This window comes from Coturnix japonica, chromosome Z, assembly GCF_001577835.2.
Source record: "Coturnix japonica isolate 7356 chromosome Z, Coturnix japonica 2.1, whole genome shotgun sequence".
Taxonomy (NCBI): Eukaryota; Metazoa; Chordata; class Aves; order Galliformes; family Phasianidae; genus Coturnix; species Coturnix japonica.
Window position 1 is genome coordinate 40,898,021 of NC_029547.1, and position 144,179 is coordinate 41,042,199.

General features: G+C 38.1%; 3 protein-coding genes and 1 long non-coding RNA gene across 12 annotated transcripts in view; 2 read left to right on the forward strand and 2 right to left on the reverse strand.

The window, feature by feature from the left end:
* The window catches only part of REEP5 (receptor accessory protein 5), a 17,372-nt gene extending 13,241 nt beyond the window's left edge, over nucleotides 1-4,131 (forward strand). Inside the window, exon 5 of one of the 2 annotated variants that reach the window (XM_015849425.2) lies at nucleotides 3,466-4,131. In XM_015849425.2, the coding sequence (XP_015704911.1) occupies nucleotides 3,466-3,485 (20 nt within the window). In that variant the 3' untranslated portion in view covers nucleotides 3,486-4,131. Of the gene's footprint in view, nucleotides 1,068-3,465 lie in introns of those variants that run through there. The other variant, XM_015849424.2, reaches the window with a different exon arrangement.
* Nucleotides 4,132-5,590: 1,459 nt separating this feature from the next.
* Nucleotides 5,591-9,962, reverse strand: SRP19 (signal recognition particle 19). The gene is made up of 5 exons (XM_015849426.2): nucleotides 9,803-9,962; nucleotides 8,690-8,765; nucleotides 8,111-8,182; nucleotides 7,236-7,347; nucleotides 5,591-6,245 (listed from the first exon to the last, which is right to left on the reverse strand). The coding sequence occupies exons 1-5, from the start codon at nucleotides 9,841-9,843 to the stop codon at nucleotides 6,112-6,114; spliced, it is 435 nt and encodes a 144-aa protein (XP_015704912.1). The 5' UTR covers nucleotides 9,844-9,962; the 3' UTR covers nucleotides 5,591-6,111.
* Nucleotides 9,963-10,033: 71 nt separating this feature from the next.
* On the forward strand, nucleotides 10,034-34,862 carry LOC116652500. The gene is made up of 2 exons (XR_004305590.1): nucleotides 10,034-10,111; nucleotides 34,585-34,862. It is a non-coding gene; the product is annotated as an uncharacterized LOC116652500 (long non-coding RNA).
* On the reverse strand, nucleotides 12,359-103,680 carry APC (APC regulator of WNT signaling pathway). Of its 8 annotated transcripts, XM_015849418.1 has the most exons (17): nucleotides 82,543-82,598; nucleotides 73,173-73,325; nucleotides 55,775-55,859; nucleotides 54,748-54,949; nucleotides 49,251-49,359; nucleotides 46,341-46,454; nucleotides 41,184-41,267; nucleotides 36,219-36,323; nucleotides 32,560-32,682; nucleotides 29,647-30,025; nucleotides 28,591-28,686; nucleotides 27,664-27,803; nucleotides 26,791-26,868; nucleotides 25,992-26,108; nucleotides 24,793-25,007; nucleotides 23,977-24,407; nucleotides 12,359-23,871 (listed from the first exon to the last, which is right to left on the reverse strand). In XM_015849418.1, the coding sequence occupies exons 2-17, from the start codon at nucleotides 73,305-73,307 to the stop codon at nucleotides 17,846-17,848; spliced, it is 8,439 nt and encodes a 2,812-aa protein (XP_015704904.1). In that variant the 5' UTR covers nucleotides 73,308-73,325; nucleotides 82,543-82,598; the 3' UTR covers nucleotides 12,359-17,845. The 8 variants fall into 8 exon arrangements, with proteins under 8 accessions (XP_015704904.1, XP_015704902.1, XP_015704903.1 ...); XM_015849416.2 differs by lacking the exon at nucleotides 82,543-82,598 and adding an exon at nucleotides 103,307-103,680 and having other exon boundaries at nucleotides 12,359-24,407; XM_015849417.1 differs by having other exon boundaries at nucleotides 12,359-24,407; nucleotides 32,584-32,682.
* Nucleotides 103,681-144,179: the final 40,499 nt, after the last annotated feature.

Sequence of the window (144,179 nt, forward strand, 5' to 3'; positions counted from 1 at the left end):
AAAACTTTAAACTGGATAAAGCTTCCCAGCCACCTCTATTATGAAGCTTGATGTTATGGGGATCTGTGGTATAACTTTAAAACTGTTGCCTTGAAAATGTTTTGATATTTTAAGGGATTGTGCTATGAGTTTGCTTACTAGTTTGCTGTTGTCTGCATGGAATTCATGCATTTTTATTTAAAAGCAAAGCAGTCGGCAGCATCTGAAACAATGAAAATATTAATCTTCATGAAAAAGTCTTACAATAAAAAGTGTATATCTCAGAGGCTCTGCACTTCAGCTGTCTTTGTGCATGTAATTACTTTCAACACTTGTTGTAGAACGGCGGGAGAAAAACAAACGACCACACCTGTCATTGACATATGATCAGCTAATCTCGTTTATTCCTTGGCTGCATGTACATTTATAATACGGATAATTAGCTCATACATATTGCAAAAGCGGAGCTCATCATTGGTTCCCGATTACATACCATCCCCAAGTATCTTTGCAACTTGTTATCATCCTGAAAGTTACCCCCTTGCTGAGTTCACAAAACCATGGCTAGTTTCTCACTGTCACAGGGCATCCTGTTCTTCTTGCTGTCCTTGCAGGTGGTACGGCTGCTTGTCTAGCTGCACTGTGTTTACGACCCTTCTCAGCTAACCAGCTGTAAAAAACACTCTCTACAAACACTGACTGTATTGCATCTAGTAACATGACGTTATTCTACAAGGAAAATATTAATCTGAACGGATTTTCTGGAATATAGAGAGAGAATTACTGAGAGAGCTGGCATAGCTAATTTATTCCTCGCTAGTGAAGTTTTGAGTGATGATAGGCATCTCGTGATAGACACTATTTACTGTTGCATGTTTCACCATAACATAATATTTAGTGCAGTGTGCATTTTCTTGAATGGATAGATAGGAAATGTAGGAAGAGTAGCTTTATTCCAGCGATGAAGCTCATATTAGCATGGGGCTATTTGCCAGACATGGATGCGTTAAATGAGCACGAGATGACTAAAGGTGGCATGTACTTGCTATCTATCCCTTTCTGAATAAAGCTGTCGTGTAAAATTCTAAGTGGAGTGCCTCGTAATGTCACACTCAAAACCACAAGCCACCTTTCATAAGGAGTGCCATTACCAACACTTGGATATACAGTTCTCTTGAAGTTTTTACTGTTTTAGGTGTTGGTCCCCAGAACTGTGTTGTTAATGGATAAGACTGCAACCTCCCCAGGCTTTCTGTGCACATTAACATCTGCAGCCTGTTCTGACTGTCCAAGAAAACTTTGTATGAGCAGAGAAAATTCCTGAGTACAGATTTTTTTATGCATTCATGGCCAATTGCTAAGAATGAAGCTAAAATAAAGAGAATAAATACTTTTTTCACAGTTGATGGCCATTTTTTTTTTCCCCTGGCAAATCTGAAGCTGTACTTAATATTTCACAATATTTCACATTATTTTCAAGAAATTCAGCATGAATTACTGACGCCTTAGTTCTCATATCCACGCCAGGATGTCTTCAGAGCACGCAGTAGTGCTATGACAGTTCTTGACACCCAGAGCACAGAGAAGACAGACAGAAGGTAAAGTTGATCTTCTGATGTGATAAGAAGTGGTGATCTCTGGTCCTCAATCTTTACATTAAATAGTAAATCTTAAAGTGGACTCTTGCAGACCTTGGGATTTTCTCTAAGTTAGTACAGAATCATTCAGTAATTTTTTAGACACAAGAACCATAAAGGAATGAAGCATACAGTTTGTCAGCAGATTTAACTTTAAATTTGAGAAATGCATATTACAAAACATCAAGCTGTAAAACGGCTGTCAAAGAGCAAGGTGATGATTAGAGGCACAGTGGATCTCATACTTCGCATTTTCTGTAGGACAGCATACAGTTTTTCATTCATTAGGAAAACAAAGTATCACAGCTAATGACTTGCTGACAACTTTTTGTTACTGTGAGTGGATGTTCCATAGTGAACAAACAGTAAACAAAACTTGTTGCTGTGAGCTACAAAGCTTGAAGTAACCTTACAAATTCGGTGGTTTAATTTCTTGTCCTGTTTTTTGGTCTTTAACCTGCTTAACTTTCCTGTAAGCCGTATCAAATTCTAATGCCGTGTTTCAAACACTGTTACAGAATCACAAAATGGTTGAGGTTGGAAGGAACTACTTGGGATCATCTAGTCCAACCTCTCTGCTTCAAGCAGGGTCACCTAGAGCACACTGCCCAGGATCACATCCAGCTGAGTTTTGGTTTCTCCACTGATGGGTACTCCTCAATCTCTCTGGGTAGCTTTTCCCTCTTGTGCAGTTGGAACTTTTCACATTCCAGTTTGTGCACATGGCCTCTTGCCTGGCACCACAGAAAACAGTCTGATCCCATCCTGGTGATTACTTTCCCTTAATATATTTGTATACATTAATAAGGTCTCCTCTCAGTTTTCCCCATCTGAGCAGCCCCAGGTCTCAGCCTTTCCACATCAGGGAGATGCTCCAGGCTTCCAGTCATCGCCAAGTCATCCACTTGACTTTCTCCACAAGTTCCCTGTGTGTTGAACTGGACACAGCATTGCAGATGTGGCCTCACCAGGGCAGAGTAGAGGGGGAGGATTACTTCCCTCGACTTGATGGCCACGCTCTCTTTAATGCAACCTAGGATACCATTGGCCTTCTTAGCCACAAGGGCATCCTGCTTAGGTGCATAGCCAACCTGTTGTCTACCAGGAAACCCAGAGAGCTCTCCACAGAGCTCCTTTCCACCAGGTCAGCCTCTGTTGTTACAGGTGATTCTTTCTCCTGCAGGACTCTACACTTATTCTTGCTGAACCCCATTAGGTTTCTCTCTACCCAACTCTTCAGTCTGTTTGGGTCTCACTGAATGTCAGCATAGTCCTCTGCTGTGTCAGCCACTCCCCTCACTTTGTGTTATCAGCAAACTTGCTGAGGGCGGACTCTGATCCCTTCATCCAGCTTACTGATGACTGAGACCAGAACCAGTACTGACCCCTGGGGAACCATACTATTTACAGGCCTCTAACTAGACCGCACATTGATTACAACACTGTAAGCCCTGCTATTCAGCCAGTTTTTAGTTCACCTGGATGTCCACCCATCTAACCTACACCTTCTCATCTTATCTGTGAGAACGTCATGGGAGACAGCATTGAAAGTCAAGGTAGAGAACATCCACTGCCTTTCCCCATCTAAGCAGCCACTCATTCTGTCACAGAAGGCCAGGAGGTTGGTTAAGCTTGATTTCCCCTTGATGAATCCATGCTGACTGTCCCAGTCACCTTGTCCTCTATATGCTTAGAGACAGCCTTCAAGATAAGCTGTTCCATTATCTTTCCTGAGATTGAAGTGAGTCTTCCAGCCCAGTCAACTGCATGTACAGGATTTGTGCCCAGAGTAATTTACTTTCCCTTCTTGCAATAATTCTAAATAAAGGTACTTAAAATTTTGATTTAGGTTACAAACTGCTTGTCTGAGACCACCAAGGAACGTGCCCTGTGCTGACTTCAACAACTGAAGCAGAAAACATTGCAAGAAGGGGAGCTAGGAGAAGGATGGACTAAGCTTTGCAGAGGCAGAATGATGACCTGCTTTTCTCTACTTCCTCTTATGGACAGCATGTTTCCTCCCATGCCTGAAAAACAGCAGCTTGAGTAACTTTACATGCTGAAAAACATTGGTTTGAGCAAGTCACTGCAGAGAGTGCATAACCACCAGACACCCTGCTGAAGGCTCCGGAATCTTCTAGAACATCGAACTGCACAGGCATGAGAGCTGACATCCCAGGGGGAGTCTTGGACCAACTGTACTATATAAAAGTGGGCACACACATTTATCTTTGTTGAGTCACCACCCACAGATCAAAACAACACCAGATCTAAGGAATGGTGAAATTCTTTCTTTCTTTTCTTCTCTTTCCTCTTGATCTTCTACTCATTTTTCTTTAGCAGCCATTGCCTAAACTTGTCTTAGAATAGATGTTAAAGAAAAAAACACTCAGACCAAGTACTCTATCCATAATGCCTACCAATTGCTGTTAGAATATAACTTAGCTTTGCCTCAAGGTAGTAGAATAGTTCTTAGAAAGCTCAATAAACTGTATTGTGTTCTTCCTCTGAGTCACTGCTGACTGTTGCAGGGAGTGCCCTATTCAGAGGATTCCAAAGACTGACCTTCCTTACAAGTTACTGAGTAAGATGAGGCAGAACTACATAAATAATTTCTCTAAAAGCTCTTAAATCTGAGACTCTCCAACACTAAACTAAAGCAGATTCAAGACTTCCTTCTCAATTCCTCAAACTAGTCAACAGGTCTTCCTTCCACTGTCACTTTTACTGTCACCTTGTATGCTTGTCTTGCTCTTCTCTCTCCACAGATCAGCAGTAACTAATAACCTCTGACCACTTCGTTGTTTCCTGTAACAAAACCTCCAGCTGCTTCCAGCAGTGCCCACGCTGTTATTTCTGCCACATGGCATTCCATCAAGTCAGAGAGCAACTCCCTCAACAGAATGGCTTAGGTTGGAAGGGACTTTAAAGATCATTCATTCCCAGCCCTCTGTACTGGGCAGGGTTGCTGTATCTGCGTGTGTTATCAAAGAGAGATAATCCAAAGGTCATTTGTTTCAGAAGTCATATCAGCAGGAAACAATTGAAGATGTTTGTACACAGCCATGCCCAATTACAACCTCAGAGCATATGATTTCCACTCCGAAGTCATTCTGCTACAGATGGTCTGTACACTGACAATCTGATCATCAAGGGAGTGACATGTGGAAGTCCATCAGGGCAGCTACTAGATTCAATACAACTGCAGTAAGAAAGCACCCTCCTCCATTCAGTGCTGCAATAGAACGACATCTAAAATGTCCTACTTTGAGCAAACTTGAGCAAACATATCAAAAGTAAGAACTTAACCAAGCTTCATTACTTTATACTAGCCACACATCCAGATGAATTCTGAATGCTGCTTATCTGTAAAATATGGGGGGAAAAAAAGTGATGCCATAAAGCAGCTTACCTGGCAGACAGATGAAAACATTATATTGCAACATGAAAGTTTTATCAGAATATTCTGATAATTGTTACTGGTACTCACCTATGAAGTAGTGAAATAGCTGTTGGCAAATACTAAGAATTAGAAAAGCTCTTGGGGATTTTATTTTTTATTTTCTTAACTTGAAACAGGTAGCACTGTGTCTTTTTTTGTCCCTTATGCTAAACCATCCCTCATTTAACTTGTTCAGTAATTTCTTCGGTTACTTCTAATGACAACTGCTCTGATAATTAATCTCCAAATAGCTTCCTATCCCTGCCCATGGTCTACTTAAATATTTTAAGTTACCAGACATTGAAAGGCTTACACATCTGAAATAAAGCTAGGAAGTTCATTTCATAAACGCTCAAACAACAAACAAATAGGATAATAAGTATTCAAAGAAAAAAAGAAAGAGGAAAACAAGCTAAATTGTTTGGTTACCTCAAACAGTTAAAATACTAACATGACGGTACGTCTCTGACTTCTTGAAATAAGCTGCAGAGGAAAAGTCAACACTTCTGACAAAAGCATTTGAGACAGTATCTTAAAATTATTGTGCCGCCTTTATTAGTATACTGGCAATCATGGAAGATGATTAGGAAAGGAAGTTTACAAAGTCCTAATATCACCGATTTACATTTTTTGTTGGTGATACGGACACTCCAGAGTCAAGACAGTCAGTCAGCCAGCATAGATAAATGATCAACCAACCTGAAAACTTTTCCCATCTAGTCTGCATAAGATTCTTCTCTTTTTTAAAAAGCTGCATATTAATTCTGGAAAAAATGATTCTCCCACCCACCCCATTTGCTTATGATGTTGTTCCACTTTCGAAACTGGATGTTGCTTCAGACCTGCAGGGTGTGTGTGAAGACAGACGTATTGTTACACAGATACAAAGCAGTTACATGCATTCCAGCTCCAGAATAAGCAGGCAGTTCTATCTGTCTTGACCAGTTTATTTTGTTCCTGTAACTTTTACCTCAAAGTTGCGTTAAGCAATGTGTCCATCCATATCTGCTGTAAGTACATCTGTTCGATATTACACTTATTTCAGATGTGGAGTCATTTCTTTTTCTTCCCTTTACCTTTCTTGCCTCCCTCTCCTTGCTGAAGACTTTGATCACTACCTCCCATCTTCTGAGTTCTCGTTTTCAGTTTGGGGATGGTTTCTGCAGCATACAGCATCACCGATTTACCTAAAAATACAGGGAGGGATCATTGCTGCTGTGTTAAGAACATCCACACCGTGTTCAAAGTTAACAACCTCAGCCCACTTTCAGCTCTCTGTTACAATGGACAAAAAGCCACGGAGTTCTCTTTCACGTGCTGCATTGCTCCAAGCTGGTAAAGAACTTCCACCAGCTTTTTTTTTTTAATTATTTAAGCACAGGAATGGTATCATGGCAGACCAGAACAGACATATTATCCCTGACAACATTCAGTTACCCTCTTTCCTCAGGTCTTAATGGCCTAAAATACTTGTGACAGAATGACTATGCAAAAAGCTACAAGCACTGTTTACAAAGACACCACCATCTTCCTACAGGAACATGGTTTTAACTTGTCTCATGCGTTCTTCATCTACTCTCATCTTTGTATTCTTCTTGCTCTTTCTTTTAGATGTATCCCTCTTCAGATACTTATTTGCTTCCCTATTAGACATTGATTCTTTGAAAAGAAAAAAGGAAAAGATGAACAGTTCATTGTGAACGATGAGTAATTTTTACAGGGAGCTGCTCCTTTATAACAATAAATACAACCTTCATAACAGTAAATATGCGTGCAAATATAAAAATGCCAACATGAAACTGAACTGCAAACTCAGTGTTTATCTATTTGGTGCCTGTAGTAGTGCCTAACTGATGCATATAGCCTACAAGTGGAATTCATCCTTTTTAAGATCAAGTATTCCATTGTGTCTGTACGCCAAAAATGTGTATTGAATAAATCAGATATTGCCATTACACAACACTCTCCTAACTTCTTCTCAAATCAAGTACTGAGGAGAGAGCAGCATTTTTACAAACCCTACTCACTGCTCATATAGACTTGATGTAGCTCACAGAGATAAAAGGATTTAATGAATATTCTAAAGTTTCTGTAGTAAAATGAATTAATAAAGCTGATAAAATGAAGTATTTCTGTCTTAGTAACAGGTAAAGGGTTAACTGAGATATTCTACTCACGTGTTGGAAACTGAGGTAAACAGGGATTGCCATCATCTTGTTTGAGCTGAATCCGTACTCTGCCCCTGTACTGCACATCTCGATTCCACTCTCTAGGATACATCTTATTTTTCTGTCATACAAAAAACAAACAAACCAAAAAAACACAAACAAACACCTTCATTTATGTATTAAATACTGGAACAATTTCCTGCAAAAATTGTCAGGCATTTCATCCAAGTCACAGCGTCATGGAATTCTCAACAGGTCCAAACAACTGTGGCTCTCTATCAGTCTCATCTGCCAAATGCTTTGCCACTGTAGTAGAACCCACAGCTACATAGTGCAACATTTTCAGAAGCGTTGCTGTAACTTACTGTTCATTGCTGGTATGTAACAATTCAGTGAGTAACCAACTATAGGGACTGCTCTACATCCCCACCAGACAGCACTAAGTTTCTGTCTCACATCCATGGCCACAAGATGGTTCCAAAAAAATAATACCTTTGAATACAAATGTGCTTTTTAAAACTTAATTTGCAGTTGCACCCTGCAAGATTTGCTTTTATTCTGACTCTATTAAGAACTCTGGGAAACTAGGACAGCCTTTTAAGAACAGTTCACAGAGCAATCTTTTTATAAGCGTAAAAAGTGACATTAACTGAGAGATCCAAGTACTGCTTGCCCTGCATGCCGTTTTCAAACACCTCCTTCATCATTACACTCACTTGCACTCAAAGTAAGAAAATATCTTGTCTGTTAACAAAAACTGTATCGCAATTTATTCTGTCTGTAAGAAAAAATAAACCTATAAAAGACGAGACAGGTGTCTGTTATGTGTGATTGTGGTTTGACTGTCTGTCGGGGGGTTAGGGGAGTTGCCTGGGTTTTGTTACCTCTAACAGCACATTGAATCCAACTGCTGCACACACATCTTGGATTTCGGTAGACGTGGGATTTTCAACAGCCTGTTGAAGCAACACGTTAAATGTTAGTTACATGTTTTCCAGTGGTGAGATCCCTATACAGAGGCAGTGGCTTCTCTACACTGTAGAACTAGAAAAAGTGTGTGGGAAAGGGATAGTACTTGAAATAGTGACAAACCGACTGCAAAAGTCATTTGGGAGCCCTTCTGCAGTTTAGAAAATAAAAATAAAGATATAGAGAAACCAGTAAAACAGAAAGTAGATGAGAGAATTATTTAGGTCAGAGGAACAAAGCACGTAACAGGATTGCCTAAGAAAAAATAAGTAAAATGGCATTAATTATATTTACACAGAGCCAAAAAAGACTGACCCCATAAAGGACTAAAGGGACATCTACAGCAACAAGTGCAGAAAACAGTTAGTTTTATCAAACTAACTTGCCATGGGAGAATTAGGAAGATTTGAAGCTCAGTTTTATTTTCCAGCTCTCTAAAGAACCACTACAGAGCAAAACAAAATATTCTTTTTCCCTGCCACCCACAAACTTACTTTGTCTATAGGTATCCTTCTTCCTTCCGCTATTGTCTTCTTGTTATTTAAGTACGCTGGATAAATGCAGATAAATCTAAAAAAAAAGAGAAAACAACCAGTTTAATCAATATAAACTCCTAAAATTGTTTACATGTTTTTCTAGTTTAAATGAATTAATAAATAAATAAAAAGTGTCACTGCCAAAGCACAGAAGCTTCCACAGCAGTTCAGAACAACCACTTGTTTTCCCTGTTTGGTAAGATGTTACATAGTTCCACTCTCTGTTACTCAATACGCTGCCTGACCACTAGGCAGAAACCCCATGTGCATCACTGCACTGGAGAGCACAGAGGGCAGAGACAGCAGGAGGTGAAAACACTGCTTTGAACCATCTTTGTTTAAACCCAGAAAATGAAGAGAAGAAAACATGCTTCTTTGATTCGATTTCACTGAAATAAACATATTCTTTTCAGTGAAAAGAATGAATAAAAGTTTCCCTAAAATGAGGTAGCACCTCTATTAGTGATTAGATTTCAAAGCAAGAAGTGCCTTTTTCCTGTGTATTTGGTGCCTTTTTCTTGTGTATTTGAATTTTTTTCTATCCACATACAAGAACTGGCTGGATTTGCTAAGTTACAAAGCCTCCGAAAAAGAAATATTCTTAAAGACTTGCTTAAGTTAAATTATGAGTTCTCAAGACTTTTAATCCTGCCAAGCAGATGCAGGCACACAGAACCTCGATTACGCTTCCCCTTGGAAACAGAAGAAAAGGAAAGAAAAAGGCTGAGGCCTAACAAGGAGGACTGCAATCACATGAGGAGTTATGACAGCGTAAGAAGGCAGGGAAGAAGAGGTAAGCAACTTCTCAGCTACACGGGACAGCCCTGCACAGGAACACATCAGCCTTGTCACTGGCGTTCTGAAGCATCAACATACTACACTGCTCACCCACCTCACCTCATCTGCAAGCTTTAAAAATGACACATTGGTTTACAAGAGATAGCACAGTGCAGCACCAAGCACTACAAAAACCAAAAAAATGACACGTTTTAACACCAACAAATGCATTATAACAACCTCTCCGCACACCCCAGGCACAAAACAAGCCCACAGGCCGACCCCCCTCCTCACCTCTCCTTGTCGGCCGGCGAAGCGGCAACAGCGGCGGCCATCGCAACAACCGGCACCGCGCTGCTGACCGACGGGCCTACACCTTCCCTCGACACAGAAATCCCGCCTCCCCTTCCAATTCCGGGATCCGATTAGGCAACGCTGCCGTCTGTAAAGCGCAGCGAGCTATCAGAAACCGAGACGTCTCCTTTAGCGCCGGAAGCTTGAAGAAGAGCCGGGCTGTGCGTGGCAGCGGCGTCGCCTGAAGGGGCGCGGGGCGGGGCCTGGGCCTCCATCATTTCCATCCCAAAGTGTTACAGAGATAAGCAGGTAACAGTGTTTTTAACCCTTACATGCAAATCCCAGGCTTCCATTACTGTATGCACCATGTGAAGTGTGGTCAGACAAGGTTTCATTATGTTCTGTCTCCATGCAGAGATGCATTAGTTACTGCCTTTGTAGTGGGCTGCAGCGAATACAAAACAAAAAGGGGATTCAGAGTGAAATCTCGGTTGGTTCAGTTGACATTGAAAGGGAGGAGCCGAGCTACAATGATTTTATCTGCAATCCATATAAGCAGAGATTTAAAACTATACATAATAAATGGAGACATGCTTCACAAAACATCACTCTAAAATACTGCATACAGCATTTACTTGAAATCCAGGGGCTGCTCTAAGTTCCTTCTACGTTAGCAAGCCAAATCCTTGCCCTCTGTGTTAGCATTTTTATATGTGCTACCCTATGGCTAGCCTAGAGCAGCAACAGCTACACAACTGTATTTAATTAACCAGCAGAAACACCAGTTTTAACCATCTCAGCGGTAGAAGCACACGGACAGTCAATATCCTGTATATCTTTAAAAAGACACAGCTATCCTCAAGATTTCCAAATCCACATTAGACTTATCTGTTGCAATGTGGTTGCCAAGAGCAGCTGACATGGCATCAGATAGTTGCCTGGAGACAGCTCTGCTCAGCTGTACTCTGTTGAGAGCTCCAAGTCACCTTGATTTACATGGAGTAAATAAGTAAACACAGCAGACACTGTACACAGTATTTCACTGAGGCATGTAGGCGACTTTCAGGCACCATATTGCCAATGGACACTATCTAAATCCCTACTTAGCTGGGAACAGTAGAACCAATAAAATACCAATAGAAAAACAGTGATTTCTATGCATCTCTAATTCCCCAGTAACTGCTGTCCTCAGTTTTACATCCTCTCACTCAGTGGCCTTCTGTTCTCACCTTGTAGAACACCTGACGGCTACATAAAGTCAGTTTGTAGGATAGAGAAACCTTCAATCATCCACATCTGTATGACGCAGTAATACAGTATTTGCACTGAGCCCATAGATTTCACTTAAGCCTGGGGGATTTCTGTTAGTATTACTTCAAAATAGAATTAAACACTTGAGTGTCAGATAATCACAGAAATGTAGGGACTGGAAGTGACCTCTGGAGAACACCTTGTCCAACTCTGAATCTGATATGACTGCTTAAATGCACAACTATAGAAGGAAGAGAAAGATACTGACCCTCTTTCATCATGGAATGGTACAAAAATGCCCCCACCCCCCACGCCCCCATCCCCTCTCCTTCCCAGGGGCATGTGTCTAGACATTAATATTAGGGCTTAATCTTTGTGTCTACCTTCCTGCCCTTCCATACATCTGCCACCACAGACCTTAGTAATGACGTATGACCTAGCTAAGATTCACAAGCAAACCCAAGCTCTGTGTATTGCATATCGAAACTCCTTTTTCCTTTTTTTTCCCCTCACCCCAAGCAATGTTACTTTGTACAGAATTGTTATTAAATGTAAACACTCAAAACCCTGTCGTTTTCAAAATCCCTACTGACATTAAGCTGCCTTTTCTACATTCTGACCATAAACTTTTCCTTCTGAACATCAATTAATACGTGTATTTTTCTCTGGCACACTTCAGAAATAGGGTGCCAACTAATCAGCCCAGAAATAAGATCTCACCTTCTGAACTATACAAGTTTTAGAAATAAAAAAAACAACACCCAACAGTGTAACTGGGCAACAGAGGTCTTTTTATGCTTAAATGCTTCTAGTTGTATGTCAGTCCTAGAGCGAATAGAAGAGCACAGAATAAGTATATTGTAAGTTCATGTGTGTATGTGTGTGTTGGGAATCAGCAAATCTAGGTCCCCTCAGGGTCTAGATGCAGTAAGGAAGGGAGGACTGGAATTAACTAAGCCCACCATGCTAAAAGTCATAATGAAATACACTTTCTTGTGAACTTCTGGTCAATAAGATGTTATGGAATTACACTGTGTCAGAACTAGATTGTGTGTAGTATGTTTTAACATGAAATATGGATGAGAACAGAGAAGTCTGCTGGTGAGACGTGCATCTCCCTAAACCCACTTTATCTAAAATGTGACTACTACCAAAATAAAACTGCTTGGATTCTTAGACCATTAGTACTGATACGCTTTGTCATCATCTTAACAGCAGCTTTCTTTTTAAATGAAAACATATTTCTAGTACAGCAGACACCTAAGATTTAGTTACAGCCAAGAAAAGAATTCCACTCTGACAAGGTGCAATCAGGAGGAAATTTTATATAACACCACCAGTAATAAGTTATGCATCGCAAGACTAATTTCAGAATTAGGATACTGTGAAGCAAAATACATCAGAATAATTGAAGAAATAATTAGTTACAGAGATAAGAACAGTAATGCATCTCAGGCAGAAGCAAACAACAAAACTGAAGGAAAGATAATTGTGGGCTGAGTTCATCAAAGAGAAACAACATTCATAGGTGGGAAAAATGTATTTGATCTCAGAGGACAACAACTTATTTCCTTGCAGAGAGCCAGCTCGAGCTTTACACATCTGAATTCCCACCAAGCAGCAGGGCCCAGGAGATGCTCAGTTTGTATGTATGTCTTGAGCTAATAACTTTGGATGGAAGTGCATTTCACTGAGTGAACAAGCTCCCCCTACACCTTCTTATCTTAACTGCAGTTCCATGGCCACTCAAGAAGAAGAATGCTTTCACCACCAACAAAATTAGAGTAATTTCCTTGGCTCTCGGAAGTGGCAGAAATCTGTAAACACAAGAACATCCAACTATGTGGAAATTTCCTAGGGAGCAGATAACTTGCAAAATAAGGCCGGAGAGGCATTACCCAGTCTTAGAATGGACAAACTGCACATCCGGTCATCTGAAAGTTGACGGCAGAAAATGTAGATATTAAACACATACTTGGTATTGATCCGGGCATCACACATTTACTAACACCTACATGACTGTTGTGAACTCTTAAGCTCTTCAGCACCACACCAAATCCCCTTGCACTTCCAATATGTAGCGAAATACAACACACAACCAACTTACATTCAGACTAAAAACTCAACCTTATCTACATTAACATTCTCTAAAACATGTTTTACAGATAAAATCTGTTACTCTGCATATAGTAAACTATAAAGCAAGAATGACATTTCTATATGTGATTAAAAATGGAAAAAGTGGGGACATCTCTTTTGGTGATACTTAAAAGTGCAAAGGAGGTGGCTGTGGTAGCAGCGAGTGAACACATTTGCGTGATGATGTTAAGAAAATCCTCAAAGATCTAAGCATGGGAAGGAAGTCGTGCTTCATATGAATGGACACCTCACTTTCGATTCATCCAAGTCACACATCTCATCCAGAACAAAGCTGTCAGATAGGCAGATTGTGCTTTGCGTGGTGTTATGGTAAGTAGATGAAAGTCTACACGGGAATGTTAGCAACACTTACGGTTCTTTGTACTATTTATTGGGAAGTGTGAAGACATCTGGGAGGCAGCTAGCAACAAAAGACGACTAAGCATTCTTCTACATCATCTCTATGAGTAGTACTGTCTTCATTACGGACAAGATCTCTACCCTTTTCAAGCCTCCTCTAGAACACAGCTAATTATAGTAAATCATTCTGCTGGAAGGATTTAATATTGCATTTAACATTGCACATTTAAAAATTATATAGTTTCACATATGGTAGAAAAAATAATTTGGTAGTCTGTGAAGAACAGATTATTTTCTACAAACATCATACTTCCCGTGTTAACTGTCAGAATTTCCAGGGTGAGGGGCTCCCCTGGAACACAATATATTTAAAGGTAAAGCGCTGTAAGGACACTCGCCAGGAATTGAAAATGAACAAGCTAAGAGCAAAAAACTTTGGTTTGTTTTTGACTTTTTGCCATCTCAAAAAGGGTTAACAGCTGTTCTGGGACTTGGTGTACTGGTTTACATTTGCAATTGCTTACAATTGCAAGTAATGGTTTAATCCAATCTCCTTCCAACAGCTCTAGCTGTTTTCTTCTTTTCTGCTTCTTTAGGCAGCTTGTCTGATCTTGCACTGAGCAAATTCAGCATACTTAAGCAGGTTCAACCCAACCCCTCCCAACCAGTTCTGCCAGTTAAGAGCTGGTCTGGACCACTGAAGGGTGAGATGAGTGCCGTTGCTTACATTAATTGTTTATTGAAAAGCAGCACAATTGATTACTTGTATTCTGAAGCCAACTCCTGCTTAAACAATATTCCAGTACTATCAGGAAAGCATGGCAAGGCCATTGGCTTTCAATTTTCAAGCTAGCAAATCTGACTGTTTTAAGAATTATCTATAAAGTTTCAAAGGAAAATATTCTGACAGAGGACTGTACATGAAAAATAGAAATAGGCGAGTTCCCTTTTGCAGTTTGCAATATTTAGTCAGAAAAGCTCTCATAAAAATTTAGCAATAACATCACCTGTGGCATACAGCAAGGAACTAGAATGAATGCACATGGTAAAAAGTAAACATTTGCAGAAAAGACATGTTCCCACTTTTCACATAAAGAACACAAAGCTTTATTAAACTAAATAACGGACAACTGCAGGTCTGCATTCCGATCACTAGAGTTCTATCAAAATGTATATCCCCAAATAACAGTAACATTGAGTCTTGGTTTCCTTAGCTCCTTCTTTTCCTCTGTTTTGCCTCAACACTGATGATGTCCTGGTTCATGCTGTGCCAACCTCATTGAAGTAAAACCCAGGAGCAAGAGAAAACTTTAGCAGCATAAACCAAATCTGGCAACCATTAATCCAGACACTGTTAATAAAATACAAGACTAGATATACTTAATACAGCCATTTTCCTTTTTTTTTTTTTTTTTTCCTGATTTTATACTTCCAGGATTCATTTTTATAGTTAAGCATAAAATCTAACTTTGTATCCTAATCACTAATATGAATCAAACATCATGTATGTCCTTAAATATTCTAAAAGTCTCTTAATGGATACGAAGCTTTTTAGATAAAGAATCAGAGAAATGCTTTGGGAAGGAATTTCAGAAGGTCACGTAAGCATCTCTCTACACAAAGGCAATGTGAAATACACTGAAGTCCATCCCCTTATGTTTCCTAACTTTCTTCTTACAACTTCTGTAATGGAAATGTAACAACTCCCATGGGAAGCATATTTTTAGTGTTTCACTACCCTTACACTTGGAAAGTTTATCTCGTCTGTCTTTGCTACAAAGGTAGGTTAGTTATGAGGATATTAAGAGAAACTTCCCAATTAAAAAGAAGTACCTCCTAGATTACCTAAAGAAGTCACTACAGATTTCAAATACATTCTGGTGTTTGATATGCATACAATTATTTATTGTTTTGCCTCATGTTCTCTAGTTTACCTCAGTTACAACCAAAATTTACTTATAGGGATTAGGTTTACCTTTAAATTCTTAGACAAAGGAGATGCAGGCTGGTATTAATTGACTATCCCAGGTAAAATGGTGTACCTCCAGAATATTCTATTCTACATTATCTGTTAGAAAACATCACAAAAATGTATCACCTCATTTGTGAGAAAGACAGTCTTCTATTTTAAACACAAGGATGGGGTTCTGTATTATACTCCAGCAGAAAGTCCTGAGTCCAAAACAAATTGAGGTCTATTTCACCTTGAAAAGAACAGCAATGTTCATATTAAAAGTTTTCTGAAGATTTTTGTTAAGAGCTACACCAACCAGGTGGCGTAGAAATGTCTTGAAAAATTTGACAAGAGGCAAAGAGTGAAAGAGAAAATTAGATACCACTTGTTCAAAAAATTTGGATTTTTGGCATTGGCTTTTAACTTACTGCTGACAGTATCTCAATTCTGATCAAAACCACTACAAGTCTTATGAGGAATTCAAGATAAAACTGACTAATGTTAATAGCAGTTGAAGCACAAAAGCTACAGATGGGATACACTGTAACAGTGTTAAGCCTATCATCACCTTAAATTACTCAATTTTAATGCTACTTAAATTTGGGGCATCTTGAATCCTGAATGCCAACTATTTAGAATGCTAACTTAAGAACAGCCTAGCTGACACAGAACTAAACGGATGCAATTTTGTGGTTTGTTCAATCATGCACAGAATGGTTAATGTTCTATTATCTCATGTTTCTACTTTAAATGAAATCTTATTTAAGTTCTACCTACGTATATATTTAAAGCACTAATCTGTCTTTTCAGCATTGTTCTAACACAAACCATATTTGCATCAAAAAGGCTTGAGGCAGCAAAGGTCCCGGTTTGCATACAAAATCATTTTTTTCCACTACGACAAACTTTTTTTGTGATGAAATCCTTGTGGTATTTTTCCCTTTATAATTTTTTAAAAAAATAAAATTGCATGACCATTTCAAATAGAATTAAAATTTCATCTCACAGTAGTCACTATTTCACATTCTACATTATATCCCCAATTAAAAAAAAAAAGTTTCAATTTATAAATACCATTTTTATACATGTAATATTGTTTCAGTTTGCAGTGATGAAAGCAATTATCCTGCTTGACTTCTTGAAATACCCTGCCTTTAGCCTTGTTATGCACCTGAGATGGGTGAAACTGTCTCAATTACAATTATATTACAGAAGACCTGAGGCCTGATCCTGCAGCTGTTACAAGCATCCTACAACAGCCATTTTCAGTCACTAAGAATGAATATAGAGGGTGCAAGATTCTCCTGCATCAGGCCGTAAGTGTAAGTGCATTATAAATATTAAGAGGTGACATCTCAAAATTAAAATACTGTATTTTTATGTAATGCAAAAGTAACACACACGATTTACATATAGTAATAATTTATTCTGAAATGTTCATTTTAGTCTCTGTTGAGACATCACCCATGTCTCATTAATAAAGAGCAGCCATCTCACCTCAAATACCAGAATATACAACAAGTTACAGCATAGCAAAAAAAGAAAAAAAAACCCAAAACCTACCTACTTGAAGATGAAATCTAGTTCAGGTGAAATAATTTCGCTCAAGGTTTTACAGTTACACAGTTTTCTTTTTTTCTATTTTTTTTTCGTTTTTTTTTTTTTCCCCCCCCCTTTTCCCCAGGGCATAAAGAAAGTGTAAATCGTTACACCATACCTATCTATGCACATTATGTGACCACAAATGTTATCATTACTTCAGAAAATAACCATCAGTTCCATTCATGCAGAAAAGCAGGCTGGGAATGCTTGTTCAGCAGAAACCATATTACTGTGAATTTCACAGCCACATGATTAATTATTGGGTTAGATGGACTCACAAATGCTAAAACTGAGTATATTTTTTTGCATAAATAATACCAGTTCTTCCCTGATGTAGTTTAGTCAGTCTGTAGTCTAGAAATGATTGATAAAGCAGTATGACTCCATCTTCTCTATATGCAATGTTCAATGATTTCAAGACAAGCAATATTTAAAGGGTTATGGGATGGGATGCTAATTAAATACATGTTAAACATACTGTACAAATATACTTGCATTAGCAATTTTATTTCAAACTGTCGATCACATTTTTCCTCCAAAATATTACCAGTGAAGACAAAGTATACTATCAAATATGGCTTCCAGAACAAGGACTCTCTAACAAGAATCAAACCTATTTACAAAAACAAACAAACAAACAAACAAAAAAATCAATCCCCATCATTTGAAGTTTCATTTGAAACAAAACTTCTAAGTAGCTGCTGCATTTAATACATCAGTTTTAGTTTTTGATGTATTTAAACAGAAGTCACCAGGTAAGAGCCAGAATGACGTTTGGGACTCTGAGTTCCACTGGAGTCTGTATTTTCAGACTTTGAGTCACGTTTCTTTGTGCTGTTATTTACTGGTGTGGGTATCTGCGATGGCCGAGCAGAACTATTGTCCACACTACTCTTCCTACGGCTTGGATTGTAATTGAAAGGAGTTACTCTCGCTGCAACAGCACCAATCGGAGAGCTATGTTTGCTTGAACTACTGGAACTGAATGGTGTACGCTCACTCACAGTACTTTCGTTACTTTCAGGTGCAGGAACAGGATTGGTCTGCAGAGGTTTTGTTTCACTGCCTTTCTTGTCTGGACTGTCCATCTGAAAGAAAGAGTTCAGACGATTTTCTAAACCAATGGTACGAACAGGAACACTTCCATTCCCTGGAATTTGTTTTTCTTGAATCTCTTTAGAATCTTTGCCATTCACAACCCCCTTCTCTGAAACACTGTCAATAACAGGAGGAGTATTTCCAGTTGGGGACCTTCCAGATCGAGGATTGTTAATTGGGCAGTCCTCAATCCTCACCCAAACATCCTCAGTCTTAGAGACAGCTGGTGCCATCTGATAGATTAGTGTTTTGGAATCAGAGCTACTTGTGGCACTCGAGGAAGGATGTTGAGGATCATTCATTATTTGGGGGATTTCATTTTCTTTTATTTTTCTCCAAGTACCTTTTGCTGGTGCTTGGTTTTCTTTACTTTGCTTCTGTCCAGAGAGAGAACTTCCATGTTGCTTTTCATCTTCACTTTTTGCCTTTTCACTGGATTCTGAAGAAGCTGACAGAATTGAGGAAGAACTTCCAGTTCTTCTCCAAGTGCTTACACGAGGAAGTGATGAGGAATGCTTACTATGTTCACGTTTCCATGTTCCTGACCTGTTGATTGGCAATCTAGATGGACTCTCAGAATGAGAACGTGCTATATCATGACGTTTTGCAGGTCTCCCATCATATTCTACAGAAGGGCTCAGATTAGGGGGTAGTTTTCTCCAGCCACTAGTTTGGGCAGTTGAGTGAGTGGATAAAGACATATCAGGAAGTGAGGGACTTAAAACTGGAGTCTGTAGCTGGGACCTTGTGGGAGAATCTGGTCTGGAAGGAGAAAGAGATTCAAATGAAGCAGACTCTTCCAATTTACGTCTTAGAGTCGGACTTGGAGCTTCTTTAATAAAAGTTGACTGGCGAACAAGAACAGGCCTCTCAGATCTGTCAGATTCACTTCCGCTAGATTTTGCTGATGACATTCTGGATAAGTCAGTCTTTTTGTTTGATGCACCACTACTGAGAATTTGGTTCAGTCCTTTGGAAGCAGACTCACTTCTTGGAATGCTACTGCTATTCTTAGTTAAGGCAGTTTGCTTCGTAAGGTTTTGCTGGCTCATCTGCCTGCCTGGTGATGTATATGACATCCTACCTGAACTTGAAGATTTAGTTGAAGCTGTGCTAGGAGATGATGTTCTTGGCAACTGAGACAGTTTGTTGGGAGGACTTATACCATTTCTTCCTGGAGAGATTGAGTTTCGGCCTGGAGATTGCAGAGGCCTGCTCAATGGCTGCTGTTGAGGTCTAGAAGGAGTGGAGTCTCTAGATCCTGATCTAGAAGGTCCTTTACTTGATCCAGCCTGGTTCAACCCTGACAGCTGCCTAGTTACAGGAGCTGGTTCAGGTTTTACTGATGACTTGACTCCTCTTGGGGAGCTAGCTGAACTTTGGCCTTCACTGGGACTCTTGGAATTTGTGTTTTTGAATGGGGGGCCTTTTTTGGAAACAGGACTGGTGCTTGAAGAACTATTTCGAACTCCTGGAATATGAATCATTGTCCTGCCACGTGAAATTGAAGGCACACTTGTTTGCTGTGGTTGCTTTAACTGGCTTGAAACTTCTGAATTGGAGCGAGCTTTTCCTGTAATTATACTTTTATATACTCTTTTCCCTCCTTTGATTCCCTTACTTTCGGATTCTACTTTTTTAGATTCCAGTGTACTTTTCTCTCCTGGCTTAAGAATTCGTGGCCCTTTATTACTAGTAAAAGGTTTCTCTTCTTGGTCTGGGGTAAGATGGAATGGTGATCCCAGAGAAATACCAGATTTTAATGAAAGGATAGAATCAGAGTCTGATGAAGCTTGTCTGGATAGTGATGCAGCAGCTGCAGCTTGATGCAGGCTACTAACAATAGAATTTGCACCTTCCTGTATAGCTTTCCAATCAAAGTTCTCTGAATCAGGTGAGAAACCATGTTCTGAATCTGGCCTCTGTATCTCTCTTAAATCCAGTGTTAAATCTTCTGCCAACATACCACCTATGTTTCTGGAATTACTTTTCTCACTTTCACTCTTCATTCTTGATGGCTTTTTCTTTTTAGGCATGGCAGAACTAATGCATTCCTGCAAAAGATCATCTTCCGAGTCAATACTTAGAGAACTCAGAGAGCTATTTCTAGAGAAACATACTGGTGTATCTTCAACATGAAATGATTTAGGAGCATAACCAGAAGTCTGTGGTCTGTTTGACTCTATCTGCGAATCAGGAGCCTCAGTTCGCTTTACTGGTTCTCCTTCTTTGTTGTTATTGTTTTCTTGATCAATATCACTAAGGGAACTAAGAGATGAATTGCGAGAAAAACAAACAGGTGTGTTTTCAATAGCAAAGTTCTGCATCTTCTCATCTGTAGCTGCCCCTCTGTCTGGAATATCTTTATTTGGCTGACAGAAAGTTTTAGATTGGCTTCTGCTTGCTGGGTGTTTTTGGCAAACTTGTGTCCTATTACTTGGTTGCTGACTTGAAGGCTGTTCTGCGTTAGGGCAGTCCTTAGTTTCTATTTCCTTTGCTTCTTTTCTTAATTCTGCCTTTTCCCTTGAAAGGTCAACATCATCATCATCAAAATCCAAAGAACTTAAGGAATCATTGCGTGAAAAACAATACGGAGTTCCCTCAATAGGTGTGTAATGATGAGGGGAATCAAATGTAAAGCTTCCTCTTACACGCTCTTCATTATTTGGAAGTTTGTCATTAAAATCTCTAGAATTATTTTTAAGATTCTGTTTCTTTGCATCTCTGTTCTCTGGATAGCTTCTTTCATTATTAATTTGGCTTTTAGACTCTGTGTTTTTCCTTACACGTGCTCTATATTCACTGTTTTGGGGAACAGGCTTTACTGGTGATGTTGGCTTCTTTTTCTCACCTTCTGATTGATTTTTATTATTTAGAGATGTAGATGCTTGTTGTATTTGATCCATTATTTTCTTCACTCTAAAAGGTTTGTGACTTTTCCCTTTTGGCATAGCTGAGTTAATGCACTCAGCCAGAATATCACCCTCTTCTGTTTTGTCATCATCCAGTCCTGGGCCAGTCACAGTTATGCTTTTTGCTCTCTGAGAGTCATCTGTACTTCTACCTTCTGTAGGAATAGTGTCCCTCTTTTCAAATTCCCCTGACTCTGCCCCTGTACCCACGCTGTCTACATTGGCCAACTCATTTGGTGGTGATTCTATTGTAAGATCGCTCAGAGATGTAGCTGTTGAAAAATTTATTGGTGTACCCTCAACACAATATACTCGTGGCATATCATCTCCTGGTGTAAAACTCACATGCTTTTGGGATTGCAATCGGCTTTGGGAAGGCATAAGTTTGTAAACTGGCAGCTGGCTTGGCTTTCTGGCTACAGGAGGAGGTATTTTTGGAGCAGATGCTTGAGAAGGCTTTTTGGCTTTACGTGAAGACTTTGTAGGCATTGCAGAAATAATACATTCTTCCAGTATTTCGATATCATCATCATCAGAATCATCCAGAATGTCTTTTTCTGCTTCAGAAGGCTTCTCTGCTTTATTCTCTTGATTATCCTTTGTATCATCTGACTGTTCAGGTTCTGCTTCATTTCCATGTTCATTTTCATGTACAGGAGGCATTATTCTTAACTCTACATCTTTCTGTATAAATGGCTCATCAAGACTCAGAGCACTCAGGCTAGAAGAGCAAGAAAACCCATCTGGTGTACTTTCTGTGGCAAAATGCAGTAGTGTATCAGCATCTGGCAGTACTTGAACTCTCTGAACAGCTGCATTTACTGCTGCTTGCCTAGGACCAGGCTCTCTCTTTTCTGTACTAGGTACTTTACCTTTAGCTACATCTCTTTTCACTTGAACTCCTTGAGCAGGGGGTGGTGTTTTACTTCTGCTTGGAGGCATTGTTTGTCCTGGGCTGTCTGGAAGATCACTTGGACTTATAATACCACTCACCATTCCACTGCAAGGCTCACTTTGAACTGAACTAGCAATTGAACGGCTTTCAAAACTATCCAGGGAACTTACAGAGGTACATCTGCTGAACATGAGAGGAGTTTCCTGTACATAATGTTCTGGTGGGCTTTTAGGAGTCTGTGCACCACTCTTTGAGGGAGATTTGGCACCTGAAGAAAATTCAACAGCTTTATGTCTGGAGGAATCAGAAGGCGATAAACTGGAAGTTGGAAGTCTACTGGACTTTGTTCTGATATGTTGTGATGTTGATGTGATTTCACTCACTGCAGCTTCTGCAGATAGAGCCCCACTGTTTTCTTTCAGTTCTGCTATCTGTAGTGTATTAGTAGTATCAGTCACTCGCGTGGATTGATCACGTCCTATTTCATCTTCAGCTGACGACAAAGACGACAAAGAGCTACACCTTGAAAAACATATTGGTGTATCTTCCACACAGTAAGTCTGTATAGTTTCCTGGTTAATAGAAGGAGTCTTACAGGAAGCAGTCTTTTGAGCATGACCACCTCTGCTCTGTGCAGAACTTGGGTGAAGCTGATTCTGCCTCTTTGAACCTGCTGAAGGGGCTGATGTGTTCCCACTGCTTGAGGAAATATGGTCAGTTTTAGTGCTCTGCACTGAAGAAGTCTTTGAAAAAGCAAAAGATGGCTTCTGAGAAGAGGAAGGAACTTCTGTTGAATACTTGAGACTGTAGTCAATGGGCTGATCAACATGATGTTCCTCTTCATTGTACTTTATGCTGTAATTGGTTGGTCTGTCTTCCTCCTCATGCTGTTCCTCCTCAGAATAGCGTTCACTGTAGTTGGTTGGCTTATCATCATCATAATCATCTACCTGGCACAAAGACTGATTTACTTTCTGATTGATTCCAAGTGCTGACCCTACTCTATTCTGATCTGAACCATTGGATCCTCTTGATCTAAATGAAGGAACACAATCTTGCTGTCCAAAAGGTGACTGATATTTCATGTGTTGATCATCCCCACTTTCAGTGTACACAGGGTAGGTTGAACTTTGGCTCCTTGACTGCCTTTGGTCATTTTGTTTCAATTCATCATCTATTATATGCTTAGGCCTTGCCCATCTTTCATTCTGAGAAGGACTCTGCCTTCCAGAATTTAGCTGTTCATCTGAATATTTAAGACTATAGTTAATAGGAGTGTCTAGTTCTCCATCGTTGTCATCCATGTGATTTGCACTATGTATCTTATGTGCCAAGTCAGCTGGATACTGCCCATAACTACAAAATTTACTTTCATCGTCCTCAGAGTAAGATTCAATTGAAGGTTTCATTTGGCCTCTTTTACCATAGCCATCACTGCTGCTGACGCTATTTAAGCTGTCATTTGATGCTCTCTTGTATTCCATTTTTGTGTAAGGCACAGGACACGGCCTGCTTGAGTTCTCAGATTTTGCAAAGTATGTATTTGAGTGAGTATGGGCAGTGGCTGCTCTCCTTGTGGCATTTCTGTCTTCTGTCAAACAGTGCATTTCAGAAGCAGAACTGGAACTTCTGTCTTCCTGTGGAATATGCATGCTTGTCACTTCTTCCATAACCTTGGCAATTTGAGCTGCAGCTGTAGAAATCTGCATTCCTATTCTCTTAGAGGAGCTTCCACTGTTCTCTGTAGCTGGGTGGTAGGCATTTAAACCTACTCCTCGATCTCTATCAAGACTTCTGTCTTTCTCAGATAGACAATTTTCTATGTTTCCTCTACTAGAAGACGAGGAGCCAGGCAATACTGTAGAATTTAAATATGGAGAAAGTACAGTCATGTTACCAGTATTAAAACTCTCTGTTCTGCATACCCCATCATCATGACGACTAGAGTCCAAAACATACTCACTGTATATATTCTGCTTATGTCTCTGCTTATTACGATGAGATGCTTTTGGGCTTAAATTATCAATATTGTCAAAAGTCTCTGATAAATGTTGCGCATCTAATTCTGCTTCCAGTGCCTTTTGTTTTCTAACATGAAGAGATGGCAAGCTTGATCCTGGAGACATAATGTTAGCATCCTTATACTTTGCTGGCCTGTTTGCCATGAGGTTTCTTAGAGCTGCAGCACTGCCCATTGCTATCATTTTGTGTTTCGAGTGAATGAGATTTTTGAGCATGCTGACTGCTCCCATGTCCCACAGTGCCTCCTGATCCTTTGCATTTCGTGCAGAAAGATTCCACAGGGTTCCACATGCGTTACTGACTATTGTCAAGCTGTGTGACTTCAAGTGTTGTAACAACGTTTGTAAGCAACTGTTCTCTCGCAAGATTTGCCTGGTATTGAATAATTGAAAACAAAAATCATTAAGTGACATTTCCAACAGATCGGAGACAAACAAAATAAAAACTTACTACACTACAAACAAGTTAATTCTTTTAAAGGATAGTTACAGTTATCCAGTGAAAATTTATCTTATTTTTCCTCTATTCCTATGGAATCTATCTAAATGCTAATCAAATGCTACTACAAACACAAATTGTTGCTCCCACCCTATGCTGTTTGTATATCTCTGTTATCTGAGTCGAATACCTGCTGATTCGCTACAAGTTACTGTATTTTATATTATTCTACACACATTCACATTTAGACTCAGCATACAAACTACCTTGTAAACATGCTCTTAGTACCACTACAGTCTTTCAGAAGTTGTATACCCACCTGTGGTCCTCATTAGTAGCAATTAAGCTAGAAACATTTCTTAATATTCCTCCTCCACTTTCAATGATGGCAAGAGTATTTGTTTGGCTCCGGTATGTCAGTGTACCAACTAGAAATGCAAGAGCACCATCAACGGCACATATATCAGCTTTGTTCTCAGTACAATGTGCCGACAGATTCCATAAGGCACTCAAGACACTTTTTAGGGTTGACTCCTAGGAAAATAAAAAGGTGACAGGATTAGATAAGTTTTTCAATTTCTGATCAAAAGCCCTCAGAAATATTGAAGTCAGTTACAAGGAGTTTGTCACAGATCTCTTTCTAATTCCCACTGATCCAAAGATGGACCACGAATAAACTGAAGTAGTAATTCCCACTGAACCTGCAGGAATATAGCCCACAGATTAAAAAAAAAAAAAAAAAAAAGCCTCGTTAATTCTAACATACATTTGCAATGGAATGAAATTCACTGACCATGGAATTTGTTTTAGAATTTGTTTTTCCAGTTACCAGCATAATTTGATTTTTGTTTGGATGAAATCTCACTTGTATGCTAATGCCTGATATTTTCTTCTATTTTCCTATATTTGCCTCTTATTTCTCTGTTTCTTTCTCACAAATGTAAGCTAGTTATGTTCCGATTTCTGTTTTCTGGGCTGATTAGCTTATCAACCAAGGCATACAGCAGTGCAGGCAAACTTCTGCTGGCTTCCCTCTTTCCCTCAGCAATGGATTTATTGCTCGCCAGAAATTTTTTGAAGTATCTGGTTTGAAGATTAGCTAGCAGAGGACTCTGGGATAGAATATAACCTTGTCTGGATACTAAGAATACATCTAGAAAATGACAGAAGTGGAAGTTATCTGTTCCCTAAGATCAGAAGGGGTTTTATTAAATTCTAAATTCTAAGAAACAATGAAATAGAAGAGCAAAAACTGTCAACCATCAAAAAATGAAATTACAGAAATACTATTAGTTTTGAGGCAATGGCATTATTTTGTGATCTGATGCTCCATTAACTCAAAGCAATTCTATTTACCAATTCTAACAGAACTTTAGGTAACTTAAACTCTGAAGTTATCTGAAACACCCTAAACATTTGACATACTGCTTTGTTCAAAAAAGACCACAATACATTTATTTTGTGTAAATTAAATGTATTGTCTCAAAAATGTATCTCATAGGCTCTTATACACAGTACCTTCTTAACTTCTAAAGCACATTCCATCAGTGCTTTCACACTCCCAACTTCTCGTAGTGTCTTTTTACTGTTTACATCTGCACGCCAGGACAAGTTCCTCAACACACTTGCAATGACCTGCAAAATATGAAAAAAAATAAAATAAAAAAATTACTAAATATGCTTACACACCTATATGCATATTTAATATATATAAAAAAGCATATATAATGCTCTCAAGCTGTGTCTAGATTGGACATTGGGAAGACATTTTTCACAGGCAGGGTGGTCGAGCATTGGAATGGGCTGCACAGGGAAGTGGTGGAGTCCCAAGCCAGGATAGTTTAAACTTGTCTCAAAAACTGGACTTCATCGACAGACCATGGTCACAGAAGTTTTACAGCTGATGCGTTGGAGATACGTTGGTGAAAAAACAGCATGACCCACAGGTGGGCATTTTACTACAAGAACTGTACCTCATAATTTGCAGAATGAATACAGGTACTAAGTTTGTTATGCAGACAAGACAACGCAAGAACAACAATTACAGATGAAAAATCAGGCTAGGATGAATGCAGTACATTTCAAAGAGAGAACCTAAATGGGAAAAAAAAGCAAGAAGGCTGTCTGTGGACAGAACACGAGTAACTTCATCACAAAGACAGAACTCAAGTACAAAGGGAAGTGACAGCAAGGCCAAAAGGTAGAAGGAAAGTAAATACTAAGAAAAGAGATCAGAAAGTCTTTCAATATACTGTAATGAAACCTAAGTGCTGCCAACTAGTGGAAATAAACAAAAAATATTTCATCTCATTGTTACCTGCTGTAAGTCTTCACTTTCAGACTTCAGTTGGGCTACAAGAGCTCTCATGCAGCCCTTCATCGAACATAATGTAGCCTGATAGGAATCAGAAGGAAATAGGAAAAAAAAAGGTTTTATGACAGATTAGGTGGCTTACTGGTACGTAAGACTTTGATATTTTAAGCTGATCATCTCTAAATGCAAAAAAGCTTATTAATATTTGTTTCTAATAATAAGTATTTGGTCCACAACTACTGAAAACTAATTCAGTTTCTGTTCTTGAAAATCCTAAGAGGTAGAATTGTGATAAATTTTACAATTTTTACAACAGGCCTAGGACCAGATCTGGAACATTACCATTTAAGAAACTTTCTTTACTATGTCTTGGGTAAAATAATGGACAATCACAACATTTGTGGCATCTGAAGAACAGCTTTTAAAGCATGAATGAAAAACCGTAACGCTTACATTAGAAACTGCCTGTGACAAAGTACAATTAAAAATTCTTTAAAAATGAATGATGTGTTAGAACTGTACAACTTGTCAGCTGGGCAGCAAATATGAGGGCTACTCCAGAAGCAATAGCTTCTTTTTTATTATGTTGGCTCAGACATTAGAGGCAGATGTTGGTGGTGTGGCATTAGAGGCTGAATATTCCCTCCAATACTCTGTTACATGTTGCTGAAGTCTGACAGATGGCAGCAGAGACACAGTCAGACAAAATGGGGTCTGACAGGGAAATGTTTATGAAGCAAAACCACAGGTGTTGTTTTTGTTTGAAATTTCTCCCTGGAGCCTAAATCCAATATCCCATCACAAAGATTTCACCTGCCCAAGAGCTGCAATTCAAGCACAGCTATCAACTGAAATTATTATATATTTGATTCTTACCTTGTTTGCTACATCTCCAAAAGTCAGGTTTGTCAGAGCCATTCCAGCATACCTCCTCAATGTAACACTATAATGGTCATTTGTAAGTCCATACATTTCACAGTCTACTTGCAGCAGTTCAGCAATGGCTTGCAAACCTCCTTTGAAGCCAAATAAAAAACAACAACAACAACAAAAACCAACAAATTTCAGTCCTGATATCAAGAATGCTGTAACATCTCAAACATCTGAAAAACATTAGGCTCTGAAAATAAAATAAACTTCTAAATAAATGACTCTGGATCTCAAATTCTATGTTTAGTACGAGCTGAGAGGTTTGGTAACATGACATTGAGATCTGGGGGGGAGGAAGTGGGAACAGAAGCATTTATGAAGAAGAAAAATACTTTTAATTTGAGCTAAAGTCGGAACTGATGACATCACACCGGTAACATGAAAGGTTATATAGTAAACCTGACAACAATTAAACATCATTACTGAATGTTATATTTCTAAGGAAAAAGTACACAGAATATTTTCACACAGATGCTGCAAAGGAAACCCCCATGTACAGAACTGATTGACAATGATAAAAAAATTCAGGGTGCTGAACAGGAATCTACTTAGGACACAAATACTTCAGAAAGTGGCTTCCATTGTAAGCAGTGTTTCTAAAAGTCACAAGAACTCATGTGATAGTAATACTTTTCCAGTATTCAGAGTTCATGCCACAGAAAAGAATAACTTAAAAGATAACGCGTCCATTGGGTGATGGAATAGCTAAGGTAACCTGCATTAATCACTCTGAGGTCGCAAATGAACTGATGATTTGCTTGAACTCATGGCAGAACCAAGCCACATATTCTTTGAAGTAAACCTTACAAGCAATGAATGTCAGCATTTCTAGCAAGCATTTCAGTGAAGTCAGATAAATACATTTGGTCTTACCAAGCTCATTCATAGCATGCCTGTGTTCTTCATCAAATGAAAGTTTCATTAAAACGCATACAGCAGGACAGATCTGATGATCAACTGGTGCAGGCACTGATCCAGAAATAGGGAGCAGTTAGTATTTTTAAGTGTATAATTTGTCTAGATATAACATTTTCAAAAAGAATCAAAACTTAAAGAGAAACCAACTGCAATATTGTTTGGATTTTGTGTCTTCCTATTAATTCACAAATATACAGATACTTAGGAATATTGCTAACAAATGCATTTGCAGAAGATGCCTGAATAAATCCATATTCACCCAAGAAGACATACATATACTAGGTGCAGAAAAAGTCAGAGAGAATTAACGTATGCATTACATAATTTAACTTCTGGTAAAACAACAAGAAAACCTTTTTAGTTTTGAAAAACAAATAACTTACTGAAAACAAATCAGTAAGGTTAAGTATTCCAGCAGCATTAAATCATGCAGCATCTAAAACGAATCTGTTTCTCTGGGTGTTAAGTCCTGAGAAAACTGCTACTACCATGGTATTTTAATACTGAAATAGTTCTCATGTATAGCATTAAAAATAATAATTCACATCATATTGCCTAGACTGGTATTTTTTTGAACTGCTGTCTTTTACTATCTCCTGTGTGAAATGTGTATCTCCTGAACACATCTGAATGAAGAACAATTTGGGATTATCTATTCATTTAGATACACTGCATTATGCATTGAAACGTAACATAGCACTAGATAGAAATTTACTGTTAATTCATAGACCATCAATAAAAAACACTAGTTATTACCTAGAATGCATCTGAAAGTCTCATGATTTAAAGAACAAGTTTATAAATAGAGTTCCATATCCATAGTAGGTGATACTTCCTAATGCTAGCTACCTCAATTTAAAAAGCCTATCTATACATGCAATTGCACATACTATATATGCCGATGCCCAAACATTTCACAAACCTTACATACATTTACCAAGCAGTTAAAGTCAGCTGTATCTTTTGTAAACTCATTGTTTTATCAAAAAATATAAAGCTGGAAGAACGTACTTGGGTTTTTGTCTTGGTCCATGCCTTGTTCATGTGCTTCCTGCCATTCCCAACACGTTTCACAGTAAGCACGGATCTGCTCCAAAAGATGGAGCACGCGGATTTCCCGTCTGCCTCGCTTGTCATCAGGCTGGGAGTGAATGATGTTATGCAGCGCTGCACTGGCTCTGGCACGGGCCTCCTTACTACCACGAGAGTTCCCTAACAAGACAGAGTCTTTATCGTTGCCATGTAAAAGCTGGATGAGGAGAGGAAGACATCCAGACTGACGCATAGCTATGCAGCTGTCTTGGGAGCTGGACATTGCTAGCAATGTTCTTGACATGTCATCTTTATCATGAGTACCAAGCATTGATAACAATGAGTACACCATTTCCACCTGTAGGTCAAATGATTTTAAAAATAAGGTTATATTTTAAAACTACATATTAAAATAAGCTTAAGTGAAATCCAAATGGTACACATGAGGAAAACAACCCCAAACATACAACTGATTTAATGGTGCAAGAGCCTGAGCTACTTTACAAGTAATTAAGTACTATTACTACTTCACCATCTATGACCTTAACAAATCTCACTTCGTGGTTAAATAGATAGAACAAGTTGGCGTTAACTGTAGGCAGCTGTATTAGTCTGCAAGAATAACAGTGAAGACTTCTAACTTTCCACTGTGCAAAATGATTAAATAAACAAGAACGAAAATATTTTACTTTGAAAATGTAAAATATGTTTAAAATTAACTCCATCTTAAAAAAGTAAGATCTACATGAATGGCACTTTCATGTAGAACTGCTCTTCAGTGAAAAATTATTTCTTATGTTGGCATTAAAAAAAAGTATCAAGACAGGGTTAGAGTGATTACATGAATTTTGGCTTTACACTGTAGTAAAATATCTTGCAACTACATATCCTCGAGTTTTTAAACTTAAAACTGTTTCAAATTAACCAACCATTTTTTGTTAAGAGTGACTTGCATATGGACCAGATTGCTTACAGCAAAAGCAAAACTGGAGGATTAAATTAAACTTTCTTCAAGATTACTGAGGTAAAATCAGAGAAGGAAACAAATGCTCATTTACTACATATCATTTGAGTACAAAGCAGTTGTATAAATAAAGCCGTATAAACCAAACAGTACACATTTAACTCAAAACAACAAACTTTCACATTAAAAAATAGGATCGATTCTTCAGGGATTCCTTTGTTATCTGTGGTCAAAGTATGGTTTGATTTGTCTATCCCATTCTGTTTTCTTCATTAGTAGATTTACACTGAGCATTGCATTTGGTTCCTTCAGTGCGTTTTTAGTAGAATAGTACAGCATAGAAGACGGCAAAGACACTACCTAGAACTCCTGAACTCTATCCCAATTCCTAAAGCCAAGATAAACAGCAAAATTCAAAATCACAGCACAACACAAAGAAACCATCAGAGGGAACAGTGGGCATTTCTTTACGATGTATTAACTAAAAAATGACACTTTGGAATGCTATACCAAGTTTTCTACAGAAAGTTAGATTTTTGTACCAGTTAGTAGACCAATGAATTATTTTGTTTCTTTGCTCTTTTGCAAAAGATTCTACTGTATCTGAGGTTAAGTACAAACACATAGTTATACAAAAATTATATGGCAATGAATAGACTAAGCAGCAAATCTGCTAAGGTGTATCTCCTGTAATAACGCAGAACTGCTGGAACAATGGAAATCTTGATATCAGTGAAACTCTATGATGCCATACAAAATCCACTGAAATAGTCTTGGAGCCTATCTTATAACAACCTAGCATCCTGATTTGGAAAATCCTGGTCTGGAAGAATTCATATTGCAATATTAAAACAAACTGCTTGGATTCATAAAAGACAGTGAATTTAATCTGCTGCACGTATGACTTTTGACAGGTATTTCAAGTGGTAGCTTTAATCGACAATAATTTAGATTTTAAAGATAATTCTTTTGTAGAGAATAAAGTTAAAGAAGCCACCAAAATCTGACCTCTGAATTGTGGCAAAGACGGTATAGGAAGAACTATGAAATGTTTTTCTTTCTGTCCTTCCCTGTATACATGCACTGCACATGAAGACATCTCTTTCTGCATCTGTAAATACACTGCTCTGTTTAGAATCTCTACCACATATATGTTCATACGTATCAGTACTAAGCTTTTCTTATCCTACATCACACTAAGTTCAATCCATTTCTTTGCATGTGTTTTTCACACTTTCCATGCATTCAGGGTTCTCCATCTATCTGCGGCTTTGGGAAATTCTAGTTTGCAATGACAACTTGTTAACAGACTAAACAACATCACACTCTTCTATGGCAAGCATACAGTGCAAGATAGAAATTCCAACATTACAGCAACATCCTTAAGGCCCAAAGTAATCAATATGATGTCAAGAAAAATGGCTCATGGAAGACAGGGCTCAGTACCCCACCCATACTATTGCTAAGTCCAGATATGATAGAAACTCCAGTGTTTCATGGACTTGTGTGTAACAAATTTGTGCTTTTTTCCATCTCTTTTTCATGCTGCACATATACTTCTGAACACACTCTGTTGCAAATAGACACCACTGTGAATGTCTTAAATAATTTTTTTTTAAAATTTTGGTCTGTTTAATTCCTTAGCAATTTCTTATGTTTTGTGAATTTGGTACCTGAAAAGTATTTCAAGAACTGATTTAAAAGTTTTCATCATGGAGTACAGATCAACATCATGGAGTTTTTAAATACTCTATGAACTTCTAGCAATTGGTTCTTCTTTACTGTAGTAACTCTTAATTAAGATAGAAAATATTTTTAAATTATATCTCCAAAAAATTACTACATGTGAATTGATTATTCAGCTAATATTAGTACTAATGCCAGAAACAATGAGGTTATTGTATTAGTAAAAATGTAGCATTAGCGACCTGTGGTTTGTAATCTTCGGTTACCTTGGTACCCAGATGACTTGTCAGTCTGCGAGGTACAGAGTAGTTATTACTAGAGCTCATAACACTGGCTGTCTCATGGTCCATTCGAGCAGCAGAACCCTACAAATTAAAACAACAATTCAATACAGTACAAAGTCTAACCGAAAAAACAATTACTGTCTTACTGTGTTCTGTTTTGGCACTAGGTCATGAAATCATATTTACAGCTATGAATTCGCAGTTTATTTTGGTTAAGTTAGGTCCTCGCTGCCCTGACACTACATAAATGTCACTGTTAAGTTGGATTTTATTACAACTTCTCCCCAAGCCCACTCTCAACAGGGTTCTATTTTCAATGGAATTCACAGAATCACAGAGTGGTCTGGGTTGAAAAGGACCACAATAATAATTTAGTTTCAGCCCCTCTGCTATGTGCAGGGTCACCAACCACCAGACCAGGCTGCCCAGAACCACATCCAGCCCTACAGGGATGGGGCATCCACAACCTCCATGGGCAACCTGTTCCAGTGCGTCAGCACCCTCTGAGTGAAAAAAGCCCTCCTATTACCTAACCTAAACCTCCATGTCTCAGTTTAAAACCATTCCCTCTCGTCCTATCACTATCTACCCTAATAAATAGCTAGAAGGCCACAATGAAATCTCCCAACAGCCTTCTCTTCTCCAAGCTAAACAAGCCCAGTTCCCTCAACCTTTCCTCACGCAAGAGGTGCTCCATCCCTTTGATCATCTTAGTGGCCCAACTCTGCACCTGTTCCAAGAGCTCTGTGTCTTTCCTGTACTGGAGGGCCCAGGCCTGGACACAATACTCCAGAGGGGGCCTCACAAGAGCTACATAGAGGGGGGGCAGTCACCTCCCTCTCCTTGCTGGCCACCCTTAATGCAGCCCAGAAGGCCAACTGTGTTCTCATCCACCAGGACCCCCAAGTTCTTCCCTGCAGGGCTGCTCTCAAGGAGTTCTTCGCTCAGTCTGTGTAAACACCTGATACTGCCCTGGCAATGCTTTTATAATTCGTTTATTATCACTATTTTTATTGAGAAAAAGGAGGATTTGGGAACAAGCTGAATTAACATTTTAAGGAGAGAAAAAACGTTGACATTTATGTCAGATTATACATTGCATAGGACTATACATACATCTCTATAGCACAATCATATAAGCAAGAACTGACAAGATATTCATCTGGACAAGGAGTAACCATACTTAAATTTGTCTGTATCAAAAACAAATTATAAATGGATTAAACTTTTATTTTTTTAAATAAAAAGCTATAAAATAATGATACATTTTCCTGCTATTTTCCTAAAAATTATCACAAATAGCATGTTCCTACCTACTGTGGCAAGACCTGCTATGTGCATATTTGCCCTTTTAATCTATTTTGTGTATTTTCATTTTTTTTCCCTCACCGCTACTACCTACTCACTCTTTACTTTTTGTCTTTGATGTTGCTCTTTCTTTGTCTCTTCTTCCTACTTGCGAAGTTTCCTGATGCCATTCCCTCCCCATTCAGTACGGGAAACTAAAATAAATATTTGAGTAGACAACATTTCAAGAGAATAGTGTTCTATTCACTTCACTTCTTTACTGGTGAAATTCATCTTTTGTTGCAACTGAGAAGATTCCCTTATAAGATTCAAGTCTTCTCAGTGCTGTGTTGACCCAAGCCCAGATCTTTCTGTATTTGCTGCTTTTCCCTGTACAGAAGTCATGTCGTTTTCCCTCTAACAGAAGGAAGAACATTTTCTAATTTTCTAAATTACTTTACATTCTGTTTTTAAACACGGACTGCTAAGGAATCACAGAAGCTTCACAAGTATAAAAAATCATAGATATTAGAGGACCATGTCAGTGACATATAAAAGACCACACATAAAATAACAATCCTAATGCAGTTTGTTTTAACATGACTTGATTGACTAAAAAAAGTACTAAGCATTTTCTCTGCTTTGTGGCACATTTTCTTTGTGAAGTAAGCAACCTGTCTGATTTCCTTATTACAGATTACAATGCAAAGGAAAGCAAAGATCTAACTTCAGTGCCAGTGTAATGGAAGAGAAGATACTTGGAGGACGGTACAGAAAAGGACAGGACTGAATCCTGAAAAATCCCAGCTTCAATTGGCAGTATTTCAAGTAACGCTGATTATATGACTACAAAAATAATTAGACCTGAATAATTTGGTTTATATTTCTTGGGTTCTGCTTAGTAGTGACTGCTCAGCAACACAAAGTACATTGAGCTGGTTTATCAGAAATAAACATTATGCACAATCCATTAAGCCTCCTCCCTCTGGACTTGTACTGGAAGTAAATAATCCCCAGATGTCTCTTAGAATATAGATTCAGATCCCTATATCTATCATCCTCCAGGAGGAAAGGGGACATGCTTTAAACATTTTTATGAAGCAAAGCTGAAAATTGATAAAATCACAAACGCAGGACCTCAAATGAAGAGTGAATGAATCCTCCACTCGAAAGAGTCTGCCAAAATACAACAAAATAACTCCTGATTCATGCTATAAAGATTGATGATGCACCCACAGTGCATCAATTATTTAAATACATTATGCTTTTAACCTCTAACTTGTGCTGAACTATTTCTTTTCTCCAAACAATAACGTTGTCCTAAGAATTAGAGTCAAAGCCCCAAATCCCTGAGCAATTGCTCAGATATGGTTGACAGAAGTTAATTCTAAATGGCGATCAACTACATTTCAAAAGCAAAAATATGACCTGTGGTTGATGTTTAATCAAATGAAATATTCTAGCCAAAGCAAAATTTATATTCTTACTGGTAAATCTCCTGGTACACAATACTTTAAGAAATTCTTTATTTAAGAATTTATTTAAGAAATTCTATTTCTCTAAAGTAGCAAAAATATTTTGCATATGAATTCAACTATTAAACTTTAAGGGCAAAGTCTGAAAATCCAAATTACTATTGGGAATGTCTCACCTACAATTAGAAATTATGAATTGAATGGACATTACTGCATGGTAAATAAATATTTTTATCCACAGAAGGAAGCCATACATTGTGATATTTCTTTTAAAAATACAAAAAGAATTTAGCACAACCTTCAAAACAATTCTTGAAATGTATCTAACTAGTAAAAGGAACAGCAGTGATTGACCATTGAGAAGCCTTCAAACAACTCTTCAGCACACTTTCAGATTATTTCATGGATACTACTGTTTCAAAGTTTAATCTAAAATAGTATTAAATAAACACTTATAATAAGCTTGTCATTTGACTCTTCTATTTAAAATCACTGATGCTATAATAATTACTTCTAATGCAAAAATTGGACAATTTCTCATAATTAAATCATACTGCTAATGTTACAGTTCAGCTACAGTAAAATAACATTCTCTGTAGTCACATTTTTTCTTAGTATTTGGCTAATTAATTATTTAAACCAAAGAAAACCATTTCCTGCATTATGAAATGCTTGTATTTCATCTTATAAAAAAACATTTCCTTCAACTAAATACAAAAATTACTCAGTCTGAGATGCAATGAAGAAATTAATAAACCTTTTCAAAATATGCAGGCATGCAAACACTGTAAGGTACATAAAAATACATAATGGTGCATTTCCAGAATACGTCAATAAACAGAACAATCAATTTACCTGACCAGTATTGCTCGCTGACATACTGATTTCTGGTGCTCCTTGACCTTCGCTCTGCCTCTCTGTATCATGGGAACCTGCATCATGCTTGCCTTGAGGTGCTCTCTGTCAATGGAACAGTTCATGAAATCATATAGAGAAATGTAATATGCAACCATGCAATGCTCTCTAGGTTGTGAATCAACAAAGCCGTATCTTCACAAAGCCAGAAAATGGGGCTTCCTATTTCACGACACTTCATTTCAATAATTAACAGCCGAGATTGACCGTCTTAGAAAAACTGCCCGATAAAAGTAAAGCATGTCCTCTGAGGATTACAGCCCTGCAAGACAAAGGATTTGCTGTGAGACACAGAAACACCATTTTCCACCAGCTGTGCTCATGTCGCTATCAGAAATGTAACAGAATTGGAGCGAACAGCTGTCTTCCCTGCACCATCACGTGATCCTTGCACATACTGGAGACTACAGCCAGCACGGTTAAATTAAGCTTACATTGTAAGGCAAACAATTTCTGTGTGAAAAGAAGGTCAATCTGAATTTTAACAACAAACACTGCAGGAATAACTGGCTTGGTACCAATTAAATTTATATAAATCTTCCACCATGATATATCAGCAAAGCAACACAAAAACCAGGCCATTAAATACAGTTCCTTTAAAAAGCAAATAGAATAACTGAGCTTTGTTCAGTATGTGAAGTATCCAGCATCACCCACTAGTATGCTTAACATGTTCTGGCTTTTCAGAATGGCATATAAGCCCACTCTTAATGAAGTCCGGAGTTGAAAACGTATTGCCTTACCTTAAAAACAAGATTTTTTTTATAACATTAGTTTTCATGTAAAACCACCTTTTTTATACTCAGAGGATACTACCATACACATGTCCCTTTCATTTGTTTAACTAAATTTGCTATACTAAATTCAGTTACTACAGGCTCCTAAAATGTTTTTGGGCAGCCTGCAGTATGCTTTATGGGAACTTCTCTTTAATTTTTAGCAAAAACAGACTTTTTTTTTTCAGCGTGCACACACTGAAACTTTCTCAGTTGCATAAAAAATGTTAGCTTCCTTAGGCGTGTGGTGATCAGACACATACGGCATCACCAGCCTACCCCCTTCATTTGTTTGCAAAGACATGAGTTTATCAAACCCAGAAAATATTTAACACTGAACAGTTTCAGAAACCAGTAACTAACTAAATATTTAGGACAAACATTACAAAATGAAATACACATCCACTGAACTAATGGAAGAAGACCTGTCGAAGAACACAAGGAATTACATAAGAAAACTGAAAATAACGACTGATAATATTTTTCTTAAGCTGTATATTTAGTTATGGAAAATGAGTAGTCCTTAAGGGAAAACTCCTGAAATACTTTTGGAGACAGTGTTCCTGTTGTTTTAACTGAATTTTTCATTTAAAACCTCAACATCTTTGCCAGTATGCACGAAATTTTATTGTTATTTATGTTCATGCAATGATTAAAGACATTTTGGTTCCTGATACAAGAGTAGGAACTCAGTCAAGATCAGGCCTTGCTGTAAAATGTGCTGAACACAGCACACGACGACTATCTCACAGTATTTTCAGTCTTGAGTGAATTGTAATGGTGAGTTTGACATAAAATCTGCATCTAAGCTTCCTCTGTAAGTAAGGACAGAATTTTCCAGTCATTAGATAACAATGACTTAAGAGGTATTCAATGCACATAGAGGTCAAAAGCAGAAGCGTTCATTAGCAAGGCACTGGGTTACCCCTAGGGGACAGTATTATTCTTCCAACAATAGCCCTGAATTAGTGGCACACTTTCTTTGAGTGCTGATGGTGGAATGTTTATTAAAAAGCTTTGATGCACTTAAAGCACAAACAGGGAGACATTTCATTCTTTCCAACTACATGTTATTTATGAAAGAGGTGGCATTCCATTCCCCCTAAAAGACCTCAAGAATATGCCAGTATAAAAAGTAATCATTATAACATCCAATTTCATTCATAATGGTAAGATCATCTTAAACAGCTAGAAGCACAGCTGATCATGTCCTAAATGCAGTGTGCTCTCACTACATGCACAAAGATCCACACCCATGTTACTGTCACACGATTCATCCAAGGAACCTGAATGTCAAATCTATAAGTTCATGCCAAAGGATTTTTTTTTTTACTTCTTTAGCTACAGAAAACTGGTCTAATGAAATTAATAGTAATACAGGTAGCACATCGCAGGTATTTACTGAAAGCTGATTCCTTCACACAAATATATATCTAATTAATGTAGTTAAAGTATTATTTTTATATTATATATATGTATTATAAGAAAAAGTGTATGCACACATACAAACATGGATGATTAAAATAAATGTGATGACAAGATCGCTAGATCTCTTCTCTGTGCTTTAAATGTTTCTGAAGTCAACAATATCATGTTTCTTAATTTTGCAGTGTGCACTATCAGAAGAAAGGAAAAATCTTTGTGTTCCGAGACATCTGCAAGCACAGAAGGACTTGACCATTTTTTCTAAAATAAACAACTAAAATATTTTACTTAAATACCTTGTAATTTTAAGTTGTAATAGCTTTCTGTGTATTTACTAGGACTAAAGACTTCTCTAAACATTGAAGAATTTTCTTCAGAATTTTGAATGACGGTTATTTTCTAAACACTGAAAACTAAAGGTATGCTATTATTTTCAAGACAGCAGAAATGTTCATTATGCCACGTCTTTACAGTAAATACAGAAATTATATGGGTGTAAGAAGGTAAGAAAAAGAGAAGAAAGAAACAAAGAGGAACATGAAGCCGTAAGACTGATACAGTTTTGCTACAGTTGAGTCAGAAAAAAATCTACTGAGTTAAATCCTTCACAGAATCCCTGCCCATCAGAATTCAAAGAGTTTAAAGTTTGCAGAGCACTATTTCTGTATGCAGTAAGTCCTTTACGTTTTATCTACAGCAACAATGCACCATGGAAATACTGCACACATTTCAAAGGACAGATAGGCCTGCAACACTGTCAACAAATTGAAAACTCCGTACTTGCCAAGAAGTTGCTTTTTAAATGCACTTGCAGGTCTGTGCCTGACAGCAAAACACTGAAGGGGTCTCAATCTACAGTGGATTTGAAACCTTACTGTGAAGATCTCACAAAATATTTTGTTGATATTTGAGAATTCTCATGAAATTGGAAGGTACTTGCGGATTCCTTCGACCACGTCTAACAGCATTTACAAAAGTCAGTAATGTGCAAAAACTTTAAAAATGTGCTATGTTTTTCTTTTCTGATATATTTTGCAAAAGTTTTTAATGCCACTGCATTCGGTCTTTTTCATGTCATATATTATTCACTTTATGTAATCATTTACATGGATGCAGATGCCAACTACATCAGCAGATATAATTGTTTATTACTGTTAATAGATCTTTAAGAACAGAAGCAGAACATTCAAGCTGGGTATTATTATATCACTATGTTCACTCTCTTCAATCATACAGGCTTTGCAATTTGAGTGCTACTATCTTCCTTCTTGCTACCAGGCAATTTCAGACCTAAATCGAGCTGCTACGTACAGTAAGTAGCCATGCACTACATGACTGAAAACACACTAAAGTATTCACATGCGTCTACTGACTGTCTCCTTTACCAGCAGCACCCAAGTAACTCTCTCCTAAAGCAAGCAACCAGCCAACAAGATGCCAGGAACACATCCTACCAAAACTTGTATTAAGTGTTTCTACATATTCAGCAGCCAAGTAACTTGATGAAAGAAGTGGAGAGAAAACTAAGACAAGAACTTCTCTAATTTGGTGCATCTCAATGCTGTTGGACTCCCTGAGCTTATGCAAGGCCTAATTAACATGGGTTTTGTTTTGTTCAGAACCAGAATAGAAAATAAATGTTCTGAGGACAGGTTCAATCTGATTAAATGGTGCAAAAGTACAGCTGCCAAAAGCCTGGCCAATCTGAAGTGGTAGAGTTCAGAATCCAAAAAGGACAGAGAAAGGCAAAAAACAGAACAAGTCTTATGTTGCAGGAAAGCAGACTGTAACCTCCTTCAGGTATTTGCTTGGAAGAATCCCATGGGATATAGCCCTGGAGAGAAAAAGGCTTAGAGGGTATCTCATTGGTATGCTTAAACAACAGCATTGGCTAGTGTGTCAAAAGAACAGACAACTTTAATTATACACACTACTGTCACCTTCACATCCAACACAAGATTTTCCCCCAAGCTGTAGAATTATAAAACCATTATCATCACAAATGGAAAAAGATACATTCCTTAATAATTCAGGTGTTGCTCTGAACTTTCACAGTTGGTTTTTTGGGTGAAAATAAATAAAAGTAATATTCAGGTCCAACATAAAAATTATAACTAATTTACCAGTTCAACTCAATTTCTTGTAAGTGAGTGTCTACTACTAATGCTGTTTTTTTGCTAACAGCAATTACTACTATTGACTTTGTTGTTCAGAAGAAACATTATTTGGTACTTGTTAATATAGAACTCAGTACTTAAATGCTAAAAATATACAAGGCTTCTAAGAAACCAGGCAAAAGCTATATTCATTCTTATTTTTTTCTTCTCTCTCTCAAAAGTTAATCAAGCCTTGTTTATCAGAAATTCCTCTTCAGAAAGGTGTGTACATCTGGTAGTTTTAATTACTTGTTGAAACTAAGACAAACTGTTTATAACACACTGTACTTCTGTCTTTGAACTGAAAGTGGTGGTAGTACTTTGTCCTATCATTAGTGATTAATGCTCAGTATCAGCATGAAGAGTAACTCCAGTATTTCTCCCTCAGTTCACAGGTGAGAGAACAAGTAACTGACAGTGTACATTGACTAGTTCAGTAACTGTGAGATCACTAGCTTCTGAAAGTTATCCTATCCAACATCTCATTCAAATGTTTTTTGATTTTTTTTTACTAGAAACATATCAGAAACAAAAGAAGGTTCACTAACCTCTGCTTCTGCTGCTTGTGATTGCAGGAGCTGTCGTATACGAAGAATATCCTTCTCTATCTGCTGAATTCTTGCCACCCTCACCTGAAATAAATGGTTTTATTCAAAAACACCTTTTATTTATTCTGTATAATGACAATATGACAAGTTCATTGCAAATACAGCTAACTACAACAGCTTATACAAACAGAACTACTTTCACATTGTAATTCAAGTGTTCTTCACAAGAAAACACAGGCATGATTGCAAACACTGAAAATACAGTGGTCAGTTAGGTCTCTAGTAAAGCTAATGCTTTTTTAGCAAATTAATTCACTGTACTTTCCAAACAGAAATTTGAGAGAACTTATAATGACCAAGCATCTTCAAAGTAGAAAATACTGAATGGTTTCTATTATATTCCGTTAATATGATGATTTGGAAGCTCTTGTTTATGTGAACAGCCTCCGAATATTTTCTGCACCTACAAATCTGAAAGAATTTACAAGGCAAATGTAAAGAAAAAGCTACATAGTGCTTCTTTGGTCTGTCTGGGTTTACGCAGACATTTCTGAATCAACCTGACTTTTTTAAAGGAAGCTGTATTGCAACTCATTTCTCAGCGCAATCATTCTGTGGTTCATAAATGGAATGCTGAAAAACCAAGCTTTACAGAATGCACATACAAGCTGCATTGTGAAGCACAGGATGAATGATTCTCTGAAACAGCAAGTGAATAAAGTAAGAGGTAGATAATTGTGTGTGCTTGATAATACACAGTCGTTGACTCAAAAAGTGGGCAGAGAATAATTAGTCCAGTAGCATCAGGATATGAACAGAATACTGAACTGATTAAATAATATTTCTTTATCTGATGGATAGATTAATAAAATCCTGATTGCTGTAACTGAATAACAGGTTTGGTGTTACACTAAAAAAAAAAAAAAAAGGTTTTGTGCATCTAGTGGACGCTGCAAGGATTGCTATAACCAACCTTATTTAACATCTTTACAACCTGAAAATGAAAATAAGATGAACTTTTTAAAAAGGTGTTTCTACCAAAAGATACATGTGGAATAGTAACACAATGTAATCTCAAAATCTTAGAAATAAAACATATAAACACAAAGAGGAATGAATTCCTGAAACATCATAATAAGCTGTGGGAAAAGCATCATGAACACCAACACTTATGAGATGCACAGCTATGAACAGAGAAGTAAAATTTGAAAGCAGGGCATAAAGAAGTTCCACAAAAGGCAAACAGATCATTCACTCTCCTTAGTTCCTGTATCTGGAGATTTCTTAAGTATTAGAAAGCCAAAAAAGTATTACTGGAAATAAAGGTACACTGTACATTGAAGTAATGATGTCATATGTCTGCACTTCAGAAGAATACTGTAGAGCTGTTGGAGTGTGCCCAGAGGAGGCCAAAAAGGTCATTAGAGGGGTGGAGCACCACACCTGTGAAGTAGGAGCTCAGCTTGTTCATGTTGGAGCAGGGAAGGCTTCGGGGAGACCTCACTGTGGCTTTCCGGTACATACAAGGAGCTTATAAACAGGAGGGAGACAGGATTCTTACTTGATGCGACAGCAACAGGACAAAGTGGAATGATTTTGAACTACAGGAGTGGAGATTTAGGTTAGAAGGCAAGGTGAAGTTTTTTGCTGAGAGGGTGGTTTGGCACTGGCACAGGCTGTCCAGAGAAGCTGTGGATGTCCCATGCCAGGAGGTCTTCAAAGCCAGGCTCAGTTGAGCCTTAGAATACTAATCTGGTGGGCAACAACCATGCCCATGGCAGTGGGACTGAACTACATGATTTTTAAGGTCCCTTCCAACCCAAATCATTCTGTAATTCAATGACAGAACACTTCTCTGTCTCTGAGAATGACTTTGGAGTTTCCCTTAGCTTGAGCTTCCTTCCATGTAACCAGCAATTAATTGCCTAAAGTACATCAAGGAAATCTGAATATGTATACATACACATCTGAACATGGGAAAATATTTTTTGGCAGATTAAAAATAATCAATATTGCAATTTGTCATGTACCACAAAGTTTCCAAAGAGACAAGAACTGAATCCACACCTCCCAGGTTTTACTTGAAAAATGCAAATTTAGACAACTCTTTTTAATTGATAATTTGTATTAAAGGGGACTTCAGAAGTTCCATCAATTGGAAGTATGCTTTGTACCAAACACTGAACAAGCACAAAAAAGAAAATGCTATTGTAAACAAAGCTTTAAGATCCTAATGTAATTTGTTCAGCAGAGTAACTGAAAACAAGCCTGAAGTCAGTATATCAAGCATATCTCTTAATGAAGACAAATCATACTTTTTCCTATGTAAACACAATATATCAAAGCATCTCAAGATATTTATCAGTAGTAGTACAGTGGAGCATTAATTTGATGAAGACGGTAAGGAAAAGGCAAAGAAAATCAAGAGAATATTAATTTTACTGTATAACTTAAAAGAGTCCTCAGAGTATTAAGTCAAACAAGCTAATATTAGAGATGCAAGAGGGTTCCAAACTTTGAGAAGAATCACTGTTTAGTACTCTATATTGTGTTAATGCACTGTCATGTTTGTATGTTTTTTGGTTAATCATATCATTTTGATTATTAAAGCATCTGCTTTAATCTGTATAGGAATGAATTTTCAAGTGTCTGAACGCATGCAGAAAATTGTTTATATTTTAGAAGCCATGTAAGTAACATCACATCTCTATTCATAATATATTCCTACTCATTCTGTAATTATTTATCACTCGTATCAAAAGAATATTGTTGGATAAAGCAACTTGACATTTAAAGATACACATTACTTGGGAATCACTGCTCTGGTAGCCCTTATTAAGAACATTCCTTCATCTTCTGAAAAATAAGGACTAATATTTTCTTTTAAAACACTTTGCTTTTCTAAAGCTTATACAACAAAATATATGCATTTGAATATTCAAACACTTCAAACAAAGATTAAATTTAATAACTTTTTCAAATCTTTTTTTTTCTCCTCTCAAGTGAGAAATACCACATGAAGTTATAAACTTCAGGTAAGACTTAGTGCAAATAGTTAAACAAGCTAAAATAAATAAAGTCTTCTCCCGCATCTTTTTGTGTTACCGTTGGTCACAATCCTCAAAAGGGGTAACAAACAATGACTGCTGTGAGCTGACTTATTTTAGGATGAAAAGTTCAGAGGAATCAATGACAGATTAGAGGCGGAGAAGATCATTATTTTAAGGTCCTCCATAAGAAGTGGTCACTATATGAATTAACTGGCAATGGAAGGCTACCAGCTCTCGCATGGAATAAGTCTCTGTGATTCTTAAGGTAGAGACATCTGTAGCACTACCTTGTATTTACCGCAACTGTTTCCTCCCTTCAACTCAGATTTTGCACTGTATTCTGTATAACAAACAGTTATGGCAGAGGGAAAATACAGAGCAGTAAGAAAGCTGTAAAACCAGCAAGTTCATGGCACGTTTTGAACATCACAGTGAAATAATACAGAATTAGCTTTGACATGTCTGCACAGCAGTGTACCTCTGAACAGTTTTAGCACCTATCCTTGGTATATTGAAACCAAGGGGAATTATCCGTCAAAGCCCACAAGAGGAAAATGTGCATATAGTCACTTCCTATTCTATCATCTTTACATAATTACAGTCAGTAGACACCTTTTTTTTCTTCTTTTTCTTTTCTAAAGTAAATAGGTGTTATACATAAAGAACAAAACATTTGTGATAAACCCACAGGCAAACATTAATACGGAAAGCATACAAAGATTTCAACATCCTCTTGATAGGACTTTTTCCCTTCTGAAGTTGAGGAAGAACAGGTAGGGAAGTAGCCGCCTAAGGAAAAACGTACTTTCAGAGTGAGAGAATTACAGTCAAATAATTTCTTCTAACAATTTCAATTATACTCTGCCTACATAAATAACTTGGCCAGTATCATACTGTCTGTATTCATTTAGCTTACTTTACCTTATTCTACATCAGCCCATTAGTAACAAAACTCAGAAGTCTGATGACACACTGCTCCCTTATAGAACAGAGATAACCAGACATACTCAGGCTGAGCCTGTTCTGCCTTCACTCAAAACCAACTGACAGAAGTTGCACAGCTGCATTCACACAGGGCACTACTGTAGCTACTAAACATTGATAGCACAGCCATGAGGCTTCCAGGTCAGAGTTGGTTATTATCCAGGCAGACTAAAACAGGGAAGAATAAACTTGGTTCTGTCTTGAGTACAACCATATTGACAGATCCTTCTTTACACATCCGTTACGTATATACATAACAGAAGTAGCACTACTACAGGATATGTATCTTGCAAAAAACTGAAGCCACGTAACTTTTCTAAGAAGTTTAATTCACTTTAGAAAACACAGTTTAAACTCCAATTGTGAACAGAATTAATTAGAAATGTATCCTATGTAACAAAATTCCTGTTCACATAAACCTGGAGAAGATACTGCCTAAGCAGACTGTTTTATTGAAAACATTTGTTCTTCAAACACATAAAACCAGATTATTTAACCTACTTGTTATTTAACATCCATGGAAACAAGCAGGAATAAATACTTCAAATAAACACGCATGGGAGAGTAACTATCCTATTTACAGGTCTCATGCATGTTTTGAGTAATACTTCCAAATGTGGCTAATATGATTTGCTTACAAAATTGTGCATGTACTCATTATGAATGCAAAACAACTCTTAGTGAGAGCAAACAACTGCAAGTTATGCATGTGAATTGACATGTGGTCTCTGGTTAAGAAAATCTACCAGATCCTCACTGGATTTTTTTCTGAAGAGGTCTCTGATGAGCACCTTGAGAACTCAGTAAAGAATTGCAACCAATTCCATCATACCATCAGACTTTGATGCACTAGTTTTACAAAAACAAAGTCAAATACACCACTAGATCTAAGTATTTGTGGCCCTCTTTTTAAATGTTTTAATAGACATATATTTTAAAGAACAACTTCTTCTTATATATACACACCTCAATTTGTCTTTCTCAATGCAGCCCAGGCAAACCAAAAGGACACACATGCTTTAAGCTATCACTGTGTTTACACACTGTTTAAAGATACAGCAATCATTAATTTTATAAAATCACAGAAAAAAACTTTTTCTGTTCTTTCTAATAAAAGCTATACCTGTGCTCGCTTTTCCATATCCTGACATGTACCCAACTGTTCTTCCATTGCAGCTCTGATCTGCCTTGCTTCATACTCCAGCTGCCTTCTGGTCATATCTGTTTGCAAGGAGAACTGAAATCGAATTACAGAGAAGGCATCTTAGTGCATCAAATTTATGTAAATGATTAATGTCTTTTGAACTATTTTACCACAGCAAAATTCATAAGCAGATGATGAGTGGTAGATCACTAAAATATGGCTATGTTATTAAAAAGAAGAATACAAATTGTGTTTCAAACAACAATACCTGCAAGTTTTGTCAAATAACTAAATACAACCTATAACAACTGAGACATTATCACTCATTACAAGCCTGGAATATTTGGTTACCAATGCACATGAGCATGTCAACAAAACTGCTACACATTCCAGGAGAATCAGTATTCTTAAAAACATCCAGAGGTACAACCTGTTGTTATGATACCATGACCTCATTCTTACTACTGTTACCTACCTTACTTTTCATTATCCAGTGAAAAAAATATAATGTTCAATTTGTAACAACAACATAGCTTAAAGGCACTTCAAATAGTTTATGATTTTAATGTAGATTTAAAGTAACAGGTCTGTGCAACCAATAAAAAACAATACCAAAAGGCAAAAAAATCAAATTAAGTGCTAGTTTTAAAGATGACAAAAACAGGAAACAAGGTGGCAGGAACTGCTGTAGATAAGCTGGTCCCACTTTCTGTCAATAGCAGGGTCTTCAAGTTCGGTATCCAGGCCTAACTCAAACCAAGTTTTTAATACTTTCAGCAAGATAGATTTCACCACTTCTATAAGCAACCAATTCCAATATTATGCTGTCATCACAACAAAGATTTTTTTTCTTATATTCACACAAAATGTCTCCTGAGTAACTTGTGCCCTCTTGTTCTGTTAACACACATCCTTGTGAAGAGCACCTCTGTCTTCTCTACAGCTACTTTTTAAGCATGAGATAAATAGATCCCTCATAGACCTCTGTAGACTTAACAAGTTGACTGCTTTAGCAGCAAGTTCAATTATTACCCACATGTACATATGTCATACATTTGAACATGTGGAAAATGGAGAAAGATCCAGTAAACATGTTTGCACATGAAAAGAAGTAGCTAATGTTTTCTGAAGCACACCATTAACTTCCTGACAAGATGAATATAAGTTCACTGAACTTTTCATGAGGTCAGAAGTTTTGAAACTACATAGCAACAAGGGAGTGACCAGTAAAATGAAATGAATGCTATGGGGGATTAAAGTTCTTCCATTTGACAGTTGCCTTTCTGGGAAGGACAGAAAAAGTTCTTTCAGAAAGGAGCAGTGATAAACATTACAACTGTACTTAATATGTAGAGACACCTCCGTAACAGAAAGGTAACTCTTGAGTGAGAAAAGGAAGTATCCGATCCAGTATATTCCACTAGCTTTTTTCCACCAATAATATGCAATAATCTTATGAAAGCAGAATTTATAAACCATTTCTATTTTGGAAAAAGGAGTTTAAAAAATGTGAGGAAGCTTTCAGACACTGACATATGGAAAGAAAGGTAAAGACTGAAGTGCAGTCACAGCTCTATTACGGCAGCTGCACAGAAATGAAAAGGCTGTGCATTTCAGAGTGTTTAGACAAAGATATGGGCTAAACTGAAGCAAAAAAAATGAAACTATGATGAAAATTTTTTAAAGTTGAAGGCTTTAATTATTCCTACAAAATACAAATAGGGCTGCTGCACCTTTACGCTGCTCATAGAAGTCTCCACTACTGTATTTTGGATGATTATTCAGCTTGCAAATAAGTCTTCAAGACAAGTTCTCAGTGAAGACTTAAACAGTGTTCAGAGATAAAGTCAAAACAGTCAAACACCTACAAATGCATAAAATGCTACTGAAAAGATATTAAAAAGAACAGGGTCTGCCCATTGTAGGCACATTCACAATTCTATCCCCAGCTGATGAATAAGCAGTAATGAATAATTACAACAGAACAGATTTAATGTAGATACTAAGTGAGACGTCCTAGTAAAATGAGCTAACTTTACTGATTATCTATTGAAATTGAGAGATTTGTACCTTAAAACCTACAATACCTTTACTGTGACACAGACATAATACAGTGCCTTTGAGAATATACTCCGCTGCCTCAAGATCTTTTTCAGACTTTCTCCTCCTCTGGTTTTCTGATTAAACTGGCCACAGCTGAATGTTATATATGCTGATGTCCAGCTACTCCACTCCGCTTACTAAAGTGCTTCCATATTCTACTTCTTTTTCCAGGAGGTGGATTTATGCCTAATCAGATTAGACTCTGTAAAGACAAGCAATCAAAACTGTATATGCAAATGAATTCACTGCAAATATATACAAGAATCTGAGGCCTAACAACCAGAAATGTGTATTATCTTGGAAAGCAGAGATCTTCACTTACATGAATATTCATTCCTATCAGAGATCTTCATTATTCAATATTTGACAATAAATTATTTGGAGACGCAAGGGTACAAGGTTGGAGCAATTGTATCACATTATAGCACCACTTTACTGTTTTGAAAGAAGAGCCCTTTCATAAATTGTCTCTTAGACTAATACTGCTCTCAAAATTAAAAGACTTTATTAAATAACATAAAATTATAGAAAAAAGAAGACCTCTGGGGGATACAGCTTACTGATGTAATTATTTGTCACAGTAACTGTTTGGTGTTCCTTTCCAGTGTTGGCATTCATAGTGGTATGTATGAATTTTAAAATGTAAAATTACATATGAAAACATTATTTAGACCAAGCTTTACATACTAATTTAAAATATTTTAAGTGAAAATTAGAGAAAATTACCAAGTTCATAAGATATATGAAGCAGCTAATCAGAGTCTGTAGCATACTACAATTACTTACATTTTCAGTAAGAGGGAGACTGTCAATCCTTTTAGTAAGGTTCTGAAGCTGGGCGTAATACCAGTCCTTTTCTTTCTCTTCCTTCTCAAGTTCCGCAAGCAAAAGAGATCTATTGAAAACAAGCAAGAAATGTTTAATGGTTAAGACCTCATCAACAAATATGAAGGCAGAAATGAGCACTGATACCAACACAAAAGGTTAAGAAACAAGGTTTGAGGGAGAAAGCACAAACAAGAAGCCTAAGAAGGTTCCCTGGACCCAGCTGAACAAATTGCTGTGCTATGCTGAGCAGGTCATTTTAATTTCTTGTGCATCAGGCCTGCAGTTACAGGTAAATATTGATATGTCTTCTATTACCACTTAGAATTTACAGCCTAGTAGCATTTAGTGAAAATTAAGCACAGTTACCAATCACATGCTAACTCAAATCCACCTTCTTTTAGACAATAGGCTTTTGTATGGTACAGCAAACTGCGGCTGCTATTTAAGAAAAGGACTGGGAATTTTAACAGTGAATACATCTCAATATCAGGTTACTAAATACAGTTACCTTTACACCCTTCGCAGTATCTCCTCATTAACTCTGTCACTCATAAAAACAAAAACCACCAAGGTAAAGGTTGCAATATCAAGTTATTTCTGTGATTATTAAAAATACATAAAAGAGAGTATTTTCTACAAAACGTTACAGACAGGGTACACTTATAGCCATTTTGCGCATTTCAAATGGGTATCATAAGCATACTGTAGACCTGAGCAGTACAGGAGAAAGATAAGAAGTTCACTATGTGCAGAGTACCAAAAGAAAATGTATTACAAGTTTTACCTACTGTTTTATCTATCCTTCATAAACTAGATCAGTACAGTCCCAAAAGTTATCAATACGATTATATATTATTAATTCTCATATCACATTTTAAAATATGTAAGATTTTCAGTATTATTCTGTACAACTCAGAGTAATGCTCAGCAAGCTTTACTTCCCCTCCTTAACTTTTACATCTGCCTCTCTTTAGTCTCAGTTTGTGGTCTAAGCAAGAGCCATATGAACATTTACAAAACACACAGAAAAAAATGTTATGGATAATTACCCTAAGTTTTTAAGGAACAAAGAATTCATACAATAAATTTTTCACTCAATTACTTTATTAATGCATCCCAAGAGTAACTTGGGAGGATGATAATCAAGTCTCTTCATGAAAGAACATGTAAAAAGAATTTATATGTTCTGAAGAATCTGCTTGACTGGCCTTCTTCTTCAAAAATGCTTAAAACTATTTTTGATAACAATAATACTCCATATCCAAAGCAAGGATGTGCCCTGAGGAATCCCTCAAGGTCTTCTGAAGACAGACTGAATGAAATGTGAGTAGATTACACTCTGAGAAAGGCCGTGAGACAAAGTCATTCTTTTGGCCTTCCACTGCCCATTCTCTAACATACGGGACCTAAGTGCCTGATCTCTGTGCACCTCCTTTCCACCTTGGCTGAAATATGCTGTTGTGTGTCCAAGCACTAGTTGTGTCCTATTTGATAGATCAATTTTGTAGAAGTATAACTAATGCAAATTCTTATTATAAGTATTGTATTTTCTACCTATGTTTTCTAACAGCCCTAATCAGATTATTCTCACCTGTTGCTGTGTTAAGACCACACAAAGATTTACAAATTGACTAATTTTGCCTCTGGATTGAAAGACCTGGTTGTAGAAATAGGAGGGATTACTTTCAGCTAAGTGAACATTGATTAAATTTCTCCTGCAAAATGGAGGGTATTCAGTTCATGAGTGAGACACTGTCATTCAATCTGTTTTGACATGTATAATGGGTGCTAGAAGCAAGAAATGAACTTAGGAACCATCAGTACTCTGTAAAAAACAATTCAAGACCTGGGGGCAACTCTTTAAATTCAATAGCGTCCATTTTTGCTTCTGTGCAATGCTTTATTTGGGCTTACTGCTTTGCTATTATTGCTCCAGGAGGATTTAGATTTTAATGACGTCTTTAAGGTCTCTCAGTCCAATGCCTGAAGAAATGCAGACTGCACTGCAATTTCCTTAAAAATAAGCAGTACGTCTCTGTAGATGTGTTTGATGAGTTGCTCCATACACTTACGTTACTATCAGAGGTTCCATCAACCAGAAGTAGAGCTCCTTCTGCAACCTTTGAGAATTTCATGAGGTTAAGTGAGAGTTAATAAATCTTTATGCACCCCAAAACTACTTTTATCAGCACTGTCATAGAGAATATTTTCTCTGTCATATGCAGTTAGAATTAATGAAAATTCAACAAGGCAAAAGTAGTAAAGTTTCAAAACTTTACAGTGTTTTTAAGAGTTAGCAGAAAGTTATCTAAAAGATACTGTAGAGAAACAGTTAAGTCATTCAGTTAGCCATGAAGAGTTAAGAACATAAGAAGACTAGAGAAAGTGCTTAAAATCAACATTAAGGGAAAAAAAAAAACATAAAAAAAACCCCACAACAAAATAGAATAAAATGAGGAGCAATCAAGGAATACACACATTTTCATAAAAAAAAATCAGCACAAGACCATTACCTCTAGTATTATGTCACAGAGCTGACAAAGATGAGATTATCTAAATGAAAAAAGGTACACCAGAGGTAACCTATGGTTTATGAAAGGCAATCTGCAGAACATGCATCATGCTCTGAAAAAGTGTCTGACCAACTACACCTGGAAAGAGCCAGAGAGAAAGCAGGAGAGATTTATTAAGCAGCACATTCTAAACTGGTAACCTAAAACATTTTGAACTGGGCTCCAAGCAAACTGTTCTAGCTGAAGATGTCTTTGTTCATTGCAGGGAAATTGGACTGGATGACCAGTCCATGATTAAAGATCCCTTCCAACTCAAACAGTTCTAAGATTCTAAAAATGCATATTTCCCATTTTCTGCTGTTATTGACTTTAAAACTGTAGGAGAATTGAGTTAATGGGAAACATGCAAAACATTCCAACATACCACTTGGTTATTTTTTTTCCTTCTCAGAAGAGCATTTTTGGTCAAGTTAAATACATTTTTCAATTTAGAACTAATTTTAGCAAATTTTTCTAGTTTCTTATTTGTTTACCTTTTCAAACACCTAGAGAATTTCTTTATTGAAAAGCACCTTGTGATTTTGCCCAATTCATATACAGTTAATACATTTTGGTCCTTGCCCTGACACTGCTGCCCACAAGCAAAACATGTTTTTCCATGGTGTTAAAATGCTGAATGAAAATGTTCTTATGCTGCAGGTTTCAAAAAAATGCTAGTCTCTAAATTTTTTTAATGTTCCAACAATTGTGAAAAAAACCCCTACCAGCAAGTAATCCATGTTGAAATAAATATATGGTTATAAATACCAAAACTTAGCAACAAAAACACAAGGCATAGAAAAATAAGTGGTTAATTCCTTTCTGAATTCATACTGCTTTCAGATGCATAGCCCAAGGTTCTCCACCCTAAATTCTGATTCTTCTGATTACCTAGGGCCCAGGTCAACATCTTAACTATTTCTACATGTCCTGTAAAACAGCAAAAAAAACTGGGCAGTATTGATTATTATTTCAATAATAAACGAAGCCAGATGTTATCTGTCACACCTCTAAAGAAGACCATCATCTCAGCAACATTAATCTTTACTCCCACAGTTGCTACAGTAACTGTCTGAACTTAACTGAAATTAAAATAACCCTTTCCCTTCCTTTTTTTCCAGCATTGTTTGAAAAAAAATAAAAAAATAAAAATAAAAAAACAGAGCATTCTGGACATTGCTGAACAAAAATGTTCAAAGAACTATCACCTTAGAATTGATAACTGTAGTAAAAGATTGCATCATAAACCACACGTATTGGAGTAACTAACCTGAAATCCAGTTGCTCTAAATTAATGGTCCCTTCTCTGAATGACCTGGAGTCCAATGACTTGAATTGTAACTGGAAGCCACAACTACACTTAAATGATTTCAGTACCATGTGTGGTAAAAAACAGCACTGGAAATAACACAAACATGTACAATATTTCGTGATGGTAGATCATAAGCTACTGCTCGGTTCTTAGTTTGAATTAGAAACAGGAGTGCCCTGTCTTTGTGAACTATGACACATGGAGAGCTCTACTACCAATACTTGAGAGACTAGGATAAAAGGCTGTATGAATGGAAAAACTTAGGAGGGAACAGCCATGAGTTAAAATGGCAGATACGTTAGATTCTTTAAGACTGAGTTAAGTAAGTAGGAAGAGATTCCTGGATCCTACATTTTTCTGTATAGCTTTTCAGGAGTCTGCAGTTTGGAGAGGAAACAAACATGACCAGTAAATAAAATCTGAGATAAAAACTGCCGCTAGAGAAGACTCACTATGGATCCACTTTCATTTCAGCAAATGAAAGGGATCTAAAAATATTACTTAAAGCATAAAAGCCTTCCTCAACACGAGGATCTGGGTCAGGGTAACCCCACGCACAGATACAGGTTGGGCAGAGAATGGCTTGAGAACAGCCCTGAGGAGAAGGATCTGGGAGTGTCAGTTGATGAAAGATTAAAAGCAGGAATTCTAGGCTGCTGCCCCACAATTTCCTTCCCAACTAATTTTTATATTATAGTTCCAAGTACTTTTTTTTTTTTCTTGTTAGAACTATTAAGCATTAAAATATAAAGTTGCTGACTGTTCTTCAGCCCTATAGAATTACATCCTATCAATTAAGCAGCTTGCTATGACCAAATCTTTAGAAAACCCTATAAGTACGCCTCTGAGAACATCTGGGATTTCAGACAGTTTCATTTTAAGGTATAAAGATGTCTTCAATGGAAAAAGCTACCCATCTCTTACATTTCCTTCAAAAGTAATTGACAATGTGCTACAACCCTGCATTACGCCTGTGCCGACCTTCTTATTAAGTGACTATTTCTATGTTTCAGGAAAAGAAATTCCACAGTTTTGCCAACATGCAAAAAAATCACACGAGAATGAAATCCCAAAGACTGAATAAATAAGTATAGCTGACAACTTTGGTAAGAGACAAGAATCCATTTGTAAATGTCTACTAACAATAAATAACTGATCAACTAGCTATGGTTGCTGTAACAATTTGCAAAACACAGAAAGAAACTGCACCATCACATCATCAGTTTCAACTTATCAACTTACCAACAATGGTGCGGAGATACAAATGGGTATGAGATGCCATGATACCTCAGCCTTTTAAAATGCTAGACATCTTCTGATCAACATAAATTAACCTTCAGCCAATGAGCAGTAACTACAACATGCAAGAAGCAGCAAAATGTGTTCTACATGTTTTAAGACTTTTTTTCTTTCTTTTTTTTTTTTTTTTTTTTGCAGCTAAATATAATGCAAACTCCTTGTTTCCTTACTTGTTACAGTAAATATACCTTTATGAAAAAAAAATCTTCTAGCTAAATATTAACTGCCACTAAACTTTTCCCTTTGAAATTAAAAGTAACCAAATACTGGATGAACAGATAAGAAAATATACCTCTCTTTTTCTAGCTCTTCTAAATAACCAGTGCTTTCTCTGCTTCCATTCATAAATCCTCTTCTTGGAAATGATCCCATGGGAACAGGACTGCACTCTCCTGAACGGCTTGACACAGACCCTTCCCGGCTCCCAAATGAGCGCACAGACACCTTTGGCCTTAACTTCACTCCAGGAAAGCTGGTACTCTCCAGGTTCAGTTCTGGATAATAGAAAGCAAACGTTTTCAAAGATGAAGCTCAGTAGCACATTTGAAACACCTTTCATGCATAAATCCATGTTTCTTCGATGGAAGCATTCTGAACACTTTGCACTGGGAACTACAAAAGAACAAGGCAAACAAATCCAGTCTTGACTGTACGTTTAAGACAATAGTAGTCCCTGAGCAGACGGAAAAAACTACTGCTCTTCCAATTAGAAACAGTGTCCCCACACCAGTCTGCTTACCTTTTTCCCAGAGAAATTAAGAAATGGGTAGAGTTTTGTAAAAATGTCATTAAAAATGTCACATGAATTGTTCTTGTAGCCTGGAACTTTTTAGAAGGGGGAATAAGCTAGAACAAAGTAGATTTAACCTAGGTATTAAAAAGAAATTCTTTACTGTGAGGGTGCTGAGACACTGGAACAGGTTTCTGGAAGAGGCTGTGTATGCCCCCTCCTTGAAGGTGTTCATGGCCAGGCTGGATAGGGCTTTGAGCAACATGGTCTAGAGGGAGGTGTCCCTGCTGGGCAGAAGGGTTGGAACTCGATGATCTTAAAGGTCCCTTCCAACCCAAGAGGTTCTATGATTCTTTAAGTCCTAAGGTAACAGCAGCAGAAGCCCAAAAGCAACTCAGAAAAATGATCTTTTTGAAAATGTGTCTTTAAAATGCTCATCAAAAAATAACAGTAAGACTATGTCAAACCGACAAAGTCAGAACTGGAAAGAAGACAGAACTAAGCTAGGAAATACTATCTTGAAGAAAAAAAGAAAGACCAAAAACCTAAGAAACAAGTGAACCTACTTGAAACATAATTTTAAATTTACCTTTAAGTCGTTCCAATAAGTCAATTTGTCCAGACGATGCCATTCCCTCATCTTCAATACTTCCTTGTAGCTGTTTCAGCACCTCCTGAAAGAAATTAAGAGATCCTTAGAGTAATAAAGTACAAAGCAAATACACATAACCTGCCCTCAAGTGCACACTTATGTAACAGCTACTGAAACACTGGTATGAACTTTATTTCATGTGAGCAGTGAATATAACTCTAATTTCTGTCAAATAAAATGAGCAGTATTTCCCCAAACTATGTCACAATGTAAAGAATAGTCTGTCTGGTAGCGATAAGCTGATAAACCTATCAGCTTATTTAGAAGTCCTTCTCAAAGTGAATACCATTAATCTCTAATTTATAGATGAAGAAGCAGGAAACTGAGAAATTAGTGAAATTTCTTCACCTGTGTACCTAAAGTTAGCCCTGTAAAAATAAAAATAAGGCACCTAATTAAAAGTTACCTCAGTATTTTGAATACCACATTTTCTAAACCTTTAAGATATCAGTAGAAGTTAACAGCAGCATAAACCAGAGGGGATAGTCATCAATGTTATAGTTATTACTACTAACACCACTGGAACTATCATCACCAGATCTAAGTAGAACAGAATTATGTTTCTCTCATGGTATTGTTTCATCTGGCTTATTCTTTGGGACACATTTATGCAGCTGAAACTCTGAAGACAGAAACACCCTTGTATGTTATTGAAACTACATAGGATAGAATTATACAGCTGAAAGAACGTATTTCTAATGCACAAAAAGCTTCCAAGTTAATGATAACTGCACTAAAGGGGTTCTGTAAGCCCCTGGGTCCCTAATGCTCAGTGGCCTAAATTCAGGTAGAAAATTAAATGCAAGCTAGTGAATGACTGTTCCATATCACAATGATGGATACATTGATAGCAAAAATAAATTGAAAAGACTGCTGATAAAGCAAAAAGCCCTTACTGAAATTACTTTTTGTTACTGTCTATCCTGACTTAGAAAATATTTTCAGAAGCAGCAAAATAATATGAATATATAATATAATAAATAATATATTTATATATATTATTATTATTATTATTTTATTATTATTATTATATAAATAATATTATTTATATTTATATATATAAATAATATAAAATAATATGAATATATAATATAATATGAATTAATTAAAGATACTGCTTACTTTTTACACACAAGAGTCTACATCAAGAGTTGTATTCCTTCTGCTCATACCTGAAAACTAATGTATTTCAAGTACATTTAAATATCTTCATAACCCCATTTTGCTCTTTTTTGAATGAAGCATACCTTATCACCAATACTAACCATTCCTGCAACTTGTACAGAAACTACCTTTTAAGGGCTTTTTAATCTCTTCAAAAGCAACAAAAAGAGCATTTACAAGAAGTCAAGAGACTCTTTATTTTAAACAGGCATAATGCTGTGCTTTTCCATACTCAAACTGTTGTTCTTCATTAAGAAAAAAAAAAAATAAAGGAAATAAAAGGATTTCGAGTCATATACTCTAAGTTGTTCTGCGAATATAATCTCCAAATACTAGCACAGAAAGCAAATGTTACAAGGACAATCTTGTGAACAACCACTGCCTAATTATGCACCAGTACTGTAGGAATACTGAAGTACATATATGCATGAACTATGCCTTCTCTGACTTTTTAGAAGTAATTCTCGAGGTGAACTGAGGACAAATTTACTAACGTAGACATCCGCCCAGCTTTCAAAGTCAAGGTGCATGTCTGTATCAGTTCTTTTTCATTTTTCAGGACAGTTTGAAGCCAGCCTCCCAGCTTCCCCCACTCACTGCACTTTGCTTGACAACACAGAATGGTCTCAGCATGAACTAATTTTCTTTCAGACCAAAAGATGCCAGCAGTTTGCTCGAGACTGTTAGTGGACATCCACTCCATGGGACCAAGGTGCAACTAGTCCAAAAATAAAATCTCCTGACATGTACATTATGCACACTGAGTCCTCAATGTAATCTACCTACAGTGCACTACCTGTTAATATCGACATAACCTTCAAGATTACATCTAGTGTGATAGAATTATTGCCCTTGAAAATGACCTCCACTCTGCTTGTCTTTTAAGAGTGTCTTCATCAGCCATGAGGTCCAGTCATCTCTACACATTAAACTGCTGCAAATTAAACTACTAATTAAACTACTAATAAAGAAAGGAAACATAGAGAAGAAATGCTTACAATGCCAGATTTCAAATTCCAATGAGTAAAAATTTAGCAGTCTGTTTAATTTTGGAGAACTGTATTAATATTTGTATTTGGAAATATTTTAAAAGATATCTGTACAAAACTGTTCTGGCTAGATACACCTCTCTTCAGCACAAAGAGAAGCATATACAACAATTCAGTCCAATCAGATAGCTCTGGTCCCTGTACACAACACTTGTTTCCATATCTTCCCCACCCCTTTCAGACAAAATAAGCTTCATTACTCACATTCACTTTTCATAACATTTTATGTATTCAGAGAATGCCCAAATGATTTGTCATGGAGTTATCTAGATCAATCTATGCCCATGACGGGGGGGGGGCAATAGGCCGTTGGGCCCCCCGGCCCCTGACAGATGGAAAGGGAAAAAGAGAAAGGGGTAGGGAGATGGGATCTGGGCTCAAGGAAACAAATAGAGCAGTGGCAATGATCTAAGGAGGAGAACTTATTTTACTAATTACAATCTAATTGAAATTGAGGCTAATAAATCAATATTAATATAAATATTTTTAATATAAAATCAATAACTAAGAAGCCTGCTTTGAAATTGAAGGTGCCATGGCTTGTAAGCATACCCACACCTGCTGCCAGGCAGTGAGACCGAGAGCCAGTCACTTCCGTGATGTGTTTCCCTCTCCGACCGTGAGGTCCTCTGGGACATGTAGTTCTTCTCTGTGCTCCACATGACGTTATGATGTAGAATACCAATAGCGAAAATTACAAAACCGTGACATGATTGAAAATCATGACAAAACTTAAATACAAGAACTGTTCCAAAGGTAATGCCTCCTATTTTATTCTATTGGTCCACAATGTCAGAAGCAGATGGTGGTGGTATGGGAGCAGAGGCTGAACCTTCCAGCCAAAATTCCATTCCATGCTATTGCTGTGTGACAGATGGCAGCTGAGGGGCACTCTGACAAAATGGCGCCTGACATGAGGAAGAAATGGCACCCACTGACATTCTTTGACACTTGGTGAATGTTTATAGAGACCAAACACTGAGAGCACAGTGAGGAGGTGGCTTTTGTGTTTCAAGCAGTGGAGGCAGAGATAGGAAAGATAAGTCGCATCCTAGATAGCAATCACAGCTGTCACATCATTAAGTGAGGTACTTCTGTTCATTGTTGGTGCAAATGCACAGCTGAGGTCGGTGACTACGCTGAAAAACAGTGTGTTTTAGCAAATGAGGCAGTATTACTGCACTCTTTGTATCTGTTGTAGTTTCCATGGAAATAAAAAGAAGGCATTATTTTCAGCATGACCTGTGTGTATGAAAACACTGGGAGCAGGAGGCCAGAGACATTCACAGATCAATATCAGCTGGAAGACTAAGCAAAGATGTGTTGGAATTTATTAGATCTTCCAAGAATAAGCATGAGTCTAGGTTACGTTTACTATGGCTGCCACTATATTCTAACACTTGAGGACTGAAACAAGCTTAACTACAAAAACATGGGCAGTATTTACAGTTTCAGACAGTAAATGAACATCTGTCCCAGCACCATTCAGAACAGAGATAGAGTACAGTGAATTACTACATATTACTATTTTAAATCACATCATCATTGTCTTTAAATGAGAGTATTTTTGACAGTAATTATATATTTAATATTCTATACTGAAAACTTACCATACAGTTGGACTTCAAACTGAAAGTGACTTTTAGTGTTCAATCCAGTATTGCACACTCTTTCAATTATTGTTATCAAAGGGCAGAAAAAGAGGTAACATACTGAAAGCCAAGTCATCACCCAAACTCAACGAAACCGCTAGAAGTCATAACAGTATGGGAGAAATCAGAATACTATTGTCCACTAATTTATAGATACTCAAGGTCTAACGTGATCCTGCATGATGACTCTATTGTCTGAGTGAGCTTTACGAAAAGATCTTTTAATCCTGAACAACCTGGAAATTTACACTGTTTCTTAATCAAGCCTGGTGGGAGCTCTTCTAATTGGCTGAAGTGCGAGGCAATTGCTCTGGTTGCTTGACCCTATAACCAAGTTTAAATGGTCACAGTGATGACAGCACTGCTGACGTGAGGTGAAACAAGCTCATTTTTTAACCTTTTAGAAAGAATAAAGCATTCGTTATGTGAAATGATGTTGTTCATTTTCATTTCAAATAATGTCACTTTCTAAAAGAAAATTATTTACATGATGCCACCATACCCAAGAGCTGTCAGTTGCTGTAACTACACATTGAAGTTTATCAAGATTTTAGTGCAAGTCTGCTGTCAGACCAACTAAAGTTATCTTATTCTGTGCTCAGACAGAACACTATCTGAGGTAAGTCAGTAACTATAAAATATCACCAGCTCAATTTCACTGAAATTCTAGAAAAAACTTTTTTTCAGTTTTCCAACCAACTTGGATTCTGGAAGAATTGCAAATGCTATGCTTAATCAAAAATATAACAACAAACTAAGAACAACAGATCTAACTCAGTACAGTACCATTGCAACTTCTTTACTGCCCAAATAAACCTGTATTTTAAAGGTTTTTATTTTCTAAGATACTAAGTCACTCTCATAACATTTTCAGTTATTTCAGTGCATTTTTGGTATGTATGAACATAATAGACTTATTTGCAAATGTCTAAATGCACTACATGCGCAGTCACTGAAAGAAAAAAATTACACTGAACTGTTATTTGATTCTATTCATGAAAATCTACTAAGTTTAAGGGAGTTTCTTTCTCTGACATTAAGAGTTTATCAAATGATCAATAAATGCTAATCAATATTTTCAAATGTACTGTTATTTTTAGAGGATGTTTCCATATATTTCACTATTCCTTGCATATCAAATGCACAGTCGGAACAGTATTTTTCTTCCCTGTGGCATAATTCTGATGTGGCCGTTCCCTTTAGGTGCTTCAAGGCTGTTGTCACTGCTGATTCTTCACTCCTATGAAAACCATGGATGCATGGGATACAAAAAAAAAAACTCTGCACAAGAAAAACCCAACCTTAGGATAAGGCAGTTAATTTAAGAAGGAACAGAAAAGCTCAGACTAGGAAAAACTTCAACAAAAAAAGGAATATTTGTGTTTCCTATGCTAAGCATGAACAACATCATCCCTTGAAATCCTTGATAAATTCAATCACTTACAGGTTTGAAAGGGAAATAGTGAAAAAAAAATGGAAAACAATATGATGAAAAGAAAATAAGGTATAAATTAATGCAGCATGAGGTACAGAACCTCAAAATTTAGCACCTACACCACAGATATTTATTCAGGCAAAAAAATGTTGCAGCTGAGTAGAGGGCTTTATACTTCTTCAACAAAGCACTTGCAGTTACAATAATATCTCCAAAATATGAAATAGAAACCTTTAGAAATTCAGCCTCAAAGGAGGCATTATCAAGATCAATGTAGGATTATAGGAGGCAAAAATACAGGAACTAGGTACTTCATTGACCTGCACCTAAGAACTAATCAGAACACTCTTTCTAAGTGAGACTATGTAGCTCGCTACATTTTCATACTAGACAAACGTACTGTCACCATGTGCACAGTAAGATCATTCCTACAGTTACATAAAGCAAGTATGCTTTAGTATTTTTATTTAATACAAATAATAAATGATATATATACTATAAATCAACATGTATTAGATTTACATTTTTAATAATGAAGACTTGAGGCAGGAAGCGGAAACCTGGGTTACTATTCAAAGAACCAAACAAGTGTCACAACTTTCTGTTCATTTTTATGATGCCTGTTGTGCAGAGTTGGGTAAATACGAAGCTTAAAAAGATATGTTTCTTACTAGCAGTAAAAGTATATACATACCACGAAGTTATGTGCAAATACTCACACAGTCAACCATCTGGAAGAGGACATGTCTGTTAAACAGCCAGATTCCATGCTACTATTCTATTTCCCAATTTCTCTCTTATTAAATATGTATAAGGTGAAATTTACATACATGTACAACTGCACTTCTACAGAGTCTGGCAACTTGCAGTGAGTTTTAAAATTCCATATTATTTTAGAATACAAAACATAATGCAGTTACACTGAATGCAAAATACTCATTATTGTTGAATTAAAATACTTTTGCCAAATATAATAGAGTTTTGAGCTCTGTTTAGGATGCTACAGTGCCAAGTGAGAGCTATATCTCTGTAATTTAGCTGTAATTTGCATTCAATTACATCCCAGTATCCTCAGCTCGCTGCCTACTGTGCCTGACTGCGATGTTTCCAATGATGCATGATACCCACTCAGAGGGACCACAGTTTATCAAGGAGATGCAGTCTGTCAGCTAGAAAATTCAGCTGACAGAGGACATAAATGGGCTTTGTTTTGAATACAGTAGGTTAAAAATCTATTTTTTATTAAAACGTTTTTGATAAAAATGTATTTTTTCCCCACAGAATGCATTTCTGTCAAAAAGCATCTTTCAAGAGAAATTCCTGACCCTGAATATCTCTAACATACATGAAAATCTGTGTTTAAAGAATTCATTTGCAGAGGTGAGTTGAGTTCAAGAACACTTAATTTGATAGAACAGTGTATTTTCACCCTCAGTGTCAGCATGAAGCAGTTATTTGGCAGTCTTTTCTCATTCTTTTTTTTTTTTTTTCTGAGTATGTAAAATGGAATCACAGCGTGTACAGGCCAGCTGACAAAATATGAGGGGCATCATCTACCTTAAAAACGGTATTTCCTTTGTTTCTAAGAGCACAAACTTGAGTAAGCCTTACATCTTCTGTGCAATATTTTGCACAGAATTGTATTCTTATAATTAGATTATGAAAAGTAGAAGCAAACTCTATTTTATAAGTTACTATGCTTTTATAGTTTGTTTCACTATCAAAATCCATGTTACAAGCAAAGAGCAGATGGGAGGGTCAGATTCTTTGCATCATTCCCACCTCTGAAAAATAATACAAACGAGAATTTAACAGAAATTCCTTCAGTCTATGCTTTTGGTTCATTAATTGCCTCCTAACAAGTCCTTTTCAAAATCAAGACATTTACAACACATGATGCTCTTGTTTGCTACTTGAGCTATTCTGCAAAACTTTCCCTTTCTCCTATATTTTCCTTTATTGTCTACAGTAATTTGTTTCTGCTGAGTGAATTATCACAGAAATCCAGACAAAGCCCTGTGTGTGCTAAATGGAACATGTATCAAACCAAACTTTAAGAAATGGAAGTTAGGAGAAGAATTGTTCTGTTAAGTCAACAGAGGACACGGTACCACACAAACAACTCCTAAGAGCCAAAATTACAACGTACAAAAAGCTTTAACTTTGGCTACATCAGCCAAAATGCTGAAAAAAATCACTGGCAAAATGAAGTTGATTTATTAAGAGTTGGCTGGAAGATACATGGAAACAATGCCAAGGCGAAGACAGATTCAATGTAGGCACCACTTTCTGAGGAACACTATTTGCATGGCAATGAATAAATGAAGAGCATGCTAGAAGATTCTCATTATCTGGTGACACACAGGCTAATTAAGGAGGGAAAATTTATGTTTAACTGCTGTTAGTAGCAAGTGAAGAACAAGGCTTTTCTTTTTCCTTTTTTTTTGTCTCATCTGTATTCGAGGTAAAAAACGATCCTTCTCCAAAAAGCTCTGAGACATATATACAGGCAGAATCAGGATGACAGAAAAAAAAATAAAATCCTTGAATCAAAAAATATTACAAGAAACTGCAGTATTTCTAGAATCTCACAGAAGTATAATTATCCACCCCAGAATATGATGACTTGTAACTCCTTTGTAAACTGTAACAAAGCTATTGGAAGGGAAGAAAAAAGGAAGCCTCCACACCTACCACTTTTTATTATGACAAATTTATCCCAGTGTCACCTCATACAGAACTTAGAAAGTTAAATTATCATACATTTTTGTCCCAACTAACACAGTGTTAAAGTGCAAATTTTCACACATACAAACACAAGCAGCAAACATTAAACTTCTCCATGACATGATGTGCTAGGGACTGTGCTATTATCAAGGCGTTCAGAGCTTTGCAGTGATCTGCTTAGACCTTCCAATTAACACTTTAACATTAACTACTGAGCTCCCAAATAAGACTGAATTTTTTTTAAACAAATACCTGAAGCTACACTATAAATCAAGATAATAAGCAAACCTTATTATCAAAAATATTATCCACTTAAATTTAAAAAAAAAAAAAAAAAAAGTGACTTGAAAAGGCACATCAGTCATTCTTGAGTCTCAGTACAACTCTCCCACTTCCTATGGTATTTTTGAAGGGCAGATGTGAATCGGAGCACACGCTAGACACTGCTACCTGCTCAGAGAAAAGACTCTCCCATCACTGGCCTGGCAGACCTCTTTGTCACCTACTCTCCATAAAAGTCCCTTAGTCTCTCTTCTTGAATCATGACTCCCAAGCTGTTGTCACGTCCTTAATTTTTCTCCCTCCAACCCTCCATTCCATCCTGAGCCACTGAAGGCCCCCTTCCCTCATAATGTTCAGGAGTTCTAGAAGGAAGCCAAATTTCCTCTTCCTCCTGAGGCTGTGCTCCAACCAGTCTTAAGAGAGCACAGCACTGATAGAGAAAAAACAAACAAACAAACCAGAAGCAAAAATTCAAACACCATCCCTTCATGCCACGTCAGACCAAATGTCAATCTATGCCATCATCCTATCTCTGTAGAAACTCAGAAATATGTTAAAATATATATATATAAAATATATATATAAGTATATATATATATTTATAAATTGTTTGTTTAACTTGTATATCCCTCTTCACAGCTTCTAGCTGTTAATATCCTGAAAATTCATCTCTGGTGGTACTAACTCCCAGACAATTCTTTCAGCATCCAAATAAGCTGAATTTTATCTCTCACATATTTCTTCACTCCATTCCACTTCTGAAGCTCTTCCTTTCAGTTTTAACCACACTAAAACTTTAACACCTCACCCATCCCCACCCCCTACCCCCTTTTGTTTTTCCCCAATTAAGTTAAAAATTAAGATGAACAGAACAGGTCCCAGCAGACATAACACTAGGTCACTACTGGCTACCTTTAAAAAAAAAGACCATTTATTCTACTCATCATTTTCCATCTTTAACCCAGATGCCAATCAAAGACCTTTCCAAATCAGTTTAGTTTCTTCTCTGATGAATGGACATCAGTACTAAACGCATTTTAGAAATCCAAGTAAACTCATTAATGCCATCAACTCCATGAAACCTTCATAGAATTCAAGTCTGTAAGCCACATTTTAACATAGCAATGTTAACCCTTTGCCCAGAAGTAGTCTACTCTTTAGTTTTCTAACAACATGGTCATTACAAACATCAGTCATGCATCAGCACTGGTACAGCAGCACTTTTTCTGAGGATGTTTTCTTAAAAAGTGAGATCAAATCTACCATGCTTCCTGACAGCTATTTGATACAAATAATATAAATCTTCATCATTGACAAGCACAAGTGCTTGTTGTAACAAGAAGAACTAAATAAGTAAGGGGTCATGAGGGAAGGTTATATACTCAAAAATTTGGTAAGCAACATCACAGCAAAAATAAGAAAAAGATAACTATCTTCATTTTGAATTCTACAGTTTGAAAGTGCATCATTATACTTATCTTCAATGGCTAACAAAGAAAGGAAGACAGAAGCACACGAACATGCTGGGGAAGAATCCCAGGGGCTATAAACTCTCAAGCAATGAAGTTGGCACAGTGCAGATAATATAGGAAAGCAAATTTGACTGGGAAGATATACTTGATGAATTGCTGCAAGAAGAGAACCTACCGTAAAGGAACTTTATGAATAAACAAGTAATGACTGGCTGACAAACTGATAAAGACTGATGTCAGATGGGAAACCATTTGGATGACTATGGTTTTAAGCATCCAGATCTAATCAGTGCTCTGAGAAATTATTTATCCTATTACTTAGGTTGTAACGACCCTTTACTGAAGCCAAGGGGTTCATACCTCAATCTTCCCAAATACTGAAGAACAGGTGGTGGAACAGGAACAACCTTACAGTTGACAGTTCAGAATTATTATACTCAAATTGCTTCAGAATATTTCGGTGAGTATCCATTTTTTTCTGCTCTTTCATTACTTCTGCTTTATAACCTCATGCTGAAATTACTAACAGTTTTGACAAAGGATCCCTGAGATGTTCTTCATGTAACAGCAAACTATCACTTAGCTCCATATATACAATTACTGCACAGACATTACTATGTTGTTTTTAGTTTATTCAGCAACTATAACCTCATCACACTATGTGTACATAACTCCAAAAGCAGTAACTCCAAAAGTAATATGCCTCCAGTTTATTTTCATAGAAACTACAACATATACACTCCTGCTGCCCTGCCACCAACATCCATCCACCTAGGGATGGCCAGCAGTAATGATACAAGGAGACAGAACTTGCAGAGCAGCCCACATATGACCTCACCTCTTAGTGAATGTATCAGATTACCTCATATCACTTGGAAACTAGATTTCCATTGATAGCTCTGGAAACAATGCTAATATCCAAATTAGTAACAGTATACACAGAAAAATACCTAACATAGTAAAATGTATGATTCAAATACAAACATTTCACAATTATACCAATTTGCTTACTACCTGCAGTCTATTCACTAATAAGAATTCCTGTTGAAATCTATCTTTCCCCATGTTTTTCCTTTCCGTGTGCTGACTACTTTGCTTCTGTACCTCTTCAACATTCTTCAACATATAATTTTTTGTTTATCTCTGCATGACTTGCAGAAATATTCTAATATTTTTTCTAATGAAATATTCTAAATCTTTTCTCCATAAATACAAGAAAAAATAGAAAAGGCCAGATGAAGCTACAAACACTCTCCATTTTGGAAAATGATGGGAAAACCTTGTTTATTTGGTACAATATGTATTCCCAGCAAAATATACAACCTCAGGCACCTCAGAGGAAAAACTGCTAATAGACAACAGAAGATGGGATTAGAAATATGGGTATCTTGTATACATGTATCTGTCATATACCTGAAGAAGCTTACATACAAACAGATGCACAGTGTATTCATACACACTCTCACAAATCCAGCATGACAGAAAGAATATGATAGACAGGCACCATGCCACCCATTTCTATATACACGCAAACAAATACACATACACACACACACACACACACGTAAAAATACCACATGGCAAGATTTGCTGGCTGTGTTTTTCAGGGGTTCTGTCAGGCTTCAAATAAAACAGACTTCAAGTTATTATTTGCAAGCACATAATTTATTATAATACACTGAAATAGATTCCTTTGGCAGATATAAGAAACTCTCTTGGTATCTTCTGTGCTTTACAACAAGGATCATTAGCGCTGAGGATGAGAGACAACTGTGTAGAATAAAGCAGATTTTCTAGGTTAAGTAGCAAAAAATGATGGCTAAGCAAGAGACTATCTGACCATTAGATGAGGAACAAATTAAAAGAGAATGTGATCACCTGCTTACTTAATCGAACATATGTATGATAAAAGCAGTCATGCATCCCTGAAGACTCTCCAAGCAACCATTTTAAAGCAAACCTTAAAATGCGTGCAAGACTAAAAAGGAGACAGCAATATCTGCAATCTTATGTCTCTTTAAGTGTAAACTTTAAAAAATACACATACGTGGTTCAGTAACTGGTAAACTAGATTATAAAAGATCAGCATTTGTTGTTGTTATTTAAACTCTTAAGACATATAGATCCCAAAATCCTGCTCACGTGGGCTGCTAAGTTTGCTACTGAAACACTCTGAACATCAATCATCCTTTTAAATAAACAAACTTACTCTAATAAGCTCCAAGTTGGAAGCAGTACATTTTTAAGATTCCTTCTTCATCATGAAACAATCAAGCTACTGTAACTTCTCGTAAGCTGCCATCTTGAAATTTAAGTCTCCTGTTTCTGCTAAGGATCTATATGTTTATTCCTTTAACTAGTTATAAAAAGATACAATAGCAAGTTTAACTTACAGAGAAAATAAAATGAAAATTAATTATATTTTATTATTAAATCACACTCTGCTAAGAAATAAGCTTTCCCATATTCTTGCAAATCCTGCATGACATAAAGATGAAAGACACATCACACTATCCAGTCCATTATAACTTTTACTATTAATTCAGCTAATTTATGTTATAATACTTTATCAAACAGACAAAGTATTCACGAGACCTCTCAATAAACCTGGGGTATTATATTTTATTGGCTTAAAATTTCTTTCACAGCCACATCTAATTACCTCAGCGATGTACAAACATTCGAAATCAAAATGCTCAAAATATCTTCTTCTGTTTGGTCAAGGTCTACTCCAATAAAACAAAGCATCACAGTATTTAGTACTGTGCCATCTAATTTGCAGAAAAATAACCACACAAATACTATCCATAACAAAAATAAAACATTCTTTGGTCCCACAATGGACATTGCAGCTTTTTAGCACTTATCTTTTAAATGTGAATTCTGTAAACAAACAAAAACAAAAATAAAAATCCACAGAAAATTATTAAGTAAAATTTTTATCCATTAAAAAATATATATAAATTTTTAAAAAAATCATCTGTAGACAAATGCCAAACCATGAATAAGCAGCTCATGATTTTCTGAGAATGAATGTTTAGCCACTGCTTTGTTTCTTCACAGTGTATATTCAATTGATTAGAACACTTCTCCAAAAAATAAAAAATAAAATCACAATATCCGTGGCAGCTTGAATTATATTCTACCTGTTCTGTGCAGACACACGTGGATACAATAATAAGGATATTCAATAAGCTAGAAAACAGTATGCAGAATATAATTTTAATTGTATTATGTAAAGATGAAGGGGAGAAGATAATGCCCACACAGCTGTGGAAATGCTGAAGCTGGCCTTCTTAAACAAGGCAACATGCAATATTCATAAAATCCAAGCAGAGGGAGAGAATGTGGTAATCAAGAGTGATGTAAGCTTTACTTTTGCTTGTTTTAAATACCTAAAATTAAACTGAACGTAGCTACTTACACACAGATTTTACATAAGGAACAATACTGACATGAATTAGGTATTACACGAAAAACTATATACTGACAACTGCAAAATACTTGTTCTTCATATAGATCAGACAGGACAGTCCTCACTGTCTGTCTTTAAAAATGGAGGTCTTTTTCTGACAGAAGGCTTTACACATATGGGCAAGGCGCAATGCAGCACCTTTTTTAAAATAAACTCACTAGTCCACTTGCTCCTAAATTTGTCTGTAGCCTCTGTTATATGTGGTTATGCTGACTAACTGCATTCACACACTTTAACTGTTCTTCTGCATTTACAGGCCAACAGCTACTTAATAGGCCACCCAACAGAGTATTTGTTTATTTAGAGAGAATGTTTTATCATACAGAACTGCTGTAGTCCTTATCTGAGAGGAAGCCAACAGTAACAACCGAATTTCCCAAGCTAGTCATAATACTCTGAGGGATTTCTTTTGTTTGAATAGTTAATCTCTAAGACAACACAAATTAAAAAATAAAGCATACACTGTTCTATTAGTAACTTTGGCATCCTCGATAACATCTTCATTTTTCCTTACCCCTCACATCTTCCTCTGGTCAACAAAAAGACAATTTTACTTTTTAATTATGAAAATTGGCTTTAAAAATGAAGCATTCGAACATTGTTCCTATGTAGGTCAGTAGTAGTTTATAATAAATGCATCTGCAAGTTGAGCTCATGTTAAGCTTTTAATTCCAGTATGATTATCTGCATTTCTGAAAAAGGAGAGATTGTAAAAATGAGGCACTCTTGCACAGTATTTTAACACTACAACTTACAGAATCTACTTCTTTAAAATTACTCAATATTGTCTTTAAAATACCCTTCTCAATTATTGCCTTCCACAACTGATTAAAGAATATAAGGCAGACTAGCTGATATAAGCAAAGCTATTAAGCATCCAAATAGTCACTATGTGATAATCCTACCAAATCAAGATGAAATGGTGTAAGAATAACAACATTGCTGTACATAACATCCCTGAAGCACACCCAGACTACCTTATTACCACTTTCCTTCTTCCTCTATTATCTGGAACTGCACTCGGCAGGAGAGGCTGCTAGGGCTCTGTAACACCTATGTGTTATCCCAAAGGATTTGTGTTTCGAAGTATGTAGCGTTATAACTAATTATATGGTAGCCAAGGGATTTTTAATCTACGCTTCTCTGTTACTTCTACTTACTTTTCTTTTAATTATTCCTAATCACAGCGCTGGAACCATACAAACCATGAAGAAATCAGTTTCTTTCAACAGAACAAAGCAAACAAGTTATTTTTTAGAAAACTAAAATTATCTCCTGACTGAACAGAATCCTGCAGTTACTCTCAAGCCTTTTCACCTACAGGCTCCTGTGCCCAAGATGATTTCCATAACACTCTTCAAATTGCACAAAAGTTAAGGCAAGGTCTGTACTCTTTTCAGATACAACTAAAATAAACAAGAAAAAGAAACTGCTTCAGGTCCAAGAGCAAGCACCCATGACGAACAGAACTGACCAGCGTTTTCTAACATAGCATGGAAAAAAAGAATCAGATCAGTCTAAATAATCTCCATTGCCCTCTGAAATTTAAAGAAACAACCCAAGAATAATACTTGAGTTGAAGGGAGTATAAGGATATACTGCTTATACTCAGGGTGGCATTCAAGGAGAAAAAAAATGAGGTATCTACCTGGAATACACATATAAACAAATTTTTCTAGAGTGCAATATAACCACATTCAGTTTGCTGGTCTGCTGCATTTGTAGTAAAGGCATAAAGCTGTTCCACATCCCAAATTAATGCCCTGGAAACCACCTAATACAAATAGTCTCTTTCTCTGGGTCTCTGAGAATTTAATTATTGACACAAAAAGGAAAAAAAAAATGTTTTCCCCCTTTTAAAAGTTCTTTTTTCTTCCGTCCCTTATTTCAGACTGCAATGACAGGCAGAGAAAGAAATTATAATATTACCTTATCTTATTATATTACCTATAATATTACCTTAATCATCACAATCTAACAGATATAGCTTTCAGATACACAATTAAACACACAAAAAACTTTCTTAGTTGTTAACGCCAAAAACAGTTTCAAGTCATTTATGTGCGAAGGACCATTATATCATTTCAGCTTAGGTTGCACAGACATTTGGATTTTACATGCCAATGCAAGGATTACATATAACTGAAAAAAGAAAAAGAAGTATTTCTTTTAAATAATATTATACCAAACTATGGTGATTCAAACCAAATACGTGAATACATTGGTCAATCTATATGTAAGATGAAGTTCATTTTCATTTTGCTATATTAATCAGATTACTTTTAATAAAATAAAGACCAGCTACAAAGTAACAAGAAGTTAATGATATAAGTATGGGAAATAATGGACATAGAAATATTGTTCAATATTCACAAAAAGCCTACACTATGTAGTAGTATGAGAACTGCTCTCTAAGTAATGCCTGCTGTTTTATTACTCTGTTGGTGAAACATCAGTGGAAGTTGAACCATCCCCAGAAATGTTCAGTTACACATTGCTGCCACGTGACAGATGGCAGCAGAGAGGCAGTCTGACAGAATGGCATCTGACATGGAAGTGCACATGAAGCAAAGGTGTGTCACTGAATTCCTCCCCGTGGAAAAAATGGCACCCACTGACATTATTGATGCTTGCTGAATGTTTATGACGACCAAACAGTGGATGGTGTGTTCAGCAGCAGTGACAGCAACAGTGGGTCACATCTGCTGGAGCAGATTATGAGTGTGGCATGCAGGCTCTTGTTCGTTGAAAAAAAAAATGGGATCCACACTGGGCATCCACATTGGGCAACCTGTTCCAGTACTTCCCCACCCTCTGAGTGAAAAAATTCCCCTTAATATTTAACCTAAACCTCCCATGTCTCAGTTTAAAACCATTCCCCCTTGTTCTATTACTATTAACCCATGTGAACAGTCTTACACTCTCCTGTTTATACTCTCCCTCCAAGTACTGCAAGGCCACGAGATGGTCCCTCTTGAGCCTTCTCTTCTCCAGGCTAAATACATTTCCTCACAGGAGAGGTGCTCCAGCCCTCTGATCACCTTAATGGCCGCCCTCTGGACCCATTCCAAGAGCTCTGTGTCTTTCTTGTACTGGTGGCCCCAGGCCTGGATGCAGTACTGCAGATGGGGCCTCACAAGAGCTGAGCAGAGGGGACAATCACCTCCCTCTCCCTGCTGGCCACTCCTTTTTTAATGCAGCCCAGAACACCGTTGGCCTTGTGGGCTGCAAGCGCACACTGCTGGCTCATGTCCTGATTCTCATCCACCAGGACCCTCAAGTCCTTCCCTGCAGGGCTGCTCTCAAGGAGATCTTCTCCCAGTCTGTATAAATACCTGGGATTATATTCCAATGATATTAGCTTATGTATCAGTTCTGCTGACTGCTAGCAAAAAGAAGTAGGATTTGTCAGCTCAGGAAGAGTAGCTAGAATGCTTGCGCAATTCTTCCTTGTTAAGTGCCATTATTACACAGATGCAGTTACTTACATATCTTCCAACAGATTAAAATCTGTATTAATTCTATTTGAGTCTAGTGTTACCCCTTGGATAGGTGGCTTTGATAGCCTACACATAGTCCTTAAATATTAGATGGGCAGATCAGGGTGGAATTATCAAGTCTAAATTTATGCCTTGGGAGAGGCTGGAGATTTATGGTCTTACTTTAAAACGAAATTTTCTTTTTTGAGTGTAAGCACTGTAATTGTAAGGAAACAACAAACATTAAACCTCCACTCTCTCCTATAAATTCATGCTGGGAAGTAGAGCAGTGCTAAAATGGTAGTGCTTATCATGACAATATAGAATGACATGTAGAAAAAATGATACGTAGAAAAAAAGCTACGAAAAATGGAAGGTGTTTCTAAAAACAATTCTGAAATATTTTAATTTCCAAAGGACAAAAAATAAACAGTACACTACACCAGTTAAACCTGATTAATACAGTTTTCTGTTACACAGCCTATAAAAGAATTTTTGTAGGACTGTAGAAGCATAAAGAACTTGTACAATGATCAGTTCATTAAAAGACAATCAACTACAAAATGCAACAACGAATGACGAATACAGAATTTGTAATACCTTCATGTTAGATGCCTCCGTTTCCAGTTTGGTTAGGTGATTTGAGTTGTCCTCTAGCTCTTGTCGAAGGTTGGAGTTCTCCATCTTTAATGCCTCAACTTGCTTTAACAACTGATCATAAGAAGCTGCGGCCATCCTGGGCTACCCTCAGACCTAAAAAATAAGAGAAAATACTAAATGTAAACTTTTTCAGAGAGCAACAACAACAAAAAACATACCTAACCATAAAGCTATCTCATTCCCATTTACCACCCAATTTTCTAAACATTTAAGTACATAAAGCCAAACTACTACTGCCAGTTCAAAGGCTTTTTCCAGTGGCCTTCAGTTTGATACATATGATTGAGTCTAGGAAAGAAGTTCATCAAGGATTGCATAAGGTATTAGGGAAAGGCAAACTACATGAAGGAAAACCACAGCACCATACAATACCATCCCACTTCAATTCTAACAATGATAAGAGATAATACACCATATTTAGACATCTATGCGTAGTTAACATGCACTGTGAAACACAAGATGCTACAAGATGCTGACTGCCTACAGATTTTATGAAATGAAAACCACAGATGCCCCAAATTCCTCAGAATAGCACACATTAATGTCAATTTAAATAATAAAGAGTTCTAACAGAAGAAAAGAAAGCATATAGCAGTAATCAAATCTTTTATTTAAAAACAAAAAACAACAAAAACGCAACTCCAAGGCAAAAAGATTAAAGCACATATTCATGCAATTCTAACACAAGATGCAGTTGTATTGCACTGCAAAAGAAACAGATGAAAGAGTATTCTTAAGACATGCTATTATAAATACAAAGAGCAAGTGTAGGAAAGGCACGGTATACAGGTCATAAAACAGAAAAAAATCTCGCTTTTATAGTGACTGCAATAATAGATCTTACACACATTTTCAGTCACGCTTTTCAAATTAAAAAACAAACAAAAAAAAAACCACAACCAACTTTGTCTAACAAACAACTAAAACATAGCTAACCACTTCTGAAGACCTTTACAGTCAGAATTTTTTTTTATTTCTTATTCATTGGTCATTCCAACACAATAAAGGAAGTCCACCACTTCATATAAGCACAAGTTACCCTTCCAATATCACAGTAAGAATTTCTTAAGTACAGGAACTGTAACTCAAAAGAGAAAAGTACATAAACTTCACTGGAGATTTTTTCATAGTGTAACACCCTGGAAAGATGAAACTACTGAAAGCCTCTACATAGCAATTTTCTTACACCTCTGGAGCATCCTGCAAATACAGCTAAGGAGCCATTTTGAAAACTGCGCTAACAGGAGAGAATTCTCTGTGTATACTCACATCAAACCTCTGACCTTGCTGCTTGTGTAACTCCTTATGTAATCAAATTTGCTCTTCCGGATGAATCTTAATTGAATTATCAAATCAATGAAAAGGTAGGTAAAATTATGCTAGAAGATTTGATTTTGTTCCCCAGGATAACTTCTGAATATTACGCTTAATCTTTTTCAATTTAAACTCAATGAAGCAGAAGGAACAATGTATACCACTGAAGTCAGGAAAAAAAAAACACACAACCAGTTGCAAATGATATGACTGGTTTATTTATTTTTCAATACAAAAGTCATGCCTTAAACAACTGTCATCATCACATAGAGGTCAAGGAAAAGGCTCACCATTTACAGAGCTGTGATTTCCATGATGCCATTAAACAATTGAAAAAAATAATTCCAAATACATTTACTTTTCACAACTTGGTCATGCTTTACTGGAGGTGGCTCATTCAGAGCAATGAAGGCAATCAGAAACTTTAAGCTTTATTCCAAAAATTCCATACTTTCACTACAAGACAGATTCACTTAAATGGTAAGCAGAGTTAACAAAGAGCTCTGGACTGCTTCTGATCCACTTAGTGCATGAGAGTATTACTTTCCATTCCTAGTAATAAAAACAACATCTAAAGTTTAACTTCTTTCCAGAACATATGCAACGTGGATAATTCAGCACAAACACAACAAAAGGCAGACAACTTGAAAATATATTCTATTCTAAACAATTACTTTCAATTACAAACAAGTATTGCATTGTAATACAGAATTACTAAGGTTGAATTGCCTAGGTTGGAATAGACCCTTAAGAGCCATACTAAGCATCCACTATCAACTCTGCCATATTGATACAATCTACTGGTTTTAAGTCAAGCTTACCATGTTTACTCATTTACATCTAATCGACAGAAGCTGCAGTGTCCCATCTCTTTGGCATAGACATTTATTCTAGCTAGTGTAACTATTTCTTACTAATTCATTATTAGTATGGAAGTACAAGTAATGATAAAGAAATACTTGGTTCTTCCAATTTCTCTACTCACAGAGGAATTTTAGGCACATTAACAAGACCTGTAAATGCAAAGAAGGATGTAAAGAAAGATGAAGCAAGGAAAAAACTCCTAAGACAGCAACTGAACAGCTCTGGCAATTTAAAGGAAAAATCAGCTTAAATATGGAGCAGGATAAAGAGGGTGAGATGAAGTAACGTACAATCTAAGGTTATATAATAACTATATAAATAACTAGATCTGACACTGCAAACTGAAACCTTGTCACTTGGAAGTACTCAGTGGTCACTCTGGGTCCTTCTCAGTCAGACAGGGTTTGCAGCCACGTAACCTGTCTTTCACAGCAAATACCACATCACCAGTGCTAAGTAAAGCACAGAATAATTTACACTTGGCCTAAAAGCCTGAACTTGCACAAAAGCACACACACACAAAAGTATTCAAGATGCTTGAGGCAGAATCAGCTAGATGAAGAACAAATGACTCTTTACTCCAAGCATGAAGCCATTACACGGGGAAGTGGAAGGAATAATTCTGTACTCTAACGCTAATTTCCCACTTTATTTAGCCCAAAGGAGAACACATGACATGCTGAAATCAACACATCTTTGGGAAGATCACATTCATGCTTCAGAGTCAAGCACCCTTTTGTGCCAAAACTCTTTCTTCTTTGCCGATAGGTAAAGCTATAAATGGAAGAATGATGACAACCCCTTTTTCTAGACAGCCACTTCAAGATTTAACTCCCTTGATACACAAAGCACCTCAAATCTACTTTCTTAAGTTTCCTTACCCATATTCTCAGCATTAAGAGGTTTCTTCTCCATCTCCTAAAATAATTTCATTGTGTAATGAATTAGCAGTTCGTATGAATACGTGCATCAAAGACTTTCAAGCCAGATGTAGCGCTTCCACAAACTATGACACAAATCAACTAGAAGCCTAAATACCTATGTACTGTTAGGGTTCAAGATATGCATTTTTCCACATGGGGAAAAAAAAAACCAAAAACCTACAAAAGTTTGGAATCGGAAATTTATGTATTCTCATTTCTTACTCAAAGCTGAAGCAGACAAAATATACAGAATCCTATGAAAATCTACTTTTTTTTTTTTAGCTGATCAGAAAATTTTTTTCTTTCTTCGAAATCAATAAGCACATACACTTGAAATCCCTGGAGGTCTACTTAAGAACCCTAAGCTCAGCAATTTGTGAAACGTTAACTTTCTACGAAAATATTTCAGACTCCTATTACTGTTTTTTCATCCATAAAAGCTGTAATTATTACCAGAGCATACAATTTTACAATGTAACCTCTGTAGAATAACTTGTCTTAGCCTTTTTAAAAGAGGCTAAAAAATAATCTGAAACATAAAACCCTACCATATGCTCTTATAACAATGTAGGCAGAGTACTATATATACATATAACAATATATGTATACATGGGTGGCTTTATTTTATTATTTTTATTTTTAATTTTTTGTTAGTAGGTAAGTTGTATTGCTAGGTCAGAGAACAGAATCAGTAAAAAAGCATAATTACTTTCTTTAATAAGGCCAGTCCAAACAACACTGAAGTTAGCTAGGGCTCCAGTACATTTTGCTGACTTTGGATTATGAACTTTGCTGAAAATAGTAAATCTGATGTTTAAATCTCTAATAGTGCAATACAATTAATGTTCTACTACCACCACTACTGGTAAGCAGATGTGCTCCTGCACTCTGCAGAACTTTCACATTGTAGTTTATCTTCTCAACATAAGAATTCATAATCAATGAATCTACAATTCACAGATGATCTACATTATAATTTAGTAATGCTGGAAAAGATTATCAACTCTGATCTCTTGCTGTATATACAAATATTACCTAACTGTCCTGAGACCAGAGTCTTGTTCCTATTATTCTCTCCCATTCTGCCATGTTTAGATGACTAATGGAGAACTGTTTTTCTACTGGCATATTACACTGAAATCAGAAAAAACAACAACAAAAATACAGAGTAGTGTTATTTAAGCATGTTTGAGATATTTCCCATTAGTTAAACTCATATGTATACCAAAACAGACTTTTTGAAGTGCCAAGTCTAAGAGTTCTCAAGACTTGGAAGAGAGTGCTAATGATGGCATGCCTGTGATGGTGCCTACCCCCAGCTGTCCGCCCTTCCCATCTACACAAACTCCCCACTTGAGCAAAAGAGAAGGGGTCAGCTGCTCATGTAGCAGCTGCTAAACCACTGCAGATTACTGCATGACTACCAAGGTAATCTAAAATAGGTGTCGGTTAACTTAACATGCTGGGTCATTAACCACAATGGTTCAGCAGCTGTTATACGACTCTTCCGGAAAAAGAGTGGTAAGGTTGACAGACAGAAGCATAAATCCAGCACAGCTGTTCTACAATAAACCAGCCCTCCCACTCACTAATCTCAGCCCTAGGTTTACCATTTTTATAGTTACCTTTATTAATATACTTAAGAGAATAAAGTGAGGAGTTTGGGGCCATTCCTTCTCGGAACATACCAGACTGATACGTTGACTTGCAATAATTAAATTTTTCTGTTGTCTAAATCCCTGCGTAGGTTTTCCAATACAGCTTATGCATAGATAATCCTCTGCCTGCCCTTGTTCAGCTCTGGAATAGTATCAGTACTCTAGGTGCTGTGTTTAAGGATTTATCACTGTATCAATGGCCAGAGACTGTCTTATGCAGTTCTGTTTGGGGCAAGACTTCCAGACCTGCTACTTTAAACACATTTATCTTTCACAAGCATCAATATTCTTTCATGCTCACTGAATAAAACTCCATTAGCCTCAGGTCACAAAAGCCCATTACCTTGATTCTTCCACACACACAAAAACTGTATTTCCGTTTTGCCCAACATCACATTGGGAAATGTGTATTATTTTTACTTGTGAAAGACCTGTACTTTATAAAAAAGGCCCTAATGGCCAACATATTTGTGTTCTTGGACCTCTACCTGCACTGAAGAACAACTCTTAAAACTTCTAGTCAATAGCAGAAGTTATTACATTATTTTGTTCCTCACTTTGGCTATGTGCACAGACAAATGTAACAAGGAAACTGAAAACACTTCAAGGCTTAGGGCATGCTTAGCCAGAATAAGAAATCACTGAGAGCAGAACTATAACAGCCCATGTTTAGAACACCAGATCCTTCATCTCCTGTTCGTGTTATCTTACATTCTGTTTGCACGCACAGACCACCAGGAAAGATGCAACAAGGAACAGAAATTGTTTATCATGGAAAACTGTACTTCAGTTGTTCAAATCCTTGGTTCAGAAGCAAGGAATACGAGAAGTGACTTCCAAGTTATGTAACACAACCCTTTTTAATAGATTTTAAATAATTAAAATAATAAACTGACAACAAATAATAGTCCCTAGATTAGGTGCACTGAATTGCTGGGTATTTTTTTGCCTTAGAAGAGCCAGATGAAAAGCCATTCTCAGACGTCCTAATACAATGTGAGAGTTAATCCCTTTTAAAGGAAGCCATGCTCAACTTTCCCTCACCTGCACTGAGAGGATTTTCTTCTCAGTTCTTCTATCCGCTTCTGCATGATGGTCATCTTTACAGACAGTGGAACAAAGCACATAAGTATTAGTATACCTGACCTTCTTAAATACCTTTGACCATGGAATAAGGTAAAGGGTGTTTATTTGCGGGGTCTTTTGTTCTGTTCTGCTCTTCTCTGAATGAGTTTGTAACTTGACAAGAGTTTTCCATTCAGTGTTGCATTCTTAGGAGAATGCTCTTCAAGTTCACTGACACGGTTAAGTATGCTGCAAATTTTATAGTCCATCACATTTTCAAAGATTACAGGAGCTTCAATAATCACAGCACTCAGCCTGCAGCACCTCCAAATGCAGGTAGTGCAGAATGCTGTATATTTTGTCCCAGCAGTGACATTCTCCACAGCTCATACCCTAGGCCTGTACTCATGAATCACCGCAAGCAGAAGCATCATCTGTTCCTCCAACCAAAATATAGCTTGGCTGATGATGGTGCCAAAATAAGCAGTGGTCCACATTCTTTGCATTCTTCAAAAGACCATGACAAGGAGAAGAATGAAGATGGTGGTTTAATCTCAAATCAGGACTTGCCTTCCTTAGTTGCAGGTGAAGTTTCATGGCCGTTGCATTTGGTGTAAGTGTTCTTAGTAGGAACGACTCCACATTTAGTTTTTCACCAAAAATCACAAACAATCTAACGTTTATACTGGTGCAAATAGAATGGTTTAGGTTGGAAGGGACCTTCATCAAGTTTCAACCCCTGTGCTATAGGCAGGGACATCTCCCTCTAGACCAGTTTGCTCAAAGCCCCAAGAATGGCCTTGAATGGTTCCAAGGAACGGGCATCCACAACCTCACTAGGCAACCTGTTCCAATGCCTCACACCACCCTCACAATAAAGCATTTCTTTCCAATATCTACTCTAAATCTTTCAGTTTAAAACCATCTCCCCTTGGAAAAATCCGCATCTCATACATTTCAGGCTGTGAACAGACGAGTTCAGCTTTCATTACACTCTCAACACAAAAAAAAAGAACCCTACTTCTGCCTTTAGAATTCTGAGTTGGGAAGCTCCTTAGCTGGTTAGTCATGCTGCATTCAGAATACGACAAAATACGAAACATGATTTGCATTTAAATACTATGTTGAACACAAAGCAGTCCAGACATCGTTTGAATCATAACTTGAGCTGGACTTGGGATGATTCACAATCCTGTACACTCATTCTTCAGCATGACCATTTTTGCTATTCATAGCTAACAGTGTATGTTCTCATTGCAAATGACCCAACGTAGCTTAGTTTTTAAGAACTAAATTCAGAAAGTTTAAGCCTGAAGTCTGAAAAAGGCCTTTTTTTTCCCTCTGATTTTAATTTAAAACACGAAGTATTAAGAAATAAATCTGTTTTATTAAAGTATTATTTTATATTAAGGAGATACAGAAGCTTTTCATCACATTGGGTAATCTACCAAGGTAATCTTCAGCATTCACTTGAGCACTTGCAGGGAACAGAAGACCACTTCTCTTGCAGGAAAAATATTACAATGTGTTCACCGAGATCCTGCATGAATATTGGAAAAAACAAGCAGTGGAGCCTTCCAGAGGTCTTCGAGGACACTAATTTACTCCAAGAGCGTTATCACTACACCTTGTTTTAAATAAGATTTCACTGTGCTGATGGAAAAAGTAATTACATTTCATCAATGTGTTTTGCTAATTAAGCTAAAATAAAAATCCAACATAAGAATTCGTAGAGCAAAGGAACCCATAGATATGGGTATTTCCAACAAACGCTGCATACTGTGTGAACGTGTGTATCAGAAGATGTAACACAGTATCTGCACAATGGCTTGGGGAAATATCACTGGAGGAATGGAGGGATGATGCTGAGGATGATTCTGCAGTCATGAATCATTCAAAATATTATACTTGTGTTCACGCTGCCATTTTTAAGAGTGTGACTATTCACAGGAAATACTTCACCTCTTACACAAAACAATACATACACTTTTTTTAAGGTTTAAAGATGTAAGGAGAGAAGCATTAAACACTATAACAGGAATCACAATCATGGCTGTGCTTTTGTCATCTTCTTTTCAGAAAAAAATAGGTGCTGAAACCACCTATGGACCTATTCAACCTTCTAACTCTTATGCTGCCAAAACGAATGTTTAAAGAACATCTCTGATTTACATCTTGACCACCAAATTCTTCAACTGGTAAATTTATCAACTAGAGTATTAAAATTTAACATAATACATATCTTACTGACAGGAAGGAAAACCATGATTCTGAAAGTAGATTGTGCTCTAGGTAGAGAATGTCTTAAGAGAATATTTTCATAAGAAAAAGTTAGCATTTGTCATCATCAAACCATTTTTTGTGCTTCATTTAATTGAACTAAGAATGCTGCAAAACTAAGTTACTTGGAGACACCTTAAACACACAGAAGAGCCTGGTTGCAGGAAACTAATTTCAGTGTGTATGCTTATATGTATTTTCAAAGAGCCCTAATTCTGATGAACTACATGGAAATCTTCTAACTGCATTAGCAATAAGAGAAAAAAGGAACTAAGTAATAGGAACAAGACTAAAAATAATAGTAGAAAAAATGCCAAGAAAGGCTTTCAACAGAACAAACATCACATGCAGGAAGAGTATTTGAAAAACAAGATTAATCGATATTGTACTATTTGTATACGTACACAAATACACTGACAATAGACATACACAAGCTCAGAAGCTGTATGTTTCCTGCTATGCCTTAAAAAGGCATCCATCAGTGTATGACTATCCAGATCGAGCGAGTCAAAATGGGCTGTGCTGATCCCTTGAAGAACATTCTGTCAAATGAAGGATGCTCCTTACAGCCGATTGCCAGGAGTCCTACGTGTAGGTCACGAGAAAGGATATTCAATCTTCATTATGACAATAAATACAGTAAAATAATTTGGCCGCATTCGCATCCTCTAAGAACCATCACGGATTTCTGCAAAAGGAGCGTTCTGCTGGCAGTGACCTAATTACCGGAATAAAAGCTGCACCTCTGACAAAGAGAAAGAAAGGACTCACTGCTTCATACATTATTTATTAAGATTTCCCTCGGCATTCGGGTTAAATCTCGGACCCAAGCATCTCTTTGTGATGTTAAACCAACGTGCAAGAAGTCAGCGGCTCCTGGCTCCCCGCGGCTCGGCTCCCCGTGCAGCCTCCGCTCGGCACCGACAAAGCGGGGCCGCAATCGCCGCCCCCCGGCGGGAGCCACCCCGAGGCCTCTCGGCGGAGCGCAGCGGCTTTGTGCCGGTGGCGGGGCCGGCCCGGCTGCCAGCCGCCCGTCTCCTCGGATGCCGCCCGTCCCCCTTTCCTGCGGCACCGGCCCTTTTCTCCCTGCCCTGTTTTTCTCGCCACAAAAGCCGCGTTCTCCTCCCCGCCCGCCGCCTCCACCGCCTTGTCACCGCCGCGGAGAGGCACAGCCCGGAGCCGCCCGGCACTGCCGCCCGCACTTACCCCATGGCCGCGGCCGCCGCGCCTCCATCCCGCCGCCCGCTCCCGGCCCGGCCCGGCCGCCCCGCTCCGCCCGCGCCCAGCTGCTGCGCCAGCGCCGCGGCCGCTACGGCCCCGCCGGTCACGTGCTGCCCGGCGCGGCGGCGCGGCCAATGGCGGGGAGCGCTCCGAGGATGTGCCCGCCCCGCCCGCCGCCTCCGCGGGGAACAGCTGCGACCCGCCCCGACCGCCGCCCAACGCCGCCAGCAGGGCCGGGCCGCGGGGAGCGGGGCGGACGGGGCGGCCTCTACGGATCCACGGCAAGGGCACCTTCCCGCAGCGGGCCCGGCCCCGCCGCAGCGCTGCGTAACGCCGCTTTTGTTAGCGCCGCAACGCGGTGCCGGGCGGACGCACGCCTCGCTCGGCTGCAGATGCGCCGCTCGCCGCAGGCAGCACGCAGGAAGGAAGGCAGACTCTGCGGCCACCGCTGGCCCTTCTCCCAGCACAGGGCACTGCACGGCCCGCACTGCTGCTCAGCACACCGACCGCTCCACTCACGTAGCGCCGCACTCGTACCGCAGCCGGAGCCAACGCACCGGCGCGTACAGAGCCGCTCGATGTAGGGCACCGCACGCACAGCTGCTACGGCTGCCTCCGATCTGTGTGTGATGCCGTGAAATACCATTTTAATATGCGTTTCTGGTACGGTGCAGTCCCAGCCCCATAATTGACCAGCAGACTAAATATGCACACACTTAACTTGTAGTTAACTACAAGAACCAGGTCAGTGATAAATGCTCGGGAAAACATAAAATAAAAAAAAACACATAAGATAACCAAACGACTTGTGAAACGATGTTAGAACTTACTTCCAGAACTGATCTCCCTCCCAAGAGAAGAACGTAAAGGACTGATGAAGACAAAAGCCCTGCCCAACTGCAGAGGCAGCAGTGACTCTGCCAAACCTCAGGTCTTTGAATTCATAGTCCTTCACTTCCTTTACACAGATAACAGGTAATAAAAAGGATGCTCGTTTAAGAAAATGCAGCTCAATGCAGAAGACTGCTTTGTGGGGGAAAAATGCATTAAAGCCTTTTAATCCTCTAGAAGATGTGTTCTCAAATAAACCCATCAGCAGCACACTCCAGCTTCACAACAAACAGCACCTAACACATCACATTGGGAAAAGTGCAACTGTTTCTTAACAGGAGACGATGCCCTTCTTCCCTGTGGCATCCCACGTAAACTATGGGGTTCTCTATTTATGCAAGTGGACGCAGGAGTAGATTAGCTCATCAGAAACATGCATTCTCATACGCCTGAGGAAACTTCATTCTTATAACTTCTTTTATTTGTATGAAAGCAGCAGGCTTATGACACCTCACGGTTGGGACCGTGCAAAATAAAGCACTAAATTCCTGAGTATGAATGTAAGCAGTTGCACCACATACTTAAACCGCAACTTCCACTTCAGCTGTTTCTTCCTGGCTTATTTTTCCAGTGATAGAAGACAATAGCCCGCTCTCAAGAAAGGTGCTCTCTACCAGGTAACCTTCAGGACATATAACAATATAACATTATCTCATGTGCTGGTTTCAACATGGCATCACACAAAATCCTCTGACTTCATCAGCGTGATTAACTACAGAGATTCTGACAGGCGATAAAGCATTGTAAACAAAGTTAACAGGACAACATCCAAAGGAGTTTCAGACTACGTGATTTTTTGTTACCATTGCTATGTAAACCTTCAATTAATTACAGCAATGTCTGACATCCTGGTTTTTGATCTTTTGATCAGTTTCTCCTTACACTTGGATATACTAGAGACTGAGTTAGCAATTCCTCAGCTGTAACAAATTATCAAATCACTGGTAACAGGTCTCAAGCCTATAACCCAGACAGGCATTAGACCTAAAGCCAACTTACCATGATACATGTACCTCAGTTCTTCTTCAGAAAAGCCAAAAATGCTCCCAGTTGTTATTGTGTGTCTTTCTCTACACTAAAATCACTTAGGTCAGAGTGAGCATTACACTTCAATGTACACATCTCAACACTCATCAGTGGACAAGATGTTGCAATATAAGAAACAACTCACATACCAACAAGGTTCATCAAGAAATGCCTTTAAATCATGTCTGTAAATTTCAATCATGTTGCAGTTTATAACTAATCTCAATGTGCAAGTGCCAGAGAATAAATAGTTCTCAATGCTTTCATGTAAAATGCATACTGCAACCTAAAAACTAAGTTTGAGAAGTGGTAAGTGATTTTCACTGCTTCTTTCTAGGGTCCATAATTTGAATACTGAAGATGAAATGCTACATAATGGAACACATCCACACAGTACACACATCATACTGCACTTTCTGCAGCTCTGAAAAACTCATGATTCTTGGTCTGTGAAAAGACTCTTGTTCATCCTGGTGCTGGTTAGTCTGGTACTCCTCCGTCACCCAAGTCTGATTGCACCCCGTGCTGAAGAGAAATGTCAGATTCACTGCTCAGCATGAAGTCCTATATTTATTCATGGGAGAAGTAGAGCTTAAGCAGAAGCCCAGATTCTCTAATAGATTCTGCCAACATGACAGCTGAGCAGGAGACAAAGCCTTCCCTTCCTTCCTCACAATGATGTCTATTCTATTCTGATTCGTTTGAAAATGGCATCTTATAATTTACTTCCTGTGCACTTGACTCTGATACAAAATCCAACATTAAATGAAATTCAGCTTAGTATACAGCAATAATAATCTTCCTCATACTGTGTACTGCAGTTGTGCAGAAAACCAATATGCAACTAAACTAGTAAATGGACTCCATTCCATTTCAAAACTGATTTTTAATGTACGGTATTGGCACCTAACAGAACAGACACCAATAAAACAGCATTTGATTAGAAAAGTAAGGTTCCCAGAGAAAAAAAACGAAAGCTCTGAAAAAAATTATGCAGGGGAAAGTCTTGCAAATCCAAATGCACTACGAGGCATAAAGAACATATTGGTTTTCTCATTCTCTTGAAGATACCAGCGCCTGAAACCAAGACACATCAAGTGATACATGCTCAGTATAACTTCAAAGCCAATAAAAAGAACAAAATCTTTGCACTGGAAGCTATTAAATCCCAGAGGCATCAAGTTTTAGTGTCAAAAAATCATCAGCCCCGTTTCACCAGCTTAGAGTGCAATTCTTCATATTATTTTGAACTGGATCCCTGCACTGCACCTGGAAGAGCAAACAGCCAGGCAGGAGCTGAGCTCCAGAAGACCAATAAGCAATCTTTTCATAAAATACTTGATACATCTGTACACTGCTTTCAAATTCACCGCACGTGTATAAATCCAGTTTGAGACCAAAAATAATTTTAGCCATAAACTCAAACATTTTTTTTAAACATCCTTACTTGTCACCCAAATCTACTACCTGACACCAAACAGAAGCTCTCAGCAGACTGAGACCCACATGCTTCTGAAAACATAAAAGACATTCTCCCAAACATACACTTGCTTCATAAAAATCAAGACTATTATAACAGAAAATGCAGTAAGTCTTCTGGATTTAGACAGTTTAACTATAACTAGTCCTGTGTCTTTACAACCTCCCTCTTTCCAGCATACCCTCTTCCTTAGAAGCTTTCCACTGTTTCATATATTTAAAGCAATCGTTATCTCATTTTTATTGATATCTCATGCACAGCACTACTTCAGAGTCTGAGCACAGCGAGCAGGTGGGATAATGAGCTAAACTCTCCCTGTTGCCAGGCACTGTGGTTATTATTCACAAATGTGAAACGCAGCCTCACCAGTTTGAGATATCATCTTCAGAACTTCATTACTTATGGAAGTTTTACACACCAACTTAGATCAGTTTGCAACCTTTAGAAAGACAGTATAAGCAGACTTTATTAATAAAATACACTGAAAACACTTTACATCTGTTTAACATATTCAAATTTCACCTTAATACAGAACTTGATAAACTGTTATAGCAGCTGCTATAACCAAAGATCGCTTCCTTTATCTGCAGTTTAAAAACCACTGAAGCAGAACATGCTGTCTGCTTTTCACTGCTTGGAAACTGTGAAGGTGTTTTCACTTCTCACTGCTACACTAAAACTGAGCATTGTTCCTTGTGAGCTTTGTCCTTATCACATGACTGAGACCGGGAATGGTTCCTATACACACACAATTCTGATCCTCTCTCCTCTACCAACGTTATTTCTTGATGGTGTAGTGCTATCTTCCTACTTAGTCCATCAGGTTTCTTTGAGAAACACTGTATGCTATTTCCCCATACAAATGGTTTCTATATATCTGAAGAAAAAGGTTTCATAAGGATCAAGAAACTGTAGTACCATCTTTCTCATTAACATGCAGAAAAGAATGGAGAGAAAACCCTCTGTTCCTAATGTATCGTTACCATTCAAACCATGAGCACTCAACTTTTCCGACACTGGTCCTACAGAAACAGGCACAAAACTTCTGACCTGAATATGGAGAATTAGACAGTAAGCTGCTCTTGTAAGATTTTGTTATGCTAATGTACTAAAATTTCACTTCTGATTTTCAATAGTTCCTGAGCTTTGAGAAGATTCTTTCATAAAGTTCTGTCTTGCACAAGGTTATTTAACAACCAGAATGTCATATAACGTAGCATAAGTGGAATGAGAAAAGTAGAGAAATTTATTCCTCCTAATAATCTCATAAATAAGTGAGATTCACAGAAAGCTATCACCTATTCCTAAAATCCATTACTAGGTAACACTCTCTATTGTTTGCCAGTTCCTCAATTTGGAAATACTGTACTCTGGCGACATTTCCCACTCACACTTCCTTCTCAGTAATTCCATCTGCATGAAGGTTTCTTGTTGAAAATTAAAAAATAAACAAACAAGAAAACTCACAAAAAACAGCTTTAAGGAGAAATACTGCTTCATTTTGCCCATGAGTTAGATCCAGTAAGGTGTTTAGATCAATCTGTGATATTACAGTTTAAAGCACAGATACAGATTGGGCAGAGGCTGGCTTAAGAACAGCCCTGAGAAGGATATGGGAGCGTGAGTTGATGAGTCAATGTGAGCTGGCAATGTGCACTTGTAGACCAGAGGGCAAACACATCCTGGGTTGCATCAAGAGAAGTGTGACCAGCAGGTGAAAGGAGGTGATTCTGCCCCTCTACTCTGTTCTCATGAGACCCCACCTGGACTATTGCATTCAGTACTGGAAACCACAACACAAGAAGGACACTGAGGTGTTGGAGCAGGGCCAGCATAGGGGGGCAGAAAGATGATCAGAGAGCTGGAACACCTGCCTTACAAGGACAGGCTGAGAAAGGTGGAGCTCTCCTCAGAAGAGAAGGTTCTGGGGGTCATTATAGAGGCCTTCTGTACCCGAAGGTGATTACTCAGATGCTCTAAACATAGTACAGGAACAATAATGGAAGAGGTCTGTATAGCAAATAATAATACAAGCAAACTTGACCGTACACAGACACATTCCTCTACCTGAGGTGTAAAAGGTGTATTAAAAAGTGTGGCCAGCAGGACAAGGGAGGCAATCCTCCCTCTCTACTCCACCCTGATGAGGCAACATTTAGAACATTATGTCCAGCCCTGGGCTCCCCAGTTCAGACAAGACAGGCATCTCCTAGGACTGCAGCAGAGGACAACAAAGATGATAAAGGGCCTGGAACACACCCTGTGAGAGGAAAGGCAGAGTAACTTGGGTCTGCTCAGCCTTAGAAAAAGATGACTGACAAGGGATCTGACAAATGTTTATAAACATCTAAAGGGATGTGGGAAGCAAACAGATGAGGCCAGGCTCCTCTCAGTGGTGTACAGTGACAGGACAAGAAGTCATGGCCTAAAAGTTGAATGTAAGTACCACCATGCTAACATGTGGAAGAATTACTTTAGAGAAAGGCTTACGGAGTCGGAATACATCGCCTAGAGAAGTTGTGGAGTCACCTTCTACAGAAATATACACAACCCTTCTGGATGTCGACCTCTGCAACATACTGTAGGGCACCCTGCTTTAGCAAGGGGGTTTGACTCTAATCTCCTGAGGTCTCTTACAACCCCAATGATTCCATGATAAGGAACACCCATCAGGCTTTGTGTTTCATTTACTATGGTTTCCTCACCTTCTAATTAAGAATGCCACAGTATCCCTGTATTACATTTCTTCTGCTGCAGCTCTTTTCAAGTACGTAAAGTAGCTTACTGTATTTGTATTGTAATTACCACTTTTTATTCCAGCCACGCCTTGAGGTTTTTTCTTTCTTAGCAAGATGCAAGTTACCTTTCCAGCCTTCCCTCTATGTTTTTAGGCTCTTTCAACAGTAAGAAAGCACAGCATTCACGAGATCTCACTTCTAATAGACCTTAGAGTACAAATCTTTGCCAGCTTTTTTCTGTTCAAATATCAACAAAATGAGCTGTGTAACCTGGGCCTCAACTCAAAGACACCAGTAAAAAGTCAGATCAACACTCATCTCTTCCTCAGATGAAAGGCAACTCAGATGCTCAACACATATCTATAACACCTTCTCAAACATACTGCAGATACCTTCATTTTACTTAACACTAATAACCTGCATTATTTTACAAACATTTTTGTATAAGTGCAAATGCAGCAGTCCTTTACAAAGAGCTGTGTCAGCAACATAAAAGAAATGCAACAAGTAAAAACTGATGGTGCTTATTCAGTTCACTAAAAGGGTGGACTCTCGCAAAAATTTGGAGAAGACTGAAAGGTTTCTTGGTTTTCAGGTGTATTTTTTTTCCCCCACTAGCTGCAAGCCAGGAAATTATCATTTGTAATATGTTCAGAAAGTCCATATCACTTAGAAAAACATGAGTTGACTTTCAAGTTTGGTTTATTCTATGTCAACGATTTATGTACATGCCCATCTTCTCATTCCAAATCCTCAGAAAGCTGAAGATTTACTCAATTTCTGGAGCATCTGTAGTGCTGAATATATTCCATAAGGGAGTCCACATCTAGCATACCTCGAGGATTCCCTAGAGAAAATGTTTCACGATAAAATCTCTTCCCTAGCAGACATCCATTTTATTTCTCCTTTCTTCCCTAACTGGTCTCTAGAGCAGAAAAGGATTAAACATTTACAGAAAGATCAAGAATTTTGTATTTCCCCTTGTTTCACAGAGAGTGTCAGGCTGTGGGTCCGTCTTGACTTCACTACAGTGACCTTATGTGAACAAAACATCTTAGCATGCTCTGCTCTTAGCTGTAGCTCAGCTTTTGATTGTTACATTCTTACCCATGGCTGCACAGTCACCAGCTGCTCAGTAACAGATTCAAAGTCAGACCCTGTAGATGAAACTGAGTACACGCACAGAACAGCTACAGTGGCTGGAATTACATGACAGAGCAACATTTTTTACATCTAGCATTAGCCATAAGAAGATGGCATTCACATCTGCAAATGACAAATAGATGAATACATTTGCAAATGTATAATCAGAATCAGTTCCTAAGTATACTGAGGTTGACACGAGGTCACTACAAGGAGCACAGTGCTACATGGTTATTTGAGCTTCATAGGTAACCTGTGAGCATCCCCAAACTTCACACCACTCTGACAAATGGAAGCTCTGTCATGGCTGTTGGAATATTTACTTCTTCTCAGTCATCTTTTTCAGTCTCTCCTATGTTTGGTTTGAACCAGATGTTCTTAATGCAAGAGTTGATTTCTTGTAAGCACTCTGACATTTCAGCAGTAATAAATCAGTTAAAAATCTATTTAGCTGAAGGCCATCAACCTGCGCTATACCCAGGACATTGAAAAGGAGAAAAGGTCAACTTTTGTGGAATCCTCTAAGCAAAGACTTTTTACAAAGAGGTACACTAACCATCATTTTCCATGTTTGCAGACAAAAAAGTTTTAGCTATTAACTTCACCATAGGCATCTACAGGAAAAATTCTTAAAGACTCCTGTATCAAGAAAATACTGTGACAAAGTCTAGAAACACCACAGAGATCTTCCTCAGTCATAGCTCTTAATTGCAATGGAAAGGGAGTCCATTTTCTTTTCTTTTTTTTTCCCTTAGGACCTTCATCACTGGCTAAATTATACAGAGATAAGACTCTTGGGAAGCAGCACTCCTCCAGAATGGACATGATCTTATGTACTGCAAAGAATCCCAGAGGCACCTGGGCAGCACAAAGTTTTCTTGCTCACACCCACATAAATTGAGACTTAATTAAGACTTATGTGAGATTTTTGGTTTGTTTTTTTTTTTGTTTGTTTTTTTTGGAATGTTACTCTCTTCAGCTTATTTATTACATTAAGAAAAGCTTCCTTGGATAACTTGAGTTTCAGTCCCCTAGGGAACGGGCTGTGACACAATCCTTTAGGCACTGGCGGCACACTAAGCATCTTTTTCTTGTGCATAGCTTAGTGGATGTTTTTAAAACTGAAATCCACCACTTCATTTCAAAATGAGAGTTTATGGTGCTGGTGCATACAAGAGGGGACACTGTGGGTTGTTATGTTTATCTTTTAGAGTTCAAGTCTTTATTTCTGTAACACCAGTGAGGTTGAAAAACACATTTTTCAATCCCATATTCCGGGGGATTTTTTTAACGTAATACCCAAGAAGTCTAAAATCTTAGGACACTTTCTCCTTATAACAAAGGTTTAGCTCATTGAACAGTCAGAAAGGAACAAAAATTCAAGGTGGGATGCATGACTCAGTCTATTCAAATTCTGTCAATTCAGACAGACTACTCCATCCTGTACGTGATCCAGTTCAGTAGAAAAAAAACCCACAAAATTGAAATACTCATTAAACCTCTGGGCATACTGCTTCCAGAAGCAAGATTTATACATGCAACAGTAATGCTAAATGAGCTGTAATTTTACAACTCACAAAAAGCTAGCTTTTCTATAGCCCACTCTTCATCTTGTTAATCAATATGCTAGTTCAAAAGAGAAGGAAAAAAAAGGAAAACAGCAATCAACGCAGACTCTATTAAACATTTACTGTTACCCAAGTTATTTCATAAGTATTCTGGGGGAGGGGAGAATAAAAAAAAAAAATCAAGGGAAGAAGAAAAGAGCTGATGAGTATGCCTGAGTGCACATTTGAATGCTTCCCTTCTCCAGCCTGGACCCAGTACCACCAGTTACTCAGTTTAGATGATCAAGATAATGGAACTGCATGTGCATTAAATCTTAGAACCACACAATGCAATTTCAAAACTGAAGTGTATAATATTACAACTCTTGAAAGTCTCAGGCTAAAGTACCATATTGACTACAGCTCCATTTTCTATTTCAGATTCCAAACTCTATCGATATGTAAAGGAAAAGCTTTAAACACAACTACATTTAGAGAAGCACTCTCTATTGCTATGTGTACTAAAAGAACACTTCCCATTTTTTCCCCTAGCATATGTTCCCAGTACTTTGATCTTGAATAAAGGAAAAGTGTCTTCAAAGATTCCAAAGAAAGCTAAAACATTAACCTCAAACAGCTGAGATTCAAGGAAAACCACAATCAATAATTAGAACTTCCTCCTCAAAATGGTTTGCGAAGTTAACTTATACAGAATAGTTATCAAAGAGTAATAACTGTTCTAACACAGAATCCTCAACTAGAATTTATATTATTTCAATATAAGAAGTCAAATCAGTCCACTTTAAATTCAACTCATTATGAGTATTCCTGATTGAAGTTCAGTAACCATAAGATGTGTTATTTTACAAAAGTAGAAATTTCAAATGAAACATTACCATGGCGAATTTTGCACTGAGATCACAAGAATTTTAATCACTTTCCAATAGAATGGAAGGGGTTTATTTCTCAAGCTAATTACTCCAGGGAGCAGAACAAAGAAATCTTCACAGCAGATATTTGTTCTGACAAGGATGACATATCAGGAAAGATTGGATGTCATTGAAAAAAATCTCTTCTGTCACATGAAGAGTCCTTCTGCACTAACAGAACCGTCAGGAACTGAAATTTTCTTAAGACTATAGATGAACTGTGCCTCTTTCTCGCTTCCTACTTCTTTGACTTCCCTGAATTTTTTACTTCATCTTGTGACCAAACGTGTCATAAAAAAAAAAAAAAAAGAAGTGTAGCATTCATTGTATGATACTTATTCATCATGTGAGCAAACATGCAAGTGATTAAAGTCACCTGGATGAATGATGTGATTGGAATGCCCAGACAAGCACTCACTATACAGAAGGTAACACCTACACTTCAGTCACAGACTAAAGCATGACTACAACTATCAAGTTTAAGCACTTCCACAAAAGGCTGTACAGTATGAGTTCACTAAAAGACAAGTGAGCTACAAATGCAACGGCTTTCAAGTCTACCTCTGGCAGATACTGTCATGTACTTTAATTTACTTTGCATCTCCCAAAGAGAGAATGTTTCCATGAAGCACACTGTTAGCATTTGCCAAACTTACTCGTCAGCTTATACAGCTGAAGTCTAATGGCTGCGAGTAATGTTATTGCTTCAGACTGGAATAATGCCTCTAAGGATACGAGGTTTGCCTAACACTGGTTAATTCTGAGATCCCTGCAATAATTATAAAATAATTTGAAACATACAGAGCAGAAGCAAGAATGATAAAAAGCACTATCCATGTATGTTTATTGTACCATTGGTAATGAACATGAATTGAATAAAATTCTTCAAGCAGTGGAGGTGTATGCGAACTGCCTGCATGAACCATTGTCTTTGCAAAGAACAACCAACACTTGCAAGTCACAAGTCAGAAGTGAAGCAGCGAAAACCTCAGTAAACAAAGAACAAATTTGTGTGTTCCTATGCAGAACAGTTGACTTTAAAGGAAAGAATATAACAGCAGAAAGTTAATGCAAAGCTAGTCATTGTAACCAACATGCCAAAGGCAGATGCTTTTCCAATATTCTTCTAAAAAGTTAGACAGAACTTTGTAAACCATGCAAGTAATCTTAAAAATAATCAGCATAGCAAATTACCACCATGCTTTGCTGTCAACTATCTTCAAGTCTTCCTCGGTGCACACTACCACACAGACTCTTCGCTACCTTTGTACCATTGAAGGCCCTATTTCATTAGTAAAGAAAAGATCTGGACATCTTGCTTACAATAAAATTAAGAGAGAGACTTGGAATAGTATAAAGACAGTCATGCACTTTTTCATGCAAATAAAGCAATACACAAATCCACTGGTTTTAGAGGAAGACAAGGTCTCTTTCTCTATTCAATTCATTCTTTTCAGCTTCTAGCACTTGAAACATTTTTTGGAAAAGGCTTTATGAATCAAGTCTAGTTCTCAAGGTCTTAACAAAGACATTTAGACATTTAATTAACAAGCCATCACTTAGACTGGCATCTAAATCTTTTGTCAGAGACCTAATTCCATGCCAATTCAAACATCCTATTAGTCTTGTATTAACTAACTAGAACCCTCATAATATTCTGGCTACTGGATAGCACTCGCATATATTAGCACAATAGTGAGCAAAGTCTAACTGAATGCAAGGACAGATTTACTGTGTACACAGTAAATTTTAAAGGTTATTTCTAACATCCTAAAACAATATAATAACCACTTTTATTTATGAGCTGGTACTCAGGCATACTCTGTGTATCCTGGTGACCGGAAAGCAATCAGAATGACACCCAAGTGAAAACAAGATGTGATTCAATTAGAACTGTTTTGCTGATTCCAAACTGAGTTCCAGATCCTCAAAGTTCCTGGAGCTGATGCTGAACAAAATTTAGAGACTTACACAAGTGAATTTAGTACTACTATTCTATTTTGACATTACTATCCTAAGTCATAGTCAGAACACGGAATTTAAACTGATTAATATACATGACAATACATACAAAGAGATAACCTATATTTGGAACCAAAGGATAAAATGCAATAGCTGATATCTTTTTGAGCCTTCATTTCTAATTAAGACCTATGATTTCCACAGAAATCACAGTAGCAAAATCCAAAATGTAGAAAGTGTAAGAGCAAGGGGCAGGAACTCCTGATTTCTATTGTTGTAATTCTGGAAATTGTAACTTCACAGAAGTTCTAATCACCACTCTACTTGACTGGGCTAGAATGTTCCATGAAGGGGTCATGTTTGAACAGTTTAGACACTAGGGAACAAAATGAAAGAGGAGAGAATATGAAGACTGACAAAAAAAGCCAATTCAGTTTCGTGTTAAAAGTAACAATACAGAAGGAATGTGGTCATTCTGTTAGCCTCAGAACCTCACTTATCTCAGCACTACATACTGACATTGCCTTTTTGGTAATATTAAGTGCCAAATGGTGCCAATAATTTTGTCACTACAAGCACTCCTACTTCAAAACCGTAGATGAGGCTACTGATGCCAAAAGTAACTACAGTTTTCTTTTCTGTAGTCTAGATTATCATATATTGCACTTGCCAACAGCCAACAGTTTTTCCAAACTCATTTCACATCCAAGTCTCTCATGATTAATACAAATTAAGATGACTTTGCATGAGCCTCTGGTTTGCAAATTCTGTGAGGAACAGCTTAGAAAGAGCAGAGATTTTGAACACAGAACTTTTTGCACAGTAAGAAGCTGAAAAAAAAAATCTCTGTGAGAACGCAAGCATTTAATTCCAAAATCTCCATTATTCTAGGTATTTACAGTGTTTCCTTTGTGGAATGCCTAATTGAAATACTTACACCTGTTTCTTCCTCACACTTTAAAAAAAAAAGTTGTAGTTCAAAACAACATTAGCCTTGTACACTTCCTAATACAGTATCGAACAACCACATTTAGCCCTTTGACTTACATGCTTTATGCATCATAAATGGAAATTTTCTATTTCAGACTCCAAAGACAGATTAAAGAATTCCTCCCTGAAGCCAGCAATAAGTTGGATGAGGATTACCGTAGAATTCACAGGATATACATTTCTCATTAGGAATAGCTGTTAACTTTTCTATCTCATGAAAAATGAAGTGCCTATCTAGTCGATGCCTTCACTGAATAGCTAGAAGATGAAATAAGCAACATATTCACTAAAATAAGTAGACTGCAACATGATACAACAAAGATGAAATCATATGCTAGATCATGTAGGATATACTTTTTTTCTGAATAGGCAACAATACTGTGAAGACCATCACTTCCTCCAGCCTTTACAAAGCATTAAGACTTCTGACAATATTTCAAAGCTTTGGAACTAGAACTCAGCATTTTTATTTTATTTTTTACATGCAATTAGAAAGGGGGAAGAAGTGTTTTCAACTACATCGTCCAAAACGCATCTGACATTAGATGCATTTATTTTGAAAATACCTAACTACAGAAAAAAAATTAGTTTGACTAGCACAGACTGACAATGGCAGTATTACACTAAGATGTCAGCAACTTGAAACAAAGTAGAAGTTCTTCCCAAGTCTCACATTTGAGCCTAAGTCTATATGGACTGCACTATTGTGATCTGTCTCTATAATCACTGAATCACAGACTGGCTTGATGGAAAGGAACTCAGACATTACCTAGTTCCAACTCTTCTGCAATAGGCAGAGTTGCCAACCACTGGATCAGGCACTAGCTCCAACTGCTCAGTCCCATCCAGCCTGGTCTCAAACATCTCCAGCGTTGGGGCATCCACCGCTTCTCTTGGCAGCCTGTTCCAGTACCTCGCAGCACTCTGGGTGAAAAGCGTCCCTGATATTTAATCTAAATCTCCCATATTTCAGTTTAAAGCTGTTTGTCCTCCTCCACTATCACGGCGTAAAAAAAAATTGACTTCCTTCCTGTATTTCCTTTAAATATTGGAATTCCACAGTGATGCCTCCCCAGAGCCTCCATTCTCCAGACTTCCAGACTGAAGAAGCCCAGCTCCCTCAGTCTGTCTTCACGAGAGATTTGCTCCAGTACTCTGATCATCCTCGTGGCCCTCATAAGGACCCACTCAAAGAGCTCTACATTTTTCTCATGCGGAGGCCCCTGCCCAAGTAAATTCAGGCATTTTCATCAGACACTAGACACATACAATACAACTTAGTAAGAAAATGAAATTATTTGATCAAACTATTTTGCTTTGTCTTCTAAAGGTAAGACCTGATTCACAGTCTGAAGAATCTCACCCTATTTAAAAAATACACGAAGCAATAAAGGTAACTTTTGATGAAAGAAGGTCCATTTAACTCATCTGGAGCTTAGAAAAAATAAATGATTCTGCTTTCTAACAGAACATTTGCAAATACTTCATGACAGCAAGGAATGAAATGAACTATTTAATAAATTAGGCAATTCTGATTCCATTTTTTTTTTAAATAGAGAAACATTTTTAACATTTGAACTATCAGTGATAATTGAATGTTTCAGTGTTTCCATTATCATTTAAATTGAAGTTATTATAAAACACTATCTGGAGTCTTGATCACTACAGCAACTATTACAGTAACAAGTAAAACAATGGATTCTTACATAACTTAATTCCAGTTCCATTGAGTAAATATCAACATGATAAATTTATTTCCCAGGATATTCTTCACACGTTCTCAAACATACCCAAAGAAAGTTACAAGAACGTGTAGGTACACACTAGGGCATCCTAGAATTTGCATGTATCTTGTCAGTAATTTATATACAAAACAAACAGTTGATAAGGCTGAGGTAAAAAGGTTACTATATTCCTGCACAGAGAATCTATATACACACAAAAAGAGACATTTCATTATGTAGTCCTAACACAATAGCACATACTACTGCTCCTTAAGCTGTGCAACTTGTTCTTTGTGTCTATGCTGTGAAGTAGTAGTAACTAAAACTTAACCTGATCCTCTCCTCACATAAAAGCACTAAAATACAGGTACGGTTGTTGACTCACCTGAGCTTTTCAGTGCACCTGTTCTGTAGCACATTCCTCAGTCCCTTACTTCTAAGACATAACTGCTCTTACCATCAACAGTTTTCCCTATAATCTCCTTCATATACAGGCAAAACTGACATAAATAATATTAGTCACAAACTGCACAAACTTGACAAATCCATTCTGAGTATAAAGCTGCAAGATAAGACATGATAATCAAGAACTTTATACCCACAATGCTGCTCTAGCAGCTACTTAAAACAAACATGAGAACCATCATTACAATTGTTGAATTACGAAGAAGAAAAAAAACATTCTAATAGAGAAAGCCAAAGGTCATTACAAAGTGTTTATAACAAACTGTTGTAAAAATCCCAGCTCTGCAACAATAAAAATATTTCACTACATGCTGAGCTGCATTTCTTTTTTCTTTCTTTTTTTTTTTTTTTTTAAATATCCCTGGACTTTTAGGAAATAATTACAACACAAACTCAATCTCTCTAGTTTCATGCAATGTGAAGAGACAGGAATAATTCCATTGTCATAACATTTTGTTTCCATCAGAACGGTGCTTCTGCAAGGATAATTAAAGTAGCAACATGGGTAAATGGAGCAGCAGAGTTCTGAGTCCAAGTATGAAGTCTGTGTCCAGGCTTACCGTACTTTTGTCAAACAAAATGTAAATAAATAAAAGCCTGATGAGTAATTTTGACTAAGGCTACAAGAACACTCAAGATTACAACACAGTAATTTTCATTCTTTATTTTCACTAACACGTTTGAATCCCATTTGCTATATTTTTATTCAGACTAAGACTTCTCCATATTCCCACAAAGCAGTAAAGAAAAGTGCTACCATACAAGAAATCATGTTTCAAGAGGCAAACAAAAAACAGAACAGGAATCCACTTCAGTGCAGACAGTGACAGCTGTAAGTCTTATTCTGACATGCTTACTTAGAGATTCTAGTAATTTTATTAGACAGAAGTCACCACATTACTGAAACAGGGAGCTTCCCATATAAATGCAAGCTCTAGTAAAAACTGCTAGCAAAACAAGCCAGAGGGGATTGGGGGCAATATTTCTCATTTTTCAACTGAATTTCAATTAAAAAAGCTGAAATTCTTACTCCAAAAAACAGCTGCAAAACACAATCAGCTCATAAAACAATATAAAACTTCCAGCTAAAGCTTGCTGTGTAAGAACAATGAGTAAGAACAGGCACGTCTAAGGAATACAGTTGAGTTTCTGTACAAATTTTACGTATGTTAACTTGGAATTTTTCTGTATATATACGGTATGCAAACACCTTGCATATACAACATGACCACTTAAGAACAGTACTGCATAGCTCAAAACAGTTTATCAGCTGATGCCCTCTAAGAACAGCAGCAGTATGGGATCTCAGTAGCAAGTGTTTTAGAGAAGAGGAAAAGCTCATGTGATCCTGAAAATCTTCCTCAGCTAATAAAAGGAGAGCTAAGTCACACAATTCATCCATTCATTTCTTTTCACTCCTGTTACACAACAATGAGAAGTCCTAGATTTCTTCCAGTTCTCTCAACATGCCAGTTACTACAAGAAGGCCCATCTATTAACAGGCAAATTCAGTTTTGCAAATCTCAGCACCTTGCCGAATCTATTTAAAGCAACTAACACTTACAGCGTAAACTGCATAAATAAGCTTTTCATTTGTATCAAATTCCCAGAACAAGTGTGCAACTTGCAAGAAAAAATATCTCACAAACTGTCTTAAGTGATGCTTTACTGTCTCAGAGGAGTTCTACTACAGACTAAGAATAAAAACTTCACACTTTCTGAAGAAGTTACAGTGTTAAAAGGGACACCATCACTCATCTGACAAAAGCCTAAATAATTTTTATTCTGAATTACAAATAAGGTTTTTTCTTCTATCAATTTGTGACTCAAGTGCATCCAAGAAAAACAACACTACCTTTCATACACCTCAAAATTCTATCTGTGCCCAAAATCTTCATTATTTATCCTACCATTTCCATCAAAAAATCGAAATACTTTCTGGTCGAGTGCAACCAATTCAAAAGATACTCTCATTTAATTTCACTTCTCACCTTCTGAAAATCAGCACGGAGGTAAAGGGAAAATGAAGGCTCTCCACACTCAAGAACGTTCACGCTTCCAAAATTTCTCATTTCTCCTAGCTAATATTTAAACAATAACAAATGAAAATATTCACAGAATCCTACTAATCTTCAGTGACCCATTCGAATTGTTACATACTAGGCTGGCAATCATGGCAAGCAAGCATTAGCACTGATGTTAAAGACGGGGAGACAGTGAAACCTAACCTTATTTTTTTTTCCAACTGAAAAATACTATCCCCACTAAACATCAGAGGTCTATATTTTTCAGTATTTACTGCCTGATAACTTCATTCTCCAATTACACTGATACAGAAGTTGCAAGCTTTTAATTAAAACTGAATCACAATCAACCAGCAAGCAAAATTCAACAACAGCACACAAGCTCTTTTAACACTGTCCTAACAAACACAAGTTGTAGTCATAACTGAAGTTAATCAGAATCAAATTCTAACAGAATTAAGTATTAGATCATTAGAAGGAGAGTATGTGAAACGGGAATCAAAGCTAAGAGCATATTTAGTACAACTGACAGTGAGTGGATGGTGAAAATAACATGAATCTGAACAGCAAATTACTGGAAGACCTATCTGAAAATTAGTTACAACTTCTGGATTCCATTTCCAAGCTAAATACTTGCATACTCGCTTTCATGTTGCATTTTTATACTTACAGAGGATATTTCATTGAAAGCTAAACTCATAAAATAATCCTAGGATAGACCTCTTCCCTTCTCACATCATTCCAACAACCTCAGTGAAACATGAAAGGTTAGTGGTGTACATTATTCTCACCAAGTTATTTACCTACATAATTTCAATACACTCATCCATTGCTTACTCATTATACAAGTTACTAGAAAGGATACTGTGAAAACATGATAATCTGATACAAAGAAAAAATACATTGCTTTCTATTGTTCAAACAGCAATTCAAATATAAGGCCTAACCACAACAAAAAACTGAACCTCACATTGAGTTTCAGATGGAGTGAGGACAAAATTAATGGACTTCCACTGCACAATGCTATGGAATAATTTCTGTAGTTTACTTTGCAAGGTGAAATTATGAGATTCACACCACCCCTAAATCAGTGCTATGCTTTCACATGCCATTCCTGGTATTTCAGAACTTGCTACCATAAAATATTTCTAAAAGTGAGGCTTGCTAAAAGCAATTAATTTAACAATAATACTGATTTAAATTGAGTATCTAAAGCTTTGCACTCTGTGGCAGAGCACGTTGCTGATGGCAATGCAGTTTGATAATCTAAGAAACAGCAACTGTGACAATAGTTACTTGACAATATTTTGTGCAACAGATGCTCGTGCATCCAAACTGAATATACTTAAGCATGCACTTCATTGCATTTCTTAAGGCATGTTTTTATTCTCAATAGTATTTACTACTGCAATATTTAGAAATAAAATCATCAAGTATATTAACATTTGGATTTCCACAGTTCTGTCTTGTTTCTTTCATTATACCATTAAGTATAAAAACTTTTACCAAATAATCCATCTATGATTTCTTCTGGAATGCAATGCATTCAAGAAGCCCAAGTACTCACTACAGCAACATCTTTTTTTCTCATGGCAGAACTATTCTATAGTCTTCATCATTAATGCGGGAAAAGAAACATCAAGAAATATGAAACCACAATCTTAAGCAAAGTGGGTGTGCCAAAATGCCAAAAAAAAAGTCAGGATTCTGAACTTTGGAAAAGCAAAACTCTGTTAAAGGAATTACTGGATGACATTCCCTGGGAAGCTGTCCTTAGAGACAAAACAACAAAGCAGAGCAGGCAACTCTTTAAGGATACCTTTCTGAGCAAATAAAAGCTCCCCATCTCCCAGGTATAGGAAACCAAGCAGGAGAGGAAGGAAACTGTCATGTCTAAGGAAAGACCAGCTGGTCAAATTGAAGGAACATTAGTAGTGGAAGCAGGGATGAGCGGCCTGGGAAGGGGTGTGAAAAATAGAAAGGGATTCTACAGGTGGATCAAGAAATAAATGCTAAGGAGATTGTACCCCTCTGATAAATCGAGAAGGGACAAAGGGCAACAAGAGTCATAGAGAAGGCTGAGGAACTCTGCAGGTTCTTTGCCTCAGTCTTCACTGTCAGTCACACACTTCACACATCTCCAACCACTGAACAGCAAAGGTTAGGGGAGGAAAAACCCTTCCCCACTGTAACAGAAGAGCAAGTTTGTAACCACCTTATGAGACTAAATGTGTACAAGTCTACGGAGCCAGACTGCACTGTCGCAGGGTCCTGAAGGAACTGGATGACATTGCCAAGTCCCCATGGCAAGGGACTGAGACTGGGAGGTCTTGAAGGTGCCATCCAGTCCAAGCCATTCTATGACTCTTTGATCTCACAACATTTACTATAAGATGACTAATGATTCTTATGCGTTCAGAACCAGCACAGAGACAAATTTCTTCAAATCCAGTTTAAAAATACAAGATTACAGCACCTGAATAGGAAAAGTTCTTCTTCTCTTTCAATTAATTATCTAATTTTACTTGACTCTTACAAAAAGTTTAAGTTACAACCACTTGATAAAAAAAGCTTTCAAACTAGTGCTTCTCCACTGGAGAACAGAAAAAAAAACAACAAAAACAAACCATCTCTTGTTCACTTAGTAGCTGGAAAAGGTACTTATGTGGAATCCGCCTCTATAAAGTTTTAGTTTTTGAGGAGTTGATTTTCCAGGACAGCCTTACCAAAATGCTTGTCTTCACAGTCTACAAGTCACTGCTATCACACTGTTCATAATTATTAAGGGGGGCAGGACAAAAGCAAACAGATCATTACACAGTTGAGTAAATTTGCATCTCTACTTATCTATTACCCTGCAGTTACACTGTGAAGCTGACATTTACTCAAATCTGAATTGTTTGTCTCCACATTCAAAAACTTCTGAAACTACAAACATCAGCTGAGGTTAGAATGACTTCAGTAACTACGGTTTAGTCACACCTGAACAGACCCACCTCTCACCTACAAGTCTCTTCACATCTTGTTAAGAAAGGATGAAACTGAAAAAGCCCCCACACACCAAATGGTTTGGGATGGAAAAGACAGTGAAGCCCATCCAGCTCCAACTCCATGCTGTGGTCGGGGATGCCACTCAATAGATCAGTCTGCCCAGGGCCTCATCCAAGCCAGCTCTGAAAGCCTACAGGGGTGGGATATCCCCAGCCTCTCTAGGCAGCCTGTTCCAGGGCCTCACCATTCTTTAAGTAAGTAGTTTCCTCGTAAAATCTAACAAATGCTTTCCCTTTAAGGTTAAGGTTTAAAACCTTCATTCCTCGTCCTATCTGTCCATCTAAAAAGTCAGTCTTCATCCTGTTTGTAAGCTTCCTTCAAGTACTGGAAGGCCACAGGGAGGTCTCCCTGGAGCCTTCTCTTTGAAGTCAGACCAACCTAACAACTAGAGAAAGGTTTTTGCAGATTAAGGACTTCAAATCTTTCCAAGAAAGAGAGCTTATGGGCTCTTCCCCAGAACTAGTCAGTGGGTCTTGCTACCATTGCCTTCCTATTCCAGCAGCAAGACTCTGAATACTCTGGGGCAGAGTCTTGAGTCCAAAACCAAGAAGTGAAGTCACATCACACAACACTGCCGCCACTAACAACTTTGTTGCGTGACCGACAATCCACGACCAGACTTTTGAGTGCGAGAGGGACAACATCTAAGGGAGGCAGCAGGGGCGGCCCAGCTGGGCCACAAGCAAACAGCAGGAGGGGACGCGCGCCCTGGGGACGATCCCAGCAGCACTGTGGGTGCGGGGTGGTAGCGCTGCGGCCCATGGCAGCTCGGTACTCACCTGTCTGCCTCGCTCCGCCCGCCCGGCAGCGCCGCCGCGGCTCCTCGACGCGTCCCGCCGCGGCCCCACGGAGCGGACCCCCACGGGCGGCCTGAAGCGGCGGCCGAAGGGCGCGCATACGCGGGGCGGGCTCGGCGACCGCTCCCCTCTTCACCGGCGAGGGCCGGTCCCTGCCCCGTCTCCCCAGTTCCACATTCCTGCGGCGACCTACGGGCGGCCCCAGCTTTCTTCCCAAGCGCTGCACGGACCCAGCCCCCACAGGGCAGCTGTCTCCGTTGGGCGCGGGGCCCGCAGCCCCAGCTCGCAGCCGCCCGCCTCACTCGCTCCCCGGGACTGCACTCCTCGCCGCCATCTCGCCCGAGGGGAGAAGGCACCGCGCAGGCTCAGACCACGAAATCCCAGCTGCGGCAGCGACTCGCATGCGCGAAGGCGGGAGAGCACCCGCCCCCTCCGGACGGCACGCACCTGCCGGGGGCGCGGCCGGCAGCGGGAGGGGCTGAGGGAAACAACCAGGGAGGGGCTGTGTCCTAACAGCACCAGGCTGACGGTCTCCCATCCATCCAGTGCTGGTATTCAAGCAGCAGCTGCAGTGCTTCTGCTCTTACAGCTCCTCCCTGGACCCTGTGGCTGAGCACCTGCTGGACTGCTAGTGAAGAAATAAACTTTGCCTTCTACACCCTCTGCCTCCACGAAAGGGAGAGCAAGTGACTGTATCAAACTCCAGAGTTAATCTGTTTCATACGGGATAAAGAAGCGCAAGAGAAGTGAAAAGCAACAACTAGTTATGATTCTCAAGAGATCTGTCTGTAGCTGCTCTAAATGGTTCCATAAGGAAGCATACGCTATCAGAAATCAGCAGGAATTTGCCCTAGCTGTGACCTCTCCTTTCCCTCCTATCCCTTCTGTGCTGCTGCCTTTGTCCTTTCTAGAAGTAAACATGGGATTTGCCTGTGTGCTTGCTGCTGAAAGAAATGTAAATCATATACCATAGTAACATAAGAATAGCAAACTTGAACACATTTCTTAACTTAGCTTTTGGAATGGTCTGCTTTCTCATCTTTTCAGCTTGCCAGCCAGTCACTCTTCTAAAGACTATAAGTAGAATCATGGTCTTCCCACTCTGAACAGGAAATAATTTCTCACAGTTTGCATTTTGCTATTCTGTGGATTGAGTTGGCATCTTCAGGAGCTGCTTTGGCAACATTTACCTTTCAGAATGAAGGCCAACCCACAGGACCTTCATCAAGTAAAACTTCAGTAAGAACCATTCAGGCTATTATTTTACAGATCTTTCTTTGTTCAAGGATTGCCATTGTAAAAGCAAATGAACCTTAACAGATAGAAATTCCTTTTAAAACTATTATTATTTTTTAATATATGGTTTGAGTACTTTATAACCCAGTTTTAAAATGTCACCAATAATAGACTTAGTCTTGTGCCACACTACAGTAGGTAGTTAGCTGCAGTGAACAGAAAGTAATATGAAAGCAAAAAGCCACAGTACTGTATGCCTAGAATTCCAAAGTATAAACAATGAGCAAACAAACAACAACAAAAAGGATTTTTTCAGTAAAAATAGTTCTAAACCTGGGACGTTCTGTAACTTAGGAATCCTAAAGCTGTATCTATAATTTTAAAGATTATACATGTATACACACACATATATATGATTTTTCTATTGGTCCATCGCTTGGAGCAGTGAGGTATTCTAAGAAGTGCTGGTAGTTTTTCTGGTTGACATTAAGGTCCACAGATTTAAAGCAAGGGAAAAAAAGAATAGACTAGACATTAGTGTTAGAACTGAGATCCCATGTTAAGGTTACAGGATTAAAAATAGAAATGTCCACTTAAACCCAAATAATATTTTAGTATCATAGCATTAATTTTATCCTGTCAGTGTGAAGGAAAGTGACAGCACAAGATAGATTCCTGTGCTCAAATTGAAGCGGGAAAGAATATGAAAGATGAGGGTACTTGAATATTTATGAAAAATGGCTTTGAGTTTACTCCAGAAGATGAGTCACAGAGTTATGCTCAAGTCCAGACAACTGAAGAGGTCTGGGCTTGCACACAAAATCTTCACCTTTTTAAGATATATATATATATATTTCATTTTTTAAGTCAGCTGTTCGCATACTTAAAATTGTTACTAGCCTGAAAAGGTAGAAAGAGCTCATAAAGATCAAATTCAGTTCATGTGCTTGACCTACTCAATTCTATAAGCCTAGAAAATTTTGAAATAGCACTTGCTTCACAATAAGAGGAGGAAGCAACTATAGTAGCCAAAAGAAGCTCTGCAGGAGAGTTGTAGTTGAAGTTATCTGAACTGCCACAGCTACAGAAGTTAAGGGCACAAACAACAGAATTTTGAAGGAAATTAGGATATTATCTTCATATCTAAAATGTGATCAATAAAAGAATTACACATAGTTTACACAATTAACAGCATATTAACAAAAATTTAAGACTGGCAGCCGTCAGCATGCTGACATTTCAGCACAGAACAAATAGTAGTGTTAACTGGTTTGCACAGTAGATACTAAAACGCTAAAAGTGTTTTATAGAATATGATGTTATATGTTGAAATCTTCATATTTCATTTCATCGTGTTTGTTCTCCATTACATACTGTAATAATTCAATTTTAAGCCTTAATTTCTGTGAAATTTGAGAAAAAAAATAGTGTTCTGTTTGGGTAGGAAATGATTTTGGACACCCTGAGTAAATTCATCTCAGGCATCTGAAGTTGCACTGGAGACACTGCTTGGAGCAATTCATGGAATCATAAAGCTACTGAATCATCTAGGTTGGAAAAAATCTTCATGGACATCAGGCCCAACCATCAACCTGACCTGCTGAATCTCATCACTAAACTCTATCTTTTAATGCTTCATCCATGCATCTCTTGAAAGCAACTTCACCACTTCCTTGGGCAGCCCATTTCAGTGCTTGACTCTCAGTACTCTCTCGGTGAAGAAATTCTTCCTAATGTTCATATTAAATCTTCCCTGATGCAACCTGACACTGCTTTCTCCTGTCCTGTCATTTTTCATCTGAGAAAAGAGACTTGCACTCTCCTCTCTAACTTCATCTAACTTACTTTAGATACTTGAAATGAATTGCTCTCTTAGTTTCTCTGCACTGATTGTAACTGCAGTGTAGAGGTACCTACCTCTAGCTTTTATGTCTAGCTTTTATGTTCTTAAATAAAAAGGTATGAATACCATACCTTTGTACATGATACAATATAATAGTACAAAGAAAAAATAAATAATCTAAAAAATAAGTAAGAGGACTTTTAGCAAACTAGGTAAGCCTTAACACAAATAGAGGTATGAAAAGGACATACATCTTGACATTTGATTTTTAATATGAATATCCTGCACTTCTGTAGCCTACGATTTAAGGGATATATAAACTCTGTTAAACTAACATGTCAGTATCAGCCAGATCAAATGGCTACATGAATAACAGTCCCTTCTCTAGGTATCCCTTCTTCCTGAAGTCCATCACTTGTGTTAGTATTTTCTCATGTAAACTTCGGGATAATCATGGTCTTTCTATCCTGAAAATATTCTGAAAAAATATTTGAAAGCTGCCTAAATTAAAACCTCATGAATGTAGCTACCTGACTGACACAAGAGGTAAACTTTGGGAGTAAAAATAGATAACAAAATAGTCAAGATGCTTCCTCATCAGCTTAGTGAAAGACTGGTTCCGTGCAGTAGCAAAATTTCCTTCATTTATGTGATTTATTTACTGAAGTTCATATAATAATCAGTAATTTACAGTGAATGTTTATCTGGGAGGTAAGTATCTGGGAAGTAAGTATTTGGAAGCTGAGCATCTGCTTTATCTTTGATTTGATCATAGCATTTTTTGAAACTCAGAAAGAGAATTCTAACCTACTGCAGTTGGCATAGCAGCAATACTCTTGGTGCAACAGAGCACTCAAAGGGTGGGCCACTTTGTGGTGCCAAGGGAGGCCACAAACCAGCCTGGGTCTGTTCCACCACACACAGCAGGGAACAGGGCAGGCTGGGGACAGCCCCTAGTCTAGGGTATCCAGCACCAGCCTGGGGGCTGAAAATGGGCCCTCAGCTGCGCCAGTTTAAGATGCAGGCCTCAGCCAAGAGATGGTGGTTGCTCTGGGGGATCTTGCAAGCACATTAGAAACAGAGAAACATTTAAAGTGATCTGCTCCATGGTCTTCCCTGATCCTCAAGTCAGTCTGATAGCCTTGTAGTTTCCTGAATCCTCCTTCTCACCCTTCTTGTAGATGGGCATCACACTGGCAATTCTCCAGTTGTCTGAGACCTCCCCAGTTGACCAGGACTGCTGATAAATGATGGAAAGTGGCTTATTCAGAACTTACACCAGCTTCTTTAGTGATTTCAGGTGGATCCCATCCAGCCCCTTGGACCTGTTAGTCTTAGGAGTAGCAAGTCACTATTCCTTTCTGAATTATTGGTGTTAATTCTGCTCCCTATCCCTGTCTTCCACCTCAGGGTGATGAGTTTAATTGAGGACAAGTGATACAACTATTAAATACAGAAATGAAGAAGGCATTGAGCACCTCAGCCTCTTCTTCATTCCTGACATGTTCTAATAGCACGTGCACTTAAGAACATATTACCTGTAAGGAAAGGTTTATATTTCCCTCCTTTTTTTTACTTGCTTGTAATTCAGTACATCCTCATAGACAAATTCAACATATGTTGATGTTTCTATTAAGTTATGGAAGGTACAAATGAATCATATAATGTATAATGTATTGAGAAATGTTCTTGTGATGAAGCAAAGATATTGCCAAGTTGATGAAAACACTGATAATTTTTAAAAAAGGATTGGCTACCTATATTAAACTATTATTTACTTTCCATTTGTCAACCCATTATTTTAAAAATAATTATCATTTAGGGGATCTTAAACCAGAAAATATGAAAATACAAAAATTTCCTTATATCCAAGAACATTTCTATTAGAGGGAAGGGAAAGGAAAGGAAGGGAAAGGATAGCAGAGACTTATGAAATCCAAGGAAGCTATGGAATCAAATCCTGCAGGACTTGAACGACCAAGTCTAATTGCATGTTAGTAAGTCACTGCTGAGGAACTTCATATGTTTTTTGGTCACATACACTGTCCAGGAGGACCACTGCATTTTCTTCGAGACTTCGGTATAAGCAAATGCATCTTCATGCTAAGCTGTTCGTATTCACTTTGAGCAGTAAACAAATAGGTCATGTAAAATAAATACATGTTTTCAAGTGAAATCTCACCATCTTACAATTTATAAAGACATTCTGACCAGTAGGTGGTAAGCAAAAAAAAATTTTTTTTTTTTCAAAATGCATGGTTTAGATGCTCATGCATGTGCATTATAACTTAAACAGGCCACTCCAAAAGTAATGCCTCCTATTTATTTCCATTATTTTCTCCATTCAGTTTTTTTTTCTCCCTTTCAGCTATCAGCTTGTTCCACTTTTTACAGGATAGCAGCAAAATTCCGTATATTAATGGGATGTTGCTGTCAGAGACTAGAGTCTCAAAACCAGTCTTACTGTCATGTCAACACTCTTTCCAGTGGATCTAATCATTTATGACCTCACTATAATAGCAGTCTCTATTTCCAAACAGAAAACTACGCATTTTGGAAAGTCATTCCCTTGGTTGCACCTCTTAACTGTTTACACTCTGGCACTGTATTTTAATTTCTGGAGTTCATATTTAATTTTGTTGATGAATGCCATTGTCAGATAAACTGACAAAAAAGGCTTATATTATGTATAGGCACTTACAGAAGATTGCTTTCCACATATAAGTAGTTTCAATTCTGTATTTTAAACTACTAGTTTTGTTGTCATTTCAAAACAAAGTAAAATCATGTTTTTCTTTATTTCCACATATTCTTCTATGTATATGTCTGTGTGTGCTAAGTAAAGAGGCTAGCACATCTGTTGCTGTGTATTCTAAAAACAGCCATTAACAGCTGTTTTTGTGCAGCGACCAATGGTGCTCAACAGTGAGGATCTCATGGATGAAAGGCTTCAATCTTCTTTGATAGCAGCAAAACTGCCACTGAAATTTCAACCCTGGGTGTGGGATAAGCAGACATCAGGCTGTTCAGGGATCTGCTTAGCAATATTTTCCATGGGAAATTCTTTTGAAGGCTTTGGGTTCCATCAGAGCCAAACACTTTTTAAGTACTGTCTCTTAAGAGCAATTCCAAAATGTCAAAAGTCATGCAGGTTGGGCAGAAAGTCATCGTGGAAGAGCAGAGATCTTCTAAAGCATACATGTCCAACCTGCTAGTTTTATGTTTTTGTTGCTTCCTTTAAAAAATGTTTTGATAAAAAATATTAAAAAAAATAATACATTGTTATGTACATTAACTATATTATATATTCTACATGCAGCTGAAAAGAATTCCTCCTCACTCATTGTGGCCCAGGCAAGCAAAAAAAGAAGGATGTCCACATTCTAGAGCACAGTACCTGGAGAGGTCTCAGTTGACTGGAAGATGGGAAAAGTCCCAGTTTTGAAGAAGGGCAAGAAAGAAGGCCTGAGTAATTATGGGCCTGTCAGTCTCCCTTCAGTGCCCGGCAAAATTATCTAGATTATTCTGGGAGTTACTGAAAAGCACTTGAAAGACAATGCAGTCATTGGTCACAACCAACACAGATTCATGAGGAGAAAGCCTTGTTTTATTAACTTATTTTTCTTTTATAACATGTTTTCCCACTTCACTGACCAAGGGAAGCCAGTTTACATTATCTTTTTGGATAACAGTAAATATTTTGATATTTATTATTGTGTCCTACTGGATTAAATTGTAATATGATGGGTAAACAATTGGTTTGTGGATTGATCTCAAAGGGTTACAGTAAATGAAGTTACATCAGGCTGGCAGCCAGTCACTAGTGGGGTTCTGCAGAGCTCCATTTTAGGGCCAGTTCTCTTTAATGTTTTCATCAATGACTTGGATACAGAACTTGAAGTTATACTAAGTTTGTGCACATGGGGGGGGAGGGTGCTATTGACTTCCTTAAAGACAGATAGGCTTTACAGAGAAATCTTGACTAGTTGGAGGGCTGGGCAATCACCGACTGCATGAATTTTAATAAGAGCAAATGCCAGATTCTTCATCTGAGATGGGGCAGCCCTGACTATGTGTTCAGTCTGGGGGATGAAAGACAGGAGAGCAGTGCGGTGGAAAGGGATGTGGGGGCTCTGTTTGACAGCAAGTTGAATATAAGCCAGGTTGTCAGCCCAAAGGGTCAACCAACCATATCCTGGGGTACGTCAGGCCCAGCACTGCCACCAGAAAAGGGAGGGGGTTGTCCAATCTGCTCTGCATAGCCTCATCTTAAGCACAGAGTACAAGCTTAGGTGCCACCATATAAGAAGGGCATAGTGCTATAAAGGAGAGCATCCAAGGAAGGTCTATGAAGATTATGTAAGATCTGGAAAGAAGAATGTTAGAGGAGCAGCTGAGGTCCCTTGGTTTGTTCCACTCAAAGCAGAGGAAGCTGAGGGCAGGTGTCATGGCGACCTACAGCTCCTCACAGGAACTGGAAGGGTAGCACTGAGCTTTGCTCTCTGGTAACAGCAACAGGACCTGAGGGAATGGCATGGGGATGTGCTAGGGGAAGTCAATTCAGGCTTAAGAAAAGGTTCTTCAACAGAGGGTGATGGGCATGTGTAATGCAAAGCTAAGTGCAACAGTGACACAAGAACAGCAAGATCCCAGGCTGCAGTGAATGAGGATTAACTCAAACACAACAACAGAAGGCACAGAAATAAGAGAAATAAGCTGCTTACCTTCAGAAGGCCTCAGATAAGCAAACCCTTAAATGAGGTCTAGGAAGGGGGGAATGCACTTGAATTCTCCTGGGTTGGCCCTGTCTTCCTACCATGTCCTGAAGCACTGTTTAAAGCCATGACTTAGCATTTCCACTGGAATAGGATGGAACAGCATGGAATAGGGCAGTGGGCACAGCTCCAAGTGCCAGAGTTCCCAGAGTGCACTCAAATGTAGGGATTAAGTTTTGGATGGTCCTGTGTGGAACCAGGAACTGGAGATCCCCACCAGTCCCCTCCAACTCAGGATGCTCTGTGATTCTGAGATTCTATGATTCTCCTTTATCTCTAAGTCTTTAAGTCTACAACTGGATGATTATTACACTGTTAACTAGCCATTTCCTCCACATTCTAATGAGTAGATATTAAAGTGAATTTACCACATCAGGATAAGCATTTATCACAAGGGATTCAAAATGGAAGTGGCAAGAAGACATGGATCTTACAGTTGGTAGTGCTGACAATTCTAAGTTAAACAAAAGGGGCTGTGAAAGCTTAGCAACAATAACTGTGTTTTGGCCTTTTTTCCAATTACAGTATCAACTGTTCCTTGGTACCAATGCTGTGGAGGACTGTAATATACCGCCTCTTACATCTTCCAGTTTCTAAAGAACTGTTTAAGTGCTGAATGACTGTAATGAGCATAAATACATAACTCAGCATGATTTTTTCAAATGTTAGCACTGGGGAAAAGCGTTCAAACTATTAACTTTGTACAGCTACTGTAAGGGTGATTGTATGGAATGTTTGCTGATCATACCATGCATCAGTGAGCAGAAAATTTAACTACCTGCCATATTTCTTTATATTGAATACTTCCTAAACAACAATTTGCAGCACTGATGAAGTATAAGGATTTTATTTACCCTTCTGCAACATCAAGTGAATAGAACTAAGCAACTTTTATTTACAAAGGAGATAGAAATGGAAGATACATGAAAGTGAGCTCGAGTCTTCTGGTTTAATCAGTCCAGTTTGGCTTTATTTCCAGCCTTACTATTCCAAAGAAGGAGCTCTGGAAAAAATAATTCAATCATAGAATCGAGAATGGTTTGTGTTGGAAGGAACATTTAAGTCCACCTAGTTCCAACCCCCCTGATACAGGCAGGGTCACCTCCCTCTAGACCAGGTTGCTCCAAATCCCATCCAGCCCAGCATTGAATGCTTCCAGGGAGGGGGCATCCACAACCTCACTGGACAGCCTGTTCCAGTGTCTCACCACCCTCACAAGTAAAGAATTACTCCCTAATATCTAGTCTAAATCTACCCTCTTCTATTTTAAAGTCACTTCCCCTCATCTTGTTTCTGTCTGCCCTTTTAAAATGTCCCTTCCCAGCTTTCCTGTAGGCCCTCTTCAGGTGCTGGAAGGCTTCTATAAGGTCCCTCCATGAAGACCATGTTTTGTATGGTTTGTAAAGCTGCTCCTATCTGTTAATAGAGTGCCTCATCCTCTTTGTCTTCCTGATCAGGTGGCCTGTAACAAGGCCCCACTACAACACCTCCTTCCCCTGCCTTCCTTTTAACCCTAACCCATAAGCCCTCTTGTCAGCTCCTCGTCTATCGTCAGGCAGAGCTCCATGGACTCCAGGTGGTCGCTGATGTAGATAGAAGGCAACACCCCCTCCCATTCTCTGCTGTCTGTCCGTCCTATAGAGTTAATACCCATCTATTCCTACATTCCAGTTGTGAGAGTCATCCCACAATATTTCAGTGATGGCAATGACATCATAGCTCTGTAGTCAGGCACACACATGTAACTGCTGCTTGTTCTCCATGCTCCACTTATCGGTGTACAGGCACTTAAACTGTGCAAGGGATTTTCACCTTGTTGCTACCTCTGCAACCATCTGCCTCTCTGAGCTGTTGTAGAGGACTGCTGAAGGAAAAAGACCACAACTTCACTAAGCAAATACTTCCACCTCTATCTGCATGCTTGCAAGTGGTGTGGCAAGGTGGGGACTGAACTACTTTCAAGGCCACGTTTGTTGTTTGAGTAGCATGAATGCTGCTGGGACAGAAATACAGTTTTTCCTGCTCTTTGCTCCCCTGTGATTAGCCATTTCCCAGAGGAAGCCAGATTTCTTTTGGTATATCCTCTTACTGGAACTGATGAGGAAAAACAGAGCTTTGATTGTTATTTTCAACTGGAGAAACAATAAGAGGGAGGTTAGGTAAATGAAAAGGGGGAAGGATGGACTAAGGAAAGGGAAAACACAGGGAAAAGGAGAAAGAAACAGAAGTCATGAAGTCTGTATCTAAAAAAAAGCAAGCAAGCAAACAAGCAAAAAATTTAAAAAAGGCACTAAGGGAGCATTTTACTATTTTGCGTTGGTTTTTTTTTTTTTTTTTTTTTTTCTGCCAATCCCTGTATATTGGCATAGCCACTGTATGTCCCCGTGTCATTTATATTCTGCAGCTTCCAAAAATATGAAAGTGAATTTAGTAATTTTACATGAGAAAAGGGAAGTAAAGTAGGAGACTAACAGAGCTGCTTTATGAGGGAAATGATTTCATTCAGCGAGTGAATGAAGGGAAAGAATGGCAAGAGCTTAATCACTTTAATTTATGCCTTTTGAGCTATATCCATATGGGAGCTTTTTCTTTAGTAGAGGTAGTTTCAAAGTGACCAGAAGAGAAATGCTAGCGCCCTATGTAGTCTAAGAATTGTAGATCTATTTCTTCTGATGGGATATTGATATTCATCTTTATAAATTCTGGAAGAAACATTATCTTTTATATATATTTCAAAATTGAGCTTCATGTAATATGTTGTAATTATACTTGGTTTTCACTTGTTTAAAACAACCTCAGGTATTTCTGTGAATTCAAATCAAAGCTGGACAGTTAAAGAAATCCTGAGGGGAAAAAAAAATGTCAAGTTTTGTTTTCTTTTCGAGGAGGAAAAGAAGATTTGTGTTTATTTTCAGCTTAAAAAATTAATACATTTTTTTGCTTATAGCAACTTTTTAGCTAATAGTTAATAGTTCAACTGGCTAGAAGGGGTAAACCTTTGTGGAAGAGTTTCTGGTTTATGCTGAATGAGTGAACATAAAACAAACAGAGTTGGGAGAATAAGGCAAGCCTACTAAACTTAGAGTTGTGGAGAATACATCTGCATGATATCTAGTGCAAACAGAAGCTCTTTCTTCTGTTTGACCAAGAAATCACATAGTGCAGGTTTGAGGTTAAGGTAGTAAGGGTAATGCTAAAGGACATGAAAGTACATCTTGGTGACTGAAGTGGGTTGACTGGAAATAATGTGATGAATGTAGAATTGAACAATACCTCATCTCCCTCGAGGGAATCCAGGATCCCAGACAACATCCTGACATTATGTGCTGAGTGCTTCAAAATTCATTCATTTTGCTATTACGTAGATGTGATTAACTTCAAAACAATAAAACAAAGAAAACCCACAACACAAAAAACTATTCTTTAATGCAAATCTTTTAATTTTCATATGCTTGTCTGTTTGTCTTTGCTGTTGTTGTTGGGTTTTGTTTTCTATTTGCTTTAAATTTCTGTATTAAAGTCTCTTAGTTTTGGAGTCCTGTCTATTAATCACTCACTCTGCTCCACATTGTGTTGTGGTTTTTTGTTTGCTTCTTTCAGATAGCAGTATTTCCCCCACAGACTACTACTGGTTGACAGCTCTCTAAAGTGCTACAGACACATTCTTTGTACAGCCATATGCTGTGATGTTAATACATCAAATACTTGTCATTAATATAAGTAGCTATTTTATCAGATAATTCTTTGCTCTACCTAAGAGATTTGAGCAAAATTCATTATATTAAATAAATCTATCTTATGGGGTCTTTATGTATTTTTTGTTTGTTTCTTTGGTCACTGTTTTTAGATACATGTCTTTAAAAAGAAAAAAAGAAAATTCTACCTCTGTATTAAAACACTTGGAGTCTGAAGACATACTCAAAAGGAACTGACTATGTATAATGTCTGACTGCTTCTTTCCTGTGTCAGATTACAAAAGAATGCTCTTTGTTTTACTTGATAGCTTATAACCTTTGACAAGTTTAAAAAAAAAAACAAAAAACAAAAAGGAAAGGAAAAATAATAATTTAGGTCATTTTTATGTACTTTTGCGCTGGCTTATGCATTCTTAAAATTGTCAGTAGCGCAACATGTTACTGTTTAACAACAGAGAGGTCTGTTATGTGAGAAATTTACACAGTTCAGTTTTTTCAGCAGTTTTGTTCTATGTATACATTCATTCTGCTGTAGTTTTGTGGCAGTTTGAAACACTTTAATAAGTGAACTGCCATCAATCCCCAAATCAAGTTACTGATCCAGTGTTGCTCGTGCTATTTCTTTCTCATTATATCACAAACTGAGTAAAAAGGTAGCAAGGAATCAAGAAAAGATGTTAAATGACCTGCTAAAAATTGCAGAGAGATTATAGGTCATACATGTAACAAGAATTGCAATGTTAGAATCCAAAGGAGTGTAGACAAAGACCAATATTTTTTTTTTTGCTTTTCACATAATTGACCTATGGAGGTCACACCATCAGCAAAAGAATCTGCAGGCAGTTCCAGCGTTTGGAGCTTCTCCACTTGAAACTATAGATTTCAGGTGCAAGCAGTCGTGCTGTCTGAAAATTGCAGCCCACAGATACCCCTTTTACTAAGGAAACAATAAAACTGTCATGACTCTGTTACGACTTTTTCTGTAAGAAAAAAATGAACTGATATCTCCAGCTTATAAATGTATTCATATTTTGTCATCCATTCTCCGAGGATCTCTTTCCATCCCTAGAAACTCATCTACTCTTATATCTAATCAACATCTATTGAATGGTATTCCTTATTTACCAAACAGATAAAATGGCTGGTGAAAAAGCTTGCAGAGAAGTTACTAATACAGAAGAAATTAGATTCACTGCTTTCCTATAAACAACCAGAATCTGCAAAATGTACAGGTAAATATCTTTGTGAATAAGTAGACTAATAAACTAGTCTGTAACATACAGATCAAATTTATGACTGATCGCTAGTGCTTTAAAGAAGATGGTCTCTATGATATCTAACAAAGAAGATGAAGAAGGAAGTGAAGTTTTCATAATCAATAGTACACAAACTGACAAGATTCAGGGCACATGATTATTCCCTACTGCTCCTTTGGAAAAAAAATAAAATTTTCAGATATTTTCTGAATATAGAATTACTTAGTTGGGAAAAGACCTTAAAGATCATCAGGTTTAACCACAACCTAACCATAGTACCCTGACTCTAACAACCTTCTGCTAAATCATGTCCCTGAGCACCACATCCAAACAGTTTTTGAACACATCCAGAGATGGTGACTCAAACCTCCCTGATCTATATGCCACTCTCAGTAGTCATTGACATCCAAGCCATTCTGGAATTTCAGCAGTGTGCATTTGGTTCTGCATGTGTGAAGGAAGAACCAAGTGTGTAGCTTAAAATTTAAAAAAAAGGAAGTTGCTTAACAAAAAGAAGCAGGAGGGATTTAAGTTCTACTGGACTGTAAACAATAGCAGAATTCCACAACTCTGATAACTGACTGTATTTATATTTCTATTTGTTATCTATACAAACATTGGTGAGTGCAGTACACAGACCTGAAACTTTTTGCCCTCTGGACTAAGAAACTGTCTTTAAGGGTAGTTATTTATCCTTGAGAAAATAGCATTCAGTTAAGTGTCTGAAGAAGTGGAAATTTCCATGTAGGAACAGTAGCTGCCTGAACACTAGTTAGTCACTAAGAGAGAAGTATCCAAGGAAGGTTTACATTTGTATGCAGAGGAGCTTGGCAATATTTTGGTATGATATTACAAAGAGCCAGATAAACTTTATGTGTCAGAACTCATGTTTTTCAGAGCTTTCCAGCTCTGTCAAGGGAAAATATTACCTTTTTCTTCATTGCAAATTAATCCTTAATATTTCTTGTAAAGCCTATCTGATCCAAAAGTCTTTCATACATAAAATAGTCAAGCTCATTGGGAAACTGTTCAACTATGGAAAGATTTGGCATCTCTGAAACAGCTTTCTGTACTTAAGCTTGCAGTACTCAGAAAAAAATATGATCCATCTTACAAGGTCTCCTTCAAGTGCACAAAACTGAGTTTTGATGAGCTCAAGGCCTGCTGGGTTAGCCTTATGAATTACAAGGAGACGACAAGTTTAATCACAGGCTGCTGAATCTGCTTCTCTGCTTCTACAGTGTTCAGCAAATCAGCAGAGTTGCATATGAGCTTCAGTCCTACAGAGTTCCTGATCACTTGCTCTGTCTATAGCATTTAGTAGCTCAGCAAGACTCTTCTAGCTGCAATGCTGCTACACTCCATAGTTTTGCAGGGCTCAAGTGTGGTACCATTAGATCCTTTCATCATAATAAGCTCTTTTTTCACTCCTGGAGATGGCACCTGACTTTTTGCCAAAATAATTTATAGGTGGAAGAAATACTGATGTTTTAGTTTTAGTTGGATTGTGGGAACAAAAGAAATGAGTTTTCAAGGTGACAGTTTTATACAATAGTTGTTCAGCAGCAGAAATGGAGTAGTATAATCTCTTTTTCTGTTATCAGAAACTACCACAGTTGGTGTAACTGAAGATTTAAACTGTTGAAAAGAGGAAAGAGAAATGTATATCACCTTTATTGTGTATTTGTATGCTGTATATGGGCTCTCAGGAAAACAAAACAGAGTTCTAAAAATAACAAACAGGAACCACAAACACAGTAGTGATCACTCACTTGCTGTAAGGACTATCACTTATTTTCTTAATTTATCCTATGAATAAAAAGGAAGATCAAACAGTTATTTATTTGCAGGGTCCTCCTAGAGGATAAATGAAGTATTGTTTTAGACCGGATAATTAATTTCTTTTTGGGTAATATGTCAGTTCCTAAGGGTTTCTGCTGTGAAATGAAGAAGAGTGTGGTGTTGAAGTTGCCATTTCTTAAATGCTAGTTGTATGCTTTATTCAAGGACTGTTCTTTTGTCATTCAGTATAATGGCTGCAAACATAGTTAGAAATGTTACCATTTTTGAAGATTATCTGGTAAGATTAGTCAGGCATATGACTACAGGCAAAAGTATAAAGGTATGCCATTCTCCAAACAGACCCAGGAAACACAGCAGGAAATGTTCTGTGAAGCCTGTGTTCCTAGATGTATCTTGGCTGTCAGATGCTCTGTAATTTTGTCTACAATACCACTTTCTTATATTAATTTATTTCTATAAAAGCAAAGGATACAATTTTCTATTAATGGAGCAAAGACTAGAGTTCTAAATTCATAGAATCATATCATAGAACAATAGAATGGACTGAGTGGAAAAGAACCTCAAAGATCATCTAGTTTCAGTGTTGCCATGAATGCTTCCAGGAATGGGGCTTCCACATCTTCTCTGGGCAACCTGTTACAGAGCATCATCACCCTCTGAGTGAAAAAAAATCCTCTTAATACCTAATCTAAATCTCTCCAGTCTTACTTTAAAACCATTTCCCCTTGTCTTATCATTATCCACCCTCATAAATGGCCACTTCCCCTCCTGTTTACGCACTCCCTTAAAGTACTGCAAGGCCATAATGAGGTCTTCCCAGAGCCTTCTCTTCTCCAAGCTAAACAAGCCCAGTTCCTTCAACCTTTCCTCACAGGAGAGGTGCTCCAGCTCTTTGATCATCTCTGTGGTCCTCGTCTGGACCTGTTCCAAGAGCTCTGCATCTTTCTTGAACTGGAGGCCCCAGGCCAGAATGCAGTGCTCCAGATGGGCCCTCACCAGAGCTGAGTAGAGGGGGACAATCACCTCCCTCTCCCTGCTGGCCACCCCTTTTTTAATGCAGCCCAGAACACATTTGGCCTTCCAGGCTGCAAACGCACACTGCTGGCTCATGTCCTGATTCTCATCCACCAGAACACCCAAGTTCTTTACAGGACTGCTCTCAAGTTCTGCCCCTAACCTGGGATTGCCCTGGCCCCAGTGAAGCACCTTACACTTGGCCTTGTGGAACCTCGTCAGGTTCATATAGACCCATTTCTCCAGCCTGTCCAGGTCCCTCTCGACAGCTTCCCTTCCCTCCAATGTATTGACTTCATAGCTCAGCTTGGTGTCATCTGCAAAGTTGCTGAGCATGCACTTGATGCCATCATCTGTGTCATTGATGAAAATGCTGTTGAGCGCCAGTTCCAAGACCAACCCTTGGGGAGCATCACTTGTGACCAGCCTTCACCCAGATATACAACCATTAATCACAATCCTTTGGCTGCAACCAGCCAACCATTTCTTAATCCATTAAACAGTCCATCCTTCAAGTCCACACTTTTCCAATTTAGAGAAGGATTTGATGAGCAACCATGTCAAAGGCTTTGCAAAAGTCCAGGTAGGTGACATCCATCACCCTTCCCCATCCACTGAGGAGGCCTTGGTCTTGTTCCACTGTTACAGAGGGACAGAATCCACCCTCTCACTCTCCCCTATAGGTTCAGGATCCTGGCAGACATTGAGAGCCTGACCACCAGTGAAGACTGAGGCAAAGCACTTATTGAGCACCTCAGCTTTTTCCATGTCTGATGAAGCCAGTTCTCCATCCTCATTTATCAGAGGGGGAACACTCTCCTTGATCTGTCTCCTCCTGCCTATGTACCTGTAGAACTCCTTGTTATCTTTCACATCCCTTACCAAGTTCAGCTCCATCTGCGCCTTGGCTTTCCTAATCCTATCTCTACACACATGGACAACAGCCCTGTATTCCTCCCAGGCTACACAACCCTGCTTCCACTTCCTGTACATTTCCCTCTTTTCTTTCAGTTTAAGCTGCAGGTCCTTTCTCAGCTACTCCAGTTGCCCACCTCCAATGCTCCATTTCTTCTCCTGGAGGATAGAGAGCTCTTGTGCTCTCAGAAGGGTGTCCTTAAAGAGCTGCCAGCTCTATGTTCCTTTGCCAGTACAGTTTCCCAGGTGATCCCATTCAGCAGTTCCTTGAACACCAGGGAGATTGCTTTCCTGAAATTCATGGTCCTGACTACCTTTGGCCAGGCCTACATTCCTCAAGATCACAAATTCCACCAGGGCATGGTCACTACAGCCCAGGCTGCCTCCAATCTTAACCTCTCTAATGCTCTCCTCTGCATTAGTGAGCACCAGGTTCAGTAAGGCTTCACCTTGGGTTGGTCCATCTAATACCTGGTCAAGGAATTTATCCTCAGCAGACTCCGGGAATCTCCTGGATTGTCTGCCAAGAGTTGCATTGGTGAAGAAGACTGCTGCCTATCAGCTTCTCCCAGTTTACTATTTCCATCAGTCAGAATTGCTAGGTGAGCTTCTTGTATGCTTCTGAAGCTGACTGAAGAATAGAGAACCAGGCTGGTAAAGATCACTTAAGCAATCCAACAAGTATTGATGAGACACAAAAGCCACACACTGCTGGGGGGCAAGGCAGTATGTGAGTTCTGAAAAACACAGTCCAGTTGCACAGGTGCGCACAGGAACACTGCTATGACAACATGCATAAGCTTCTACTGCTCGAGCTTGTGCTTCAACATTTCTAAAAAGACAATATGCTTAAATTATGGTCTTTAGAATGTATTAAACTGGTAAAAACAAACCGGTGCGTGAAGGAATAACAAGTGCGTAACAGAAAATTAAGAAGACTAAGGCAAAAAGTAGGTTTCAGTTTGTTGTTGGGGATAAAAAATGTGAAAAGTTATGTGAACTCATATGAATGGGTGACAAAGGGAAATATAATCTATGCAGCTAAGATGAAAGGAAACAATGGAGGAAGCAAAGACTACTGAAGTGTTCAGCTTTCCCTTTTTCTTCTCTCTCCACAGATAGGCAATTACAGCCTATTTATGATCTTTGCTTGAACAAAACACAATTTTAACTAGGGATTAAAAGAACAGCTGTGAGAATGGAAGAAAGAATCCTGAATGAATACAGGCATGAGTTACATGAAACTTGAAATATGAATACATAACTCAAGAGTTGGGCAAAGGTGCACTGAACATCTGCACAGATAGCTGGGCAGTCTACTGAGGTCTCACACTCTGCATAGCACAGTGGGCCACTCAGGATTGGACAATCTGGGGGAAAACTGAAACCTAAGTAGAAAAGTACTTTGTGTTTTCTTTTTTTTTTTTTTTTTTTTTGGACAAGCTGAGTCAAAAACTCAAAGTTGAGCAACACTCATTTTAAATGGCTCAATTTTACCATCAGATTCTACTGGAATGTAGAGGAATCTGTCAAATAACTCTTTTTTGAGTGATTTCTGTTTCTACCTGGAGGAAGTAAGTGGAAGACAGTAGCAGCTTGGGAAGGAGTAACATTATTATTATCCTCACAAAATGGTGCAGTGAGCAACAGAGTCAGTACCTAATTGGCTTGATTTGCTGATATTAAAATATTAAAGGATTCTGCAATATTGGTTTGCTTTTCCCAACATGGGTTCTACAGCCAGTCACAAAACTGCTTTTATTCTACTGCTCTTTTTGTAGAAAAACACATTTGAGTTGTAAACTGTCTAAATATGTAACAGAATTATTGTATTCGATATGTAGTTTTATTTTCCCTTTTAACTTAATCTTCCTTGGTGATAGTGTTGATGTATTAACATCCTTTAAAGCTCAAATCTTACCTCCTTCTGTTTATGTTTTCTGTTTTTCTAGACTTCTCCATACTTTCATTTTAAAAAATATTTTTTAAAATAAAAATTTTAAAAATAAAAACATTCCAGAAAACTAAAAAGCTGACTGAACTATCCTATCCAGCCCAGGCTAGGGGGCATGGGGATGCAGGATCCAAGTGTCCTTACAAAGGACATCTGGACACGTATTTGCTACTTATATTCCCAATAGCGAAACACTCCATCTACACCAGCAGACCTGAAAATTTCATCTGTCTTGGGGAGTGCTGAGTAGAACCACTTATAGAAATCAAACTAAGACAATGATCCCAGTTTTTCTTTTCTCTCACTATCTCTCTGCCATAGAGAAAGCACTTCTCTCTGGAGGCAAACACTTCTCCCTCCTCAAACTCAGTTTATTAGTGTACGAGGCTTATTTGATTGAGTAAACTACATAGCTTGAATTAGATGCAAAGAGAAAGTGGAGTGATGTGCAGTCTGACATGCTCCTATGTAGGTTCCATATCCATATTGAACAGGATCACTGTGACACAGCAATGTGGGAAACTAGATCACATCAGGCACCTCAAGTCTGCATTCTTTTACAGCTCTTATCTTGTTCTTTGCCCCCAAAATGCCATTCAAAATAAAAGGAAAGAGCTGTTGCCAGGCAACTTCTTGCCATTATCTTCAAGTCACTTTTTCCTATGGATGCCAGTTGCTGATGTCCAGATGGGTGCTTCAGACAGATAATTCCTCCTGAACTGTATACTAAAAAAGAGTAATTATACCTTTCCCAATTAGATAAGCACTAAATAACAATTAGGCTTTTCAATTATTGACTTTCTTTACAATTAGCTCTTTCATTAATCTTCATAGATTTGATTTTGAAGTATAGCAAACAGAATAAACTTTATACTAATACAAGCTCAGGTAACCATTCTACTGAGTAATCAGAAACAAAGAATGGAATCATAACTGAGATTTTTCACTGTGATCTGCAGTCCTCCTGCTGTTTTACTGTCAGCTCATCAGCTCTTAAATAAACCTAGAAATACTTATCTTGAAATGTGCCTTTTAAACCAGATGGTTTTATTACACTATAGACTTAACTGAGCTTCTTTAGCTCAACAATTTGTGGCAACAGAGCTCCCTACTACCAGATGAGAAATATGAAGCAACCACATAATTTCATTTTCATCTTAGCAGTGAGGGGTGGAGGGAGAAAAGAATAGGGAAGTCTAATTGATCATCCAGGAAGAAAGAAACTTTCTTCATTTCCTTTTTCCTAATTAAGTAATGCAATCATGGAAGAATTAAACATGTATGTAGTGGATATGGTCCTGTCATCTGTTCAGTATCAGTATGACATGAATGCTTTCCCTTAGTTTAATTTTAATATTGAAAGAAGAGAAGGAAACATTTGTTAGGATACATATTAATTTGGTCATATTTGAAGTAAAACTGTCTAGATTTATGAACAGTCATTTGTTTTGCACATAGACCTCGGTTCTGAAGGTGAGAACTGATGACAGCTGCTTAAAAAAAGGGATTGTTTAACGAATTATTCAGATTAAGTATAAAGTACATGGGAAAAGCACTCCCTTGAGAAGAGATTAGTTACATGGATATTCACTTATATTAACATTTCTGCTTGGAAAGTAAAAACAAGGTGGAAGGTCAGACATATCACTGCATTGCCATAAACAACCTTCTTTTCTCATTAAGAGGATATTGTGCTTTTGTTACTGCTCAAGTTCCAGTGTGAAGCAGTGAAATGGATATTGAACCTGTCATGAAGGAAAAAAAATGTGAAATGTTGTAATTTTTAAGGAAGAACAATTCAGTTTCTCTTTTTTCCTAAAAGCAGCGATGACTTGTTTTGAGCAGCCTTAATCAGTGAGCTGATTCTCTCTCATGAATGCACAAGATTCTGATTTCCCAGGCTTGTACTCCTGGATACAAAGATAAAAACTTTCAGCAAGGAGAGCTGGGAGGTGACTTTCTCAAGTCCCTGCACAATGCAACCCTCCCTTCAGCCTGGTGACCAGAATTTGTGTAAAATACACCTGTGTGATACGGTATAACTAACTGTATATCTCAATGACGCCAAAAGAAGAACACGCTCCTGTCTCTTATGCCTCTAACACCTGCCCTTAACACTGAAGTGGATCTCCATGATCTGAGTACACTGACTGATACTGCAAAACGTGCCAAAGGAAAAAGGATTTTTTTTGTTTGTTTGTTTCCTTAGATGGTTGGTGTTACTATGTCACTCAGGATGTTCATCCTTGTGAGGGATCTGGTGAGTCCAGAGCAAATAAAACAGGACATGTATTGGGGCAGGAAGACAAGTGAGATGGGTGTTGGAGGAAATTTCACCTGCAGGTGGCATCAGAACTTTTACAAAACCACAGGCAAAAAGTTCAGAGTTTTGATTTCCTTTGCATTGTGGAGGGTCACATAGCTGAACCTCCTGCTTTTTGAATAGCTGCTTTAACAATTGGGCTATTGTATACAAGTTTATATCCTTTGTCTCTTCTCTGACTCACACCAGATGATGCTGTGGTCTGGGCACATGACCAGCTCAGGCTCTGGAAGGCCCTGGCTGTGGTGATCCCTACGTAGGGGTAAGATGCAGACTCAGCCAGGGAACAGATATGCCTAGATGACTATGTGAGGCAGTGCACCTGTACAATTGTGCATGAGAAGAATTCTAAAGGTATGCAGGTACTCTTTGGTGTAAAAATAAATGTGAGGAGCATATAGAATACACAGAATGATCTCTCTGTGACTGCAGGAATATCATGCTTGGGTTTTTTTTTTCTTTTTTCTTTTTTCTTTTTTATTTTTTTCCCAAGTGCATCACTACACAATTAACAAGAAGGTTATTAAGCATCACTATTTAGTCATAAATAATTTATGAAGTCTACATTATGCATCTCAGCTCCTTTCTCATCTCAGTAGTTCTATGGTCAGTCAAAAATAGGGAAAAACTTCTGAGCACTGCAGTGTTTACACATTGCTGTGTTATATACTGTATTCATTTGTTTAAGAATAGTAAAACAAATACTTGCTACATGCTAAGACAGTAATGAGATTTAGGTAGAGTCAGACAATATTTAACAACATTAATTTCCTGGTTTCTAGTATTGTCTATACTTAGAGTGATAAAACTACAGAATGGCCAGAAAAATAACCTTAAAATATGGAACTTTAGCAAGTATGAAGCAACTTTAACATAGCTTAAGCAGCTGCTTTATTAATTGCTTTCATTGTAGACCTAGGCTAGCACCAGTGGAATTGAACAGTAAATAGCTGTAATTGTTTCTATAGTTGCCTACCTCTCTACACATCTTTTCCACTTGGCACGGAAGGCTCACTCATCTTTTTAACTGTACGTATTTGTAAGGACTTTTATTCCCCTTGAATCTTCATGTGTATTGTGACCTGGTTTTCACTTCTCTCAGTGTATGATCAACCTAGAGCACACACACATGCTTGGCATGCTTTCAAGAGGCACAGTTATTTTATATATCTGCAGAATATGCAGCCTCTATTTGTCACAAACAGAGAAACCAGAGCTATATCTAGCTTTAGATGGCATTAGTAATGAATTTCCACTTCTTTTTGTGACCAGCACTGCAATTCAGCAAACCAAAGAGCACATGTTATTTTTAGCAATTTGTAGGGAACAGCAATAAAGTACACAACTCATAGAGAGGTCGAACAGTTACATTGAACAGCTTTAGCTCCAAAGCTCAGGAGCTCTGAAAGTAAGCACATTCTGAGATATCTGACTGCTGATGTCTCTTGTTGCAGGCACTCCAGATCGTGTTACCTAACCTGTTTATCCTAAGGCCATGAGTGGAGCTGTAACAAGGGTGGGGCACGCAGATGCCTCACATAACTGCAGTGAAGCTTGATGAGGACCTTGGCCTCATTTATTTTGCAAGGAGAACTATATTCAGACAGCCTTGATTCCACCAGTATGCCAGGACTTGATCTTTCCTGTTGGCCAGCTGCCTTGCAAGCTGGTCCATGAGTGCCAATGAGAAACAAGAAGTGTAGAACCATAAGCAGTGTTTTGACCCACAAATGGTGGTAGTAACAACATAATGATAGTAATCTTTAGATCACAGCTGTATAATATCTTGCTTTAAGTGTTGTGGAGGTGGATATCTAAATCAAACTAGATCTTTTAAGCACGCACTGTAAGTATATCAATTTCCATATTAAAGTATCCCCACCCTTCCATTTTTTTTTCCAGGGTAACCTCTGGAGCTGAGCGGTTCTCTCTGTAGTTGTTTACAGATCCACTTGTGTTGTGGTATTTCTGTTTTATTTGATGTGAACTGTATTCTTGGCAGCTTCCCCACAGAAGTTCCACTTCGAAAAAGCAGATGTGCAAACATAAGATGAACACATCTGTATATGCTTAATAGTTTTCTTTAATCTTCTAGGACTAACCCAGACAGATATAGGGAAGAATTTAAAAATGTTCTGTACATCTGTTTGCTTTTTATGTGTGTAAAACTGTCCAAGCTTCCCTTTGAAAGATTTTATTTTAAGCAACAGGAGTTGGGTAAGCAAGGTTAGCAGCAGGAAGGAAAAAACAAAGTCTGCTCAAGTGGGCTGGCAGCAGGAAATGCAGCGTACTGAAATGCAGTTTTGCCTGGCTGTGACAGCACAGATGACACACAAACATCTGCTGCTAGACTTACTGATGCATCAGTAAAATGTAGCACACTGTATGATAGATACAACATGTCATAAAATAGAAGTGTCATAGCCTAATAATCAGCTTAGAAAAAAAAGATATTATTGACACAAGTAACAGAAAGAAGAAGCTGAGCATTTTTTTAAACTACCTTGTATTTTCAGAGTATTCTTGTAATGGTTTCAGGGTGTTTGACAGAGATCTGTGATGAAATTTTACTCTTCCTCTGCTTCATCTTTGAAAACAGTTTCTCACAAATGTGTGCACTGCCAAAAACTGATGACATGAGTGGTGATGGTGAAATGGGGTATTTTTTCTCATGTAGAAGTCTGGTAGAGCAACATCAGAGTTTTGAACTGAGTGTGATTGTGACTCTATACATTCAGTTTGAGAATTCCCCGGTACTTTATTTATGTCAAATGAACATGGAGCTGCAAATGTAACAAACAAACAAACAAACCATGATTTTTCAGCAATCTTGAAACCTGTTCTCAGATTTCTTTACCAAAATGGAAAGCACAGCTGTGTATTTTTTGCTGCTCACAGAATAGTATTTAGCCCATGTGTTAGAATGCATAAAATTATTTGCTGTCACCTGAGTTAGCACTGCCCTGCATGTTCCCTGTGTCCTGGTTCCAGCCCAGGCAGTGGCAATTGCACACCTTGGTTTGGTTGTTGTGTGCAATGGGTGCATGCCCAGGATGGGGACAGGTGACTTTGTGGCAAAATTGCCACCTTGATGGTGAGCAGCAGTGGATGGCTGCATTAAAAGCTGGGCTGGACTGCATACCTGCTCTAGAGGAACAGTATCAGGCTACCATGGAAATCTTCAAGAGGTGTCACCTTTTATACTTAGAAGACAAAGGCGTCTGCCCTGTCCTGTCCTCCACCTCTCCACCTGCCCCTTCTTCCCTAGGGGTTTCCACCTGCTGTCCATGGGCAAGGTAGCCAAGGTGGGCTGCTGGGCTGCTGTGTAGGCAGATGTGCTATGAGATGGTTTAGTGGCTTGTGGTAGCAACAGTAATGGAAGGACGGTTGGACAAGGTGATCTTGTAGGTCATTTCCAACCTTGTGATTCTGTGATCTCCCTGCCCACATCTGGTGGCACAAGGCTGAGCAGGCCACAAAGGTGTGCTGTTTTTTAGCACTAATACGAGATTGATTCTCTGAGAAAGAATTGTAGCTTTAAGTGTTAATTACCCACTGTGTTAAACTATTAAATATTAAATACATGGACAACTACAGAAGAAGAAATGGAATATTTAAGAGCATTCTCCCTTAGTCAGCAAGATATATTGTAAATTTCCTCTTTAAGGAATAAAAATGTGATTTCCATTCTGTGCCTGCCTGTTTTGTGTTCAAAGTGCTTTAACTTCTTCCTTCTTATCATTCAATTTAATTCACCATCTGTTCACCCAGAACACTGCATTTTCAGCTGAGATATCAAAAGGAAGACCACATTAATCAAACATTTGTACTTCTGAAGCAAGTAGGATCTAGAAGAAACAGACAAATAAATCATGAAGTTTAATTACATATCACATATTTCCTTAACTGTGCCTGTAGGAATGTTTGAGCTTCAGAGGTTGCTGTATTATCCTGAAGTTTGAGGACTCAGGCTGCAGAGATAGGTCCATTAGATTTTATTCATGACATTAAGAGGACTCAGGTGTAAGTCCTGCTTACAGCTAAGGAGCTGTAACCAGAAACTATGCTGTGCTGGCACATTTGCAGCAGATTAAAATGAGGTTAATAAATACACACAGAGAATGGCTGAATAAGGTAAGGTCAGAGATCATATAATTAAAAGTCAAGCTGTCAAACCACGAAATGGTTGCTTGCCAAAGCGTTTAGGCAACAGAGCCAGTTGTTGTCTAAAAACATATAAGAGAAAATCAATAGCCATGAATACAAAAAGATTTAGAAAAGTTAAACCACAGTTAAATGAGAGAGATGAATGACTCACCAGTGTCACTTAACCCAAGCATAATTTCTCCGATCTCTATTTTTCAGTAGTCACTAAGCAGTTCAAATATTTTCCTGCAAGTTGTTAAAGGATAGAACTTTTAACATGTAGTTTTCTTCTGATTTATCCAACACATTCTCTATTTTATTTTATTTTATTTTATTTTATTTTATTTTATTTTATTTTATTTTATTTTATTTTATTTTTTTGAGTTTTCATTTAAATTTAATGTAATTTCTCTTGCTCTTATTTTACCATTTTTGAAGATATTTCTCCCTGTTCTGGGGCAGTTTCAGCCTTTCCTGCTGAGGTGTCTGCTCTTAATACTGCAACCAGTTTGATGCTTATCCTACAGAACTGGAATCACCTGTCTGAAGGACTTTGTGAAGGACCACAAAGACAGCAAATAAAATCTCCTGCCCAACAGGCAGAGTTATGCCGCATACTTAAGATCCTTTCTTAGCTGTTTTAGGAGCTCCATAATAGATTAGGATTGAGGCATAAAGAGAAGTTATGTTGTACTTAAGATATTTTCTTGTGAAGAAAGAGACCGTAAAAAGAAGGTATCACCTGTGGTCTGGCCTTTCCCTGTGTATACTGGAACAGATTTGAATTTCTGAAAAGTTGCAGCATTACTTACCATTACACAGGTGTCAACATCTGCCTGACAGCCTTGAGAGAAGCTGCTTATGCTGTTCACCACATTCTGAGTGCCCTTCATGCCCTGCATCTGATTCTGCTAAGTTGTTCCTGAAGCATGTTCAGTGAAGGACAATGAAGATGGTGAGAGGCCTTATGAGGAGCAGCTGAGGGAACTGGGGCTGTTCAGTCTGGAGAACAGGAGGCTCCAAGAGATCTTATCACTCTCTACAATTTCCTGTAGTTGTGATGAGGTGGGAGTCAGCCTCTTTTCCCATGTAACTGGCAACTGGAGGGAATGGCCTCAAGTTGCACCGAGGGAGAATCAGGTCGGATGTTAGGAAATAATTCTTCTCAGAGAGAGAGGCACTAGAATGGGCTGCCCAGGGAGGTGGAGGGGCTCATGGCTCCCTCATGGCTCCCCAAATATTTGCCTTTTATTATCAGAAATTGTATACATATGTTTTTTTTTTTTTTCTCCTGACCTCATAGCTGCCAAACAAACTGTGCTTTTGATGACTATTTCAAGGGTATGTCATGTATACAAAATTCTGAGGATATCTCATGGCAATATTACTTTGTCAACACATTGAAAATTTTCACTGGTGAATGCAAACAGAAGTGTAAATGACATACAGTTGTTTTCTTGTATGAGAACCCCAATCTCCTGAACCAATGCTGAGCTGTGTAGAAACATGTAGAAACCTCATGAAGAGGTTTGTTCAGACTGAAACTCTTTGCAGCATGACACAATGCAGTGTGACAGGTTCATTTTTAATGGGAAATGTTGGCTGCGAGGGAAGATGTGTAATAATTTTGTGCCTTCAAAAGCCAAGCAAAGGCCATTTGAAATGGAAGAGAAGGAAAAATAAAAGGCTTTTGTTTAGATGCAGTTGGGAACATTCCTACTCAGCCATTCGTGTAGCTCCAAATCTCACGGAGCAGTTATGCATTTGACACTCAAAAAGGGGTTAATTTATCATGAAAAAAAGACTCTAGCTTGTTGCTAGGTAACAGTGTAGTACCCTCCAGCTTGCGATCAGCAAATGGGTCTTTTTGATGAGATACTGCTGGTAACTGTTTATCTTGCTGCTAAAACCTTCGTAAAGGAGAACTTTTTCTGTGACTCCTCAACAATCAGTTTATCTGTAGTTGCCTACTTTACACATGCAATTTTATTTGACCTAAATGTAATTTGGATTATTAATGAAAAGCTTGCTTTCATAACTTACTCTGCATGCAAATATAGTTTTTCTACTACTGCATTTTAAAATAAACACCTGCAGTTTTAAATAATAATTGCTGCAACAGCAGAAGCTATAAATTTCTCCAACTCCTGTTTGTTAAATTTATATGGAAAGTCAGGTCAGTGTGCTCTGCAATTGGCTTTTAACTTACAGAAGTAAAGCAAATAAGGAAGAAGATTAAAAGGAAAATTGAGAATTAAGGACGGAGACCATAGCTGTAGTCCATATTTTACTTTATTTGTAGTAGACATTGCACATGAATGTGGGGCTTCATTTTAGAGCTCTTTTTTCTTAACTGGTGTAAAATAGTTTTTCACTGTAGTCTAAGGACCTCCACTGAATGTGCTTAAGCCCATCCTCAAGTATGTTTGAGTAAGGTAAGCTCTGTGGCCATCTGTAAAAGCAGAAAGCAAAATTCTTTATCACATTTTCTAATTGTATGGAACTTGGAATATTTCATCCAGTTGGTTTTTACAATATCCTTCTTTTATATCTTCTTATTCCCATAATTCATACTATTGGCCATTTTCTGAAGTAAAGTGAAATATTGGATTTTCAGCCCATCCATATATTTTCAGCTGCTGCCCTGACTATATTGAGACAAGCTTCCTGTCCCACAAGACTTGGTTGCATTGTCTAGTATTATGCAAATCTGTGAATTCCCACTGAGTCACTGAATATATTCTCCTATGAAAAAAGCACACACAAACCACTAGTCCAAAATAGTAAAAGCAGTTCAATTGAAAGCTAGTGATATGCAGAATCCTTACTATTGTGTGTATAGTTACCACAAACCAATGCTTCATGCGAGACAAGGTGCGCGAACTGCTTCTTTATGAATTATCACCTTGAACTGACGCCCCTAAGAAAAGCTGCCATCAATTAAAACTAAATATTTTTCCTTTGAACAGGTACTGTTTGAGAAACAGTGGGTTACCGTAGTACTGTTAATGACAGGTTGGAGCCATTTTAGGAGTAGTTTGAGACTTTCAAGCAGTCAAGACTGCCTGCTAATGTAAAGTTTTTCTGTTCAGTACAGAATGCTATGGCTCTTTGGCTCTGTACCTGTGCAGTTGGATTACAGTTACAGAATGAATGAAGGGGAAAAATGCACTTTGTTTTGACTCTGCACAGGAGACTCTCTTGAGATTAGAATTTCAGTTAAAGGATATTCTGCAAGGCTATCCTATAATGTGCTTCAACATGGATCATGACAGCAGTGGAGTAATTCATCTTATAAAGAATTTGTATCCAACAAAGGAGAGAAATGATTCTTACAAGAGAGGGGGTGTACCCAAATTTCTTTTATTAGTTTGAGTGAAGAAAGGAACATTTTTCTCAAAGAGAAGATGCCTGAATTTATTTTAACCCAGAAAGACATATGGAATAGAAGAAAAAAAAAAAACAAAAAAACTCCAAAAGCTATTCAACATTAATAGCATTAAAAAGGCTTTTAAATGAAACACTGTATTAGGTAGTTATTAGCTGTGCAAGATCGAGGTCATACTGCAATAATTATTCTACCAGCAAGAAGTTTTCCTGGTAACCTGATTTGAGATTAAACTGGCAATAAACCTCAGTAGATCAGTAGAATTCCTCAAAGGAGAATGCCGACCATCCACAAAGCCAAATAATTAACCCGATTCCTTAGATCTGTGGAAAATAAATGGCAAGAGACACTACATGATAAAGTATGAAGACCAGAGGTGACTGGAGGAACGACTCCTATGAGTATTTTATCTAATGAAAAATACTCCTTTGTTGTTAGGATTTAATGGCAGTCATGTCACTCCATGCTCTCAGATAAACAGGTTGTCAAAGGCCTTTTTAATGTAGAACTTTTCAGTGGAAACTGAAGACTTTTACTTAAAGGCTGTTTTCAAACTATAGCATTTGTTCTGTGGGAATTTCACCCTTTGAAAATTCAGTCTCCTCTCAACTGATTGAAGTCCAGCCTTTTATGTTTTTTATGAAGAATTTTTATACAATCCTTTCAAAAGAAGCAAACACACAAATGTACAAACAAACCTGAACGAAAGAAACTGGAATGTTTTAAGACAAGCACAATATTTTGTTCTGTTCAATTTACTTTTGACTTTTTCCATTTTATGTTTCTGAGCTTAATTTGGGATGTTTGTAGATAAGTGTTTTTTGCAGAGAAATTACATTCACTGACTTCTGAAGTAACTGATTATCTAAATTTGAAGTAACTGATTATCTAATAAATGCTACTTTTACATTACCTGTGAAATACACTCTGACAGCTCTCTTTCTTTTTCCTGTCAGCTGTTGCTCTGGCTGATTCATCCCAAGTACAAAAGACTGGGTCAGGAGGTAACAGCAAGGAATTGGCAGATGTTCAACAAATCACTTTTTCTTTATGAAATTCCTTGTGATTTTTCTTATCACAACAGATCACTTACGGCATTCTGTCATTCTAATGAAAAAGAAGAAGAAGAAAAAAAAGCAACTGTTACTAAAGACATTCACTTACATAATTTTTCTAGACTAGTTCATCTTTCTCTAATCACAGCCTTTTAATCTTCCCTTTCATTTTCTAGTTCACGTTGCTTATAGGTAGGATTTTTTTGTGTGTTTAAAATGTTTAAAAATTAAAGTATGTTGTCTTCCTGATGAGCTGAATTTGACAGAAAGACAGAGTATGATGTGGTTCATGTGCTCTAGCACCTTAATATCACTTGTGTTGATATGGCAGATATTACTGCTGTGAGTACCTTAAGATATAGTACATTAATAAGAAGTATGGTGACCTTTTGCTACAGAGCTCTTTAATCTGATGTTGTCTGTCAGATCAACCTCAACATATATACCTGTTTCTTCCTAAAAGAGTCTTCTCCAGGGATATCTTATTTTACTTGCCTAAGAATTCTCCCTCAATTTTTCCAGCTGTATTTTAATTTGAACCCTTTGACGCAGCTTTCTCTATTTGCTTATCTGACCAATGATACGTGATTCCTAGTGCTAAGAACAGCATGTTTGGATGCAAAGGTTTTCACTGCAGGAACACTGCTTGGAGTTTGTTCCTGGCTAGATAAGAGCTACATGTCTGGTAACTGCATGTTGCCTTTGGGAAATTAATTGGACAATCTCAGTCACACAGTGGACTTCAGCTTCTGCTGTTTTACATTCTTAAAACTGGCACTGTTGTGGGGCTGGCAGTTTTAAGTCCAGAAGCTGTGGTCCAGAAAGCCCTAGTAATACAGGGAGAGAATATTTGCTACTCCCAGCAATATCCTCTTGCCTGAAATTGCCCATACTTTGCTGATACCTTAGCTGGTTCTGTGTCAATTGCAGCTGAACCTATGTTAGATTATATTTCACAAAGATACAAAAGACATAGTAAAAACTGATTCAAAATAAAGACTATGCAGTGACTCAGATCATGACTGTTAGTGGTAATTTAGGAAATCATATGGCAATACTGAAAGTGCGGAGTACTGAAGTAAGGAGCATCTGGCAGTTGGTGAATGAGGAATTTCCTGAACTGGTCACAGAATCACAGAATCACAGAATTGTAGGGGTTGGAAGGGACCTCTAGAGATCATCGAGTCCAACCCCCCTGCCAAAGCAGGCTCCCTACACCACGTCACACAGGTAGGCGTCCAGGCGGGTCTTAAATATCTCCAGAGAAGGACACTCTAGAGAAGGAGACCCTGGGCAGCCTGTTCCAGTGCTCCGTCACCCTCACTGTAAAGAAGTTCTTCCGCACATTCGTGCGGAACTTCCTATGCTGTACTTTCATCCCATTACCCCTAGTCCTATCCCCACGCACTACTGAAAAGAGACCAGCCTCACCACTATGGCTCCCACACCTCAGGTATTTATAAACCTGGATCAAGTCCCCTCTCAGCCTTCTTTTCTCAAGGCTAAACAGACCCAGTTCCCTAAGTCTCTCCTCATAGGGGAGATGCTCCAGGCCCTTCACCATCTTAGTGGCCCTCCGCTGGACTCTTTCCAAGAGATCCCTGTCTTTTTTGTACTGGGGAGCCCAGAACTGGACACAGTATTCCAGATGAGGCCTCACCAGGGCAGAGTACAGGGGGAGGATCACCTCCTTCGACCTGCTGGACACGCTCTTTTTAATACACCCCAGTATGCCATTGGCTTTTTTGGCTACAAGGGCACAGTGCTGGCTCATGATCAATCTGTTGTCCACCAGGACGCCCAGGTCCCTCTCAGCAGAGCTCCTCTCGAACTGGTGTCTGAATCCTATTCATTGTGTTTAACTGCCACCCTTGAATGTTTCTTCTGTGAATATTTTTGATCCCATTCCTGTTCCAACTACTTTTTGTCTGAGGATCATTATTTCCCTGATTTAACTAGATTATGTTTTTTTTTTACTTACTTTAAGATCAGTGGCTGATAAACTCATGGCATGCCCCATGTTCCCGAACATAGAATGTTATCCAATTTGTCCTCCATTCCTCTCCTACCACTCCCTAGCTTCTTATCCTCTAACATTCTGTGTGCTTTGTAATCACAACTAAATGCTGTGTGGTCATTTTCTGAAAACAGTGACTCCAGTTTCTCTTCCACCGTTATGTTGGTCACTGGAGCCTGTCACTAGGTGTTTTTAGTCAGATTTTCTTTTCCCAGGACATTTGGTTGCCATTCATTAGTTATAAATTTAACTTAACATTGTATCACTGTGTTGCTCAGTAGTATTGTCCTGAATAGATTAGTATTGTCAGCAAATTTTCTTTTGGTGTTCTCTCATGTATAAAAGTCATATTCTTATGACTGCAATATAATTAAACAAAACTGTACCTTTTTTTTTTTTTAAGTTTTTTTTAATGAATTCTTGAAGAGCTTTAACTGAGAAATCTCAAGACAAAATAAAGTTGATACAGTTGACTTCACATTGCTTCAAGGACTGAAAAAGCAATCTCTCAAATTAATACATTAAATTAAAGAAGGTAGTCTAATATAGCGAGCTGAACTCTCTTTATAACTTTATTCTCCTAAGATGAGGCTTTTGATGGTGATGTCTTTTAGCATGCTCTCATCTTTAGAAGTGCTGAGATGTTGTAACTCTCTGTAAGTCAGTGGTGGGTAACAAAGGCTTTTTTGCCTAATTTGCCCTCATAAGCAGCCAGTACAACACAACCACTCATGTATGCTGCTTAAGAGAAATTTTAGTATTTTCAGAAAAGACACTGAGTTGAGTTTTCCAGCTGGTCCAGATAAGGCCAGGGCTTTTCTTGTTCAACAAGCATTGTGAAGAAATGTCAGGTAATAGGATCAGCTGTTCTTTGCTGTAACACCACTGAATTGCTGTGCAGAAGAACTGCCAAGTACCAACAAGGCTTAAGTCTGTAGGATGTTTTTCATGGAGAACATATCCCAGTGCCGTAATTAATTGGGAACAGATACTGTAAGTCCAAGAAATTTGAGGTAAATCTTAATGCTGATCTCCTTGTCCTGTTCTTTACATCTCAGAATTTGTTTTTTTTTAAATTTATATATATATATATATCTCAAAACATAACTGCATGGACTTTTTAATAAAGAGTTCTAAACTTAATCTCACTTGAGTCAAACTTAGAGACCTACACTCTTAAAATTAAGACATCTATGTTATACAATTCGAGCAGTTATGAAAATTTCACCAGTGTTCTTTTTAAATACTCTTTTTTTGTGTTGTTGTTGTTCATCTGACAGTAGTTCACACATAGAATCCAACTTGAGAATCTGTCCACTGGGAATGCCACAGACACACATACACACACACATAAAGACAACATTTTCTATACATTTGATAAACTAAATAAGGGTAGTAACAGAATAGACTCTAATCTAACCGAAGACAGTCATTAGGACATTGAGTGAGATCCCTTGGAAAGCCGTCCTTAGGGACCAAGTAACAGAGCAGAGCTGGCACTTTTTTTGTTGTCAACAGCTCTACATCCAGGCAGAGGCTAGTGATCAGTGGTGTCCACCAAGGGTCCATCATGGGACTGGAGCTTACAGATAGTAAGAGAATCTTTGATACATCTGTAAATCAAATAAGCTATGGAAGCTGGTGCTTCACAAGAAATTTGAGGAGACTACTACAGATTTTTGAACAGCAGGTGACTAAGAAATTCTGGTAAGATGATAACCATCTGATATGACTAACAACATACAGCCATTTGGATTCAAAGTGTATTTTAAATTTTGATTTATAATAAAAAAGAGGTTGGGCAAAATTTAGTGTTGTGTTGCTCAAAGACTGTCTTTCTCAGTCTCAGTTGCTAGCAGAAGCAAAACAAAAAGGCCCAAACAAACAGCTGACAAATTTGGTCTTTAACACAGTTTAGCAGTGTATCTAAAGTTAAAAGAAGCCCCAATGAGCTACGTAATAGGAATATAAGATGGTTTAATTTGCAGTGACAGGAAGATGGAAAAGACGGTGAGTATATTGGAGGGTGCACTTAAAAGTAATTTTGGTGAATAGAAAAAATTAGGGTAGCATTTGGAAGAAACATGGGAAAGGTAGGTAGATATACGTTATCACTGATCAGAACTGGAGAAAGATGATAAGGCAGCACTTCTTCAAATAGGAAATTGGAGAAGGAATGCTTTTGCTAGAAAGATATTTAAAGATATATACATGGAAAGACTTTGCAGATATATGCATGAGAATTGAAACAGGTGATAAATACATTCATTTGATCGGCCAGCAACTGAGATGGAGTCTCTCCTCTAGCACCCAAATATTATGGATACAGACTCAAATGTGCAGACTCAGCTGTGGGCCACAGAGCCCAATGTCCTGGTTGTCTGGAGAGGGCATACATTAGAGAGCCATCTCAGTTAGATTAATAACTCTTTAATGCGTTCACGTTTTTTTTGCTGTTACTTTGTAATTTTCCAGTTTCTAATTTGTGTTTGTTATTGCCTGTACTTGCCTCAGCTGTTTCTTCATCCCAAGTCAGCTGATATATTCCTTTCCATATCATGCCAAGGACACTTTCTACAACCTCCCTTATCTGAGTTCTGCTTATGTTGCAGATTCTGCTCTCATTAATGGGAACTCTGTCACCAGATACAACTGCTAGCTGTTGCCTGTGGCAACTATGGATTTTTTGGCCTATAATAGTGCATTCATCTGTCTAGTCAGCTTAGCTTTAGTCAATTTGAAGTCTGTTCCGGGTTTTGTTATTGGTCTTAAGAAAGATGTAAGTAATTGGAGACAGTCTAGAGAAGGTAGTGAAAATGATCCAAGATGACTAGTAAAGAAAGACCAGAGGATTTTGTTTTCTTTCTCATAATGAAGAGTGATGGGGCACAAGATAATAATCTTCAAATGAATAAAAGACTACCAGAAGATCAAATACTCTGCTACCTTTACAAAGTAGGAATTATAAAAAATATTGAACTTGAATCACAGCAAGAAAAATGTAACTAGGTTTTAGAAAGATTTTGGCTACATATTGGGGTAGTGAAGTAATGGAGGGGAGAAAGCAGAGAGATACTGGAGGTCATTCGGAGTAGTGTGTAAAGGGAATTATTGCAGGAATGACAAAGGATGAGATGATCTTTCAAGGTCCCTTGCAATTGTTTGGTTTGTTTTGTTTTTATTCTGTAACTACTACTTTTATTTCTCTCCTTATTTTACTTTAGTATATTTACCTGTATTTTAGTGTTTTGGGAGATTTCTTTTAACCATGCATATATATTTGTCAGGATAAACAGGAAAGGTATTTTCCTATGGTCAGTCTTTGGTGACACCTTTAAATGAAGGAGACACCTGCTCTCACTGCACATTCCTTGCTGAAAAGTAGGCTGTGTGATACCACAGAGGGTGGCTGAAAGAAGGCTAAGTGCTAGGGATGAAGATGAACACAGGGCTTGTACATGAGGCTAATCTGCTGCCTTTAGTGGCAAATGTGAACTGGAAAGGAGAAAAGAAGTAACTGGGAATGTAGCTGATACTTTCTAGGCAAGACTGTTGCGAGATATTTAAACTGGCAAGAAGCATCTGGAGAAGTACGACAAGGAAAGGCAGACAGAAAGAAGATTGGGATCAGAAGCCAGGGTAGTGAAGATGAGTACTAAGATGGAGACAAAACAGGAGCAGTACAAGGAGTTCAAGGAGCAAACTGGTTTAGGAATATGACTGAACATAATATTAGACACAAAGCAGGAGAACTTAAGCCTGAGGGACTGCAAACAGAAGAACCTGTGTTGATGGCCCCTGTATGGCTTGGACTGTATAGTTCCATCTGGGACTTGTGATCTTTTTCTGACTGACAGTATAATAGGACATGCACCTCTGGTAACAATGCTAGCTTGGGTTCCAGATGAACAGCAGCCACCTTCATGCGGTGATGCTCCTGGGCTGATAAATCCTGTGTTACTGCAGTTGCTCGTGCAACTTGTCTGTCTCTGTATTGTGTTGGACAGCATGTAACCTCCCTGAATTTCCTTATTCTTTTACAACCAGCTATGGCACGTGAAAGTCAAAGGCAAAACATATCTTTCATTCTTTCCTCGATGATGCATTTCATTAGTTTCTGCAGAAAGGATGGCATCCTAGTATTGAATCAGTTATTACTGCATCAGCTCCAGTAGCAGAATTGCTTCTGAGCTCTGGGGTTTATCACCAGGATGCCACCCATATTTGAGTGCCTTTATCAGATTATTAGTATTTGTGAAGTGGTTGGATAATGTTGGGAGGAGTGTTGTCCAAAGCCCATAATGATTCACTTGAAGGACAGGCTTCTACTGTTTGTAGAAAAACACCCTAAGGTCCTAACCTGAGCTGATGACTGAGGTGAATACCTGGTAATTTATTGAATGCTGCCTAATTTGTTCAGTGAGTCAGGCATAGGTTCCACAGAAGAAATGAGCTGAGCACATTAAATTAAAGGCTGTGTCAGACTGCATATACATAACAACATTAATTCCAGCATCTTCTGACATTCAAAAATTTGCTGCCTCAATAATATACAGGGAAGGCTTAATAAAAGAGTCATCAAGCAAAACAGATAGCCAGGAGAAACAAAATTGCCTTGCCTTTCCTGTCTGTGCCACGGATCAGGAAAACGAAGCAGCCTATTATGTTGCTACTGCTGAGGAAGACGTAGCGTGCAGCAGCACCTCCCCCAGCTCAAAGCCGGCTGCAGCAGCAACCACCATCTTGGCCCATTTCCTAGCTGGCAGGGGAGCAGCAGGTCTGGTTGCATGGTTCCTGCCTCCCTCCCACTTACCATGTCAGGCACAGGAGAGGTCTATACACCCTCTCGGTTTTGCCTACAGAAGTGGGCAAACTGAAGGATGCAGCAAGTCAGCCATCATATCCAGCACCATCTAATCTTTCCCACTACTTAGAAATAGCCAAAGCCCAGACATGCTTAAGTATCTGAACATGGTCATGCTTGAAATGCAGAGGCTGAAGAAAACAAACTCTTTTTCTGCCTCCCAGCTGCAGAAGCACAGTGCAACCACCTGCAACTGCTACCATGGCTCAGGGGTTATCAGTGCAGCTGCTTGCTCGGCCTCCCCCTTTCCCCCCTGACACAATTAATCAGAAGATTTGCATGTTCAGGCTTATTTGACTCCCAGTGAAAATCTTGCATAAGAGCCAGGCTATGTGGAATGTGGGAGGACAAAAGGAGAGACTAAAGAGCAAAGGGAACTCACATAGCAAGGAAATAAGCCTAAGTGAAGAGAGGTTAAGCTTGTAAGAAAGCAAGAGGATAGAGGGTTTCTATCCATTGCTAGACCAAAAGAATACAGTAAAGAATAATCTCAGAAATAGACATATTAAGTAGCCTTTTCTGAGTCAGGTAACATGTAAATTGAGTCCTGTAGGCCTGTAAGAACAGCTCTGGATTTCCTTATACCATACAACTTGAACAGTAACTTCTCAGCAACTTGTGCACACAGTGGCCCTCAGAACCTCTTCTGTGAATTATACCTGATACACCTGGGAATACACAGAGCAAGATGCAGTGAGGGTGATGTGTTTTCAAGCTATAATTTTCTGCCATGCAGCAGGTATGAAGGCTGTACCTGCGCCCTCAGCCTTGAATTGCTCTTGTAGAATGATCTCATAATTTAAACAAATCTTGATTAAGCAATTGTAAGCTTTTTTTATTCACTTCAATATTCAATCTGTGGTAAGATTCCGCATGACTCAGTAGCAATAAGATAGCAGGTCCCATGAGATCTATTACAGGTAGTTAATCTAGTCTAGCACTTAAAATACACTTATAAGGAAATAGTAAAGGTTTTCAATTTAGATTAAAGAAGAAGAAAAAAAAGAACTAAGATTGGGTTTCTGTGCATTGTATGATGCTCTTCTCAAAGCATTTCAGTGAGTTTTTGTTTGCTACTTGAGTTCCATTCCAGCTAACCCATTTGAAGTGAAAAGACATCATAATTTACTGCCCACGTTCCATTCATAGAAAGGAAATGTAAACTAAGTGTAGCACTCAAATATTGTTGTATGTGGCTCTGTAGCTAATGAAGAAAAGTGAGAAAAATGCTGTGTTAGAAAAGCCACTGTGTTGCATTCTCTTATACTGAATTGTTTGTTTATACTTTTTCAATTTTTTCAGTATTTCAAAAGATTCACTTGGAAAAGTATCTGCAAATGAAATTTCATAGTGTTATGGATATTTTGTCCATCCTTTACTGTATTGTAATGAACTTCTCACAGTCTTTCAAATATATAATACAATAAAAACTGTGTGTATTGATTTCTGTGGCGGAGGCATGACAGTGAAGTCAGACATAACATGGGAAGCCTTGAGCCACTGTAATTGAAAAGTTTGCCAACGACTTCTGTCTTTCATGTGGCAGAAGATTCTAAGCAAGAAGACAGATTCCTGCTTTCTTTCTGACTGAAACTTTGTCTATATTTGATTTTCCTACAAATCCAGGGAGTGATATGTTCCTAGCAACACACAACTCCATTCTTTTCAGCTCCTAGCAATCTTTACCTCTTTGCCATCAGTTAAGACTGCTTTGAACAATGTAAAAACATAAAGACCACCATCATATCTCCATTATTCTTCAGAAACACGTGCTTATCACAGAACAAGTGAATGTTCCAAGTTGGAAGGGACCCACAAGGATTGTTGAGTCCAGCTCCTGGTGCCACACAGTACCACTCAAAATTCAAACCCAGTGTCTGAGTGCTTTGTCCAAATGCTCCAGAACTCCCAGTACTTGGGGGCTGTGCCCGCTGCCCTGGGCAGCCTGTTCCATGCATACTGCCCTATGGAACCTTCCCCTAATATCCTCCCTGCCCCTCTCCAGGCACAGCTCCATGCTGTTCCCTCAGGCCCTGTTGCTGTCAAACAATGCAGAGCTCATCTGCTTTGAAGAGCTGTAGCCACCATGAGGCCTCTCATCAACTCCTCTGCCAGCCAGAGCGCCCAGATCCCTTTCTGTGGGGCTGCTCTCCCACTTCTCATCCCAGAGTCTGTATATATAGTTGGGATTGCCCCATCCCAGGTGCAGAATGCAATTCTTCCTTTATGAAAATTAATGTGTTTGCTGATTTCTCCTGATTTGTGAAATGCTCTGTAAGGTCTCTCTGCCTTCTGGGGAATCAGTAGCTCCTCACAATGTAGTGTTGTCTGCAAACTTAGGTAGTAATCTTCAAGTTAAAACTTTAAATAGAACTGGTCCTAAAATTGAGCCCTGCAGAGCCCCAGAAGTGACTGAATGCCAGCCTGATGTAACCCCGTTTAATATCACCCTTTGAATCCAACTCATCCACCAGTTGCTCACCCATCACATTATGTTTCTTTCCAGTTGTATGATGAAGATTTTCTCCAGGACACCGTGGGGAACAACATCAAAGGTTCGCTGAAATTTTTCAAAAAACCCTACATCTTCTGACCTTCTTGTTCAATAGGTGGGTAACCTTTTCATAAAAGGAGATTAATTTTGTTCAGTAGTACTCCCCCATTGTGACTGTGTGTTGGCTTAGTCCAATGCCTGCATTATCTTTCAAATGTTTTTCAATAACTCTCAAAAATAATTTCCATAACTTTTCCAGATGCCAACGTGAGACTGGCAGGCCCGTAATTACCTGTATCTGCTTCTGCTTCCTTGCCCTTCTTGAAAACTGGGACATTTGCCAGCTTCCAGTCAACTGATACCTCTCCAGATTCACAAGGCAGTTAAGAAACAGTTGAGAGGGGTCTTAGAGTGTAGTCATTTAACCTTTTGAGTACCCTGGGATAAATCTCACTGGGTCCCATTGACTTATATAAATCTGGCTGCATTACTAAAGTCATAGTGCTTCAACTCAGGGCACTAGGGGTCCCAGAACCTATAATTGCTGATAAGCACAGTTGGAGAGAAGGCATTGTGTCTGCCTTGTCTGCATTTGTATTTCTGGTGGCCATCCCCATTTAGTAATGGACTGATGTTATGTGTGGTCCCCCTTTAGTTGTTAACAAATTTTTAAGATCTTCTTCTTGTTGTTCCCCATAGTACAGGACAGCTGCATATCTGATTGAGCTTTGGTTGCATCCTGTCTTTCCCTGCAGTGTTGAACAGCATCTTTGTAGTCCTTCCACATCACCCATCCTCACCTTCTGTAGTCATACACTCTTGCTTTAGAAGAAGATTCTGCCTCATCTACATGAATTCCAGCATTTTGAAACTGCCTATTCCTGAGCTCTTAAGAGGCAATACTTAAAAGGTAACCAGTGCTGCTGGACCCCAAGGCCTTCAAAAGGTCCCATAGGACTTTACTAGCTAACTCCTTGAGCAACCTGAAGCCTGCTCATCCTATATCTAGGGTTGAAATATTGCTGGCAGTTTTTTTGATATTCTAAACTCAAGTACTTCATGGCAACTACTGCCAAGATGGCACTCATGAGACCCTCTCTGTTTGAGCTACAGTTTTGGGAGGGCATTTCTCCCAGTTGGCTCCCTCAAAACCAATACCAAGAAGTTATCATCAAGGTGTTTTAGGAATCTCCTGGACCTGTTTGTATCAGCTGAACCAACATCTGTCAAGTAGAAGTCACTCATAAAGACAAGAGCAGATTATCTAGAAGTACCTCTCAATTTCTTTAACAATACTGTTTCTTGTGCTCTATTTTGTTTGGGCTTTGGGGATAATGACATTTTATTCATGTTCTCTGATTACTCTATTGGGTACTGCTATAATTATGTGACTTCTGTTTCCATATGTTATTGTCTCTGTTGGCCTGTCTGATTCTCCAGATGTCTTTGAGCATTCTCTGACTGCCAGTTTTTTTGGTTTTTGTTTTTTATCATGATTACTTATTTGCTTTGCTCTCCTCAAGAGCTTGTAGTACAAGTGTTTCATTACTTGCTCCCTGCAAAACATAATAAAGCATAGTTTACAGTCAGCTTTTCATTGCATCACTATTTTTTCTTCTAAAAATATCTCCTAATATTTGTTGATTGACAAAAATTTCATTATCTACTGAAGATCCCTGGTGGTCCTGGAAAAGTGTTGAGTTTCTATTTTGTTTACAGTTGTTTCCAATATATTATTGGCTTGTTGTTCCATTATTCTAACACTACTACAGTGTAAGGGTTGTACTGTAATCAGTGACATACAAAATCTTAATTGATCTCACAGGTTCTGAGTTAGAAGTAAGATCCTCTTGCTCATCCACATTTTCTTTGCTAAAGCTGAATTCAAGACACTATTGGTCTTGAATAAGTGGTAACAAAGGGAGGAGTGCCCTTCTGTTCTCACTAGGACACTACTGGATCTTTTAAAGAAATGCACAAAGGGAGCATCGAGCTTCCTTTGAACTATCTCTGACCAACACTTTCAGGCATGTTGTCATAAACTGAAAATATTAGTAAGCATATGTGTCTGTATTTA

Excerpts from the sequence above, each read along its gene's own strand:
- SRP19 (XM_015849426.2), bottom strand. The coding sequence starts at position 9,843 with ATGGCCGCCGCTGTTGCCGCTTCGCCGGCCGACAAGGAGAG. Across the intron at positions 7,348-8,110 it reads GATTCAATGTGCTGTTAGAG|AAAAATAAGATGTATCCTAG; the intron begins GTAACAAAACCC and ends TTTGTATGACAG. Across the intron at positions 6,246-7,235 it reads TTTACCTCAGTTTCCAACAC|GTAAATCGGTGATGCTGTAT; the intron begins GTGAGTAGAATA and ends CTGTATTTTTAG.
- APC (XM_015849416.2), bottom strand. The coding sequence starts at position 73,307 with ATGGCCGCAGCTTCTTATGATCAGTTGTTAAAGCAAGTTGAGGCATTA. Across the intron at positions 41,268-46,340 it reads ATATGGAAAAGCGAGCACAG|GTGAGGGTGGCAAGAATTCA; the intron begins GTATAGCTTTTA and ends CATTTATTTCAG. Across the intron at positions 27,804-28,590 it reads GCATGCTATGAATGAGCTTG|GAGGTTTGCAAGCCATTGCT; the intron begins GTAAGACCAAAT and ends TTGGCTTCAAAG.